At 43.9% G+C, this 144179-nt stretch overlaps 1 protein-coding gene, 1 long non-coding RNA gene and 1 pseudogene across 4 annotated transcripts in view; 1 reads left to right on the top strand and 2 right to left on the bottom strand.

The window, feature by feature from the left end:
- Positions 1 to 30070: 30070 nt before the first annotated feature.
- Positions 30071 to 35239, bottom strand: LOC121233050. Of its 2 annotated transcripts, none has more exons than XR_005931841.1 (4): positions 35148 to 35239; positions 34249 to 34388; positions 31354 to 31530; positions 30071 to 31044 (listed from the first exon to the last, which is right to left on the bottom strand). It is a non-coding gene; the product is annotated as an uncharacterized LOC121233050 (long non-coding RNA). The 2 variants fall into 2 exon arrangements; XR_005931842.1 differs by having other exon boundaries at positions 30071 to 30371.
- Positions 35240 to 47821: 12582 nt separating this feature from the next.
- On the bottom strand, positions 47822 to 91748 carry LOC121233037 (annotated as a pseudogene).
- A 49780-nt stretch (positions 91749 to 141528) lies between these two features.
- Positions 141529 to 144179, top strand: part of LOC121233044 (homer protein homolog 1-like) — a 199364-nt gene continuing 196713 nt past the window's right edge. Inside the window, exon 1 of one of the 2 annotated variants that reach the window (XM_041121633.1) lies at positions 141529 to 141554. Coding sequence is in view for 1 of the 2 variants with exons in the window: in XM_041121632.1 (XP_040977566.1) it covers positions 142679 to 142683 (5 nt within the window). In the remaining variant the exon portion in view is untranslated. Of the gene's footprint in view, positions 141555 to 142582; positions 142684 to 144179 lie in introns of those variants that run through there. The other variant, XM_041121632.1, reaches the window with a different exon arrangement.

Genomic DNA, 144179 nt, shown 5'->3' with positions numbered 1-144179 from the left:
CTTGGAATAGCTCAAGCTCACTTTCCTCAGTAGCTGGAGAGGCAGATAATTCACCTAAGATGATTCAAAACCCTTGACAAGCTGCAAAGGCAAGATGCATGCTAGGCCTGTACGAAGTCTGTACAGATTTAAATTGGACCAGTGAAACAGAATGGAGGTTTACTATTGCCTATTTGGCATGAATCTCACTTGTGTACAATATCAATGTTATCGAGTGTCACAGGAGCTTCAGCAACTCTTCAAAGGAAAATGAGTGCAATTCTTTAATGCCAAGGGGGGACTCGACCTCTGTACGTATGACATTTAGGTAAGGGAAACCATCACATCTGTAACACGTAGTTAGAAGACAATTGAGGCTGCTGGACTAGAATTATGTGAAAGAAATGCACATCATCCAGAAAAGCCAGTTAAAATTCTTAGGGCCTATGATTGATATATGAAGGGAAGAGCAGGTCCAAAATGGGTCAAACCTGAAATGTCACCACTAAAAATATGTCAGGACTGGTGCAGTCCCCCATGTGATACACTTAAAGAGGAATATCATGACTAACCTGATCTCAGGACAGTTTCTTGAAAGAAGACCTAGAAATGCCTGTGAGAATTTCTCTTGACCACTGTATTGGGTTTGTGTGGCAAGGTTTTGGTAGCGGGGGGGGGTTACAGGGGTGGCTTCTGTAAGAAGCTGCTGGAAGCTTCCCCTGTGTTGGAGAGAGAGCCAATACCAGCCGGCTCTAAGACAGACCTGCCGCCAGCCAAGGCCGAGCCAATCAGCGATAGTGGTAACGCCTCTGTGATAACATTTTTAAGAAGGAAAAAAAGTTGGGACAGACAGTAAACGGCAGCCGGAGAGAGGTGTGAGAATATGTAAGAGAAACAACCCTGCAGACACCAAGGTCAGTGAAGAAGGAGGGGGAGGAGGTGCTCCAGGCGCCGGAGCAGAGATTCCCCTGCAGCCTATGGTGAAGACCGTGGTGAGGCAGGCTGTCCCCCTGCAGTCCATGGAGGTCCACGGTGGAGCAGATATCCACCTGCAGCCCGTGGAGGACCCCACGCCAGAGCAGGTGGGTTCGCAAAGGAGGCTGTGACCCCGTGGGAACCCCGTGCTGGAGCAGGTTCCTGGCAGGACCTGCGGATCTGTGGAGAGAGGAGCCCACGGAGCAGGTTTTCTGGCAGGACTTGTGACCCTGTGGGGGACCCACGCTGAAGCAGTGTGCTCCTGAAGGACTGCATGCCATGGAAAGGACCTACGCTGGAGAAGTTTGTGGAGGACTGTCTACCGTGGGAGGGACCCCACGCTGGAGCAGGGAAGAGTGTGATGAGTCCTGCCCCTGAGGAGGATGAAGCGGCAGAAAATAACGTGTGATGAACTGACCGTAAACCCCATTCCCCATCCCCCTGCGCCACTGGGGGGGTTGGTAGAGAATCCAGCAGTAAAGTTGTGCCCAGGAAGAAGGGAGGGGTGGAGGGAAGGTGTTCTGAGATTTGGTTTTATTTCTCATTACCCTACTCTGATTTGATTTGTAATAAATTGAGTTAATTTTCCCCAAGCTGAGTCTGTTTTGCCCGTGACAGTAATTGGTGAGTGATCTCTCTCCTGTCCTTATCTCGACCCACAAGCTCTTTGTTATATTTTCTCTCCCCTGTCCATCTGAGGAGGGGGAGTGATAGAATGGCTTTGGTGGGCACCTGGCAACCAGCCAGGTCAACCCATCACAACCACATCCTGCAAGCTGTATTTGATGTCATTTCCAAGCCCATAGCTATTGCAGCAGATGTCAGCACTTTTGGTGTTGGTGGGTGCAATAAAAGTTATGCAGAGATGAGTGGAAGTCTGGAGTGAATTGTTCAGCTGGTTATCAGGCACCAAAGCTTAGGCAAAAGGATGTTTAGGGAACATACAGCTACCTGTAAGACACTTGCTAAGCAAATGTAGATTCTCATTAGCTTCACCATCACAACAGGACACAAGCACCTTGTAGCCTAAATAGTCAGGAGTCTAAGAAAGTTACTGCTTAGATCACCAAAGCTGTACTTCTCTCGCAGTATTTTCTTCTAACCTACAAGTAAATGGGCTGCCAGAGAAAGCAATGCATATTCATATGTTTTGGGTTTGTGTGGCGGGGTTTTTGGAAGTGGGGGAGGGGCTGCAGGGGTGGCTCCTGTGAGAAGCTGCTAGAAGCTTCCCCGGCTCCAAGTCAGACCCGCCTCTGGCCAAGGCCAACCCAATCAGCGATGGCAGTAGCACCTCTGGGATAACATATTTAAGAAGGGGAACCTGCAGTGGGGGAGGAGATTGGAATGTGAGAGAAACACCTATGCAGATACCAAGGTCAGTGAAGAAGGAGGGGGAGGAGGTGTGCCGAAGGAGGTTGATGCCCCTGCAGCCCGTGGTGAGATGGCAGGCTGTCCCCCTGCAGCCCATGGAGGTTAACGGTGGAGCGGAGGCCCACTTGCAGCCCGTGGAGGACCCCATGCTGGAGCAGTTGGATGCCCCCAAAGATGGCCATGACTCCATGGGAAAGCCCATGCTGGAGCAGTCTGTGACTGAAGATCGGCCTGTGGAAAGGACCCATGGCAGAGAAGTTTGTGAAGGACTGCAGCCCGTGGGAAGGACTCACGTTGGAGAAGTTCATGGAGGACTGTTTCCCACGGGAGGGACCCCACGGTGGAGCAGGGGAAGAGTGAGGAGTCCTCCCCCTGAGGAGGAAGGAGCAGCAGAGACAACGTGTGATGAACTGATCCCAACCCCCATTCCCCATCCCCCTGCACCACTGGGGAGGAGATAGAGAAAACCGGGACTGGAGTTGAGCCGGGAAAAAGGAGGGAGGGGTGGGGGAAGGTGTTCTAAGGTTTGGGTTTACTTCTTCATATCCTTGATTTGATGTGATATGTAGTAAATTAAATTCATTTTGTTTCTTCCCCAAGTTGAGTCTGTCTTTTCCCCATGACCATAAGTGGCGAGTGATCCCTCCCTGTCCTTGTCTCAACCCACGAGCTTTTCTTTATATTTTCTCCTCATCCCACTGTGGCTGGGGCGGGGGGGAGGAGTGAGCGAGCAACTCTGTGGTGCTTTGTTACTGGCTGGGCTTAAACCACGACAGTTTCCTTTTTACTAGTCAGTGGAGAGATAGCTGCTTTTTTGTTGATCATGTCCATTGGGATATGACAACCTCCATCTTGCCATTTTATTCCTAAAAACTGGATCTCCTGTGCAGGTCCCTTGACCTTACTTTCTTTTATGGCAAAACCAGCTTTCAGAAGGATTTGGATTATTTTCTTCCCCTTCTCAAAGACTTCTTCTGCCGTGTTGCCCCATACGATGATGTCATCAATGTATTGCAGGTGTTCCGGAGCTTCGCCTTTTTCCAGTGCAGCCTGGATCAGTCCATGGCAAATAGTGGGGCTGTGTTTCCACCCCTGGGGCAATCGATTCCAAGTGTACTGGACACCCCTCCAAGTAAAGGCAAACTGTGGACGACACTCTGCTGCCAGAGGGATTGAGAAAAACGCATTAGCGGTGTCAATTGTGTCATACAACTTAGCTGCCTTTGACTCTAGTTTGTATTGAAGTTCTAGCATATCTGGAACAGCAGCACTCAGCGGTGGCGTAACTTCATTCAGACCACGATAGTCAACTGTTAGTCTCCACTCCCCATTAGACTTTTGCACTGGCCATATGGGACTATTAAAGGGTGAGTGAGTTTTGCTGATCACTCCTTGGCTCTCCAGTTGGCGAATCAACTTGTGGATGGGAATCAGGGAGTCTCGGTTGGTGCGATATTGCTGCTGGTGCACCAATGTGGTAGCGATCAGCACCTGTTGTTCTTCAACCCTCAGCAACCCCACAATTGAAGGGTCTTGAGAGAGACCAGGCAGGGTAGACAGCTGTTTAATTCCCTCCGTCTCCAAGGCAGCTATACCAAAAGCCCATCGATACCCCTTTGGGTCCTTAATATACCCTCTGAGACAGTCCATGCCAAGGATGCATGGAGCCTCTGGGCCAGTCACAATGGGGTGCTTTTGCCACTCATTTACAGTCAGGCTCACTTCAGCCTCCAATATAGTTAGCTGTTGGGATCCCCCTGTCACACCAGAAACACAGATGGGTTCTGCCCCTTTATAACTTGATGGCATTAGAGTACAATGTGCCCTGGTGTCTACTAGAGCCTTGTACTCCTGTGGGTCTAACGTGCCAGGCCATCGAATCCACACAGTCCAATAAACCCAGTTGTCCCTTTCCTCCACGTGGCTGGAGGCAGGGCCCCTCTAGTCCTGGTCATAGTATTCGTTACTCACTTCTTGTAAACACGAATCAGAAGTCCCTTCAAGAGGATCAGAAGTAAGGTCAACCCTTCTACTCTGTCTGGGGAACTGCCCCTGGAATCTGGAGCAGCAATTTTACTGAAAGAACCCCCATTTGTTATTGTGTTTTCTTGCAGCTCATGGTGCCTCTAGGGTAGAGGTAGATTTTCCATCCCACTTCCTCATGTCCTCTCCACGGTCCCGCAGATAAAACTACAGGGTGGCCCGTGGTGTATACCCACTATATTCTTTCTCTGGAGCAGAGGAACACTCACTCCTAATAGCTAAGACATTGGTCTGTACAGGTGTGGAGTAGGACATATCCTCTTCAAATTTCTGGAACTCCCGGGACTGTTTTTTGGACAGATTCTCCACAGCTGAGATGCAGGTCTGTAGGGAGGAAAAAAGATTTTCTTCATATTGCCGGAGTTGGCAAGCCAGTTCATCCACTGTTTGTCCTTCTCTGTCTTTCCAGGTCATTACTGCCAGTGAGTTGGCATACGATGATGGTGCGCTCCGTATAAACTTCTGCCACGTGGGTCATGTGCACTTGACTTCATCTGGGTCTTTGCATAACTGCTTGTTGTTCAGGTCATCATAAATCACCTCCAGCATGGCTAATTCCCTCAGGTACTGGATACCTCTCTCCATGGTGGTCCACTTGCCTGGATGACATACAACATCTTCCTTGAACGGATGCCTTTTCCTAACGCCTGACAGGAGTCGCCTCCAGAGGCTGAGGAGTTCTGTCTTTTTTCCAATCACTTTGTCAATGCCCTTTCCCTAGAAAGGGATCCCAGCTGCCTGGCTTTCTGCCCTGGTTTCGGCTGGGATAGAGTCAATTTTCTTTCTAATAGCTGGTATAGTGTTGTGTTTTGGATTTAGTATGAAAACAATATTGATAACACACTGATGTTTTAGTTGTTGCTAAGTAGTGCTTATCCTAAGTTAAGGATTTTTCAGTTTCCCATGCTCTGCCAGCGAGCAGGTGCACAAGAAGCTGGGAGGGAGCGTAGCCAGGACAGCTGACCCAAACTAGCTGAAGGGATATTCCATACCATAGAACGTCATGCTCAGTATATAAACTGGGGGGAGTTGGCCAGGAGGGGTGGATCACTGCTGGGGGACTGTCTGAGCATTGGTCAGCAGATGGTGAGCAATTGCATTGTGCATCACCTGTCTTTCTTGGGTTATATTTCACTCTCTTTTTGTTTTCTTCCTTTTCATTATTATTATTATTATTATTATTATTATTATTATATTTTAATTTTTTATTTAAATTATTAAACTGTTCTTATCTGAACCCATGAGTTTTACTTGTTTCTGATTCTCCTCCCCATCCCACCGGGGGGTGGGGGAGGAGTGAGTGAGCAGCTGGGTGGTGCTAGTTGCTGGCTGGAGTTAAACCACAACAGTCCTTTTTGGCCCCACATTGGGGTGGTGGTGTGAGAATCAGAAAAGGCCTTGACTCTGTGTAAGCACTGCTCAGCAATAACTAAAACATCCCTGTGTTATCAACACTGTTTCCAGCACAAATCCAAAACATAGACCTATACTACCTACTATGAAGAAAATTAACTCTATCCCAGTGTCCTGGTTTCAGCTGGGATAGAGTTAACTGTCTTCCTAGTAGCTGGTACGGTGCTATGTTTTGAGTTCAGTATGTGAAGAATGTTGATAACACCGATGTTTTCAGTTGTTGCTAAGTAGTGTTTAGACTAATGTCAAGGATTTTTCAGCTTCTCATGTCCAGCCAGCGAGAAAGCTGGAGGGGCACAAGAAGTTGGCACAGGACACAGCCAGGGCAGCTGACCCAAAGTGGCCAAAGGGGTATTCCATACCTGTATTGTCTCATTTTCAGAAGAGGGAGGAGAGGAAGAAAGCCTCCTTGTCTCCTTAAATATGTGGACAGTCTTTTATCCACTTACCCAGTAAAGCATGATACAGAGGACCACTGAGTTCACCATGTGTTACCCCCTCACTGGGCTGTGAAGCCCCTGAAGGCACTCAAGCACAATACTGCTCCCCATGGAGATTAAGTGGTTGAAGCATGCAGATGCCTGTGCCCCCCAGACCCTCAGAGTCTGGCCCCTTGCCCATGCTGCTGATGTTTCTAGGTCTCTTCCACAATGGCTCCCTAATCCTGCTGAAATGGGAGGAGTACAGTTAGCACACTCACTGCCTCCATCAGTTGGGTTAGCAGTCTGTCTATCAATAACCCACAGGTGGATGCACTGCATGGTAACATGGTGCATCTCTGACATCTCCCACCCCAGAAATGTCCTTCCAACCCCAAAGTGTTTAGCTGCAGATCTGCACTCATTTGGGTCTTCAGTTTCTGGAGCAACATGTATAGGTGTGGGCTTCCTCAGGTGTGGGAGGTGGTGTTGGATGGGGGAAGCTCTTCACACAGTTTTTGGGAGTCTGCATCATGTAGGAGTTGTGGAGCTGCTGATGGTTGCCCTGTATCTGACAAACGATGCAATTTTATCACTTTGCACCAGTGCTCGCCCTCCAGAAATGCCACCAACAATGTTTAAGTGGAAACACATCTCATCTCAGCCACATCTGTTTGGCTTTTATTTCTCTATCACCAGCACCCTCTGGTTTTGCAGGACAATGTGGATCCCAAAAAATTCTCTTCAAAGGAACTTTTTGGTGAGACTGTCCCATGATATGAGTACTTGAGCTGTAATCACAAGGATCTCCTCACCAGATCCATGGTTCTTCCTTCCTACTATTAACTCCCTGCACTGAGCAGCATGCTGCAGAAACATAGGTGTCTCTGAGGGCAGGTGCGGTGCCCACTGCCTGTATTGGTGGCACAGGAAAGCTTGCCTTTTTCCTTTCCAGACCAAAGTTATCAGAGATACTGTGGTGGGTTGACTGTGGCTGGATGCCTGGTGCCCACCAAAGCCGCTCTATCACTCCCCCTCCTCAGCTGGACAGGGGAGAGAAAATATAACAAAGAGCTTGTGGGTCGAGATAAGGACAGGAGAGATCACTCACCACTTACTGTCACAGGCAAAACAGACTCAGCTTGGGGAAAATTAACTGAATTTATTACTAATCCAATCAGAGTAGGGTAATGAGAAATAAAACCAAATCTCAAAACACCTTCCCTCCACCCCTCCCTCCTTCCCAGGCACAACTTCACTCCCGGATTCTCTACCTACCCCCTCAGTGGCGCAGGGGGATGGGGAATGGAGGTTATGGTCAGTCCATCACACATTATCTCTGCTGCTTCATCCTCCTCAGGGGCAGGACTCCTCACACTCTTCCCCTGCTCCAGCGTGGGGTCCCTCCCACGGGAGACAGTCCTCCACGAACTTCTCCAACGTGGGTCCATCCCACGGGCTGCAGTTCTTCACAAACTGCTCCAGCATGGGTCCTTTCCACAGTGTGCAGTCCTTCAGGAGCACACTGCTCCAGCGTGGGTCCCCCACGGGGTCACAAGTCCTGCCAGAAAACCTGCTCCGTGGGCTCCTCTCTCCACAGATCCGCAGGTCCTGCCAGGAGTCTGCTCCAGCGTGGGGTTCCCACAGGGTCACAGCCTCCTTCGGGAACCCACCTGCTCCGGCGTGGGGTCCTCCACGGGCTGCAGGTGGATATCTGCTCCACCGTGGACCTCCATGGACTGCAGGGGGACAGCCTGCCTCACCATGGTCTTCACCACGGGCTGCAGGGGAATCTCTGCTCTGGTGCCTGGAGCACCTCCTCCCCCTCCTTCTTCACTGACCTTAGTGTCTGCAGGGCTGTTTCTCTTACATGTTCTCACTCCTCTCTCTGGCTGCCGTTTCTGTGTGCCCCGCAACTTTTTTTCCCCTTCTTAAATATGTTATCACAGAGGCACTACCACTGTTGCTGATTGGCTTGGTCTTGGCTGGCGGCGGGTCCGTCTTAGAGCCGGCTGGTATTGGCTTTGTCGGACATAGGGGAAGCTTCCAGCAGCTTCTTACAGAAGCCACCCCTGTAACCCCCCCCCACTACCAAAACCTTGCCACACAAACCCAATACAGAAACCTTGTATGTATGGGGTTTTTTCCAGACTGTAGGGAACACCGTTCGGAAGATCTCGCGATGTCACGGAAAGGTAGAAGGCTAGTCGTCGCCTCCCTATGACATATCAGTAATCCCACCTACCGTTGTTAGTATAAAAGGAATTAACTGCGCAATAAAGGACGGAGTTGGCACTCACACCATGTGTGTTATCTGTCTCTTCCCTGGTCCAGGCCGACCAGTGATCTAATCGCGGCACCTTGATATGTAGCACTGCTACATAGTGGTGACCCTGACGTGATCGGCCGCACAGGCGACGATGAGGCTTGCGCAAGCGATTAAGGTATTAAAGGTGTTAGCTGATGAGGTGGGTGCCCGCGGTTCGATTAGGAGGGGCCCCACGGGCGAATGCATCCAATGGATGCTGCGCCGGGGGGCATTGGGTCTCCTAGATAAGTTTTGAGCCCCCCAAATTGGGGAGAGATTCGGGAGTCCTTGCTCCGATCCGAGCGCGGAGCTGCTGAACGATCGCAGAGTTGGGGAAGGTGTAGAAGGTGGTCGCGGCGGGACGGGAGGCTGAGGCGTGCTGGCTGGCGGCGCGAGCTGCTGCGTCTGCGGGTGCAGCGCCGCCTCGGGAGCAGCGGGGACAGTGCCCTCGGGGACAGCGGGGACAGCGCCCTCGGGGACAGCGGGTCGGACTCAGACGGAGCGGGCGGCCGCGGAGCGGGGCTCGCAGAGTGGTCCGTCTTTGATCGCGGACACGGGCACGGAGGGTGCGGCGGAGACGGAGGTTTTTCCTGCAGAGGCGGCACCAGCGGGACCTGATGCGCCCCCCCCCCAGTATCCATGAGAGGAGTTGCGGCGGGTGCTTCGGCAGCTCATGGGGAGGGACGGTTTGCAACGCCTCAGGCACAGGCACAGGGCATACGCGGGCGTGACTTTACGGCAGTTGCAACAACTGCCTTGGCCGCTCTTAGGCGTGTCGCGGCCATGGATAGAGCGGACCCCCCTTGCGTGAAAGTTCCGCAGGGGATTGCCGAGAGGTTTACTGCCTTTTTAGATCGGCTTCAGCTTGCTGTGCAGGCGGCAAACCTCCCGGAGGCGGCTAAAGAGGCGATTGTGCTTGAATGTGCTAGGGCTCAAGCTAACGCACAGAGCGCAGCGCTTGTCTCTCATTTGCCAGCGGGTTCGTCCCTAGGCAACATGATACGCCATGTACTGGAGAGAGAGCAACACCGGGAAGCGCGTCCGATAGTGGCGGCCTTGCAACAAGTTTTGCGGGCGGGTACAGCCTGATACTGCTTTTGAGGAGGCAGTCTGTAAGCAGGCCGCTAACGAGCAGCATTCTGATTCCGATAATAATTCTTTTGTATCAGGCAGGGTGGACTCTGAAAAAGAGCCGCATTTATATCCCTCATTACCTCCACCGCTGCCTCCCGCGGCCTCTGCGCGGCCGGGACCGCTGCCGTGCCGCCGCCGTCCCCCACCCCCCCACCCCAATCGCCTGGTACTCCCTCTCCAGGGTTTGCAGAATTTACAACGGAATCTGGCTTTGCTGCACTGCCAGCGGCACCTTGATATGTAGCACTGCTACATATATTGATCATTTATATGTGAAAACAAGTAACTGTGATGTGAATGCTTACAAAAAAACTAATCTCACCTCATTCCTCTAGGGATCTGAAATAGACTCAGCATTGCATCTGAGCCTGCTGTGTACTGGTCTGACACCCAAATGGTTTCCAGAACCGATGAAAAATAAAATTAACAGTTCTGGTATATTGTTCATATTATTCTGCCAAAGGGAGTGTCCTGGTTTCGGCTGGGATAGAGTTAATTTTCTTTCTAGTATCTGGTACAGTGTTATGTTTTGGATTTAGTATGAGAATAATGTTGTATGATCATGGTTTATGGTCTGGCAAGCTCTTGAGGCTTGTTTAGGGGAGGCTGATTTGCTTTTGTCTTGCTGTATATTCACATCAGAGAAGGCAAACTCTAAAAAACACTCTTTACACTTTGCCTAAATACAGTTGAGCTTTGAGATGCCCTCTAGCTCCTGGCATGGCTGAAGAGCAACTTCCAGGGTCTCAGATCAGCTCCTGAGAAATTCATATCTCATGAAATGGAAGTAGTTATTATATCTCTGAGGCATTGAAGTAGGCCTCCAGAGAGGATTTTTCTGACTGCTGACTGGGAAAGATTATCATGAGGTGGCTACAGCCACAGAGTAAATGACTATATTGCAGGACCCCAAAATGGCAATGCCTGTCAGCCTCATAATGCTTCTTACCAGCTGTAGATTTAATAAGTATCTTACCGATTTTTTATTTTATTGTCAAAGAAGCAATTGATTTGAGCCCATAAAAGAAAAATAATTGTCTGTGTAGCAGTGCTACATATCAAGGTGCCGCGATTAGATCACTGGTCGGCCTGGACCAGGGAAGAGACAGATAACACACATGGTGTGAGTGCCAACTCCGTCCTTTATTGCGCAGTTAATTCCTTTTATACTAACAACGGTAGGTGGGATTACTGATATGTCATAGGGAGGCGACGACTAGCCTTCTACCTTTCCGTGACATCGCGAGATCTTCCGAACGGTGTTCCCTACATCTCCCCCTCTTCATGTCCAACTAGCTCCCATTGGTTACACACACTATTCATGCACTGTCCACGCGTCCAGTTGCACTCAATGATTGGCTGCATCAACACTGCACACGCGCATAAACATAAAATATAATTGGTCATACTAACTAAACATACGAGACTTATCTCAGTCGAATTGGTCAAGATAAACTGCCGAATTGAGGTTGTTTGTGCCAAGTTCTCTTTATCGTGGAATATGCACCTGTGTTTTTCTAATTGGTATCTTTCTTATTCTTGTCTTCTTGTTTATTCTGCTCAAGGCCTTCTAAAGGCGTCTGGAATGCTCTTGTGACCGTTAGCTAAATATGTTCCCACAACAATTCCCCCTCCCTTTTTCTATTAGAAGAGCATTAGCAGATCTAGTCACCACCATCCGCGAACTCAGCCCAGCAATCGGTAGGTGCCAGCTTTACGTGGGCGTCCCCACAGAGGCAACGATGGCCTTGCCGTACACCAGCCCGATGCTCTTTGGAAAATCCCGGTATTTGTACATTTGCAGAGGAACAGATTTCAGCACACGTGGCCAGCGGGTGCTAAAATTCCCCTCAGTTGAAACATAGGGAGCCTATGGCACATGCGGTCGCTGGACAGACGTGCCGCACAAGTCATAGCCATCCTGTCTATTGGTTCACGGGCTTAGTGATGTGGTTGCAGTGCACAGAGAATCTTGACCTGTTATGTCGGCTAAGGTGACCTACAAGATCTATGAACACAATTAATTAAACACAGTAAAAGCAACATTATACCTAATAAAATACACAAGAATAAAAGAAACCCCGATTTTTAACAAAGATACAAACCAACTCCTAAGTCCCCATCCCGCAGCTAAATGCTCCAAGCCAAAATGACAGTTTTCTTAATTGCTATAAAGGTCTTGCAGCGCCTTCTTGCTTCTGCAGTTCTGTTATCTTGTTTATTAATTGCTCCAGCGTCAGAAATTCGTAGCAGATACCCAAGACGTCACAAGCCAGGAAAGGATAACAGCAATCTGTAAAGAAAAAACACTCAAAACACTATGAGGTTAGGACAGGACGAACCATGCGACTAGGGACCCATTTCAGTAGCCCTTCAGGTGTCTGTACACAGGCGTACCCCCGCCTGAGGCAACGCAGCTCAAACGGTCCGTCCCATTGGCGTGTCTGGGGATCACGCACACGGACCAACGGGTAGGGGCCTTTCTCCTCCGTACTCGTAAAATGTTGTTGCGCCGTCGTCTGGTCCAGGTCCCCCCGAATTGTCTGATTTAATGAAGTTAACGCAGTTAACAGGAGACGCTGTGTACGGAGAACAGGTGAATTATCCCGTAAGCAGGAGGGCTCCGCCTGGTCCCCCTCCCTAAGCCGATCTAGCAGGGTCTTTAAGGTTTGATGTGCTCGTTCTACAATGGCCTGGCCGGTGCTGTTATAAGGAGTGCCATGTACAAGGGCTATACCCCAGATTGCACAAAATCATTTCACCTTTTCCGCAGTATAAGCTGTACCATTATCCGTCTTGATCTGTCGTGGAATCCCCAGTTGGGCTATGCAAGCACGCCAGTGTTGTACAACCGCCAAGCTATTCTGCTTCCTGTGCGCTGTAGTGAGAATATATTTACTATAGGTGTCTACGGTAACATGCAAATACTGTAGTGGCTTAAAGGGAGCGTACTCCGGTCCACTCATGTTGACTGCGGGCTACTTATGCTAACTCTAAATAATCAGGCTCAAAGAAATGTTCCCCCATTTTCTATGAAATCTCCCACAATTTGCCCTTTTTTTTTTTTTTTTCCGTGCAAGATTCCCTTTATTTCACAAAAGAATCCAACTTATATATGTTTCAACAAAGATCCAGAAAGTACTAACGACTCACAGCCAGTACTACTAGCACAGGAGGGCATATCTGACCCAGCTGGGATGTTTGCCAGTCCTCAGAACAGTTAAAGATAAAAACATTCCATAGACATACTCGTGACTGTCTTCAGCCACATCTTCCCAGGCCTACAGAAGGCCATCCTCCAACCTGACCTTGTAAAACTAGTTCTTCAAAGGCTTGGCAAACATGCAGCACAACAAATTCTAACGGTCACTCTTGAAAACAAATGCCAGGTGTTCCGAGCTGCTCCCACATCGCCCCCTTTTTTGTTTAGGAACATCAGATTCACGAGGAAGGCAGCGAGGACTCTAGCTTCGAACTGACGCAATCCTCGTACTGCTCCTCAGGTGATTCTGATTGCTGCAAACACACAAATGATTAATAATTCTCCAATAGCAATATAAATTCAGATATACAAATTTAAACCTTCAAATCATGTTTTTGGATTTAAGCATTCAACAGTATTAGACAATTCTTTGAAAAACACCTTATTCTGCTAATTTCGTATATACACTTTCATTCCCTTGTAAAGGAGTTACACAGAGCCCTTGTTTTTGAAATTCCCAATTGCAATGTAATTTCATTCTATTTTACAATGCATTTTGTCTATGTGATGGGTTGACCCTGGCTGGACACCAGTTACCTACCATAGCTATCCTATCACTCTCTCCTCCACAGCTGGACAGGGGAACGGGAAATGAGGTTTTGCTGTTAGTTCATCACACATTGTCTCTGTCACTTCATCCTCCTCAGTGGCAGCACTCATCACACTCTTCCCCTGTTCCAGTGTGGGATCTCTCCCACGGGAGACAGTCCTCCACGAAGATCTTCAGCATGGGTCCCCTCCACGGCGTGCAGTCCTTCAGGAGCACACTGCTCCAGCGTGGACCTCCATAGACCGCAGGGGAACGACCCGTCTTACCATGGTCTTCACCACGGGCTGCAGGGGAATCTCTGCTCCGGTGCCTGGAGCATCTCCTCCCCCTCCTTCTTCACCGACCTTGGTGTCTGCAGGGTTATTTCTCTTAGATGTTCTCACTCTTCAGCTGCCATGTCTGTGTGTTCCGCAACCGCATCTCTCTTCCCCCTCTCCAGCCGTTTGTTTTCATTAATTTTTTTTTTCTTTCTGTCTCTTTCTCTCTCTCTCTCTTTTTTTTTTTTTAAATTATTTTTATGCAAGCCAAGTTACATGAAATGCTTTTGCAATCATACGTTCAACTATTTTATGATACGTGGTACAATCATTACAACTGCTAATATTACAATTAAAATAACTAAGCCATGCATAAGCAAATCTTTCAACCATCCCATAATTCCCAAACTTGTTAGCCATCCAGTTAAACCTGTGTCAGTTATCGTGAGCCTTTTACTGTGAATCATATTAATATCGGGTGTTAGTAACGTAAGTTGTCCGAGGCTACATGGCCTCCTGTTAAGTTTCGATGGAATTCCTCTCCCACGCTCTATTCCCACAAATTAAAAACATCCTCGTAGGTAAAGCAGCTGGAATAGAAAAAGGAGTGTGATATTCCGGAATAGATATAGTTACACCAAGCTGTAGCATTTCTATATACAGGCAAAATAGCGTTTACATTCTGACCCTTTCGAGTGGTGTTATGGGTGTAATTAAACATCACACAGGGATTCATGATGACTGATCCTAACAACTCTAACTCTTGAGGTTCTTGCATTTCTTGAGGCAGGTGTGCATACAACAGGAAAAGTAAACATGGTATCTCCTTGCTGTAGAGCTTTTCCTCGACAGCATTGCATCAAGCTATGTGTATTTTTTCCCAAATTATTAAGTGAATCGTCATGGATTAGACAGAGGCACAGAGTTAGAGGGATTAGCAGGAGAAGGAGATACAGGCAGTGCAGCAAAGCCAGGTTCCGTTGTAAGTTCTGCAGACCCTGGAGAGGGAGTACCAGGCGATTGGGGTGGGGGGGTGGGGGACGGCGGCGGCACGGCAGCGGTCCCGGCCGCGCAGAGGCCGTGGGAGGCAGCGGTGGAGATAATGAGGGATATAAATCCGGCTCTTTTTCAGAGTCCACCCTGCCTGATACAAAAGAATTATTATCGGAATCAGAATGCTGCTCGTTAGCGGCCTGCTTACAGACTGCCTCCTCAAAAGCAGTATCAGGCTGTACCCGCCTGCAAAAGTTGTTGCAAGGCCGCCACTATCGGACGCGCTTCCCGGTGTTGCTCTCTCTCCAGTACATGGCGTATCATGTTGCCTAGGGACGAACCCGCTGGCAAATGAGAGACAAGCGCTGCGCTCTGTGCGTTAGCTTGAGCCCTAGCACATTCAAGCACAATCGCCTCTTTAGCCGCCTCCGGGAGGTTTGCCGCCTACACAGCAAGCTGAAGCCGATCTAAAAAGGCAGCAAACCTCTCGGCAATCCCCTGCGGAACTTTCACGCAAGGGGGGTCCGCTCTATCCATGGCCGCGACACGCCCAAGTGCGGCCAAGGCAGTTGTTGCAAGTGCCGTAAAGTCAGGCCCGCGTATGCCCTGTGCCTGTGCCTGAGGCGTTGCAAACCGTCCCTCCCCATGAGCTGCCGAAGCACCCGCCGCAACTCCTCTCATGGATACTGGGGGGGGGGGCGCATCAGGTCCCGCTGGTGCCGCCTCTGCAGGAAAAACCTCCGTCTCCGCCGCACCCTCCGTGCCCGTGTCCGCGATCAAAGACGGACCACTCCGCGAGCCCCGCTCCGCGGCCGCCCGCTCCGTCTGAGTCCGACCCGCTGTCCCCGAGGGCGCTGTCCCCGCTGTCCCCGAGGGCGCTGTCCCCGCTGCTCCCGAGGCGGCGCTGCACCCGCAGACGCAGCAGCTCGCGCCGCCAGCCAGCACGCCTCAGCCTCCCGTCCCGCCGCGACCACCTTCTACACCTTCCCCAACTCTGCGATCGTTCAGCAGCTCCGCGCTCGGATCGGAGCAAGGACTCCCGAATCTCTCCCCAATTTGGGGGGCTCAAAACTTATCTAGGAGACCCAATGCCCCCCGGCGCAGCATCCATTGGATGCATTCGCCCGTGGGGCCCCTCCTAATCGAACCGCGGGCACCCACCTCATCAGCTAACACCTTTAATACCTTAATCGCTTGCGCAAGCCTCATCGTCGCCTGTGCGGCCGATCACGTCAGGGTCACCACTATGTAGCAGTGCTACATATCAAGGTGCCGCGATTAGATCACTGGTCGGCCTGGACCAGGGAAGAGACAGATAACACACATGGTGTGAGTGCCAACTCCGTCCTTTATTGCGCAGTTAATTCCTTTTATACTAACAACGGTAGGTGGGATTACTGATATGTCATAGGGAGGCGACGACTAGCCTTCTACCTTTCCGTGACATCGCGAGATCTTCCGAACGGTGTTCCCTACAAATATACTCTTGGAGGAACTTACACAACCTAACTTGAACACCTATTTTAGTGACTAAATTGGGGATGTAGACTTGGGCTCATCCCCTCCAATCTTTAATCATCTGGCTGCGGCTGGGAATATAAGTGCTCTTGGCTCCCTGCAGAGTCACTAAAGGGACTGGGGGGGAACCTGCAGAGGACAAGTTGGCCCAACTGAAAGCTGAATCATCCTCTCAGTTACCACCTCTCCACTCACTCCACACATATCTGGGAGCAAACACACTTTTAACTTAGGCATCTTGGTCAAGTGGGCCTTGTATCATCCATATAGCTCTGTACAGCCAGTAGTGATGTATCCAGGGCATGCCTATAAGTGCTTGTCCTCAGGCTTTGGGATCAACACCACCAATTTGTGCATAAATCTTAACCATTACTGTGTATTAAATCTGCCAGATGTAAGTCAATATATTCTCTCACTAACAATCTCCTTCTGTCTTGTTGTTAACAAGCCTTCTCTATGGTCTCCTTAAACTAGCACAGGTTAAATATATACAAACTATTTTAAAATAAGAAGCTTTAGGGAGAAGGAAATTCAAGCCTCTATTAATGTGGCAGAACGTATATTCAACTCTCCTCCATGCAAGCAGTGAGCTAATTGCTGTGGGAGGTGCAGCACCATAGCAGCTACTTGCCTTTCATATGAACAAAGTGCAAGGAGGGAAGGCTTCTGGGCAGGACCTCAGACAAGACACTCTCCGGTGTGCCAAGTCTCTGTCCTGAGCCCAAGTATTCCCAGGGGCTGAAGCACTGAACTTGAGATTTAAGAGAACTGCAGTATGAGGACTGAGGATGCTTAGGGCACTTTTTTAGGTGGTAGAGCAACCAAAGGTTGTGGAAATGTCCCACAGGTTGATTCAGAGCATCCAGGTCAGGAGCTTCACACTCTTCTCTGAATTGTCAGGAAAGTCAAAGGGAGAAGCCTGACTTTAATCTGGGTGAATGTGCTTCCCGATATGTTCACATATCTCTGGAGTGCCCATTTCTCATATGAATATTGATTTTTTTTTTATCTCATGTTCTATGATCTATAAAGGATGGAAAGTCCTTGAATGTAGGGCCCCAGTTCAGCTATTTCCCCCCCATGGACAAGTATGGTATGACATTTATGGATGCAAGCTTTTATGTGCATGCTTATGTGGATGGGAAGTCAGTGGCTAGGCTGAGGATACCTGTAAGTGTGTCCCTACTCTAAGCCCATTTTCTGCCTATACTCCTTTTCCTTTTTGGGTCTCCCCTGATGATTTCACTCTGATACTATTTTGTTTTTTAGTGTCTTTTCTCCTCTTCCATCCACTCCTTTCCTTTCATTCACCTCTGTTTCTTCTCTAAGCTCCCTGAATACCTTTGTTTCCCACACAGAGGTGGCAGCATAGGGGTTACTTGTCTATTTTTATTGCCCTTTTGATTTTTCCCCCCCCTCTCTCCATTATGTGTTTTTCTTCTTTTAGTTCCCCCTTCTGAATCATTTCTCTGTTTTGGTCTTTGCAGAACCATTATCCTCTGAATCATCTTTGCTCTTGACTGTCCAACACCCTCTGGGCTGACTCAGCCCAGGCTGTGTGGGAACTGATTGGGGCTGAATCAGCAGTTCAGTGCTCTGAAGGGAATTAACAACCTATTTACTCTCAGATGATTCCTGTCTCTCCACCTCCATCTCCAGTGACCATTTTCTAAATCCTCAGATATATGAACAGGCAGAGTGGTGGAGAGGGGTGGAAAAGTTGCGTTAAGGCAGTAGGTGGCTGAAACCATTAAAAGTTTCAAGTGGCAATAGCTAAAATTAGTCCAAGTGGAGAGAAGATTATCAGCTACATCTGTTTCCAGAAATCAAAATGTTCTAAAAAACAGCAAGTATCTTTCACATTCAAGTGTTATTTTTATTCAACTCTAGTTACAAAAATGGTCTTTCCTTATGCAGAAGTATCACAAAGCGGTAACAGCAACAAGTTCATATACAGGGTGGGAATTTTTATAGTATACAGAAACATTTTGTGATAAGGTTTTGAAGTACAGTTTCTGAATACTTCATTTCCAGCACAAAGGCCCTTTTCAGATATGTACTTGGAGCAGCCAAAGGATGAAAACCACAGAACATGCAGAAGCTATTCTTCAGCAAAGCCAGATTCCTCTACCTCTGCCTCTGGGGAAATGCTCTTGATAATAGGATATTTCCTAATTCTTTTTCATAGTTTAATATTATTGTACTGCTTGCTGTTCCCACTACATTGGATATGTGAATATGTGGGAATATACTGTCTACTGTTGACAGGGGGATAAAACAGGAGCTAGTCTATAAACATCAAGATCTTACAATGGCATAAAGGGGATATAAGCAATCAGAGGACTGATTCTGCAGGAGAGGGAACAGTTTCTGAATGGCTATTTCTCTAAAGGCTGCAGTCTGAATTCGACAGATGCACCTTTAGATGAAACTGTGAGGTCTTTCCCTTGTTTGTAATGTGATTGAAATGAACTTGTTCTCTTTTGTTCCCCTCAAAATGACTGTGATCAGTCTAAGTGGCTCAGAAGCAATGAGAAAAAGCAAAGCCTTGTCATTTCCCTGAGTTTTTGGGCTTAGAGAACAGGATGATCATCCATGAAAAATGCTTCTTGAAAGTTCAACGGGACTTGTGCTTCACTCTCTGTGCTTTGCCCCAGTTGAACACATGTCCATGGCTGGCCTGTAATTACAGTACTGCCAAATGAAAAATTGAAGGGAGAGTACAAAACATAATATCAAAACTGGAGTAGAAAGCATTTGCTTTAAGGAAGCATCCTTTGATTTGGGAGATGGAGGGGACAAACCCTTATTTAGGAGGAAATGCCTTGAAATATTCTCCCTTAAAGTTTTTAACTGGTCCAAACTGAAATGGGCTTTGAATGTTCTAGAAGAAACCCTCCTTGTAAATACACTGTCACAGGCCTGCCACAGAAGAATGGCGAGAGATCAAAGACAGCATAAATTGCTAAAAACCCAATTACTTGAAATAAAAATGTAGCACAAGAGAACTACTTGTTTGCCACCTTCTTTCAAAATGATTCCCAGGTGATTATAAAGCAGCTTAAGAGAGCTGTGAATACAGAAGAAAAAGAAGACAAGATGTTTTGGGGTTTTGACAAATTTTATAGAATCATAGAATCATTTAGGTTGGAAAAGAGCTTCAAGATCATCGAGTCCAACCATCATCCATACCCACTAAACCATGTCCTGGAGTACCTTGTCTACACACTTTTTTGAATACCTCCAGGGATGGTGACTCAACCACTTCCCTGGGCAGCCTATTCCAATGTCTGACAACCCTTTCAGTAAAGAAATTTTTCCTAATATCCAGCCTAAATCTCCCTTGCCGCAACTTGAGGCCATTTCCTCTTGTCCTATCTCCAGCCACCTGACAGAAGAGACCAGCACCCACCTCACTACAACCCCCCTTCAGGTAGTTGTAGAGAGCGATAAGGTCTCCCCTCAGCCTCCTTTTCTCCAGGCTAAACAGCCCCAGCTCCCTCAGCCGCTCCTCATAAGACTTGTGCTCCAGGCCCCTCACCAACTTGGTTGCCCTTCTCTGAACACGATCCAGCAACTCAACATCTTTCTTGTAGTGTTGTAGTGAGGGGCCCAAAACTGAACACAGTACTCGAGGTGCAGCCTCACCCGTGCCGAGTACAGGGGAACAACCACCTCCCTGCTCCTGCTGGCCACACTATTTCTGATACAGAAATATTTTGTGGTGCCCACCAAGGCAGGTAATATACTGACTTCAAGAAAAGTTTAGCAGAGTTGAAGGAATTACTGGTCCTTCAGTTATCACTTGTGCATCCTTAGAGGGGAGGAAAGAGAAATATTAGTTTTTTGAAGCAGACAATTTCTTACAAGCCAAACCCACTTCAATGGGTTTTACATTTAGGAGGCTAAGGTTTTAGTTAACAACAACTGAGCTTTACAGAGCCATCTCTGGAGAAGAACAATGCAGCTGTTTATAAGCATGCTGCCCTGCTAAGCAAATGTCTGGAGGGCTGGAAATAGAATATATTTTAGAGTCAAGAAAATAAGAGATCTTACTATTTGCCTTTTCTTTGTCACTACTTTACTTGAGGAACAATCACATTACAAACACATTATAGAGAAATCGTCTAGCTCTTGCACAAATAGATTATTAATGAAAATGTACCCTAAGAAGGCAACCTAAGATTTCCAACTGACAGTGTCTTTCAATGTCACATAATGTGAGCAGTACAAGGAGGGCTGTGATTTTGTTGCACATTGGTTACTGAGAAAAAAATTAAGAGAATGAACTCTGAATTAAAAAAGCAGAGCTGTTTTCTCTGCAGACATAACCACTAAGGGATGGACATTTCTATTCAACAGAATAATCAATTGCATTAGCCTTTCAGCTGTTCATGGTCCTAGTGCAGTGGGAGCAGGATACAGACTCCTATGCCAACTCACTGGCAATAATGACCTGGAAAGACGAAGAGGCACCGACAGTGGATGAAGTGGCTCGCCAACTCCGTCAATACGAAGAAAATCTCTCCTCCTCCCTACAAGCCTGCATTTCAGCTGTGGAGAAGCTGTCCGAGGTTTTCCAGCAATTCAAAGAGGATATGTCCTATTGCCCACCTGTAAGGACCAATGTCTCAGCTATTAGGAGTGAGCGCTCCTCTGCCCAAGAGAGAGAATATAGAAGGTACACACCGCGAGGTGCCCTGTGGTTTTACCTATGTGATCATGGAGAGGACATGAGGAAATGGGATGGAAAACCTACCTCAGTCCTAAATGCACGGGTACGTGAGCTGCGAGGAAAAACCACCACAAAAGGGGATTCTACCAGGAAAAATGCCGCTCCAGTTTCCAAACAGAGTAGAAGGGGTGATCTTATTTCTGATCCTCTTGAGGGGACTTCTGAGCCAATTTTATGAGAAGTGAATACCGGATACTCTGGCCAGAATTAGAGGGGCCCTGCCTCCAGGCAGGTGGAGGAAAGGGATAACCGGGTCTATTGGACTGTGTGGATTCGATGGCCTGGCACGTTAGACCCACAGGAGTATAAGGCTCTAGTAGACACCGGCGCACAGTGCACTCTAATGCCATCAAGTTATAAAGGGGCAGAACCCATCTGTATTTCTGGTGTGACAGGGGGATCCCAAGAGTTAACTGTATTGGAACCTGAAGTAAGCCTAACTGGGAATGAATGGCAGAAACACCCCATTGTGACTGGTGCGGAGGCTCCGTGTATCCTTGGCATAGACTATCTCAGGAGAGGGTATTTTAAGGACCCAAAGGGGTATCGATGGGCTTTTGGTATAGCTGCCTTGGAGACGGAGGGCACTGAACAGCTGTCTACCCTGCCTGGTCTCTCTCAAGACCCTTCAATTGTGGGGTTGCTGAGGATTGAAGAACAACAGGTGCCAATTGCTACCACGACGGTGCACCGGCGGCAATATCGCACCAACCGAGACTCTCTGATTCCCATCCACAAGTTGATTCGCCAACTGGAGAGCCAAGGAGTGATCAGCAAAACTCACTCACCCTTTAATAGTCCCATATGGCCAGTGCAAAAGTCTAACGGGGAGTGGAGACTAACAGTTGACTATCGTGGCCTGAATGAAGTTACGCCACCGCTGAGTGCTGCCGTTCCAGATATGCTAGAACTTCAATATGAACTAGAGTCAAAGGCAGCCAAGTGGTATGCTACAATTGACATTGCTAATGCGTTTTTCTCAATCCCTCTGGCAGCAGAGTGTCGTCCACAATTTGCCTTTACTTGGAGGGGTGTCCAGTACACTTGGAATCGATTGCCCCAGGGGTGGAAACACAGCCCCACCATTTGCCATGGACTAATCCAGACTGCACTGGAAAAAGGTGAAGCTCCGGAACACCTGCAATACATTGATGACATCATCGTATGGGGCAACACGGCAGAAGAAGTCTTTGAGAAAGGGAAGAAAATAATCCAAATCCTTCTGAAAGCCGGTTTTGCCATAAAAGAAAGTAAGGTCAAGGGACCTGCACAGGAGATCCAGTTTTTAGGAATAAAATGGCAAGATGGACGTCGTCAGATCCCAATGGATGTGATCAACAAAATAGCAGCTATGTCTCCACCAACTAGTAAAAAGGAAACACAGGCTTTCTTAGGTGCTGTGGGTTTTTGAAGAATGCATATTCCAAATTACAGTCTGATTGTAAGCCCTCTCTATGAAGTGACCCGGAAGAAGAATGATTTTAAATGGGGCTCTGAGCAACAGCAAGCCTTTGAACAAATTAAACGGGAGATTGTTCATGCAGTAGCCCTTGGACCAGTCCGGGCAGGACAAGATGTTAAAAATGTGCTCTACACTGCAGCCGGGGAGAATGGCCCTACCTGGAGCCTCTGGCAGAAAGCACCTGGGGAGACCCGAGGTCAACCCCTTGGGTTTTGGAGTCGAGGATACAGAGGATCTGAGGCTCGCTATACTCCAACTGAAAAAGAGATATTGGCAGCATATGAAGGAGTTCGAGCTGCCTCAGAAGTGGTTGGTACTGAAACACAGCTCCTCTTAGCACCCCGACTGCCAGTGCTGGGCTGGATGTTCAAAGGGAGGGTCTCCTCTACGCATCACGCGACTGATGCCACGTGGAGTAAGTGGATTGCACTGATCACACAACGGGCTCGCATAGGAAACCCCAGTCGCCCAGGAATTGTGGAAGTGATGATGGACTGGCCAGAAGGCAAAGATTTTGGAATGTCGCCAGAGGAGGAGGTGACACGGGCTGAAGAGGCCCCGCTGTATAATAAACTGCCAGAAAATGAGAGGCAATATGCTCTGTTCACTGATGGGTCCTGTCGCATTGTGGGAAAGCATCGGAGGTAGAAGGCTGCTGTATGGAGTCCTACACGACAAGTTGCAGAAACTGCTGAAGGAGAAGGTGAATCGAGTCAGTCTGCAGAGGTGAAAGCCATCCAGCTAGCGTTAGACATTGCTGAAAGAGAACAGTGGCCAGTGCTCTATCTCTATACTGACTCATGGATGGTGGCAAATGCCCTGTGGGGGTAGTTACAGCAATGGAAGCAGAGCAACTGGCAGCGCAGAGGTAAACCCATTTGGGCTGCCACACTGTGGCAAGATATTGCGTCCCGGCTAGAGAATCTGGTTGTAAAAGTACGTCATGTAGATGCTCATGTACCCAAGAGTCGGGCCACTGAAGAACATCAAAATAACCAACAGGTGGGTCAGGCTGCCAAGATTGAAGTGGCTCAGGTGGACCTGGACTGGCAACATAAGGGTGAGCTATTTATGGCTCAGTGGGCCCATGATGCTTCAGGCCATCAGGGAAGAGATGCAACATATAGATGGGCTCGTGACTGAGGGGTGGACTTGACCATGGACACTATTGCACAGGTTATCCATGAATGTGAAACATGTGCTGCAATTAAGCAAGCCAAACGGTTAAAGCCCCTGTGGTATGGAGGATGATGGCTGAAATATAAATTTGGGGAAGCCTGGCAGATTGACTATATCACACTCCCCCAAACTCGCCAAGGCAAGTGCCATGTGCTCACAATGGTGGAAACAACCACTGGATGGCTGGAAAACATATTCTGTACCCCATGCCACCGCCCGGAACACTATCCTGGGCCTTGAAAAGCAGGTCTTGTGGCGACATGGCACCCCAGAGAGAATTGAGTCAGACAACGGGACTCACTTCCGAAACAACCTCATAGACACCTGGGCCAAAGAGCATGGCATTGAGTGGGTGTATCACATCCCCTATCACGCACCGGCCTCTGGGAAAATTGAGCGATACAATGGACTGCTGAAAACTACATTGAGAGCAATGGGGGTTGGAACTTTCAAACATTGGGATACACATTTAACAAAAGCCACCTGGTTAGTCAACACCAGAGGATCTGCCAATCAGGGTGGCCCTGCCCAGTCAGAACTTTTACGTACTGTAGAAGGGGATAAAGTCCCTGTAGTGCACACAAAAAATATGTTAGGGAAGACAGTCTGGGTTACTCCTGCCTCAGGCAAAGGTAAACCCATTCGTGGGATTGCTTTTGCTCAAGGACCTGGGTGCACTTGGTGGGTGATGCGAAAAGATGGGGAAGTCTGATGTGTGCCTCAAGGGGATTTAATTTTATGTGAGAATAGCCAGAATTAACCTGTATGATATTAGTTGCTATATAACCCTGCTACTGTATGTTATCATTACTATAATTGTTATATGCTATATCCATAGTACTATAGTAAGAATCACTTAGATCAAGCAAGAAAAAAACTGTGATAAAACTGAGCGAAGCGCAGTAGTGATGGAACCAGAACTGACTCCAGCATGCAACAATCCAACGGTGCACACCATCCTCCTGCTGCGTCCAATGTCAACTGCTCGTTACACTGCACTGAAGCCCAACTCTGCTCTACCGACTGAGAGGACTTTGCACCATCCCTCCTGCCCAGAAAGACTGGTATGACAGATGGAGCCCAGAGTCAGGAACTAAATGAACTCAACGAACATTTAATGAACATAACCCATAAACTAAAGGAATGATATCTCTGTGTGTGTATACATATATATATATATATCATTGTTCATATGTCTCAAAGGGATGGAAAAGCTGATGATGATTGACCAGGATGTAACTAAAGGTATGGGAACTGAGCATGACGTCAATGGTATAGAATAAGGGGTGGATACTGTCCTAGTTTCAGCTGGGATAGAGTTAACTGTCTTCCTAGTAGCTGGTACAGTGCTATGTTTTGAGTTCAGTATGAGAAGAATGTTGATAACACTGATGTTTTCAGTTGTTGCTAGTAGTGTTTAGACTAATGTCAAGGATTTTTCAGCTTCTCATGCCCAGCCAGCGAGAAAGCTGGAGGGGCACAAGAAGTTGGCACAGGACACAGCCAGGGCAGCTGACCCAAAGTGGCCAACGGGGTATTCCATACCATGTGACGCCACATCTAGTATAGGAACTGGGGAGTGGGGGGCGGGGAATCGCCGCTGGGGGACTAGCTGGGTGCCGGTCGGCAGGTGGTGAGCAATTGCACTGCGCATCATTTGTACATTCCAATCCTTTCATTATTGCTGTTGTCATTTTATTAGTGTTATCATTATCATTATTAGTTTCTTCTTTTCTGTTCTATTAAACTGTTCTTATCTCAACCCGTGGGTTTTGCTTCTTTTTCCCGATTTTCTCCCCCATCCCACTGGGTGTGGGGGGAGTGAGTGAGCGGCTGCGTGGTGCTTAGTTGCTGGCTGGGGTTAAACCACGACACCCAGCCAGCAACTAATATTTATTAACAATACTTGCAGTGTTAGGCATCAGCTTTCATACTTTCAGGATGAAAATAAACCCCAAATTATTTATTAGTGAACTCTTTTATGGTTCTTTGTATAACTCTCAAAATGTATTGTTATGTAATTCTAAGCATGGAATGATGATCAGACTGTGTACATATACTACATAACCCTGTCAGCATTTGTATGAAGTCTTAGTTACTATCAGCCAAGCAAACATCCTCTGCTGAAAAATAAGTCATGCTGTTTTTAAGGTATTTCTAAATGCTAAACTCATCAAGCACAAGAAATAAATCTGAAAAATCCCAGCACTGGGGAGATTTTACCTGTGTTCTCCTCTCCCTGGTTGCTGCTGTCCCAAGTGTGTTCCTGGAGATAGCTGAACCTCCAGTGAGCTCACTGGCTGCGAGAGCCTGAGGAATGCATGCTGCCGACACCACTGACCTGCCTCTGTTTGTCACCATCTGCTCTGTGTGAATTTCCAGCCTGCCTTCTGCCTCTTCCTCCTCAGCCTTCATGATAACGCTACCCTCAATACCCTTTCTGTCTGTCTTTCCCAATTAATCCTGGACCTTTTTCTCACCATCCTCTACACCTCTACAAAATACTCACTTCAGCTAGTAGGGCACTACCCAGCTTTTTCATTCCCCTCTCTCCCCAGCAGGGAATCAGAACTGGCACTCTAATTATAATGCCAAAAAGAGCTCTGGCTTAAAATAAATGGTCACAGGATCTTGTTCATCTTGCCTCAACCATCCTGCCTTAGCCTGCTGTGAGAGTGTAGAGCATGTGGAGTGTAGCTCCTCTGGGACACCAAACATACAGCAGGCTAAAGCAGCAAGCACATGCCTTGGTGGTGTTAAATCATAAATAAAACAGCAGCAGCAGGCACCTCCTCTGAGCATAAAAAGCAGAAGCCTCCTTGTAACTCATTTAAGTTCTCTCTTTGGAAGTAAACCCTCTCCATTAGACTCCTGAAATCTGCTTTACTTTGGGGAGTACAGCTCTTCAGCTGAGCTCAGAAATTAGTCCGGCAGCACAGTCCTGTGCGACAGTAATCTCCAGAGCAGGCACAGCATGAAAAACATTGCCCATCTTCCTTAAGATTAATTTCCCCCCAGCATTCACTGGAGTTTGGCACCACTGGCACTCGTGCATTCAGCCCTGTATTGGTTTTGTTGGCAAGGTTTTGGTAGCGGGGGGGGTTACAGGGGTGGCTTCTGTAAGAAGCTGCTGGAAGCTTCCCCTGTGTTCAAGAGAAAGCCAATACCAGCTCTGAGACAGACCCGCCGCCGGCCAAGGCCGAGCCAATCAGCGATAGCGGTAACGCCTCTGTGATAACATTTTTAAGAAGGAAAAAAAAAAGTTGGGACAGACGGAAAACGGCAGCCAGAGAGAGGAGTGAGAACATGTAAGAGAAACAACTCTGCGGACACCAAGGTCAGTGAAGAAGGAGGGGGAGGAGATGCTCCAGGCGCCGGAGCAGAGATTCCCCTGCGGCCCGTGGTGAAGACCATGGTGAGGCAGGCTGTCCCCCTGCAGTCCATGGAGGTCCACGGTGGAGCAGATATCCACCTGTAGCCCGTGGAGGACCCCACGCCGGAGCAGGTGGGTTTCCCGAAGAAGGCTGTGACCCCGTGGGAAGCCTGCGCTGGAGCAGGCTCCTGGCAGGACCTGCGGATCTGTGGAGAGAGGAGCCCACGGAGCAGGTTTTCTGGCAGGACTTGTGACCCCGTGGGGGACCCACGCTGGAGCAGTGTGCTCCTGAAGGACTGCACGCCGTGGAAAGGACCCATGCTGGAGCAGTTCGTGAAGAACTGCAGCCCGTGGGAAGGGCCCACGTTGGAGAAGTTCGTGGAGGACTGTCTCCCTTGGGTGGGACCCCACGTTGGAGCAGGGAAGAGTGTGATGAGTCCTCCCCCTGAGGAGGATAAAGCGGCAGAAAACAACGTGTGATGAACTGACCGTAAACCCCATCCCCGTTCCCCCTGTGCCGCTGGGGGGGGGGTTGGTAGAGAAGCCGGGAGTGAAGTTGTGCCCGGGAAGAAGGGAGGGGTGGAGGGAAGGTGTTCTGAGATTTGGTTTTATTTCTCATTACTCTGCTCTGGTTGATTTGTAATAAAGTGAGTTAATTTCCCCAAGTTGAGTCTGTTTTGCCCGTGACGGTAAGTGGTGAGTGATCTCTCCTGTCCTTATCTCGACCCACAAGCTCTTTGTTATATTTTCTCTCCCCTGTCCAGCTGAGGAGGGGGAGTGATAGAACGGCTTTGGTGGGCACCTGGCAATCAGCCAGGGTCAACCCATCACAAGCCCTCATGGCAGGCAAGAAGGCAGCCATACCATGGACGTGTGAAGTGCTTGGAAACATGGTTTGAACAAGCCAAGGGGGAAAATCAGCGTCCTATTCCTCTACTGGCATCAACGATGCTTAGCCTGCCTATTTTGACAGCCCTGAAACACTACGCCTCGCTGACATGATTCTGGTGCTAGTGTAGATAACAGGAGAGAGCAGGGCAGACTCAGGAAAATGTCCACAAGCCTGAAATTAGAAGCATCAAATCTGTAAGTGCAAAGGTAAAAAGCAGTGATGGAAAAAGGGTGATCCACAAGAAGGTCGCTGGCAATTTGACTGTTCTCTAAGGTCCCAGGTGACAACTTTCCCTTCACCATCGAAAACACCTACCCAACAAATTGAGGACAAAAACCATAGGGGAAGACTTTTACCACTTCTATCAAGTTTCCTCATACATGTGTTTCATGAATACCTATTTACAGGTACAGATAATTACTGACACAGTCAGGTAGCTGTCTGTTAGTCTGGTGTGAACAGGGTAGGTAGGTGTTCCATACTCAAACTTTATATGACTGATATGAAGACTAGTCTGGGACTCACTCATTTTGCAAACATGCAGACTTCTAAGTTTCCAAGTTTTTTTAATTTGTGCATTTAAAGAAAAGAGTTGGCAAACAATAACACAAAAAATTAACTTGCAGAATGTTTCAGTTGTTGAAATTTTTTGCACATTTTTCAAACACATCATCTTGGATTTGGGCTCTGACTGTCCTGGCAAATGATTAAATGATGGCTTTCATGTATTGCAGTGAGAGATGCATTTATTTCATACACAGGCTCATCATCAACTTTAAAAAGACAGCTAGTACTGTCATTATTTTCACAGGGAAAGTACATTCCCCCCCCCCCCCGCCCTTAATGGTCATATCTAACAAACCTTTTTTTCTCCCCCTCAAAAGTACTGCTGTGTATATCACTAGGTGCACACTCCATCTGAAGAAGGCTATTTTCTCTCCAGGCTGTGGTGGGTTGACCCTGGCTGGAGGCCGGGTGCCCAACAAAGCCGTTCTATCACTCCCCCTCCTCAGCTGGACAGGGGAGAGAAAATATAACAAAGGGCTTGTGGGTCGAGATAAGGACAGGAGAGATATCACTCACCAATTACCGTCACGGGCAAAACAGACTCAGCTTGGGGAAAATTAACTCAATTTATTACAAATCAACCAGAGCAGGGTAATGAGAAATAAAACCAAATCTCAGAACACCTTCCCTCCACCCCTCCCTTCTTCCCGGGCACAACTTCACTCCCGGATTCTCTACCAACACCCCCCAGCGGCACAGGGGGATGGGGAATGGGGTTTACGGTCAGTTCATCACACGTTATTTTCTGCCGCTTCATCCTCCTCAGGGGGAGGACTCATCACACTCTTCCCTGCTCCAACGTGGGGTCCCACCCACGGGAGACAGTCCTCCATGAACTTCTCCAACGTGGGCCCTTCCCATGGGCTGCAGTTCTTCATGAACTGCTCCAGCATGGGTCCCTTCCACGGCGTGCAGTCCTTCAGGAGCACACTGAGCCAGCGTGGGTCCCCCACGGGGTCACAAGTCCTGCCAGAAAACCTGCTCCGTGGGCTCCTCTCTCCACAGATCTGCAGGTCCTGCCAGGAACCTGCTCCAGCACGGGGTTCCCACGGGGTCACAGCCTCCTTTGCGAACCCACCTGCTCTGGCGTGGGGTCCTCCACGGGCTGCAGGTGGATATCTGCTCCACCGTGGACCTCCATGGACTGCAGGGGGACAGCCTGCCTCACCATGGTCTTCACCATAGGCTGCAGGGGAATCTCTGCTCCAGCGCCTGGAGCACCTCCTCCCCCTCCTTCTTCACTGACCTTGGTGTCTGCAGGGCTGTTTCTCTTACGTGTTCTAACTCCTCTCTCTGGCTGCCGTTTTCCGTCTGTCCCAACTTTTTTTTTCCTTCTTAAAAATGTTATCACAGAGGCGTTACCACTATCGCTGATTGGCTTGGCCTTGGCCGGCGGCAGGTCCATCTTAGAGCCGGCTGGTATTGGCTTTCTCTTGAACACAGGGGAAGCTTCTAGCAGCTTCTTACAGAAGCCACCCCTGTAACCCCCCCCGCTACCAAAACCTTGCCACACAAAGCCAATACACAGGCTCAGGGTGATTACATGGCTGAGCACTAACTACAATTATTGATGATGTGGGGGAGAGCTATGCATGTGAAGACTAGACATCCCTCCCTGACACCCCTCTTCCCCTCCCTGCCCCCCGATGCTGTAATTGTCAGTTTTCCTGAGAGTGTGAAGCACAGCTAATGCCGTGCTTCACAAACTCCGGCAGCTCCATTCCCGTGCACAGGGTAAGCGCTTCAGCCTTCTCCAGGGCAAAGGTTGGGTGAGCAGCATCAGTAAATTTGTATCTGATGGTGAACAGCACCAGTCCTCTCTCTGCATTGAAGAACAACAGTCTGCCATCACTGTAATCCAACAGGATGCCGATCCTGGCTGGGTGTTCTGTCATATGGACATCACTCATCATACTGATGTGAAGACATCTGTAAAGAAAGCTGCAGGAAAATGGAAACCAGAATACAGTGAGCTTCCTCATGGTGATTTACCAGAAATAACGTACCGCTTAATTCCCACCTATTAACAGGTTGCCGCATACAGCAGTGTATCACGTGGCAACAGAATTTTGCTCAGTACGTAACCCTCCTACCTGAGCAAATGTGGCATTGCTTCAAAGCCCTGCCTGGCACACCTATGAGCCCTTTCACTCAGCATCTTTGGGTGCTCTGAATAAAAGCAGACTTGCTGTAATCATATTCATCTATACCTTTCTTATTACATGTCTTTTTGGGGATTTAAGCATGAGCTGTGCTTTAGTAAAACCCTTTGCATCTCAGACGTTTTGTTTAGTTAGTTATGTTCATGCATCCATATGATTTCACACTAAAAAAACACACTTGTTTAGATGAAGAGCACCTTTACACCATTAACAGGGTTATGACTTACAAACCTCCAAATTGCCTGGCACTGGCCTGCTGAAGACTACCCCAGTGCCCTGCAGTCCTGCCACAGTGGCAGATGGGTGCCTGTTGCTGTGAAGGACAAGGCAGTAGAAGGCATTCTCTATGGAGGCTTGAAGTCTCCTGGAGCTGGAAATAGATTCTGAAAGGATTGCATTTACAGACATAAATACGCTTGCTGGGATTTTGTGAAGTAGTTCAGGATATGAGCCTGGAATGACAAAGCAGTGGCAAAAGAGGTATTAAAGTTTGATTCACTGGCTGGGTGAAGGAAGGCAAGTTGGTCTGTTTGAGGGTTTTTTATTATTATTATTATTATTTTTTAAGGTGCATTATAAGTTTTTTTTTAATTAAGAGGAGGAGGTCTAAAGCTCCTTTGTAGTTGTCCTCTTCTTATTACTCAAATTTGCAAAAAGAAAGCAGATGGGTCCTTTCTGCTCTCATGATTCTTGAAGCTGGCCAGCTTTATTTACGTGAAGGACAAGTGACTTCCCAAGCAGCTAGACTGAATCAGCTTTACCTGGTTTGTGTAGGACAGCAGCGCATGCACCAGGAAGTATCACTCAGCCCCAGGACACTGCTCCATGATGTTGCCTCATAGCAAATCCCAATCCTATAGCTTCTGCAGGCAGAGACAACGGTTTCCCAGTAATGATGTCCCCGAGCAGGCAGCAGTTCACCCAGGATTGAAGGAAACCTATTTGTGGAAGAGGTGTACAGTAAAGTGAGTGTGGTGGTAGACCAAGCATATTGCGATATTTCTTATAGTCACGTCATGCAGCAGTATCTAAAATTACTAACGGATTGCACTCTGCTATTCTAACTGCAGGGTTTTATCAAAGATTTGAATGTTGTCACTAAGAGTCATTTCATCTTTGCACTGACATGGACACATACTGAGAAGTGAAAACCATGAAACTTTACCCAAAATTATATGAAGCTAGCAAAAGGTGGAAAAGGTGACTTCGGAGGCAAAAACAGACCTCAAATTTAGCAGGCTTGTTCAAACTAGAAAGGAAAGCATGGCTGTTTTAAGTAGACACAGTGACAAACATCTTGCGTGCATTCAGCTGTAATGGTAAAAAAAAGTGTTTAAACCAGTAATAGCCCATTACTTTTTAAGAAGCCATATCAGTATGGCTGTCGTGGTTTAACCCGAGCCAGCAACTAAGCACCATGCAGCTGCTCACTCACACCTCCCCCCTCCCAGTGGGATGGGGGAGAGAACTGGAAAAAAAGAAGTAAAACTCGTGGGTTGAGATAAAGACAATTTAACAGGACAGAAAGGAAGAAAATAATAATGATAATGATAGTGATAATAATAATAAAAGAATTGGAATATACAAAACAAGTGATGCACAATGCAATTGCTCACCACCCACCGACTGACGCCCAGCCAGTTCCCAAGCAGCGATCCGCCCCCCAGGCCAACTCCCCCCAGTTTATATATTAGGCATGATGTCACATGGTATGGAATATCCCTTTGGCCACTTTGGGTCAGCTGTCCTGGCTGTGTCCCCTCCCAACTTCTTGTGACCCTCCAGCCTTCTTGCTGGCTGGGCATGAGAAGCTGAACAATCCTTAACTTAGTCTAAACATTACTTAGCAACAACTGAAAACATCAGTGTGTTATCAACATTCTTCTTATACTAAATCCAAAACATAACACTATACCAGCTACTAGAAAGAAAATTAACTCTATCCCAGCCGAAACCAGGACAATGGCATAACTTCATACAAGTGTACCTGTGCTTGTGATGTGACTAATATCAGCATGTCAAAGAAAAAAAATGTTTGCAATGGATGGAGCTAGCCTGGTACAATCATTCTAACATATCCCAGGAGCACTTCCTAATTCTCCAAAGCCACAGATGCTTTGGAAAATGTTACCAGTAATGCCCTCAGCAGAGGAAGCAAAGTAAAAGGATGGATTACTTCTAGTCACAGTGTATTCAAAAATAAGCCCACAAATCTGGCCTTCTCAGGGCAGCAACAAGTTGCTTTGAGACTGAAGTGTTCTGAAGGATTAAGCAGTGACCGTGGACTGAGGCAAACCCAGCAGTCCCAGTAGTGCGACACTGAACTCTTCCCAGCACCTACATCAGTGCTGCAACTGGCTTTATTGAGGTATTGCAATGTTTGAAAGGGGGGGTCTATCACACAGACTGAAACAATTCAGTTCTACAGAATTAGCACCATGTGATGGGTTGACCCTGGCTGGTTGCCAGGTGCCCACCAAAGCCGTTCTATCACTCCCCCTCCTCAGCTGGACAGGGGAGAGAAAATATAACAAAGAGCTTGTGGGTCGAGATAAGGACAGGAGAGATATCACTCATCACTTACCGTCACGGGCAAAACAGACTCAGCTTGGGGAAATTAACTCACTTTATTACAAATCAACCAGAGCAGAGTAATGAGAAATAAAACCAAATCTCAGAACACCTTCCCTCCACCCCTCCCTTCTTCCCGGGCACAACTTCACTCCCGGCTTCTCTACCAACCCCCCCCCAGCGGCACAGGGGGACGGGGATGGGGTTTACGGTCAGTTCATCACACGTTGTTTTCTGCCACTTCATCCTCCTCAGGGGGAGGACTCATCACACTCTTCCCTGCTCCAACGTGGGGTCCCACCCACGGGAGACAGTCCTCCACGAACTTCTCCAACGTGGGCCCTTCCCACGGGCTGCAGTTCTTCATGAACTGCTCCAGCATGGGTCCTTTCCACGGTGTGCAGTCCTTCAGGAGCACACTGCTCCAGCGTGGGTCCCCCACGGGGTCACAAGTCCTGCCAGAAAACCTGCTCCGTGGGCTCCTCTCTCCACAGATCCGCAGGTCCTGCCAGGAACCTGCTCCAGCGCAGGGTTCCCACGGGGTCACAGCCTTCTTCGGGAAACCCACCTGCTCCGGCGTGGGGTCCTCCACGGGCTACAGGTGGATATCTGCTCCACCGTGGACCTCCATGGACTGCAGGGGGACAGCCTGCCTCACCATGGTCTTCACCACGGGCCGCAGGGGAATCTCTGCTCCGGCACCTGGAGCATCTCCTCCCCCTCCTTCTTCACTGACCTTGGTGTCCGCAGAGTTGTTTCTCTTACATGTTCTCACTCCTCTCTCTGGCTGCCGAATCTGCCTGTCCCAACTTTTTTTTCCTTCTTAAAAATGTTATCACAGAGGCGTTACCGCTATCGCTGATTGGCTCGGCCTTGGCCGGCGGCGGGTCCGTCTCAGAGCTGGTATTGGCTTTCTCTTGAACACAGGGGAAGCTTCTAGCAGCTTCTTACAGAAGCTACCCCTGTAACCCCCCCTGCTACCAAAACCTTGCCAACAAAACCAATACATACCTATAGGCAAAAATAGGAGCGAGAGGCCCATCCCGAACCCCACAGAGTGGCATGCTTGGCATGCTGGTACTCACCCAGTGAATTTGGCTTTCTTGGGAAGGCGGATCACAGTTGCATCAGGGGAGATTTGCAAAGTGGGATGGGCTGTGTCATTCAGTAGGTGAAATCGAGTTCCTGGTACAATTCACAACAAAGAAACATCGGTTCTGAGAATCTGGCAACATTAACACGAGATGAATCATAAAATGTTAAGCAACAATTACTGTCATCTTAGCTGGACAGAGGTAGGAGTGACAGAAAATTTGGTGCAAATGCAAGGAATCTTCCAAGCTGGGCCTGACTGGGATGGCAGTCTTCTGGCAACTAGACCCAAGGATTGTAACAGTTTATATTATTCAGAAAAGTAGCTAGGTGATAAAGAAGTCTTCAGTATTAAAGAAGGTTGAAATGTTTTCAATCAATTGCTTTTTCAGAATAGCAAATTTAAATTTTGAGGCTGGTTTGGAAGAACCATACATAATTTAACACTATTTATCTGGAAATCTTAAAGTTTAAATCATCCATTACATTTTAAAACTGCTCTGCATGCTTCCTCATTCCTGAACCCCAAAGTCCATAAGGTTTTAATTTTGGGGTTTTTTAAGGTCATGGAATCTTTTATCAGAACGTGCTCTGCCAAACTCAAGCAAACTGAAATCCCTGAAGAATATTCAATCATTTCATCTCTCTGACAGAATTCAATATTTTTGCTTCTGAGGTCACATTGGTTTTATATTGACATAAATCTACCAACTTCAAGTGAAGTAGTCCCAGATTGTGCTTATTTTAAGCAGCTAAAATATGGTCCCTTTTATTTCAATCACTTGCTTATTCCCGTATTGGAAACATCAGTTATGATTTCTGGAGGAAATGCCATCTTTGACTGCTTTGCCCCTCCACCCCATTGTTTTGACATCAGAAAATGGTGATGTACCTTTAGTTGAGATGAGAGCAGCTTCAGTTTGTTCACTTGTCCTAAATGGGTTGACAGCCCTCAAGTAGAAGAAATAGTTCACATTGGGCTCCAGAGATACTTTCAGTTCAGGTCTCTTTATACAAGCAAAAGATCTGCAAATTTTGAAGATTTTCATACATGAAAACATATGCAGATATTCAAACCAGGAAAGAATAATTTATGCAAACAGCTAAGCCACCTAACAGTATTGTTGACTACTTGTCGTGGTTTAACCCCAGCCAGCAACTAAGCACCACGCAGCCGCTCACTCACTCCCCCCACACCCAGTGGGATGGGGGAGAAAATTGGGAAAAGAAGCAAAACCCACGGGGTGAGATAAGAACGGTTTAGTAGAACAGAAAAGAAGAAACTAATAATGATAATGATAACACTAATAAAATGACAACAGCAATAATGAAAGGATTGGAATGTACAAATGATGCGCAGTGCAATTGCTCACCACCCGCCGACCGGCACCCAGCTAGTCCCCGAGCGGCGATTCCCCGCCCCCAATTCCTAGTTCCTATACTAGATGTGACGTCCCATGGTATGGAATACCCTGTTGGCCAGTTTGGGTCAGGTGCCCTGGCTGTGTCCTGTGCCAACTTCTTGTGCCCCTCCAGCTTTCTCGCTGGCTGGGCATGAGAAGCTGAAAAATCCTTGACTTTAGTCTAAACACTACTAGCAGCAACTGAAAACATCGGTGTTATCAACATTCTTCTCATACTGAACTCAAAACATAGCACCGTACCAGCTACTAGGAAGACAGTTAACTCTATCCCAGCTGAAACCAGGACACTACTGAAACAACAGGCACCATAGAGAAACTCCAAATTGGAAAGGCGAGCACTGTTTTCACACACAATTGGGTTATGTAGGCGCTTCAGCATTTTACTTCAGGGATCTTCCTTACCTCATCTGACAAATTTTCAGGCCTTTGTTCCTCTACTGCCTTCTGACCCAGTGCAGTCATTTGGTGTAATGCTCACTGTATATTCATTTTGCAGCATAAGTCATCACATAAAATGCAAGCAGTACAGAAACAAATTCTCATCTGTCTCCTCTAAAAAGTCTGCATTACAAAATGAACAGGCTTCTGTAGAAAAAAACCTTTTAATTAATTCAGCTGCATGAGAGTGAACGTGCTTGCTGTGTTTGTACAATCTGGGCACATGCTCGACATCCAAAAGAACGGATACCCTTATCTGAGCACAGAAACTGTGCACTTCTTATTATGAATGCCTTGCTCACAAATTGTTCATCAACGAAGTCTTGGCTCTGTCTCCCTCATGGTGCTGTGCACTCTAACAGGCTGGTTTTGCAAGAGGCAGCAGCAGGGGAACTGCCTTTGCACAGTGCCCTGCTTTGACTAAGTCTCCCCTTTGTGGTGCCTCAAAAGCTCAAGCCCTCACATCCTCAACTGCTGATACCTTGACACACTGCAGGAAAGCAAGAGTCAGCACCCACTCAACCTGCTTCGCAGGCACTTTGAAGTGCCAGTGAAAGTACTTTGGACAATGTATTGGGTCTGGCTGAGATGGAGTTAATTCTCCCCATAGCAGCCCTCATAGAGCTGTGCTCTGCATTGGTAGCTAGAAAGGTGTTGATAACACACCAGTGTTTTGGCTACTGCTGAGCAGCGCTGGCACAGCATCAAGGCTCTCTCTCCAACATTTTTGCCCCCCCCCTCAATGGCAGGCTGGGGCTGGGCAAGATCTTGGGAGAGGACATAACCAGGACAGCTGACCCAAACTAACCAAACAGATATTCCATACCATATGATGTCAGCTCAGCTATAAAAGCTAAGTAAAGGGAGATGGAAGGGGGGGCATTTTTGTCTTCCGGAGCAACCACTACGAGTACTGAAGCCCTGCTTCCCAGGAAGTGGCCAGACATCGCCTGCTGATGGGAAGTAGAGAATAACATCATTTGTTTTCCTTTGCTTTCGCGTGCGACCTTTGCTTTCACTTTATTAAACTGTCCTTATCTTGACCCATGAGCCTTTTGTTATATTTTCTCTCCCCTGTCCAGCTGAGAAGGGGGAGTGATAGAGTGGCTTTGGTGGGCACCTGGCATCCAGCCAGGGTCAACCCACCACAGCAATATTATAGTAGCAATTGTCTGTTAAATTTGTGATTTCCCTGGGTTTAGGGAAATCTGATGCTGTGTTTTGATGCATATTTCTCCCATCAGCATCCTCATTTATTTCAAGGAAACATCTAGAGGATATTTTTTAATATTGCATGAACCCAGCAAATGATACACCTCGCAGTGATTCAGAATGCCTTCTGTGCTGTAATTGTCATTTCCACCCCCGATATCCCACTGAAACAGCACCTCCAGACCTGTGCTGGTACCACTGATGTTGAGTTAGAGCTGAAAGCATGCAACCTTCTCGAGATACATGTAGAAGCACACAGAAGGGGTGCATCATGAGCAGAAAAAAAGCTCTTGAAGCTAAAAATAAAGAACAAATTGCTCTGAGTTCCCTCCCAGCTGTGCCACGCTTACTTTCCTCTCCTCTGTCCCAGCTCTGGCTGTTTTGGGGTTAGACCAGCAAAGCACCATCTGCAATGATCCTCGCTGCTATCTCAGATAGCAAGCCCAGCACAGCCAGAGGGGAGGAAGATTCCTTATTTTCCACACATTGTTTCCTGAGCTGGCAGGACAGTCATGTGGGCAAAGCAACAAGAGGGAGGCTTGCTCTCCTTTTTCCAGCATTAGACCTGCTCTATGGGTAGACGGAAAATTTCAGTTGCTAGCAGTGCCGGTCTTGCATTGGCGGAGAGGATGACACTCAGTCACTTCCACTTTTACAAACTCACTGCATACTGTACTAATTTCTGCCTCCCCAAGTCTTACAGATTTCTCATGATGTGATATATGGTTTGCATCTGAACAACCCACACACCTAATCCCTGGACTACATTTCTCGCAGTTTTCCATTTTCCACCCACAGCTCCATTGACTTCTCAACACAAAGAGGCTGAACAGCAAGAGAATAGCAGAGCTTTGGAAACTGAAAGAAACATTTCAAAGCCTCATAAAGATTCTGGAAAAAGAATCAACCCAGGAAGGAGCTTTAAAACCACAGCAGCAGGCCAGATTTTATATGTAACCATGTCCCTCAGGTGGCAAGCTAGCAAGGAAAGAGAACCCAGAGGGGAAAATCTAGAACCCAGAGGGGAAAATCTAGATTTTTTTTTTATGATATGTAGAAGGAAACTTTTTATGAGGATTTCCAGAGGTTCCTCAAATTCTCTCACTGGGGAGCTGGGACTGCTCCAAGGACCTCCTTGGAGATATTCAAAAGCCACCTGGACATGGTCCTAGACAACTGGCTCTGGGTGGCCCAACTTGAGCAGGGGGTTGCACCAGATGACCTCCAGAGGTCCCTTCCAACCTCAGCCATTCTGCGATTCTGTGACATGCCAAAGGCTACAGGGGGCTGGCCCAGACCAGGGACTCCACACACAGCTCTGGCTGTTTGATGGGGGCATTTCTCCCTGCCTGATCCCTTGGCAGTGTCCTTTGCTTTGGATGGGCTCCCAGAATGACATGTGCAAAAGCAGCCTTGTGGGATGGGACTGTGCTGCTTTCTCCAGGACTTCCCTTGGATGTCCTTCCCCCACCTCTGCTTTCCCACTGTGCCCCCAGCAGCAGCTGTATGAACTTTCCAGAGTTGCTGAAAAATGCATTTGGACTCCCACTCGGGGACTGGGGAATCACTCAGCTATGGGGCCACTGCAAGCATAAGAGGCACAGGCTACCACAAGGGCTCTGTGTTTGGCTGGTCCCCAAGATGTGTGTTGCTCAGGAAACCTGTGAAGGACAAACTCCAAGCTTTCAAGGAAAATAACCAGAATAAACTACAGCATTTCCAGGCCCAAATGCTCCTAGGTGGGCATAAAGACACAGTTTTATTCCACCTTATATAGGTACTCAACATAGTAACTCTAGGCTCCTTACAGGTACTCAGCCCATCTAAGATCTGACTCATCACCTGGAGCTATTTGTCTTACTATATCAGCTACATAAGGAACTGATTTCTAGTCCTAATATGCACCTCGATGGCCTTGGATGGGAGCAATATGGGCAGTATGCTCCATCCATCAGTGGGCTCTTTTTTCCTTGGCTTTATGCAAAAAAATTAAATAGAAATCTTTAAAAAAAAAAAAATTATCCATCACTGAAATATCTTGTGCCATTATAGAAGTTTTCCAGGTTAATCTGGGGTGTGTGTGCATGCTTTTGGAAAAGGAAGGTAGGCACTGTTTTGAGGGAAAATAAGTGGTAAAAGACGGTCTTTGACACTGTAAAAAGAGGTCAGAGCCCTTCTACAAATACAGAAATTTCAACTACAGCAATTCTGAGAAAATTCATGATTTTGTCCTGTGGGAATTTTTCACACTTGTCACAGTAAAAGGCCAGCTTCTGCCCACAGAGAGGCCAAAAAGTCAAACGTGACTCAGTATAATTATAAACATGTTAGATTTTGCACAAGCTCACTTGAGAAAGAGAATGGACTGCTTAATGTTAGCGATACCTCACTCACAGATTACAGAAAGCGGCACAGTTTCTGGTTCAGTTTTGAGAAAAAGAGGCAATTCCAGTTAACAGCAAAGAAACTTGAGAGCAAACACATAGTACAGGTTTTGGGAGCAGCTACGTTATCCCTGACCATCAGTGACTTTGGCAGGTTGACAGGGACCTGATGGCCTCATGAAATATGTATGAAACAGAGCAGACCATGGATGCCCTCTGAGAGGCAGGAGAGCTGGGCAAGACCCCTCCTCTCCTTGTTTGCATTAACACACCATGCTGGTACTGCATGAAAAAAAGGTCTCCCAACCCCGCAGAAGTTTTTTATTTCAATTTTTAGCCTACTTTTTGTAAGGAGCAAGGCACGCACAATTTCACTGTCATACTTGTCTAGTAGAAACATATGACCCATTTAGTCAACTAATTTTGACTGCAAGGGGTGGAGCCCATGTGAACTAGCCCATGGGTGAAGACCCTAATCAGGCTCCCTGGGAAGGGAAGACAGGCAAAGTCAGCTGGGGTCCCATATGGCAAGTCACTCTCCTGCCTCCCAAAGCTTCTCAGACCCCTGCAACTGTATTTTTCTGGAATATTGTTGTTGTTTTTAAAAAACATACAAACAAAACCCCAAGCCCCCAAGGATATACAGAGCACCGTATAATTTTCTCTGCATTTCAACACACTGCATGGTTTCGTGGCTCAGTGGTGCCTACATCCCTCTTCGCCCTCTCCTCTACGCAGCACAGACTTAATGTACGAGAAACCAGAGAAGGTCTGGCATAAGCAGATGCCACTCCCAATTTCAAAGCTGCTCTTTGGGTTGCTCTTCCACCCCTGTGGCATGCCTGCACAGCTGGGCAGTGCTGGGCTCAGGTGTGCTTTGGGAGGGATCCGCCCATGCATCCAGACAGTGCAGATGGGTCACCAACATTACTGGGACAACACTATGACCCTTGCTATGTCCCAAGCCAGCTCCTGTCTTGTTTGCCACAAAACAAAGAGCAAACTGGGCCAGGCTCCTCCGTCCCGCTCCTTCCCATGAAGCTCAGCTGTCCTCCCCTGCCGTGCTTGGGGATGTGGCAGCTGCAAAGGAGCAATTGCTTCCCTGGCCAGCACAGCCTTGCAACTTCTGGTTGATTGCAGACAGCGCAACATCTCCAGGGTTTTGGCCCCAAATGAATGGGATTGCCCAGTTAAGCAGAATAAAAAGGAAGTACTTTTACATCTCTCAGCCTAATTTCATAGATTAGGGTCCAGCCTGTAAATTCCTCAGCGTGCAGAAGCTGATTTCTTCCTTGCACAGTTGAAGGCAGAATAACCTCTTGTGTAACGACCCGCAGTCTGGGACAGGGCACTCATTAACAGCTGCCTAATCCGACCAAGCAGTGCTTGTGACTGCGGCACTGACCTGAGACCCTCTCCTTCTGGCGAATGCTGTTGGCAGTACTCCAGAGTGAAGGACTCCATCACCGCCAAGCCAGCACACCAGCGGACAGTGGCCATGTCCCAACACACCGTGCAGTTCTCAGCCTTGATGATGGGGATGGCGGGCGCTGGGGACACAGGGACACATTAGCTGTACCGCAAGGAGAGCACCAGTAGCTGGCGGGGGATGCTCATGAGGGAAAGGAAGAGTGACCTCCCTGAATACCCATGGCATAGTTAGTTTTATCTGTCCAGCAATGATCTTTTGCTTATTTGTGTTTCAATGGCAGAGAGCTACATTACAGAGAAAAAACCCACACTGGGAAAGTCACTGTGAATATTTGTGCATTTCCTTGCACATCCTTAGAATGTCCATGTAGATTTTTATGCCTTTCCTCAAGTGCATTTTCCCCATTTGTGCCATTCTTTAAGGAGCAGAGCACCAAGGCAGTACTGCGTACAGCTCTCCCTGGATCACCTCAATCCTGTCCTCAGCCGTTCCTGCATGAACTGCATCAGAAACAAACGTGTTGCTGCAGAACTGAGGGGGAGATGCTGACTTTATGCTTAATTATGTCCTGTTTGTTTTTGCAATGCGGATACTAAAATTTGGTCCTGTAATTTCTCTTTTTTAGAGCCTCAGTTTAAGAACTACGGGCCCAACTGCAAGACAGAAAACTGAATGTAAAATAGCGCACTGAATGCAAGTAATCAAAAGCTATTGTGTGAAATAGCACATCCAACATCATAGGCTGAAAATGGATCAGTTGTGTTCACTTGCTCTATCTCTTTCCAGGGAATAGCAACATAAACGAACTTTACGACCTGTTGTTGAAACTCATATAAACAGTCTTAATACCAATCCTTAAAAGAAAAGTTATTAATTAAAAAAAGGTCATAGAAAGTTATTTTACTTTTAAAGAGATCGGGTTCCAAATAGGAGGCCTAAGACAAAAGTAGAAATTAGACAATTTTATGACAAGATAATCTTATAGAACTGCAACCAGCATTCCAGATGCATTCTGTTTTGTAAGTGTCGTGGTTTAACTCCATCTGGCAACTAAGCACCACACAGCCGCTTGCTCACTCCCACCCCAGTGGGATGGGGGAGACAATCAGAAGAGTAAGTGAGAAAACTCATGGGTTGAGATAAAGACAGTTTAATAGGTAAAGCAAAAGTCACATGCGCAAGCAAAGCAAGGAATTCATTAACTACTTCCCATCAGCAGGCAGGTGTTCAGCCATCTCCAGGCAAGCAGGGCTCCACTACCCATAACAGTTACTTGGGAAGACAAATGCCATCACTCCAAACGTCCCCCCTTCCTTCTTCTCCCCCCAGCTTTATATGTTGAGTATGATGTCATATGGTTTGGAATATCCCTTTGGTCAGTTGGGGTCAGCTGTCCCAGCTGTGTCTCCTCCCAACTTCTTGTGCACCCCCAGCCTCCTCACTGGTGGGGTGGTGTGAGAAGCAGAAAAGGCCTTGACTCTGTGTAAGCACTGCTCAGCAATAACTAAAACATCCCTGTGTTATCAACACTGTTTCCAGCACAAATCCAAAACATAGCCCCATACTAGCTACTATGAAGAAAATTACCTCTACCCCAGCCAAAACCAGCACAGTAAGAAAAATAATTTGTTATTAGTAGAAAAGGAAAGAAAAAGACCTCATAAGTACATATTGGTTTCTTGGTTTAGTGAAAATCAGGAGGCTAGCAATCCAGGTGTAAGAGACTGAATTGTTATCTCGAACCATTTGCCTCAAAGATTGTTAGGTGTGAGGGACTGGACTGTCATCTCAAGGAACTAACTGTTTATCTCGAGCCCTTTGTCTCCGAGATGGCCTGTTTAAGCAGGACACTCCTCTGTCCATAAGGACGATTACCAGGCCATTGAGGCATCCAGGGGAGGAAATGGGGCTGGAGCTGATAAGATACTGGTTTCTGGTGTCGATCAGGTGAAGGTCGTGTGATAGACGAAACCTGCAGTGCGTGACATCATCGAAATATGCCCTATAAAAACCCATAGAGACAAGCCGTGGGGCTTTCTTTTTTTTTCACCACCGAAGAATTGAAGATTGAGGACCAACAGGACACCGCTGGATCCATGGTGGTGACCATCCTAGCAATCCTATCCCGACTGCTTGCTTAATTTCTACCTTTTCTTCCATTCTATCCTATCAATCGCCATTATTTTCCACTTTTGATACTTTTGATAATAAAAGCTCTTCTGGGTATACGGCATTTGACCTCGTTTGTGTCTTAATCTCGCTCTTGGGATCATATCGAAACCTTCCCCAACATTGGATCGGGACACCAGGTTAAGATGTACTTGATGTTTTACTACAGGAACAGCTAATCTAGGCATTCAGCAGAACAAAGAATCTGTGGGATAGATTCTCATCTGGTAAGAAATCTGTGTAGCTCCCTTCACAATAATCCTTTAATTCTCTTCTGACATATTTGATTATTGTCTGGTTTAAATGCATCTGTTTCTAAAGAATAAAAAATTAATCACTAAATCCCCCAATATCTGCATTCAGAAACTGACACACATACCCACATTTATGTATGTGCAAACAGTACATCACAAGACATCAAGTACTTTTTAAAATTTAAATTATCTGTCTAAAGAGTAGATGGAGTCAGCATACCAGAAAAAAAGTTGTTACTGTGCTTCTGAGATTTTTAACAAATTAACTGCAGTTACTCAAGCTGTACTAATTAGAATATATATCTGATTTCCTGGTAATATTCCAGTACTCATATAAGTGATCTTATAAGAGGCAAAGAGCAGAAAAGGGTAAGTTCTTACTCTGTCCCTCAGATACAGGATGAGAATCACATAGGTTTTGAACAACAGAAGAAAGTGCGTTCACTCCTATGTCTTTAGGATTGCAAAGAGCCTTCATCTGGAGATCAATTTGAGATGGATGGGGTAGGGGGAAGGTGGGGCTATAGAGGGATACTTGCTGCCTTCAGCATCACTCCCTCACAGAAAATACTGCTTGGAAACAGCATGTTCCCCAGGGGAGGGGAAGACAGGCTGCGAGTTTGGGAGGTGGAAGAGCAGGAGACAGGAGGTGCTGAGGGGATGCTGCTGCAGCAACATGCTGCATTCCCCACAACTCCCCAGGCCCATTGCCACCTCCATGCATGCAATCCCAATGGGGAAGCCTTGGAGGTGTTCCCAACATCTGAAAGAGGCACAGCTTTGATCCACTATTAATGCATATGTTCCCGTCACTGCATATACCAGCAAATGCTTTTCTTGTATGTGCCAACTTTTAATCTGAATTACTGAAAATAAACCCTCTAAATTCTTGCTTCTGAGTTTATATTGCTAATTGGACTACTTGAAGAGTCAAAGTATTCTAGCTTCATATCAAAGTAGCCAGGCTCACACTGAAGAACTGGTTTCCATTACCGGTGCTCATCTTTCCACCCTTGGCCTTAAGGGGATGCAGCGGTTTTGCATCAGTCAATGCTCAGCAGTGTCCCCACAAGTCCACCTGGGGCTCAGCGAGCTCCAGAGGGAGTTCACTTAGCTTGAGGGATGGTATTTAATGAGCCCTTATTTGATTTAGTTTATTTGTTTTCTTAAAGAAACAGACCAAAGGAAGGCAACAAAGATTTGAGGAAAACTTCTTCAGAAGGCTTCAGTTTTGGGAAAGAGAATGATGAGCCTGATGCCAAAAGGCAAATACAGTTCTTAAAAATAATGGCTTCAGAGAGGTGAGAACCCCTTTTTAAATTATGATTTATTAGCTAGTAATAACTCATTATTATTTGACTATTTTGCAGGAATTCTCACAATTACATTGTTGTAATTGCTCACAAGCACATTGTTGATGTCAAAATTTGAATTTCTACTTTGAATTCTTTGGAAAAACATCTTTGCTAAAAATACGAATAGCAAATTGAATATCAAGGAGAATTATCAACAAATTTGAAGTCTAGTGGATTAAGCAAAAGGCTTGAAGCTGTGGTTGCTGCCAAGTGATTTCAACAATACACTCAGTGTTGTACAGAGTTATTTCATTATGAAATTGTTAAATGTCTGTATTTTGTAACTGCAAGAAGCAGTAGCACTAAAGTCATCTGGCAAAAGGGCCTCAGACACAAGAGGCTTCACCTTGCTTGTAATTCAAGAAGCAATAGTTTTGTCAATACAAATTATTAAAGAAATTAAGTCTCAGAAAAATTAATCAGTCAAATGAAGCTCATAAACAATACTTGTCTAATTATTCATCTTAATTTATACCACTTAGCAGCAGAGCCTCTCAGCCACACCTGAGATTTGTGTTCCACTGAGCTAGACACAGCATGTAACCTCGGTAAAGCAGGCCTTCCCCTGAAAAGTTAATCATTTAAATCAATGCAACATAGATGTATTTGGGAGGATGGCAGAGAGGCAAAAAATGCAGCTGTCGCCTCCATTTTCCACAGGAGAAGCAGCAGCACAGAGCAGCCAGGTGGCTTTCCCAGAGCTGCCCTGGAGCATTGCAGTGCACTCAGAAGAGAAATTCATAATGTGCCACCCCAATGCCCCAATCACAAGGCCTGAGACTGAAAACATCTTCAAATCTGAATACCTTCAAGTTTCCTCCCAGGAGCAATTATGCTGCTCTTAGCAAAAAGGGAAATGATTGCGAGTTGCTTGCTATCTGCCAGATGGGCTAAATGAAACAGTTTCTTCTGTTTCAGTAACACTATGGACTAGAATTGGTCTAAGAACTTGAAGCTTATAATAATCAAATGCCAAAATAACAATCAAATGCCAAAATATGTACATACCCGTTTTAAAAATGGCTTTTTCACTGGGTAAGCTACAGCCTGTGCAGTTCACAGCCATGACCCACACACTGTAACAGTGATCTGGCTCCAGGTCCTCCAAAATACAGTGGCTCTCCTTCACTGTCACTCTGTATTCTTCCACCAAAGCTAGGAGGAACACACGCACGCACGGGACGTTACACTCACGTTTCACTGCTAGGGCCTATGATTGCACCTCTTGACTAACATGTAAAAACCAGTCAATTAAAAAAATCCAGAAAGCATTATTAGCCAAGTTCTCTATATTTTGCTCTGACTCAGTTTTGACAAAGTTTTTGACATGCCCTTGAACTGTATGCATTCAAACCCCATTGATGGCAAGGGGAGATTATGGCCCTCAGTCCTACTGAGGACTAGGCTGCAAATTTGGGACATACAATCAGTAGTTATCAACTCTGGTTTCACCTCTCTATAACATAACATAACAATTTACCATAATGGAATTTATAGCCCTTAGCTATAAATTAGCTATTATAAAAAGCCCTTGGCATTCTTTAGAGTGCACATACACACGTGCACCAGCATACACACACGCACACATGGATTTGTGCAGAGCCCAGTTGCTTTAAGTGACTTTATGATCAGCCTGAGCTTTTTAATGAATGAGCATTTCAATCCTCTTTTCTCAATTTCCATATTTAAGATTTAAAATATGTCATTTTGAAAAAAAATCCTTTCCTACATGTGGAAATATTGTGGAAATACTGATTATCTTTTCCTGTCATTTTTTATTAGGACACATTTCTGAAGTATACACAGGGCCCTTGTGGCAGTACATTTCCCCCCCCCCCCATCCTGCCAGCAGGAAACAAAACTTCTCCAGGAAGGGAGAAGGGGAAGGAAACCCTGGAGGCTGCAGGTTGAAATTTGAACTGGCCAATCGAGATGCGCCAGGTACACCGAGGTGACCCTCCTAGCCAATAGAATTAAATGACCACAGGTCAGATTCGACAGGGGTATAAATGGGGTCCCGCCGGAGGACACGTTGGCAGTCCTCCTCGGAGCAGCGGGTCTGCAGTCGGGGACTCCCCCTCGGGTCGGGGCACCGCCCGAGGTAACTCCTCGAGGGAGAGAGCCCTCAGCTTTTAGGTGAGAGATACGTGCATTTTGAGCCATCACTTTAAATCTTGGGGATTCTTAAGTTGGCTGTGTAGTATTAATTCTCTTTACATCATTGAGCCTGTGGTTTTATAAAATGTTACCGGACGTCTAACTAACTTTTACTGAAGAATAAATCTGAGTTTTAACACCTGTTGGATTTGGTTAGTCGTGCATCTGTAACATTTTAAATTGGTGTAGTCGGCAGGATGGTGTTAATGGAGGAATTATTACGGAGGCACGGCTGCAGCCCTTCTCCCCCAGGTCTGGACTGGGCGAAGGAGAAGTGGTCCGATCCGGCAGCGGTCGTGGGGAGAGTAGAACTGTGCCGCGGAAGTAGTCTGCGAGACAGCAAAGGCAGTGTGTGTGCCCTCCTGGGCGCCTGCTTGATTCAAGCACAGAACTGAAAGAGTGATTCTGCTAAAAGGCAAGGGGAAATAGATTGTCTGAAGGTGGAATTGGAGGAAAGGGACGTGCGGCCCCTTATTGAAACAGAAGGGCACGCGGGTCCACACGGTGGGAGCCCCCAGAGCGCTGCTTGCATGGCCCCTCGGTCGGGACCCGAACTCGGCGAGTTGCAAGCTAAGTTTTCGTGCAAGCCGGGCGAAACCGAAAATGAGTATTTGTGGAGAGTTTCTCTAACGGGGAGGATCGGATACTGTTGAGTGATGATGAAGCGAGAAGTTACTGGGCACCGGGAGTGTTTCTGAGTGCTGCACCGGCGGGTGATCAGTCCATAACGTCCCGAGTAGCCTACTGGGCTGGGGGTGTGGACCCCAAGGAGAGAGGAGAATCTGTTACTATCCGGGCAAAGGGACTGTCGGAGTTAACGGAGGGCAGCAGGAAGGTCCGCCCAGCCGGTTGTAAACCCCGCCCCGAGCGGTCTCGAACTCGTGGTCGGTCGGGTCGGAACTGCGATCCCGGAAGGGACGCTCTCTGGCGGAAGGCACCGGCACTGGGGGCAGCCCGAGCCGTGCTGCCCGGGCAGTCCGCCGGCGGCGTCCGGGAGTGGGATTGCTGGAGGGGAAGGCTAGAGACCAAAGGGAAGCGCCAGCAACCCCGCCCCCTCGGGAAGAGGAACGGGGCCCTTTCGCGGCACTGCGAGAGGAACTGGAAAGGCTAAAAACTAGGAGCTGCGGTTTGGGGTTCAGGCCACCCAGTCCGCATGGTGAATACCTGCCAATGGTCTGCTGATAAAGAGTGTGAAAAGTGATTCTGCGCAGTATGGTCCTTTACATGTTTGGATACATTAGTGCTTGTTAGTGCTCTTATTATCTAAGTTCTCATTAGTGGTATAGCACCATATGGGTAGTTTAAGCTAAATTATCTACAAGGATGGGAACAAAGGCAGGAGTTCTTATCTTTTCTGGCCTTATCTATTCAAGCAAGGCCTCTACTTGTGTCTTCTTAACAAGATTGTAAATTCATCAAACACTTAATTAAGTCCTGTGATCCCTCTTGGTTCCTTCTTGCTCATCATTCCTAAGTACCAGTCTCTGACAGGCTTAATCCTTGACAAACACCAGTCCTTGGTATGTAAAGTTACAGAGAGACAATCATTAAGCAATAAGCAGTTTGTTCTCTATATCAATCCTCCCCCTTTTTCTTTAAACCTTTGCAACTATAGGATTCCGCTACTTCTGAGAGACCGTGTAAAGTATTTTTCGATTTCTACTTGATGTCTGATTTTATTTCGTTTCCAACTTTTGTAATTCCCTACTGTTATATGGCTTTTGCAAGAACTATATACATACTCTCCTACTTCCCTTAGGCCTACGGTTATACAAGATCAAGCAAAACGGTTAAAGATTACATATGCAGAGAGGGTCACATTTCACCATGCGGCCCTATCATTGTTTTATATTGACACGAATCAGGTTAATATATTTCACAAAGAGCCTTATATACACATTCCTGTGGGCCCAAACCAGATTGTCGTGGTTTAACCCCAGCCGGCAACTAAGCACCACGCAGCCGCTCACTCACTCCCCCCACACCCAGTGGGATGGGGGAGAAAATCGGGGAAAAAAGAAGCAAAACCCACGGGTTGAGATAAGAACGGTTTAATACAACAGAAAAGAAGAAACTAATAATGATAATGATAACACTAATAAAATGACAACAGCAATAATGAAAGGATTGGAATGTACAAATGATGCGCAGTGCAATTGCTCACCACCCGCCGACCGGCACCCAGCTAGTCCCCCAGTGGCGATTCCCCGCCCCCAATTCCTAGTTCCTATACTAGATGTGACGTCCCATGGTATGGAATACCCTGTTGGCCAGTTTGGGTCAGGTGCCCTGGCTGTGTCCTGTGCCAACTTCTTGTGCCCCTCCAGTTTTCTCGCTGGCTGGGCATGAGAAGCTGAGAAATCCTTGACATTAGTCTAAACACTACTTAGCAACAACTGAAAACATCGGTGTTATCAACATTCTTCACATACTGAACTCAAAACATAGCACCGTACCAGCTACTAGGAAGACACTTAACTCTATCCCAGCTGAAACTAGGACTAAGTTTAGAATTCTTAATCAATACAGGAGCCCAAATTAGTGTTTTAAATGATCTACAAGCTAGTGAGCTGGGAATTAGGCCATCAAGAAAGGCTATAAACATTAGGGGAGTAACAGGGGCGACAGAAAAAAGCCCCATAGCTCAAACCCAACTTTGGCTACTGGGGGGAAAAAAGAATGACAGCTGTGGAGGTGGCTTTAAGCCCCTATGAGGGAAATATACTGGGATTTGATGTGCTGGCAGGCAGACAATGGGACCTACCCAATGGTAGGGTGTGGAGCTTTGGGGGCAGGGAGGCAGAGGCTATTCATGTGAGAACATTGCAGGTTGCTCCTGCACTACCGCAATCTAAGGTAACCCGTGTCCCTCAATACCCACTGCCAGCCGCGGCCAAACGGGGCATTTTGGAAGCAATTAATGATCTGGAGAAAAGAGAGATCATCAGTCGCACACATTCTCCTTATAATTCTCCTGTTTGGCCAGTCCGTAAATCAGATGGAAGGTGGCGACTAACAATTGATTATAGAAGATTGAACAGTAATACCCCACCATTAACTGCTGCTGTCCCAAGTATCACCTCAGTGATTGCCCACTGATGTGCGGAAACAGACTCCACAATCGGTGAGATTGTAAAGTAGGTATGTTTATTCAGCGCTGGGCAGCACGGGGGGGGTAGTCCCACCAAAGTCGTGCACACCCGACTTGGCAGTTAGTTTCAAGTTTATACAGTCAAGTGTTACATATTCACAATACGCCTATACATATGCATGACCTGTCCCCGCTTCATATTAAAATTAGCTCCGAGAGGTCATTTCCATAGTCTCCTCTCAACTGCGCTTGCGCAGTGCCTCTTTATGGTGGTCATCTGGTGGTCGCAGAGATGAAGATAGATGAGTCCTCTTCGTCACCGCTAGTAACCTCTTTTCTTGTGCAGGCTCAGTGGTTTCTTGGTCTTCACCCAGGCCGCAAGACCAGTCTTGGCTGGCTCTTGGGGCCAGCTCCTGCTTCTTATCAGGAACTGTCTCTGCCTCATTGGCTGGTTCTTGGGGCCAGCTCTTCTTATCGAGGACTGTCTCTACCTCAGCTAATTTCAACAATGTAAGTGCTAAACATCACCTTTCATCCCCCTTTATTATGTCTACTGAGATTCTTTTGACTCCCCTTGTCTCAGATGAAAAACTGAATATGAGCCAGCAATGTGCGCTCACAGCCCAGAAAGCCAATTGCATCCTGGGCTGCATCAAAAGAAGCATGGCTAGCAGGTCGAGGGAGGTGATTCTGCCCCTCTACTCCGCTCTGGTGAGACCCCCACCTCAGGTACTGTGTTCAGTTCTGGAGTCCTCAGTACAAGAAAGACATGGACCTGTTGGAGCGAGTTGAGAGGAGGGCCACAAAGATGATCGGGGGCAGAGCACCTCCCCTATGAGGAAAGGCTGAGAGAGTTGAGGTTGTTTAGCCTGGAGAAGAGAAGGCTCCAGGGATACCTTATTGCAGCCTTTCAATATTTAAAGGGGGCTTATAAGAAAGGTGAGGACAGACTTTTTAATAGGGCCTATAGCGATAAAACAAGGGGTAATGGTTTTAAACTGAAAGAAGGTACATTCAGACTAGATATAAGGATGAAATTTTTTACTGTGAGAGTGGTGAAACACTGGAACAGGTTGGTTGCCCAGAAAGGCTGTAGATGCCCCATCCCTGAAAGCATTCAAGGTCAAGTTGGATGGGGCTCTGAGCAACCTGATCTAGTTGAAGATGTCCCTGCTCATTGCAGGGGGGTTGGACTAGATGACCTTTAAAGGTCCCTTCCAACCCAAACCATTCTATGATTCAGAAGTAAAATACTAGTTCTTCCATGAAAGGCAGAACTAACAGAGCCCTATGTTGTGTTTGTTTAACTCTTATCCTCATTCCCACCTATAATGTTGTTTCCATCAGCAACCTCAAAGCAAAGATAACATATACTGTGAATAGCGTGACACTATTTGTTCTCATTGGCTGGCTGTCACATGCACAAAAGTGTTTAAACACCATGTTCTGCCCGCCTTTTCCTCCACATGGGCATTAATTTGGGTTTCTCCAGCCAATTACCAGTTTTTATGAAACTATCAGAATTTTGGTATCTTCAAGACACACACTCTGCTCCTTTCAAATGGGAATTATAATTATCAGGAATACACAGATGGTCAAGTAAACAGTACAACTGACTAAGTTTTATTTCTAAAGTAGAAAAAGTTAAAGATAATATAGGTTGCTGCATTAGGTGCATCATTTCCTGATATGACTTCTCAGCTATGTAACATTTTCAACACAGGAATCCTAATGACTATTTTTTTCCAGGGTCTGTCTTGTTTGTTTTTAAAACAGAATAACACCAGTCAAATGTTTAAATATTTAAAAGGTACTTAACACTGGGAAAAAAACTAGCCAGATAGTCTTTTATTGTTTGTTTTAAAAATCTTTTCTTCCCTTGACTTCAGCAACTATCCTATCTTCATTCTCCAACTTTTCAAGCTTTGTTTTAACCAGAAGCTCCCCCATGCCTCTGCAATTAAATTGAGGTAACATTTTTTCCTTATATATGATCATCACAAAAGATAATATTAATGTATTACCATCAGTTCAAGTACTGATATTGCAGCATTGTTAGTCTTCATACTTCTTAGTATACCCTGCATGTCTAACAGCAGACAAAAAAAAAAAATAAAAACCTTCCCTTAAAGTAACAGAACACAGGGACTAGCTACTGATTTATGCAGAAATCTGCTCTTGACTCTATGTTCACAAGCACCCAAACCAGGAAAGTTAAATTAGGTATTTTTCCTGCATTTGGGCAAGACCTTCCTTGCTAGTTTGCACAGGCAAATCAGAAACAACTTCTTTAGTGTAAAAGATATTTACTAAATAGACCTCTTTCATATATGAGAAGATTAACAACTCATTATACAGATGAGTAGTAAAGGATGTATCTAGTGACCCACATAAATTAGGAACTTGAGAATATCCTTCAGCGGTGTCCAATTTACCTGTTTAGCAAACAGGACCTTGCCAGCTGAAAAGACAGCTACCCAGGAGGAACTTTTAGGACAAAAGACTATTCCCTTATATGCAGAGACTGTTGAAGGAAAATCCTTTATGTGAAAATCTCTCAGAATCAGGCTTAACCATGCAAAAAATGCAATTAGTTCATGAATTGCCACAGGCCATATGGATTTAGCTTATGTATTCCACATGCAGTGCATGCCCCAGTGATGTTTTCTTTTAAGGATTTCATGATCACTCATTTCTTACACTGAAGTAAAATAAGAACACTTCAAAAATGATAATGAATATCCAGCAGTTATACATTTTGTTCTCCTTCCGGGAAATGGATATGATGCACATACACAGGACAGCAACATGTATGAACCAACTGCCTCAGAAACAAGTTCTTTAGAAGATCTTTAAGCTTATTTAAATACAGCCATTTGATGTTTTACATGGACAAGCAATTTTTGTAAGAAAATCAAGTGACAGTTTGGCAAAATGTTCATAATCTACGGCTTTCTCAGATTCCCTCACAATTTTAGCTTCTGCTTCTCTTCTACAAGGAAGTCCAGATGCCAAAATTAAACTCAAGATTCTAGCAAACCAACAAGGTTAGTGAGCCAACTATATATGGGAGAATTCCTCACTAGGTATGGCCTATATTCATGTATGTTATAGCCAAAGTAAAGAGCCACCTGGTCAGTTATCTCCATTGACTTGGGGTGACAGAAGACAAGGGCAGCTATTAAGGTCCAAATAATTCCATATCACAATCAATACCTTAAACTACACCTAAGAAGAATAGATCTTTCTCGCACAGGCATATGCAGTTTTAAAATAGTGTAATATAACAAAACCCAGATATATTAAAAGGACAAAGCTATCTAACTTTCAGCAGCTATTTTATAGGATCATCTGCTTGGCTAAGCAAAAGATGTCAGACACTCCTTATCAGCATTCCTGTTGTCCTTTAGTCTTTTCACCCATTTCCTCTCTGTCAATTATCACTCCTGCATTACTGCTATTCTTTTCTCTTCAAGGGTTGTAAAGTATTGATATATGAAATAAAAGGAATCAAAGTTTTACATATTCTAAAACACTAAGATGAGCTTATTACTCAAATTCTGTGGCATATTTTAAGAAACCTATTAGCAAATCTCCAAGGCTTGATCCATTTTTTTGAGAGGTAATGAGGAATGGTACGTGGAGCTTGGTCAACAAGATGCAACTGCATAGTAGGATTAAAAGATTCCTGTCAAAATAAAATCAGAGAGTATATATATATATATATACACAGAGAGAGAGAGAGACTTAATCTGGGTGCATATATTTTTCACAACAAAAAAAGCTGCCCATCATTTGCTTATTAGAGGTTCAAGGACACGTGCAAGCAAATGGCTCTATTTCTCTTGTACTCATCTGTTGGATACTAGTTACTCCCCCTGAGCTCAGGTAAAATCATCTTGCACAGGAGTGTCTGAAACCATCCCTTGCCTTCTATTTGCTAAATAATTTTAAAATAGGAGAATCTCCGAGCTGGACTTGTGTTTACATGCGAGTAAAACCACATGAGCAGAAGCTGAGTAAGATAGCCTGCACTGAGCTGGCTGCAGTTGAACTGAGATGGGGTAGGTGAAGCTAGATGCACTGATCACCAAGTTCCCATAACTGTGGTACAGAAACACTCGATCCAAAAGGAATGCCTGACTTATTTTTCCCCACAGCAGTGTTAAACTTGCATGTCAAACTCACTAGCTCTAATATGAACCTACATCCTCCCACATAATGAATTCAAAGACTGCAGTAGTATCTCCTCTAGCCAACCTATCTGAAAGAATGTTATACAGAAAACCTGAATACACAGAATGCAGCATTTAAGCTGACGTATGCTTTTCTTCAGAAAAAAAAAAATAAAATAAGTCAGGTGTGCTATAAAGGAAAGCCAGCTTTAAAAGGAATCTACACAAGACTAAATTAACATGGTTTTAGCTCTGTTATACTATTTGGGTGCCCATCACATCCTTTAGGTTCTTCTGAGAGACTGGGGTACATAGAGAGGAACATATATCTTCTATCGCTAGCTAGAGAAACTATTTTTAAAACCTGGTAATACCAGGATACTACATTTTACAGCAGTGTCATGTATTTTAAAGAAAATAAACCCAAGGTACACAAGAGCAAGTTTTACATTCACATAAGGACATACATCTACGTAAATTTAGGGACTCATACAGTCATTACTGTATCTCCCCTCCTGATCCTTTGTTATTTTAATGAGTAGTATCAGGCATGACTCTCAAACTTTACACTACTAGAACATCACTGGAAGGACTATACGCTTGTATTGGGTCTGGCTGAGATGGAGTTAATTCTCCACTAGCAGAAGCCACTTGGCTAGTTAACAGCAGAGGATCTGCTAACCATCCTGGTCCTGCCCAAACAAAACCCCTACATACTGTGGGAGGAGATAAGGTCCCCGTAGTGCACATGGGGAAGTGGCTGGGGAAGGCAGTGTGGATTTCTCCTCCCGTGGGAAAAGGCAAACCCATTCGTGGGATTGTCTTTGCTCAGGGACCTGGGTGTACTTGATGGGTAATGCGGAAAGATGGGGAGACCCAGTGTGTGCCTCAAGGACATTTAACCTTGGGGGAAAAATAATCTGTAATGTGAGTTGTATGTTGTAGGAAATAATGTAGCATGAATGACCTGAACTGCAGAGGAGTGAACTTCGCAAGGAACCAGACAAGTGCAACAGTGACCCAAACCAAGCCGGTGTTGGTGCCCAACGATCAAACATACTGCTTCTCCTGTCCTGACCACTCATCTTGATGGATGGGGCCCAAGTCAGAGCCTGTGTGTGAACATCTGGAGGAGTGGAAAAAGCCCATGGAATATCTATCTGTTAGAGGACAGGGGATGGTAATTAATAAGAATGTATAAATCTGTATGTTGGGTATAAACGTGGTTTAAGTATGTAGTTTCAGTTGTTAAGTGTTGGTAAGAAGGGATTTCAGTAATGAGAATTAAACACAATGGCATGGTTAGAAGATATATGTGTATTAAATGATGTGGGACCTGATCATGATGCAAATGGTATGGAATAAGAGTTGGAGATTATATTGGGTCTGGCTGAGATGGAGTTAATTCTCCCCATAGCAGCCCTCATAGAGCTGTGCTCTGCATTGGTAGCTAGAAAGGTGTTGATAACACACCAGTGTTTTGGCTACTGCTGAGCAGTGCTGGCACAGCATCAAGGCTGTCTCTCCAACATTTTCGCCCCCCTCAACGGTAGGCTGGGGCTGGGCAAGATCTTGGGAGGGGACATAGCCAGGACAGCTGACCCAAACTAACCAAACAGATATTCCATACCATATGACGTCAGCTCAGCTATAAAAGCTAAGTAAAGGGAGATGGAAGGGGGGGCATTTTTGTCTTCCGGAGCAACCACTACGAGTACTGAAGCCCTGCTTCCCAGGAAGTGGCCAGACATCGCCTGCTGATGGGAAGTAGAGAATAACATCATTTGTTTTCCTTTGCTTTCGCGTGCGACCTTTGCTTTCACTTTATTAAACTGTCCTTATCTTCACCCATGAGCCTTTTGTTATATTTTTCTCTCCCTGGTCCAGCTGAGGAGGGGGAGTGATAGAGCGGCTTTGGTGGGCACCTGGTGCCCAGCCAGGGTCAACCTACCACAACACTGTAATACTATTTCCACATTCACAACAGGCAATGCTTCCTCTGAGAAAAGCATGGTTAACGATCAAACCAGTAGGATTGGAAAGTTTCGGACTCCCGTCCTCTTTTGCCAATTCTAACAAAGCTTCCTGGAACCTTGTGCAACACCTTCTGGGTAAAAAAAAAGCCATTCTTCCAGCTGTGAAAAATTTGAGGTCTTGTTCTCACATGATATAACTTTGCATATAAAATATTATTATAGTTAGCAGAGCTCAGAATTTAACAGCTTACAATCCAAGAGAACACACCAAAAACATGGAGACAGACATAAAAAGCAGACATGCAGCATACATATAAAGATCTAAAAGGGAAATGGAGTTGTTCATAGATGATACAGTATATACAGTTTTAACCCTAATGTTAATCAGACAGGTAACTGGAGTGAAAGTCACTCCTTGCCCATGCCCACAGAAAGTTGTGGAAGACTCACAAACAAATTAATTAGTATTAGCAGTATAACAGCTCATGAGGAAATGGGCACAGGGCAGATAAAAGGAATGAGAACAAGGGCTGCTGACCTCCAACAATACAAAACAGAAATGCAATGAAATTACTACAACAGATGTCTACTAACACTAATAAGTAAATGTTTGAAAGCAACAGACATTTTTGAAAAGGAGAACAAGTTTTCTTTTATGTTTTGAATGTTCAAATGCCTGAGAACTTCTCCACTGCAAGAAAAACCTGCCACCACAGCAAGGTTGGCATACTGAGCAGCTAAAGGCTAGACTTTGGGATGCTATTTTTCAGAATAATAAATAAGCTATTTTCTTTAGCACTATAACTAGCTAAGAGAGGATGTTGCTTTTTCTTATCAGTCTTGACCTTAAGTATATTTTGTTTACATTTTATATATTAATCAAGATTAATTCATTTTTATTAATGTTTGTACAGCACTTGAATAAGAAAAAAATAAGTCACCTGGTAACAGTTACACCAACAGCAAAAGACAATATATCAAATATTGTAATGAAACTTACGGGGCGGGGGAGAGAAGTACATGTATGCCTCTGTGTGTGTATACTTACATCTCTGTGTGTATACTTACATTACAAAAGGAAAGAGCAAAAGCATATCAAATACAATTTTATCCAAAAATATTTTCTCAATAAGATTTTTTGACAGTTAATGAAATATGAAGTTACAAAACCTTGCAGAGTTTTAAAATCACAAATCTGTATTTTGAAAAGGGCAATTATGATAGAAGCATAATCCAGATGAAGACATTTTTCAGGATATTTAGTTTGTCTGTTTCTTCAGTGAATTTACAACTTAGAAAAAGTCATGTAAGTGCTAGTGCTAAATCTGAAAGACTCCTCACCTGAGGAGCAGGAAATGTACCACATTCCAAAGATTCCCATCCATGGCAGAAGAGATACAATTCCTAAACTGCATTAGAAGGCTAGTTTCTAAATCTTCATCTAGTAATTAGGATTAAAACTCTTGAATTCTGAAATCTAAAATTATGATGTTTAAATTCCCCTCATCAAGTTCAATTTCATGAAATCTGCAGTTCCAAGTTTTACAATTTATATTAATTACATTTACCTCACAAAGGTCAAGCAAATCAAAGTTTTCCTTATTCAAAGGCATTTGCCTTCAAAAAATAAATGCATATTATTCTATAAAAGTGCTCTAGTAAAAATGCAAGTTACAGTCTATAGCAGCTAGTCATTAAACACCCCACCTAGTTTGAGACACATATAGTTCTAAATAATTCCCATCTCCACTTGCTTTAGTGGTTATACCACTATGTAAATGACTCTTAAAAAGACAACTAAGTACCACAAAATGGAAAGCATGACTAAAACTACTTTTCTGGAAGGATTTTTTTTTTTTTTTTTTTTTTTTACACTAACTTAAATTACCTAAAGCAAGTTGTTAATCACGTGTTTCTGATGTTATTCAACTTATTTTTTTAAAACACTGCAGGTTGCTGATCACCACATGTAGAGAGAGAAGAAAAAAAAAAGTGTTTCATCTTTCTGAAATACAGCAAGTTTGTTATGGAGGAAATTACTATTACCAGATTAGAGTTTTACATGTAAACCCAAAGTTGGGTATGGGGAAGATTTCATGGAAACTTCTGTCAAGATATATATCAATATTCAATATATCAATAACCAACAATGTAGATTAAGGTCATTTCTTAACAAAGCAATCACTCAGTGTCCACTGAACAAGAGATCAGACCAGCCACAGAATACCTAGGCTCATTTTTCTGCTTTGCTACAGACAACCCATGAAAGTCCATTAGACTCCCCCTGCCTCCATTCACCTATTGTAAAACAGGGATAACAGTACTTTTCTTCCTGCCAGAGGGACTCAGGGAATAACTAGATAAACAGAACAAGGTACAGATTATAGATTCTGCATGTGAAATATATTAACCTGATTCGTGTCAATATAGAACAACGATAGGGCCGCATGGTGAAATGTGACCCTCTCTGCATATGTAATCTTTAACCGTTTTGCTTGATCTTGTATAACCGTAGGCCTAAGGGAAGTAGGAGAGTATGTATATAGTTCTTGCAAAAGCCATATAACAGTAGGGAATTACAAAAGTTGGAAACGAAATAAAATCAGACATCAAGTAGAAGTCGAAAAATACTTCACACGGTCTCTCAGAAGTAGCGGAATCCTATAGTTGCAAAGGTTTAAAGAAAAAAGGGGGGGGATTGATATAGAGAACAAACTGCTTATTGCTTAATGATTGTCTCTCTGTAACTTTACATACCAAGGACTGGTGTTTGTCAAGGATTAAGCCTGTCAGAGACTGGTACTGGTACTTAGGAATGATGAGCAAGAAGGAACCAAGAGCGATCACAAGACTTAATTAAGTGTTCGATGAATTTACGATCTTGTTAAGAAGACACAAGTAGAGGCCTTGCTTGAATAGATAAGGCCAGAAAAGATAAGAACTCCTGCCTTTTGTTCCCATCCTTGTAGATAATTTAGCTTAAACTAACCATATGGTGCTATACCACTAATGAGAACTTAGATAATAAGAGCACTAACAAGCACTAATGTATCCAAACATGTAAAGGACCATACTGCGCAGAATCACCTGAGGAGGGTCAAATAGCAGACAAGTGAGTAAGACTATGGAAGACCACCAGAGGACTCCTGAAGACCACCAGAGACCTTCAATGCGCCTGCGTAAAGGACATTTACATATGCTAATAGTTTCCCAGGAAACTAATGAATATGTATAACATTTCTCAGGAATCTAGTGAATATGTATGTAGAACCTGTACTTAACCTGCACAATTAGACCTGACGGTGTGTGCCTAGGTAGAGCAGAGGCTCCCGGTGCACCCAGCGCTGTTTGCTTGCCTCTATTCATATAATAAATTGTAAACTTTAATTAGAATCCTGCTTTGGACATGATTATTTTTCACACTGCACATAAAGGAGGTTGGTAATAAAACATAATTACAAAGCATCCTTCAAACTAGCTTAGTTTCAAGTAGGCCTTCCTGTAAGTTTTCCCTTAACTTGCTCTAGAAAGCAAGAAATTCAGCTTCTTTTAAAACTAGTCCCGAATTTGCTTGCTGTGCCTTTGCCTCGTGCCATCTTAAGAAATGAAAAAGAAATTCAGGATCTGACTAACAAATATAAATGAGCTGTCCATTATTTCAAGATACCCCAGAAAAAGGGACTTCAAAATCTTTTCTTCTTCTTCTTTTTTTTTTTTTTTTTTTTTTTTTTTTTTTTTGTGTCCTGGTTTCAGCCCAGCCGGTAACAAAGGACCACGCAGCCGCTCGCTCACTCCTCCCGCCCCCCTCCGGTGGGATGGGGAAGAGAATCAGAAAGGAGAAAAGAAAAAAAAAGAAAAAAAAAAAAAAAACACCAAAACACGGAGCCTCGAGGGTTGAGATAAGGACAATTTACTGGGACAACACAAAAAGAGAAGTTACAACAACAACAACAGTACTAATAAAAGAATATACAAAACGAGTGATGCACAGTGCAACTGCTCACCACCTGGAACCTGACCTTCCACCACTTCCCCCACCGAAAGCTCCCCCCCCAGCCAGCTCCCCCTTTATATACTGAGCATGATGTCACATGGTATGGAATAGCTCCTTGGCTAGTTCAGGTCAGCTGTCCCGGCCGTGCCCCCTCCCAGGTTCCTGTGAAAATTAACTCTATCCCAGCTGAACCCAGAACATTCTCCACTCCTTAAATTATACCATCTACATCATGCCCAGATCCTACATTTTCCAATTAATCACCACCACTTTCCTTGTCTTTGAGAGATAGATATATATATATATATATGTATATGTACACCCACCCAAACAAATAGCATTCCCTTAGTCTATGGGCCATCCCTCTAAGGTGTCCATCAATTTTATTTAGTCCATGACTTTGGGGCTCCATCTGTTGTAACAGTCCTTCAGGACAGGAGAGATGGTGTGAGGTGTTGGATTGTTGCATGTTGCCTCTGGAGCTTGTGGCTGGTACATTTGGTGCAACCCATGCCCTTGGTCTGCAGGTCAAAGATGTTGATCTTGAAAAAATTGCTGGGCGCCAGTTCAAGTTCCATCACTGTTGCACTTGGCTTGGTTTCAAAGTCCATCCTTCAGTCATTTGGGTAATTCTTACTGTAATACCCTTGATATGGCATATAGACACTAGAGATACAATGACATACATTGGCAGGTTATTTAGCAGTTAAATATCATACAGCCTAATTCACTGGCTATTCTCTCCCAAAATCAAATCTCCCTGAGGTACACATCGAACTTCCCCATCCTTCTGCATCACCTACCAAGTGCACCGAGGTCCTTGAGCAAAAGCAGTCCCTTGGATGGGTTTGTCTCTGCTTGAGGGAGGACTAACCCAGACTGTCTTCCCTAACATACTCTTCATGTACACTACATGGACTGTATCTCCTTCTACAGTATGTGGAAGTCTTGGTTGGGTGGGCCAGCCCGATTGGCAGATCCTCTAGTATTAACTAACCAGGTGGCTTTTGCTAAATGTGTATCCCAATGTTTGAAAGTTCCAACCCCCATTGCTCTCAATGTAGTTTTCAGCAGTCCATTGTATCGTTCGATTTTTCCAGAGGCCGGTGCGTGATAGGGGATGTGATACACCCACTCAATGCCACGCTCTTCAGCCCAGGTGTCTATGAGGTTGTTTCGGAAATGAGTCCCGTTGTCTGACTCGATTCTTTCTGGGGTGCTGCGTCGTCGCAGTAGAGACGGACACGACAAACATCAGACTGTGCAAAAATGGAAAAATGGCTACTTTATTGTTCTAACAAGCTTTTTTATATCTTTCTTCAGAGTATGTGTTCATATATGATTGGTTTAGTTAGTAACTAACAATTCATGATTGGGTAACAGTTTTACTGCGGATTCGTCAAGACAGTTCTTCTTATCATTTTCTTGCTCGGGACTTTCCAGACTCTCAAGGATACACCACAAGCTGCTCAAGGTCACGCTGCTCATGCACCGTCAGGTATTTGGCAGATTCGCTACATTCCCCGACACTGTGTTGCCATAAGACTTGCTTTTCAAGGCCCAGGATAGTGTCCCGGGCGGTGGCGTGGGGCACAGGATATGGTTCCAGCCACCCGGTGGTTGTTTCCACCATTGTAAGCACATGGCACTTGCCTTGGCGGGTTCATGGGAGTGTGATATAGTCAATCTGCCAGGCCTCCCCCTATTTATATTTCAGCCATCGCCCTCCATACCACAGGGGTTTTAGCTGCTTGGCTTGCTTAATTGCAGCACGTTTCACATTCATGGATAACCTGCACGATAGTGTCCATGGTCAAGTCCACCCCTCGATCACGAGCCCATCTATATGTTGCATCTCTTCCCTGATGGCCTGAGGTGTCATGGGCGCACCGAGCTATAAATAGCTCACCCTTATGTTGCCAGTCCAGATCCACCTGAGACACTTCAATCTTGGCGGCCTGATCTGCCTGCTGGTTGTTTTGATGTTCTTCAGTGGCCCGAGTCTTGGGTATGTGAGCATCTACGTGACGTACTTTTACCACTAGCTTCTCTATCCGAACAGCAATATCTTGCCACAGTGCAGCAGCCCAGATGGGTTTACCTCTGTGCTGCCAGTTGCTCTGCTTCCATTGCTGTAACCACCCCCACAGGGCATTTGCCACCATCCATGAGTCAGTATAGAGATAGAGCACTGGCCACTTTTCTCTTTCAGCAATGTCTAAGGCTAGCTGGATGGCTTCCACTTCTGCAAATTGCCTTGATTCACCTTCTCCTTCAGCGGCTTCTGCGACTAGTCGTGTAGGACTCCATACAGCAGCCTTCCACCTCCGATGCTTTCCCACAATGCGACAGGACCCATCAGTGAACAGGGCATATTGCCTCTCATTTTCTGGCAGTTTATTATACAGTGGGGCCTCTTCAGCACCCATCACCTCCTCCTCTGGCAACATTCCGAAATCTTTGCCTTCTGGCCAGTCCGTGATCACTTCCACAATTCCTGGGCGACTGGGGTATCATATTTGAGTCTGTTGTGTGATCAGTGCAGCCCACTTACTCCATGTGGCATCAGTTGCATGATGTGTAGAGGAGACCCTCCCTTTGAACATCCAGCCCAGCACTGGCAGTCGGGGTGCTAAGAGGAGCTGTGTTTCAGTACCAACCACTTCTGAGGCAGCTCGAACTCCTTCATATGCTGCCAATATCTCTTTTTCAGTTGGAGTATAGCGGGCCTCAGATCCTCTGTATCCCCAACTCCAAAACCCCAGGGGTCGGCCTCGGGTCTCCCCAGGTGCTTTCTGCCAGAGGCTCCAGGTAGGGCCATTCTCCCCAGCTGCCATATAGAGCACATTTTTAACATCTTGTCCTGCCCGGACTGGCCCAAGGGCTACTGCATAAACAATATCCTGTTTAATATGTTCAAAGGCTTGTTGTTGCTCAGGGCCCCATTTGAAATCGCTCTTCTTCCGGGTAACTTGGTAGAGAGGGCTTACAATCAGACTGTAATTTGGAATATGCATTCTCCAAAAGCCCACAACACCTAAGAAAGCTTGTGCTTCCTTATTAGTCGGTGGGGCCACAGCTGCTATTTTGTTGATCACATCCATGGGGATCTGACAACACCCGTCTTGCCATTTTATTCCTAAAAACTGGATCTCCTGTGCAGTCCCTTGACCTTACTTTCTTTTATGGCAAAACCAGCCTTCAAAAGGATTTGGATTATTTTCTTCCCTTTCTCAAAAACTTCTGCTGTGTTGCCCCATACGATGATGTCATCAATGTATTGCAGGTGTTCCGGAGCTTCACCCTTCTCCAGTGCAGCCTGGATCAGTCCATGGCAAATAGTGGGGCTGTGTTTCCACCCCTGGGGCAATCGATTCCAAGTGTACTGGACACCCCTCCAAGTGAAAGCAAACTGTGGCCTGCACTCCGCTGCCAAAGGAATGCAGAAAAACGCATTAGCAATGTCCATTGTGGCATACCACTTAGCTGCCTTTGACTCTAGTTTGTATTGAAGTTCTAGCATATCTGGCACAGCAGCGCTCAGCGGTGGCGTGACTTCATTCAGCCCACGATAATCTACTGTTAGTCTCCATTCCCCATTAGATTTCCACACTGGCCATATGGGACTATTAAAGGGTGAGCAAGTTTTGCTGATCACCCCTTGGCTCTCTTATCGACAAATCAACTTATGGATGGGGATCAGGGAGTCTCAGTTGGTGCGATATTGCCGCTGGTGCACCGTTGTTGTAGCCATTCACACCTGTTGTTCTTCAACCCTCAGCAACCCCACAACCGAAGGGTCTTGAGAGAGGCTGGGCAAGGTGGACAGCTGTTCAATTTCCTCCGTCTCCAAGGCAGCTATACCAAAGGCCCAACGGTACCCTTTTGGGTCCTTGAAATACCCCCTCCTGAGATAATCTATACCAAGGATGCACGGGGCCTCTGGGCCAGTTGCAATGGGGTGTTTATGCCAGTCATTCCCGGTTAGACTCATTTCAGCTTCCAATACAGTTAGCTCTTGGGATCCCCCTGTCACACCAGAAATACAGATGGGTTCTGCCCCTTTATAACTTGATGGCATTAGGGTGCATTGTGCACCAGTGTCCACTAGGGCCTTATATTCCTGTGGGTCTAACGTGCCAGGCCATCGAATCCACACCATCCAGTAGACTCAGTTGTCCCTTTCCTCCACCTGGCTGGAGGCAGGGCCCCTCTAATCCTGGTCAGAGTATCCGTTACTCACTTTTCACAAACGTGAATCAGAAGTCCCTTCAAGAGGATCAGAAATGAGATCAGCCCTTCTACTGCGTCTGGGGGACTGCTCACGGGAAACTGGAGCAGCATTTTTCCAAGAAGAATCTTCTTTTCTGATTGCTTTTTCTCACAACTCACATACCCGTGCATCTAGGATTGAGGTAGGTTCTCCATCCCACTTCCTCATGTCCTCTCCATGGTCATGCAGGTAAAACCACAGGTTAGCCCGTCGTGTGTACTTTCTATCTCCTCTCTCTTGGGCAGAGGAATGCTTACTCCCAATAGCTGTGATGCGGGCCTGTACAGGTGGGGAGGAGGACATATCCACTTTGAATTGCTGGAACTCCCAGGACAATTCCTCTACAGCCGAGACACAGGCCCATAGGGAGGAAGAGAGACTTCCTTCGTATTGCCGGAGTTGGACAGCCAGTTCATCCACTGTTTGTCCATAGCCTTCTTTCCAGGACATTACTGCCAATGAGTTGGCATAGGTTGGTGGTGCACTTCGTAGAAACTTACGCCACATGGGTTGTGTGCATTGGACTTCATCTGGGTCTGTGGGTGACTGCCCATTTTCTGGATCATTATAAATCACCTCCAGCACGGCTAATTCCCTCAGGTACTGGATACCTCTCTCCATGGTGGTCCACTTGCCTTGGTGACATGTAACTTCATCCTTGAAGGGGTATCTTTCCTTTACACCTGACAGAAGTCGCCTCCAGAGGCTGAGGACTTGTGTTTTTCTCCCAATCGCCTTGTCAATGCCCCCTTCCCTAGATAGAGATCCCAACTGCTTGGCTTCCCTACCCTCTAATTCCAAACTACTGGCCCCATTATCCCAGCATCGGAGCAGCCAGGTAACAATGTGCTCACCTGGGTGGCGGCCAAAATCTTTTCGCATGTCGCGCAACTCACTCAGGGATAGAGATCGAGTGATTATTTCGGGTTCTGCCTCTTCCTCCTGTTCTCGTGATGACCCTGGTTGATTTTCACCCCTCACTAAGCGAACTGATTTCTTTGTGTGTTTCTTTTTCTGTACGGGGGCGACTGATACTGGCACAGGTTGGTTCTCTGGTTCAGCTGCAGTGCCTGTCACCGGGGTAGGGGTAGCCACGGTGCCTGTTGCCAGGGCTGGGGTAGCCACAGTACCTGTCACCAGGGTTGGGGTAGCTGTGGTGCCTGTTTCTCTGTTTTCCCTCCTTTCTCCCTGAGGGTGCTGCCTAATATCAAGCAGTGTTTGGTAGATACTGGCCAGGGCCCAGCACAGTGCAGTGAGTTGTGCGTCTCTGGAATAGCCACAGCATTTTCCTTTCAAATATTCTATCACTTTATCAGGGTCCTGTAGTTGTTTGGGAGTGAAACTCCAAACCATTGGGGGTGAGAAGTTCTCTAGATACCTGCCCATATCCTCCCCCATGCCATGCCGCTCATGACTATCCAGCCTTGGGGCAGACCTCTGCGTGGTATTCTTAAAAAACCTTTTTGTAGCCCTAAACAAGACCTGAAACATATTCAGGAGGCATAGGACACTGGCTTGCACATCCCAAGGATATTCAAAATTCTCAAAAGCTGTTGTAATTAGCCAGGAGAAAGGGGAGGTGAACGAACTGGGGGAAGTATCCCCCCCTAACTTCCCCATGGATTCGGTACAATTACCAATAAATTCCGATAGAAGGCGCCCGAGGTATGGGAATGATATCACTGCCTCATACAGATACCAGCTTAACCTCATGACCAGTGATGTAATCATTTCATAAGTCGACATTACCCAGTATAGCAAAATGATAATCCTGATCCCTCTCCCAGAGGTGAGAAACGTAACTGCAGGGAATACATAGAGCATATAAGAACTTACACAATGCCACCATGTGAACATATGAACCAACATTGTGACCAGTGACTATTTATCTAATATAAGAAATGCGTATAACAAATTTGTTTTAACACGCTCTGGCCAGATCTGTCGTTATCTCAACCCTTCGAGCCCCATGTTGGGCGCCAAAAAGGACTGTTGTGGTTTCAGCCCAGCCAGTAACAAACCATGCAGCCACTCGCTCACTCCTCTGTGCCCACCTCCAGTGGGATGGGGAGGAGAATCAGAAAGGAGAAAAAAAAAAAAAACAAAACAAAATAAGGTAGAGCCTCGTGGGTTGAGATAAGGACAGTTTACTGGGACAACACAAGGAGAGAAATTACAATAATAACAATAGTACGAATAAAAGAATATACAAAACAAGTGATACACGATGCAACTGCTCATGACCCGGAACCCGATGCTCCACCACTCCCCCTGCTGCGATACCACCACCCTCCCAGCCCACTCCCCATTTATATACTGAGCATGATGTCACATGGTATGGAATAGCAACTTGGGTAGTTCAGGTCAGCTGTCCTGGTTGTGCCCTGTGGGAGCAGCTCAGAACACCTGGCATTTGTTTTCAAGAGTGACCATTAGAATTTGTTGTGCTGCATGTTTGCCAAGCCTTTGAAGAACTAGTTTCACAAGGTCAGGTTGGAGGATGGCCTTGTGTAGGCCTGGGAAGATGTGGCTGAAGACAGTCATGAGTATGTCTATGGAATGTTTTTAACTGTTCTGAGGACTGGCAAACATCCCAGCTGGGCCAGATATGCCCTCCTGTGTTAGTAGTATTGGCTGTGTGCCGTTAGTACTTTCTGGATCTTTGTTGAAACATATATAAGTTGGATTCTTTTGTGAAATAAAGGGAATCTTGCACAGAGAGTTTGAGCACTTAATTGAGTCTCCGCAGTGCCCCTCCCAGCTTCCTGTGAAAATTAACTCTATCCCAGCCAAACCCAGGACAACTAGCTTATGTTCTACTATCCTCATAATTGGTACATTAACAGTAAGCATACAGTATTGTTACCTGATCAGAAAGTAACTCCCAAAACACACAATGTATGTTTAGAGAGGAGACATTGCTTTATTCTGCGCAGGGTGCAAGGTGGAAGATTTCCACAAATCAAGCACACCTACTGAGGTTTTCAGTCCATACTTATACACTACAGTTAAAACACCACGCCTATCTAATACATATGTTCCACCTAACTATTGCATATTCATTATGTTGAGCAAGCATGAGGTGTTGTTCTCTTGAGCAATCATCCCAGAGTCTTCTACACCTTCGTGGGGGTCTCTGGTGGTCTTCGGTGGTCATTTGGGAAAGAATACCCCTACCCCTTTTGTCCTTTTATGGTCATGCATCATCTGAGGATACCAGGGTCTTTGTTTCTCTTGCTGACACCTGGTTTCTCAATGCCGAAGGAAGGAGGATGTATGTCCTTAATTAGCAAGTCTGTGACTCTTTAAGCATCCTTTATTGTAAGCAGAATCTTAAACTAGATAAACTTTACCTTGAGTACACATAATCTAAACAGTCCTTGAATAGCAAACATACCACACTTCTCATGATTTAGGTTTTTTTCTTTAAACTATCACTGCCTTCTTATTTGTTAATCGGTCTTTTGAAGGCTTGAGGCAACAGTATGAGCGTCAAAGAATTCAGAAGTAACCCAGCCAACTGGATCCCAAACAGACAAAACACCCTCCTAGGTCCTCTACGACAGATACTGTTCAAGCTGGTGGCTTGCTTTCAGCTGAGTCAACTATCATAAAAAGCTTTCCACCCTAGTACAGAGTGGGTGTAGTGCAATCTTGAAACTAATAAGTAGTTGTCTACCCACTCTACAGCAAGTATCTGCATTCCAGGCCAAGAGGAACTAAACATTGATCTTTCTATCTGATTAAAAAAATTAAAACCTACACAAACTGACAAAGGGAAAAGTCTAAAGTGAGAGCATACCCAATTTGTCCACAGATATAATCATAAAATGTTAAGAACCAGTTGTCTTTGAAATAACATGAACAAGAACAATCAGCACATCACAAAAAAATAAAACAAAGATGTAGAATGAATACAAGCAGCAAGATACACAAGTCTATATACGAACTGACAGGAATTAAGAAAAATACTTCTACTGGTATGTTACTCCACAAGATGTACACTTCAGGGGTTCCTTACCTTCCTTTTTGAAGCCACTTATCTCCCAATAAACAATCAAGATACTCATACTGAGCTAAATGATTTCTTAAATGATTCCTTAAGTCTTAAGCAAGAATTGCAAACTACAAAAATCACAAACATGGATTTCTTTCATTAAAAGAAAGTAATAGGGGGATAAGCTCATTTCAAGCTATTCTTCAACATTTCTAGACTGCATGGCTTTCTTGAATTCTCAACGAGGATCCTTAGTTTCTCAGGTAAAGCTCTCCAGCTCCATACAGATGTTCAATGTTTCAATACATTGAAATCACAAGATACTGCCACTGGCAAATATTCCAACTTCTAATGGTCTTTGACATCAGTCACCTTACAGAAAACAGTAAACAGTGGAAAAATCTAACCACGTGGTAGTGCATTCTTGCATATACATGTCCCCCAATATTTAGCCCTTCACTCATCAGAACACAGAAAAAATGACCCCACAGCATTTGTTGTCCCATTGAATTTTCTTGGAAGCTCCCATATAAACATAACAATTTTAGTGGTGTTTTGGTTTTGGGGGTTTTTTGGGGTTTTTTTTTTGGTTTTGGGGTGGGGTTTTTTTTGGGGGGGGGGGGGTTGGTCTTTTTATTATTATTTATTTTAGGGTTATCCCCTTTGTTAAAAGGCAAAATTTTGTTAACTAGAGCTTAAGTTTATTTTATAGTTACACAGTGTCCTGCAGGTACGTAGATTTTTTTGTTGTTGTTGTTCTTTTTAAAGCTGGTACCTCCAGAGAAGAGGTCCACTTGCTAAATAAAAATGCAGCACTAAGGAAATGGAATAAAAGCACTTTATTTTCAGATTTTTTTTTGTGTGGAAGATAACTCCTGCCAATGTTTAATTTTAATTAAAGAGGAAAGCTACACAAATATGAACTTAAAAAGGATGGTTTCAAAAAGAAAAAAAAATACTTACTCTGTAAATAGTGCAAAACCATCAACACAAGACTATAGCTGCTTAAAGTACCACAACTGGAGTCATTTATGTCATGATAACTCGCCCACTTCTTAACAACCAGTACTAACGGACGAACTCTATTCTCAACTGCAAATAAAATAAATGCTTCTCAAAAAAAAAAGAGCACATTTAAGTAGACAGCAATCAAACAATATTTGTTCCTACTTGATCAACATGATACTCTTGTATTCTAAGATTACCTTTTGTAAATATTTTATAGAATTTACTTAGTTATTCTACAACTACTATTCATCTTATAAAAATCAGAAAAAAATATTTGCATTTGAAAACAGCGTGAATAGTAAGATCCACAGATACATCACAAGAGGTATGCCACGTAACTTGCAGATAAGACAAAACTGGATGCGTCAGTCAATGAAGTGTTGTCCCACAAGTGGGGTCGTTTACCCGGTGTGCAAAATGCCAATATACACACAGAGCAGAGGTATTTTATTCCAATTCATGTTTGCGCAAAGATGGGGGCTAGGTGGTAATCCACAAAGCTAACATACCTCATGCCTAAACGGGCAAGCAATTTATGCAGTTCAGTTATACATACTCAATTTCCAAAGTTCTTCCCCAAAACTATTACTGGTAGTCGCTTATCTAGCACAGTTTCTATTGGGCTAAAGTTTCCCTGCTTCGAATTAAAGGTACAGTGTTCTTTTATTCTACAGCACATGCATGCTCAAGGAGGGTGTGGGGGGGTAAGTCTTTATGGTCTTGAATTGAGTCGGTGGTCATGATCTCCCCCTGCCACCTTTACCTTTCCTCCAGTTATCAAAGATCTTTGCTGACTTCATGCCTATTAGCAATTATTCAACTTTTCCGCTCCTCCTGGGGTAGGACGTTCCCTTCTTATCAGTCTTTTAGTTCTTCTTCAAGGGCACAGTTGTTAGCAAGGCATGCCTTGTGTATACAAAGGGTATCTTGTTTCACAAGATCTTTGTGGTCTTCTTAGGGTGGCTTAAGTACATCATTTTTTAAGTACATCAGAAGCAGTATCACATTCTACTTCTAAGTTCTCTTCAGTTCATTGCACTAATTGCCTGAATTAACTTGCTGCCAGGACAGACCAAATGTAAATTTTTCTTATTTAGGCTATATAAACTTTGAGGGCAGGGAAAAGAATCCTTCTGGTTGGAGGACACAGAGCTCATTCTTAAGTTTTCCTCAGGATCCATGAAAGCAATAATCCCTGCATCCAAACATTAATTTTAAGTTTGCCTTGTCCTCAATAGCTTTTTTTGTAGATGAGATGTTAGATACAATAACACATTAAATCAAGACGTGCTTTTCATGAGTAAAGACAGAAATACAGTCATATTCCAGCTATGATCTTCTGAATTTCTGGGGAATATAGATAGCCTTCTAATGAAGATTGTAATGTGTTATAGGGAGATGTCACTCACCACTACCTCCTAGGGACCTTACAGCATACTTAATTTATTATTTGCAGATACATGGAAACAGATCATCAACTCAGTCAGCTGACATACAATGCCTTATATGTTTTGGATTATCTTTTCTAACCTGACATCATTGTACGAAGTTTTGTATTCTGCACATCAGGACAGGAATACATCAATAGGTAATTACTTCATCCAGGACAAGAAACATCCTACAATAGCACCAGTTGCTGTGTTCTCCATTATTCTGAAAATCCTACCAAGCATGGGATTTTCTCACAACCTATTCACAGTGGCTCAGCACACATGCCCCTGAAAGTGGTACTCCTCTTCTTGGAATGAATGTCCTAGATCCAGAAGACCTCTTAGAAACAAACAAAACTCCTTACCACCAGTTACCTCATCCCCTACATAATGCACCAGTGGTTGAACTAAGAGATATGACTACTACTACACTAACTGTGAGATGCAGAAGAATTACTGTACAGACATCATATGAACATGCATTAACTGAAATAGGATTTTTCCATGAGAGAGAAATACAAATAGGCTCAAATTCCAAACTGGACTCTTTTTTTGTGGCACAATAGAAGAGATCTCTTTTTAGTTGACCTCATTCTGAGATAAGGTTTTCTGTCTGCTAGTACCCGTAATTAGTATATAACAAAGTTAGTGTGCAACACAGCCAGTAAACTTTTCCTGATGCTCATTCATCAGTCAACAAGCTACCCCCTCAAGAAAATGATCAGTAATATCATTTGCTCAAAGCTAAAAGGTCCAGCTTCCACTAATTGAAAAATCCCAACCATCAATTGCTGATTTAATTGCAGACACGCCTCCTTAGGCAACCAACTGATAACACAACAGCATCTACTTCAGTTACTAGCTCTGCTTAATCTACCTACATTTTCCCCTTCTGGGGGCATTCTGCTTCACTTGGCCATATCATCTTTGATGTTTTCTACAGTACCTATGCACCAACATAGAAGGGCTGATTTCAAAAAGACAGAAGAACATCCACAGAAATATTTATGAATATTTTTTATCATGCTCACTAAGATAACCAGTCCCTTGTTTGCCTAAGCATCTAATTTGTTCTAATGGAACAGAGATACCCATGCATCTTCCATGTGAGAGGTAATTTAATTTTTTTTCTCCCATGCAGGGTGAAGCCCTTCAGCCACACAAATTTTAAGTGAGCAGGCTAATACTTTTAATGCTATCCACCCTGGTTGATGACGACTTTTAAAATTATGTAAAGAGACTGTCTGATAAAAGTTTCCATTTACTCTTGTTTGCCTGATGTCACCTGAGAGTTTTCTTGTCCAAAGAAAAAAGACAGACTATGCTTGATATAGCTTGCCTATTTAGGAAGTTCTCGCACATTGAGGAGATAATTTTTTCAATCACAAGTCTCCCTTAGTAACTAACTCACTCCTTGACCTCAAGAAAAATAACAGTATTTATCTTTCATCAGGAGACGAAGTTAATTTTGCTGGCTTTAAAGTGGGCACCAAAGCAGAATGAAAGAAAAGGTGGGACACTAGGACCTACCCCTTCCACTGCTTTTTTCACATCTGGACTCTTATCTGCCCTACAGTTATTTGCTATGAGGAATAAGGGAAACCTGTGGCAGAAGCTAGGAACAACTATATCAGCATTGGACTTAGTGAAGTGACCCCTCACCTGTAACCATGAATGACAACAGATTTCCTTCCAAGCTTAAAAATACTCTTTCCCAAGCATACGCCTTCCTGGATGTATGAAGAAATTATAGTTAACTAACTGATCTAGGACAAGTTGTAGACCCTCCTAGTAATGTGAATATGGAACACTGAAACTACTCTGTTTGAAATAGTCAAAATTAACTAGTTAAGGTAACTTCTACTAATAGCTTCCTTCCTACCCTAAAGAGAAAGGAATTCCCGTATGCAAGAACTGAAGAAGGTGGTAAAAGCAGCACAGATGGCCTAGAAGAAGTAGCCTGAGGTCCACTCCTTATGTATTTATATGCCAAATGACATTGTGATGCTAAGTAAGAAAAGCTTAGCTTAGCACCGAGTGCTGCTCTTATTACTTCCCCTTTAGAAGTCTGCATTTCAGGAAGAGATAGTGAAATAGACTCCTGAGGAGACACAAACCAGTTTTGTTTTGGGGTTAGTATAAAAAACTGAAGCAGTATTTTGGATTTTCCAAGGAAAGACTCTATAACAGCATACAGCCACAGCTAGATATCAGCCACACATACCTATCAGTGGCAGTAAAGAAATAAAAGAAACTGGAGATTATACCAGGAGATGATCATTAGTATAATTATCTCATTATCTGCAGAAGATTGAAGCAGCCCTTGTAGTAGATATGTAGACCTTAATATGATGGATCTTTGTTATCTTCTGAATATTACAATATTCAATTAAAAACATACTTAGCAGATATATCAGTTTTCTCCATACATTTATAGTGAGTAACAAGAAGTTATCTTAAAGCTATCTAATGCAGATAACTAGGTAATTATATATAGTAACCTAATACATTCAACTTAATAGTCTATAAATACCAAAATACAAATTCAAAAAGCAAAGTTTATAGAAATAATATATGAAAAATTTACTGTATGCATAGATTCTTAGAAGGAATGTATTTCTTATTCCTACAACATTGTTTACATTCAAATCAAACTCCACACAGCTGTTGGTGAGGAGAAAAGAATCAAGCATCAGATATTCAATTTCAGAACATTTATTACCTACTTAGTGACAGAGGTGGAGAAATAACTTTAAGATAATACTCTAGAAACTTTCTTCAGAGTTTTGATGCTGTGATTTCTACTCTGATTTTGTTTATAGTACTTGAATTGTTTATAGACTTGAATTCCATTGTTATCAAAATGCAGTTCTTGTTTTACATAGAAAATACATGTAGATCCAAATTTAGACCTTAGGACAACATAATATATCAAATATCTTTTGGATTTTTAACAAATCTTTCTCCCAACTAAGACAGTACATGATTTACTATGGACAACTTTTGATGCCAGGAAGGATTCTGAGGTATTAGTTTAGCTAATCATGCCAACGAACTGAGAAGGAGAATAACTGGAAGAGGTCAAAAGTTAAGAATCTCTTTTTGTCATGTTAGTGGTACGAGTCTGATGTGTGGCTGGGGGGGGGTGGGGCTCCCGTTGAGTCACAAGGTTCAGAAAGGACCCCCTTGCTTTCTAAACTCCTTCTCAGAGAGGAGTCTAGGTGCGGCTAGGTCCAGTCTTAGTCTCAGACCTGGTCAATGGTTTATGTCTAAAGGACTGTGTGTATAGCCACTTATCAGAGTCGACGTTTGCCTGTCAGAGCCTTCTCAAAGACTTTCACTGAAACAGCTTCGCAAAGTTGAAAAGATAGATAATTTATTAAGGCGACAGATATAACAAGTTTGGAATTGCCATTGATAAATACACTTACTGCAAAAATCTAGCTCGAGTTAATAGTTCAGCGCTTTTGTTAGAGTTACTTTCCCGAGTAACATTTGACATAGTCAGAGGCACAAATCTTACCAAAGAGGTGTCCCTGCCTGGGGAGGAGAGAGGTCCAGGCCCATCGACCCATCCGGTAATTGGAGTTCTCAACCTCAAAATGGAGGATTCTAAAGGCCAAATTTATGCTCTTGCGAGGTGGGACTAAGTCAATTATACTGTGCTGATTGGCCCTTAGCAAGGCTTGCAGCTTGCAAGGTCGGTGGGGCCCAGTGAGTCAGTATGGGGGCCAGGGAATTCAGTGCAGATTTACAAGAGTCTTTCTAGCTTTACTAAGAGACCTTCCCCTCACCCCAGGCATCACTCAGCAGCTTTAGATCACACTGTCTTATCTTGTAAGATAAGCAAACACCTCTACTCCCTGCTGGCTCACAGGGATTTCTGCATTCGGCACCAACAAGCCTGGAGTCCCACACTTTTCTGCAATGATGGTCAGAGATAAATCAGCAAGCATTTTGAAATGAAAACCGTTTGTTAGTAAATGGCACATGTTGTGTGAAAAAACTTCTGAATTTCAGAGCATGCATTTTTTAATAACCGTTTCATACTGTTAACAGCAAATAAGAACAAGGCAAACAAGCACTATCTGCTTTATTTATATTCCCCCCCAATTTGAATTCCATACTGCACATAGAGCTCAACTGCTCACAGTACTCAAGAAACAATATTAAATTCATAGTCAATAAGACATAGCAACATTTTAACTCACAACAAGAAGAGCCTATTATTGGCAAAGCAGTAGCTATCTGCAATGTACAGCTATTTCCATTTTGTACATCCAAGTCTCATTCACATAGTTGTTTGCCTGAACATTCCTTTGGATTCTCTTGAACTATTATAAGGGGAACATAGACCTAGAATTTATTGAACTTGGTAAAACACATTCATTTGATGCCTACAAAAGGTTTTAGACATCATTAACTACATTAAAACATTCTTTGCATCACAAGTATTACACAGTTTTAAACTTGAATTAATATCAAGCATGACTTCTTAGGTACTACCATCTTAAAACATCTAACAGTACAGGAAATAAACAACCTTGAGCTACTGCCTGACAAATGTAAAAATAAGCATAAATACCAGTAGGAATATTAGTTGTATATGCAAATATAATAAAGAAATATGTCAGGCTGCATATGTAATTCCAATTAACCCCAATTGACAAGATTACTGTTTACCAGATACTGATTAAAGAAGTTCCATTGCTGTTGTATTGTACTTTAATACAAACATTTAATAGATGTTGCAATTATAGCAAGTGAAAAAGGTTTTGTACTCTTGGGACTCAAGTTCTAGCAAAAGTGCTAAGGGAGAGGAAAAGAGTCAACTGCACATCAAATGTAGCAGAAGAGGAAACTTTTGCATCCTCTGTAGTACAGAAATCTCGTTAATTAATCAAAGGCTTGTCTGGTAGCAGAGACAACATTGGAATCATTTCCTGGGAAAGAATACAAAAAAGATAATAAGTCTTTACATGCAATGGATCTTCCCTTACTGTTATAGCATTAAAAAACCTTTAAGATGAAAAAGGAGAACACACAAACTGAATGCTTTCTCCTTTCACCAAATCAAAATAAGTAGGAAATGGCAATTTTCAATTATATATGGACCATTGACAACACATTAGAATCCAGATGCAGAGATAGCACCCATTGAATTCTACCACCTTCTCCCAGCAGCTGGGCATCAAGAAAATTGGCTTTCACAGGAAACTTGTCATGCTTAGTTTCTAGTTTTGGCCAAAACAAGCTTAGTCCCCTGGGTACAGAATATCCAAACCATTTTTCAAGACCTCTGAAAAAATGAATGAGTGTGCATGTATGTATATGTATGAGCCAATAAGGATTAGAAAGAGACAGACGCCTTAAATAAAAAGACAAAACATGGATAGAGGTGACAGGGTACATAAGAGAAAGATAACTGGAAAGAGAAAAAAACAAACAAACAAACAAAAAGCCCCCAACCCAAAGTCGTCATCCCCCCTCCCCTTCCAAAAAAACATAGAAAATCAGATGGTGAACAGCACTGTTTTTTCTCAAAAAAATGTAATAGGCAGCTTCTAGTCCAAAATTATACTTTGATTTAGCAGGAAATAAAGAATTCTTTAAATCCTGTCTATAAGGCATACAAATATCATGGCTGTTACTTTTTTTTTTTCTTTTTTTTGCAAGTGACCATAGTATGGACTATAAATGCCTACAAAAGACTTCCATCTTCTGACATAATCACTTCCATACTTAAGGTTTCTTTTTAAAGTTTATTTTCTGATGTTAAATTGGAAAAAAAATATTCTTGCTATAGCTCCATGATTTATTGAAGATTTTTACCAGGAATTACCATTTAACTTATCTATGAAGACTAGCATTGTTATATGTAGCTAAGCCATATAACCCAAATTTTAGCTTGACAAGTTTAATATTTTCAGAAAGCATGGGAAAAACAACCTTCTGTACTGTTAGAGGAGAAAATTATTAAATAAAAGTTATTCAAATTTTTAAAAGATAGACAAGTATACAGAAGTAAACATGGGATTAGGTGTAAATGATAAAAGTATATAGCAAAACCCTAACAAGCATTATATAAATCTCAGATGCAAGAAAAGCTTAAATGGATAATACTTATTAGTTCGAATTGTAAACATGACAGATTCAGTTTTATCACAGCAGGGTTTCTGCCATGATAAAAGCATATCATTAATTTTAGAAGCATGTGGGCAGGATAAGATAGTTAGATACAAGAAAGTTGTTCAAAGTCCTATTTACAAAGAATAGTCAAACCACATTATTACATGAAGGTGATACACATAATTCTTACAAAATGTAAGCCCATAAATATAGGAAGATTTGAACATTACTCAGAGTCCCAACCAATTTGAGTGCTTTGCACAATTTTTTCCTCTATGGCAGATACTTTTATCACACAATAAGAAATACATTGTTCTGTCCTAGTACATCCCTCTTGATTATTTATTTTCACATCTTCATAATGAAGATACAATGAATACAATAACATACAACACATCCACTTCTCTCCAATTACTTTCCCCTTAAAAAAAAAAAGCCATAGAATTAGTACCTAACACTATGAATAGAACATGTAATACTACACTTTGTTAAACACAGAATACCTCTCTAAAAGGCCGCAGAATATACTCTGCTAAAATGAACAAAAAAATTTAATCAAGAAAACAAATGTCATCACAAGAAACTAAAGTTTGTTTCAGTGTTATCTGTATAGTGTAAAAGCTGTGAATTAGTAGCTTAAGTATCTCAACAGTTAAGATGTTCGCACAGAAAGCAAAATTATCTTTCACGACAATTTTCTTCCCACCATTGTTTTCCTGTCACGAACCATCTGTCAACTAGAATCCACTATGCACAAATCACCCATAGAAATACATGATGTACCGCTACTAATTCACATCACGGAAACTAAACAACATCTCAACCACAAGAGGTGTTTCAAGCCATCGAGGAAGCAAGCTGACTGCCACTGCACACTAGCTGTACAACACAAATAAAGCATAACTTCAGGGGGACTACTCATATGGACAGGACATACATAGATACTTTCCTGTGTCAGAGTCTAAGAAATGATGTTGAACAGAATACTTGCCTGATTTTATCCCTGAACTTCACTATTGGCACTTTTGCTCGAATCAGCTGAAATTGTTCAATGTAGTTTGCTGAAAGGGAGAAAAATATGCAATTAAGTTTCATGTAAGATGCTGATCTTAAAAAAAGATCCTAAAGTAGTCAAACTAACTGATCTATAGCAAATAGCAGCTTATTAAGTTTAGCAAAAAATGTTCTCAGAAGGGTTGTGCTAAACTAAGTAACCTTTAGCAACTGCAACAAAAATACAATCTAGGAAAGCATGTGGAAAAAAACGCACTAAATATTAGAGAAAAACATTAGTGGAAGATTTTTCTGTGGGAAGTATATTCAAGAAATTTGAACATAAGGAATGCAGTTCTACAGTGCTTTCACTGAGCAGTACTTGTAATAGAAATCCTGAATAATTAAGGTTCAAAAAGAAGGGAGCAAGAACAGACCCATCCAGGATGGCCAGAACTTAAGCCCAGCACTATGTTGTAGCGAGGGGCACATGATCAGCTACGTACTTGTTAATCATGTCTAGACTGCTTACAGTTGAAGTTATGTGTTTTACTGATCAAAAAATATTAACATAACTGTATCATCACTACACACTGATTATGCTTAAAACTTCAAGAACTGTTTCTTTGACTAAAGTACATACCAAAAAAGACATTTCCTATCAAATTACTACTGAAAACAGGACACCACTTTCCATCAAAGATGAGATAAGCTTTATTTGCTTTTTGCTTTAACGATAACTGGACATGCAATAAATACACAATCACAGGACTGCACCTCAGATTATTATCCACACAGTATAGACACACAGGCTCAATGCCAGACCATCCAAACCCAAACATACTAAGCTCTGCCAGACTCATACAATGCCACCAAATGCATCTTTGCACTTAGCTCCCCAAAACTGCTGCATCAGTCGTATTATCTGCAATTTCCCCATTCTTCACAACATCTCAGGCTATATTTAGTAGTTGCCCATAATCCTGAATGAGAAATGCACCCAAGAAAGTAATGGAAGAGACAAAGAAAAGGAGAGTCCATAGGTTACACGATATGAATATGGGCAAAAAGCACAGCTTTAGTAATCTCTTATGTTGCAAAATATAGGACCACTTGAATTTGACCATATCTAACACTATACATTTTTCCCTTGTTTCCATAAATTAACCTCAGATTAGCATAAATAAGCATGACAAAGCTAGGATTAGTGCAGATTAAAAATAACCTTAAATAAAAGCTGATCTTCACTTGGGGGGGGGGAGATCTTTCTATCAGTTTGGATAGCAACCTTGATTAAACAGTGTCAGCTCTATTGCATTTGGATGACAACTTCAGGTTTGTTAAAACCCTACTGTGCAATATTCAATTAAAACAAATTTTAAATTTTTTTTGAGACTTTTTGAAAGTGTTTTATGGATATGCACATTTGGACAGATTTGACCTGAGGTAATCCTTTATCTGGATTTGAATGCATTGTATTATCCTAAGCAACACAGACTGGCATAAAAAAAAAAAAAAAAATCTTATTAACTTACTAATTTCAAAGGAAGAGTCTTACAAAACTCCAATCCATGTTCACTGAACATACAATCTAGTGCAACTTACACAAGCATCCCCTCTTTCTAGCTGCACCTGCAGACACATCCAAGCATCCCTCTTCCAACATCCTAGAACATTCTGAATGTGAAGCTATAAAGCATGTAGAGCTCTACTTTCTTTCCTTTCACTACCAAATTTAAGACAAAAATGCCCAACACATAGCCTATGGGAGACAACTGTGGGTATCTATCTGCATGCCATAGCAATTCAACTTTCCTCACTATGTCAGTTTCTGAAGGGCTCTTGAGACATTAACTGGATTTGTTCTAGTGACAATCCACTTCCAAATACATCCTTGTCTGCAAGTGCATCCCAACACTTGATGGGTACTTGTGCCAAATTAGTTGGCTAAGAAAAACAAAAAAACCCCAGTCCAACATAGTCCCAATCTCTTTCCCAAGGGTGAAACAAAGAGGATGTTATAAGGCAGTGACTTGCTGCTGGTACCCTCTTTCTCGGCTCACACCAATTACGCTGTTGGCAGAATCTCTATTGTATGTAAGCATTAGGTTGTCATATATGCCAGGGAAGAAACAGTCACAAATACAGGATGTGGAATTCTGAAATACATACAGATTGAATAAATGCCTTCATAAACTGACTCTCTGACCCTGATGCTATGACCAGAGGGGCTACACCAAAAAACACGCAAAGAATCCCACATAGCTGCTCCACAATTTTAGGCATGTCTATGATAGTCACAGATACCACTTCAGCTGTAATGAAAAAGAATATAATCGCTTTGAAGAAAAATAAACACTCTTTAATAAATAATAACACATTCATGCAGAACTTCAGATTAAACAGCTTAAATCTCTCTTTTCTTTTGCAGAAAAAAAGATTAAGCAATTGTACAAAATATTAATCCCAAACATGGTATATGACAAAAAGATCTTTGGCATCCTGCACATGTAGCCTGGTCTCATCGATAGGGTTATACTATAGAAAGAGAAATTAGGTGACACAGAACTTTGAATCCAGAGTCATGAAGAATCTAGGGGGGTACAACCCAGCACAGGATGAATTAATTGTCGATGTTTGGAATTCACTCACTTTTCTTGCAAAGCAACATCTTTTTGCAAAACCATGTCTGTAACTAAACAGAAATATTTTCTTCCACCCATGTTAAAGAATATTTTATAAATTGAATGAGGACTATATACAAGCCTTAGAGAACTATGTACCTTTAACAGAACACAGAATAAAACATAAATAGCATATAATTGTATTGTTTTTTTGTGGTGGGATTTTGGTAGCGGGGGAGGGGCTACAGGTGTGGCTCCTGTGAGAAGCTGCTAGAAGCTTCCCTGGCTCCAAGTCGGACCCGCCTCTGGCCAAGGCCAAGCCAATCAGCAATGGTGGTAGCACCTCTGGGATAACATATTTAAGGGAAAACCTGCAGCAGAGAGGGGAGTGGGATGTGAGAGAAACACTTATGCAGATACTGAGGTCAGTGAAGAAGGAGGGGGAGGAGGTGCGTCAGAGGAGGTGATGCCCCTGCAGCCCGTGGTGAGACAGCAGGCTGTCCCCCTGCAGCTCATGGAGGTGAACGGTGGAGTAGATGCCCACCTGCAGCCCATGGAGGACCCCATGCTGGAGCAGTTGGATGGCTCCAAAGAAGGCCATGACTCCATGGGAAAGCCCACACTGGAGCAGTCAGTGCCTGAAGGACTGCAGCCTGCAGAAAGGACCCACACTGGAGCAGTTCATGAAGAACTGCAGCCTGTAGGAAGGGCCCATATTGCAGAAGTTTGTAGAGAATTGTCCCCTGTGGGAGGGACCCCACACTGGAGCAGGGGACAAGTGAGGAGTCCTCCCCCTGAGGAAGAAGGAGCAGCAGAGACAATGTGTGGCAAGCTGACCCCAACCCCCATCCCCTGTCCCCCTGGGGTGAGGAAGAAAAGAAAATTGGGAGTGGAGTTGAACCCAGGAAGAAGGGAAGGGTGGGGGGGGGAAGGTGTTTTAAGATTTTTGTTTTACTTCTCATTATCCTGTTTTGGTTTGATTGGTAACAAATACAATTGATTTTGTTTTTTCCCCAAGTTGAGTCTGGTTTTTGCCCATGACCATAAGTGGTGAGTGATCCCTCCCAGTCCTTGTGTTGACCCACGAGCCTTTTGTTATATTTTCTCCTCCCCATCCCACTGGGGGGGGGGGGGGGGGGGGGGAGGGAGGAGTGAGTGAGCAGCCTCATGGTGCTCTGTTGCCAGCTGGAATTAAACCACAACAATAATAAATTGGCAGTAGGCCATGAATAACTAATGTGTATTGCTTACATCACATGATAAACTTAATCATATGATACCAGGAGTATCTACTCTAAACCAGTCTGAATGGGAGCAATATGAATTAGGTTGTTGGGGTTTGGTTTTTTTTAAATTTTATCTGACTACATTTTCAGCTGAGAGGAATATTTGCATGTGAATATCCTTTTAGGTAAATAAGACATTCTGAACACTTATGTGATGCCATTCTAAACTCATTAAGTTTTATCATCAGTGTGAAGTAAAGCAAACAGGAGTATAGTTAATAAGTTAACTTTTGCATCTATGGCAGGAAGTTGAGATAACTGTAGTTGTAAAGAATTCCCCAGGGAGGCATGTCAAGCTTGAGAAACAGTGTCACTTTTATTACAGCCCTCTGACTGTTTTACCTCATTTACAATGCTACCATGAATGAGACAGAGGGAAGAAAAAAGTTGAAAAGGATCTTAACCCTAGCCACATAGGAATACACAGAGAACAAAGGGCCCTTTTTTAAACACAATGTTTTTCTTTCCATGCAATGTTTGGAAAAGAAAGTTTTATGTCTATACCACCATGCAGTACTTTATGTTCTCACCTACCTGCGAAGTCCTCCTTCAAGGTCGTTCGAGTTTAAGTTCCCTTGCTTGTCCTAGCTGTTGCATGTTCCCCACTAAGCAACTGTTATGCAGATTCCATTCTGATATCCTAGTCTCAACACTACAGCACCTCATTGTATAACTAAGAGAAAATGAGCTCTCTGTTATTTATTCAAATAGCAAATACTGGTCAACCCAGTACTGCCAAATTGTTGTTCAAATGAATCCTGCCTAGACTGGATGAATCTAAAGAGAGTAATCAGTTTGAGGTTTACTCTCAGTGGTTTGGACAACACCCTCTTCAATATGTTATTAAGAGTTATCACCCCAAATTCACATTTCTAAAAGATGTTGCTTTGAGCATACAGTTCTGGGGGGCGTTAGCTGGTATTGTAAAAAAAAAAAAAAATGTGCAGGTATCTGAACAAATACGTGGAAGTTACATGTACTCTGCTAGTCTTTGAAACAGAAGATGTATTACTGCTATCCTTACATCTCTCTACTCTAGGAGAAACACAATACCTTTAAGACTATCACATCCCATAAAGACAGTAAATAAATATCAAAAGTTTTTTCCTACTTTACTCTGCAACTAGACTATGAAAAAAAAGAACGTATCTTAATTTCAGTCAGTATTCTACATGCAGATGGCAACACAGAAAAGCCTCTGCTATAAGACTTTAAATCTGATGGACTCAAATTCCTTACTCACACTTGTTACCTTTTGCAAGCCTGAAACTGAAATAAGTTGGAGTTTAGATAAGTTTTGAATCCACTTCCCAAACCTCCCAGAATGAAACACTAAGCTAACAATCACAGTTAACTGTATATAAGGGATAAGAGAGATGGCACTTAAAGTTCTGAAGATTATTTACCTATAAGAAAGACTTTTCTTCAGAATGCTTTCCAATTTATCAATCAATCATGGAATTAAGGTGAAATAATCAGAGAATCACACTCTTCTTATAGCCCTTATTTTGGAATGTACAGGAACAGCACAGAGTGCAGGAACAAAGAGGAAGATGTTAGGAAAGACACAGCTAGAAAAAAAACTTCTCCCAAGTTCCTAAACTGCAGTGGTCTGTGAAAAGGCTGGAAAAGCTCTAGAACATTACCCATGCCACAAGTCTCCTCCTTATGAAAAATTATTTAGCCCTTTAACTCTTTCACAAAATCAGCCCAAGAACTTAGTTTTAAACAACATCTTATCTTTCTTCCCTCTTCTTGTTTCTCTTGCATCTTGGCACATATATTTAGTTAGCTTTCATGTCCGGCCCAAATTATGTTTATTTCTGTTCTCTTGTGTGAAGCAAGGAATATGTTTAATGACAGCTCACACGCTTGTTGAGAACATGCTGCAGTCTGTCTTCCACAGCAGAAAGAAAGAAGGAACTACATAACTAGTAAGATTACAGGATAGCATATGTATTAACTGGATAGCACAAAACCTAAAAATAATGATCAGAAGCAGCTTCATACCTTTTAGGTTGTTAAAAAGCACATGCAATAAAGTACAGAATACTGTTTGAATGAAATTGCAATTTTTAAAGAAGCTTGGTACAGACAAATCTTACACTTGCTTGTACACAGCAGCATCATACATGCACTCATGCTAACCCTTTTAAGGCTGCAAATATAGAATTCTGGTTCAACTTGAAGTAATGTCTCAAAAGGATTACAATTTCTGTATGCTTTTTCTTTAAAGATATGTACTTGTAGATCCCACATTTGCTGATTAAGTGGCAGCTGACTTCTGAAGACAGTAGAAGGTAGGAAGTCTCTTAAACAAGAAATTGCAGTTCTATTAAAAAAAAACAAAACAAAACAAAAAAACCCCCAAAAACTTAGCAGCCAATTTGGAGCTGACCATGAACAGACATTTCTGAGCATGTAAGCCTGACTCCACAAACCCACAGGAGTGCCAACAGGACACCACTGAAGCATACTGCTAAAATCATCTCCCCAGAGGCAGAGAAAAAGCATATGAATCTATCAGCTTCTGAAATCTAGCTTGGGGGACACCCCCACTCCTCCCCAAAAAAAACCCCAACAACCCACAAGCTATTTTGAAATTTTGGATGAGAGCAATTATATTTGCCTAAATAAGCTTTAATAAAAATAACTGGGCAACTCCCTTGTTTCAGAAGTATTGAACCTTAGCATAGTTGAGATAAAAATAGTAAGTGAACTAAATCCAAATGGAAAGACCCACATGGAAAAGCCTTTTCATTTTGAATCAGGGGAATGTTTTCAAACAACTTTTGTCTATCAGTTCTATCCACAGAACACCCATACACAGACACAAGGATAGATGGCTAGGTATAGGAATACATGCCCATAGTGATGTTAAAATTATGAGGAGATGATCTAAGAGGTCTACATACCACAACTAAAACAGTCTGACAGGAACAGTAATATTGTTGTCCCTCAAATAGGGTTCATTCACCCTGTGTGCAAGCCAATAACACAGAGTCGAGGTATTTTCAAATTGATTTCATTGATGCACATGAATGGGTGCCTGTCTCAAGACAGCACACCCTTGTCTCAAATTCCCATGTTTATATACTTAAGTAATACATATTCATTATTTCCCTTAATGATTGGTTCTTTCTTCTTCACCTCTCATGTAAATTAGTGCACAGACTGTCTTCTTCCTTCATTGTCTTCTTTTGAGCAGGTGGTATCATTTGAGTAGGTGGTCAATGAATCGGTAGTCGCGATCTCCCCCTGTAGGAATTACCTTTTACCTACTTCTTACTCTGCCTTGGCAGTTCCAAGCAGTTCTTCAAGGTTTGTTGATCAGATCACAATCCATTATCTTTTCTGACATAAGCATTCTACTTATCTACAAAGCCCCATTGTCTAATAGTTTATTCCTAAACCCTAAATCATGTCTAGTTATTGTTTCCCTATTTTAAATATTAACTGATGGGGACTGCACACAGGACTTGAGCAGCTCCCTAGTTATTTCAATCATATTACACATATTAATTGATAACAATATCAGCAGTGTTTTGTCCTGCCTCACCTTCCACAGAACATTTTGATTAAATGAAGCTGACCAAAGGCACTTGCAAGATAACAGAGAATTTGGAAAGCATCAGAAATGAGCAATGGCACAGACAAAAACCTTCAGGGATCACTCCCACATGACCGTCATGTCTTTCTGTTACTGGCAAACAAACTTGATTTTGTCTAAAACTCTGTCACAGAACACAACCTCTTGAAAAAAAAGAAGAGAGTGCATAATTTATTTAGATGCTCCCTTTCTAGTCCCTGAAAATACAATTATTTTATCACTATGCTTCTCAGCACTGGAACGACTTGCATCCTAGGCATATTCAGACTAAGTTCTGGACCACTTATGCAAACATCAATATTTAATGACTTATTGCTGTTGTATCAGATGCCTATTCTGAAATGGATATATCAAGTCTCTCCTCAAGTGAGCTGTTGAAATCTGGGTATGCACACCTGCCAGTGAAGACATTTTGAAGTCTGCATTAAAATTTATGGTTTGTTCCTTTTACCACTGCAGGATTGTTCAGAACAGCAATATAAGGAGTAATATCAAAGAATATATCACAAGTCTGAGAACTAAGGGGACACAGTCACTGATATAAATAAGCGACAGGATCTTTTATGATTCAAAGGATGGTGCAAAAACCTCTCTGAAGTAGGAGGCTTTCACTTTTAAGTCAAGAACTGCCCCAGTGGATTCTTCATCTGAAGGGAGTCTAAACAACCTAAACAACAACTTATACAAACTATGAATTGACCTATGCGTGCTGGTACCGTCAACATTTAATATTTTCTTCACCAGGCACCTAAGTTAACTATTTCACCGGTATCAAGTTGTCGTCCTGCCCCCCCCCCAAAAAAAAAAAGTTCTAGTTCTACAGTCTATTGTGAGCCACATCTTATTTTACAAATCCTTAGAGTATTGTCCCCAGGAAGGCACTGCAATGTAAAAGAGTAGTAAGATTTCACTAACAAGTTTCCCAAACAGAAACCCACTTCCCTTCCCTTCCCCCCCCCCCAAATTGTGGTCCACTATTCAAGTCATTTTAGATGCTACCTGTTCTTCAAGTCCACTTGAAGGCAACCTGTGAGAGACTGAAAGAGTTAATGTCTCAAACATTGTGGGGGGGCAAGTTCTGCTTAACTACGAACTCTGCATAACAATGAACCCTGCATAGCAACAAACCACAGGTGAAAAGAAGCCCATCAGCACAGGACATCAGCAACAGGACAGGCAGGGCCTGCTGGAGGATGTGCAGCAGCCCCCTGTTCCGATATGCTGAGCAGGGCAGCTCCAAAGATCAAACAGTGGTCATGTCTGCAGGGAAGGGGAAGTTACTCCCCAAACAACCCCCAAGCCCACCGACCCATTTCCCAAAGGTTCTGAAAGCACAAACCACGCATGACACCTAATTAGCCTAATGAGTGCGAGTGCCCACCTGAAGGAGGGGCAAGGACATGATAAAAGGACACAAACTGATGCCCCACGGGCATGAGCACCCACCAGAACTGGACCCCTAGGCTGACTGGACCAACGCTAGACCCAGGACCAGTGAAATATTTCTCTTTTCTCTCTCTCTCGCTCTCTCTCTTTCCTTTTTCATAACCCCTACACCTCATCCCTTTAGATATTAAAAATTGTTCCTGCATCTAAAATGAGTTAGAGTTCTTTAAACAATTTTCTTCATGACCTTAGGCAACTTACTTCTCTATTTTGCTGTTCTTTGTTCACCTGTTAAATTCATATTTCAACATTAATGGACCCACTTATTGGTTCATAAGTATTAAGTGCAAAAATATATTATTAAATCAAAAGGATTTGAACATTTGTTTCTCATTTTAGAATCCAGCCTTATAAAAGCACATACATTTTAAAAATAGACTTTGTTTTAACTATATATTTTTTAAAATTACTTACTGGTTCTTCTTTAATCACCAAGCACAAGTCACATCAAGTCATCACTGCTACAAGTGCCAAACCCATTCAGTGAGGACCCAACCAAAAAGAGCCTGCTCTCTGTAACGGAAGAATCACAGAATAAAAACTGATGTGACATATCATAGTTTAAGAGGAAGGAAGAACTGTGATCTTGAACATTCAAACTGATATTAAGTAATCAAATTCAAAACATACATGGAAAAATATGCTGAATTTCTCTCTGGAGTTCTGTTCTGCAAAGCTCTTTTCTGTTCAAATCACAGGTATGCTGCTGACATGCTTGAAACAACTCCAAAACCTGCTGACTTAACTTGACACACATATTCAAAAAGATAAAGAGAACTGAACATTCTTTCCTGCCAGAGATGCAATTACATCAAACATAGAAGACTGCATTAAAAAAAATAGTTTCATGTGATCTATTCAATTGTCTAGAGTTTTACCACACTTGAATTCATATTGAACGCCTCCCCAGAAGAAATTTCTGCAAAGTTTTTAAATTTAAGTTTGTTCAATCTGTTATAAAATGTCTATCCACAGAAAATGTTGCCCCATCAGTATCTGCAGCTGTTTGCGGAATAAGCAGTGAAAGACCAGAGATATCTTCTGCTGACACACATGTAGATTTCCTGACGTTAGTATGAAAAACAAACACCCCCTCTATTCTCCACCAAAATGCTCCAAAACCAAACACACAAGGAGGCTATATAGGACCACAGCAGTTGCTACATTTATTGATATTCCTAATGACAGCTCAGCAATAGAGACCCCATGACACTATCAAAGAACCCTGCAGAAATTTTTGTGGTCTCCCACAGCACCATTGGACCTTGCCTACTCAGAAGGCAGATGTAAAGCACAGGCATAGAAAGATATTAACTTATCTTTTGCCACAGGGAGCGTGGTTTCTATAGGGTCTGGAAATTAAGTATCTCACAACAGAGGGACGCGTGCAGTTAAATCTGGTATGTAATGCACATGGAACAGTGGAGATGAAATTGATCCTGGGAAGGAATACCTACGTTCTTCTGGTAAAGGCACTGCTTGGTTAATTACAGTTGTTTCACGATGAGGTGATTGAAACCGCTGCCATCTGACATCATATGGAACACTTTGTTCACTTAATGTCCTAAGGAAAAAAAAATTATGTGACTACTTCACTAAAAGCAAGTATTCTACAGAACAAGAGGCATGCCCATCCTATATATTAGGTGAAATAAACCTGGAATGAGAAAGAGAACAAACGACTACAAAAGTACAGATACCCTTGAAGTGAATTGATACAACTGCTTTACAAGAGCATCTATATTAACCAATTGAAATCTAAATGGCAAGTCCAGTTAAACAGGACAGCTAAGAAAGATGAATGCTGATATTACTATTTTTGTGACCATATACTGTTTTTGTTTTGTTTTTTTTTAAAGATACATACAGATGATGTAAGCGTACTTTTCTTTAAAATCAACAGAAGTACAGCGAGAAAATTTTGTGAGTTCTAAACACCCAGCGATGAATAAGTTCAGTAGTGGGGAGGGGAGAAAAAGAAACTTACCACAATAACCAAAGTGTAGCATTTGTCTGTGTAGGCTTAGATTGTACAGACAGCGAAATGTGTGATCTGGGCAAAAAACCCCCCACTATTCATCTGACAAATCAAACTAATGATTGTATTAAGCTACACAGGTCATAAAACTAACGTCTCATTTTCAAGCACAAGCTTGTATCTCCTCATTAAATCATTTATCACAGGAATTCAAATATATTTTAAGAGATATAGTGATCTTACAGACAGCCCCTTGACATCTGAACTCTTAATTAAGAAAAAGTTGTACTGAAAGCTGATCAGTGATTGAATACTGTGGTCTATCCACAGTAAAAAATAAAAGAGGACATTCATGTTTTGTTTATACATCAAATATTGCATATAAGCTAACCAGTATGGGGGTATTCACACATTTTTTAATTAAAAAAACCAATATTAAATCAAATGTTCATATGTATCAATGAATTAACTATTAATAAAACTACAGTTATTTCTTGTAGCTAGAAAAGCTGGCACAGCTTTTGGGGACCTGGACAGATAGTATTATTAATTAAACACAAGTTTAACTGAAGAGACCTCAGTCTTGAAAACTGAAATGGTGACTTGAGAAAAGTTCTGATAACATTACCCACCCACAGCCTTAACGGAACTCAGAATTTAACGTTAAATCAAAACATGATACTGTTTCAGCTTATTTTAACTGAAAAGAACTTACATGAACTCATCTTCAGCAAAAATACCTTAAGAAGAGTTGACTCAAGATCTAAGGATTAACTAGTTGATTGCAAATCTCTTAACACAACATAGCTTTCCATAAACCAGACTGGTCAATAGGAAAACGTGCATACAGCATGAAACCTGGAACTACTTTAGTTCATGTGACAGTTATATACTCAACTATAGCTTAATACAATATATTTAATTGTACTTATTTTCTCATCTGTTAAATCTGGAAGAGAAATAGCATACAGGAAAGCTTTGAAGACAGATTACATAAGGCTTCCTCCCTATCAGCTAATTCACAGAACTATTAAAAACTGTGCAAACACATATCAACTACTATTTCTGAACTGATAAGAAGTAATTTTTTTCCTAGATTGTTAAGAGAAACTAAAACCACACATTCATCTGAAATTCCTCTTTCTGTTGCAACTAAGGTAACAAAGGAAGCTATGTAAATTCAAGTAAGTTTAGTTTTTTGAAAAAGTAGAAGAATTGTTTCCATAAAATTCCTCTTAAAAAAAGAACTCGTGTATGCTTGAATTTAGCACTTTGTATTTGAAAAATAAAGCATCACATGACTAAGAAAAATCAGGAGAAACATCTAGCATGTCATCAGAAAAACCTCACAATTCCCATAAAACATTGAAGGAGCAGTCTTAGCTTGACAAATTAACAGGAAGAGAACTCACTTTATTGACACAAACCCTCTTATAGTCAAGCACACAGACTATGATCTATTATAGTATTAAAATAAAATATGCAAGTCAGTTCTGTAAGGCCACAGCTGTTGGAAGAGAAAAACTAAACATACTAAGTCACTTCTAAGTACTAAAATTCTCAAAAGCAGATACATGAATGCTTTAAAGATCCATAACATGGCCTGTTTCATCAAAAAAGTTTTATTCAGTATTCTTGCAATTCCTAACAAAATTCAAGCTGCACAAGAAATTTATATTAGACAAACTTCATCATGGGTACATTACAACCAGAATTAATCACACACAAAGAACTTACTTTCTTCCTCAGAATGACATGGGGGCTGCAGACATACATACTGGACTGCCATTTCCATAAGTCAATGGCTGCAGTGTAACAGCTGGAATATTTGCAAGGTTCCCACTCAGAGCCCTGGAAAGACTACAGTCCATAATTGTTATTCATATAACTAAGATTTTTTTTGGAGTTGGCGTTTTTTCTTAAGTAAATACTAAACTCAGCAAGACCTGCTATTTTTTTTTTTCTTAGAAGCAATACATCTGTCCTTTCTATTCAAAATGAAGAGATGTTTGATTATATATTGTATTTTTCATTTAAAAAATAAAAAATAGAAGATGGCCATTCTTCAGAGCACACATGTAAGAAGTTAGCAAAATAAAAATTAACTTTAGGCCCTTAACTTTAATGCTGCCTTAAGAACACCATCATGTCTTCAGACCTAACCCCAAGAATAAATGTTTCTTCCCCTTCTCATCTCCTCCCTGGTTTCCCCAGTAAACAAATACAATTGAAGATGCTTAAAATTGAACTGTGGATTATTAACTCTAACCAGTGCAATGGCATCTCATGCATTATGCACAACACAAGAGAGCATTAAAACTTGCAGGTCACCAACAGAAGTGATACAGCCGTTTCACACACCTTCCTATTTTTTAAAGTTTACTGCAGTCTAATGTTAAAAACAGTGAAAAACATCCTCTGTAAACAGAAATACTTTTTTTCCAAGAGATAATTAACTGTCTTTTTTAACCCAATCCCCACTATTGAATCTTACTGTACTTACACTGCATTCTTAAAGTTAAACCGAGCATCAATAATTTGCTGGTGAGAGAGAAGAGTAGGTGGTATATTTAGAGGAAGCTTATTGAAGAAATTACTTTGTTGATGATGTTTTGGAGGGAAGGGTGGACAACCCATGTTGGAGGAATTTGGGAACATGCTCCTTTCTACTTGAAGTGAACATGCAGCCCTTTACCTACATTTAAAAAACAAAAAAAAAATCAAAATTAGGCAACAAGAAATACTAGTAACCTTTTAAACTTCTTGTTTAAAAATTGAAATAATCTAGAATATATTTCCACAGATTGCTTAAAAGAATTGTGATTGTGGGCTAGTTTTATCTGCTTTCAGGACACAACAATAAATAAAAGTACTATATTTTCAAAGTTTCACAATTACTACTTAATTTACTTATTTTTAAAAGTGAATTTTGATTTGTTCCCCTCCATTTTAAGTTTAATTTTATGAAAGTTACATGAAACAAAACATAAGATTTTTCATCTCAAGGAAAACTAACATATTTTAGTGGAATATGTTTCTTATTTCAAATGTTCCACAATGATGTTCACAGTATAAGGAAAGGAACACTTGACTTCATCATAAGAACATGAAGATGCAGCTGATCACAAACTATAAGCAAAATTAGGGTTTTTTTTCATAACATAAGCAAAGCAGCAGACAAATGGTCACAGCAATTGGAAAGTAATCTCATGCTTTAAGAATATCATATACACAGAGTTATTTTATGTGTGTGCTTACAGAACGGAGACTGTGATAGTAAATCTGCATTTTTCTATATTTTAAATTGTTTCTGGCACAACTGACTACTGTTTCATTTTGTATCATTATATGCATTATACATTAGCAGAAAGGCTGGATGAAAATCTTTGCTCCTACAATAGGCTAAACTGTGTGTTGCATACATTTTGCAAATCATCAGTATTTTACCTTAAGCTCAACTTATATATTGGAAACAATAGAAGTTCAGACTTTACATGGCAAGACCAGATTAGAAGATTTTTAAAACCAGTTATCAATACTGTATATATCTCTTCACTGCAGTGAAAACCTGACATTACTTTCAAGTTTCTTCATTTGTTTTTTACTTCAGTCTTAAATAAGAACCCTGCAAACAAAGAATACATGTCACTGAAACACAGTTGTTCATGACTGATCTCAATACTTTGCATATAAATATTTACCCAATTAGTGCAATATGAGGATACAAATACAAGAGAAAGAAGTTTTTTCAAACAACTGGAACATTTAGAAGTCATAAGAACAATGGCAGTGTTTCCCTAATTATTACATTAAAACCTTTTTATCAACCCAATGCTGCAGTAATACATTTGGGAAAAGTGCTGACAGATCCATGCACCAGCATGGAAATCCTATCACCACGCAGTAGTCTAAGTTTGGAATAAAATAAAAGTATCACTTTTAGGTTCTCTCTCTCTCTCCATTACCAAACTAAATATATATATATATATATATAAAATTGTATTAACAGTTACATTAATAGGCATTGTCGTGGTTTAAACCCAGCCAGCAACTAAGCGCCACGCAGCCACTCACTCACTTCCCCCCTACCCAGTGGGATGGGGGAGAGAATCAGGAAAACAAAAGTAAAACTCGTGGGTTGAGATAAGAACAGTTTAATAGAACAGAAGAAACTAATAATGATAACACTAACAAAATGACAATAGTAATAATAAAAGGATTGGAATATACAAGTGATGCACAATGCAATTGCTCACCACCCGCTGACCGATGCCCAGTTATTTCCCAAGTGGCGATCCCCCCAGGCTAACTCCCCCCAGTTTATATACTAGATGTGACGTCCCATGGTATGGAATACCCCTTTGGCCAGTTTGGGTCAGCTGCCCTGGCTGTGTCCTGTGCCAACTTCTTGTGCCCCTCCAGCCTTCTTGCTGGCTGGGCACGAGAAGCTGAAAAAAATCCTTGACTTTAGGCTAAACATTACTTAGCAACAACTGAAAACATCAGTGTGTTATCAACATTCTTCTCATACTGAACCCAAAACATAACACTATACCAGCTACTAGGAAGACAATTAACTCTATCCCAGCTGAAACCAGGACAGTATTCTCTCATACACTGAAATAAAATCAGTTATTCCTAACTTTATTGTAGTAAAGTCTCATTGTTTCCATGGCCTTGAAATCTTTCACCTACCACTATAGACTCTTGTCATATTTTTTTACCTCCTTGGACAGCTCCAACTGTCATTGCAAGCAGCATTAGCATGAAACCTAGGCAAATAAATTCCAAGGAGTTTATTTGTTCAGGTTTGACATTGTTCCTTAGTTCCTGTGATGACAGCCCACACTAGTGAAAAACTGGTACTACCTACATTGACATTGCTATACTAGCTCCAAGAAAAAGCTGTCAAGATAACTGTTCTTAAAGTTTTCTCTCTCACTTTTGTTTGGAGGTGGGGGGAAGAGTTATGTAAAAAAGTGAAAGTTATTTTTGAGATATAATTCTGCTGAAGAGAGAAAACAAGTAAGCAAATCAAGTGACAAGAAAGTCACCCAACATCTACATTTAGTCTGAATAATATTTATGTGCAGACCAAAAGTCATAAAACAGTACAAACCAAAACACACAGATGCAGAAACACCAATTAAGTCACTTTAATGAAGGAAGTGGGCATAGTAAGGGCTCCAGTGAGAAATTCATAATTTATAACAGAGAGAAGTGACCTACTCTTCACAGAAACAAATCTCTTAAACTTTTCCATTTCTAGTATGGACAGGCAATGTAACGACTATTAACAGACCTCATTCATCTCTAAGCATCTCAGGCACTCTCAGCATTATATACGGTATACATAAGGAGTTGATGAATATAATTCATCAGCATCAGAATTCAAGATTTAGTTGTAAAAGTAACAGGTTTTTTAGTCTTTGAAGTTGTAAATACCAGAAATAATAGCAATAAAGTTACCTTCCCTAAATCAAAACCCAAAACAAAACAGCATAGCAACACTGTTGCCTCACAGTAGCTCTAACGGCATTTACGGTGACTTTCAGTAGAAATTACCGTGGCGGAAATTGCTAGGCTCTCTAAAAAGAGTTTCATAAGCTTTACAATTCAGGTACACTTCCCCCAGTGGGCATTTTTTTTTCCAAGTAAGCGTGTACTTTTGAGGGAAGCACACAAGTAAATACTGGTACGCTTTCCGTGTAAGCAAGTCCAAGAGCACACGACCCCAGAGCCCCTGAGGGGATGCAGCTCCCGCGGCGCCTGGAGCCCCAACAGCCCCCCAACAGCGCTCACACACCTCGCCCCCCACCTCAGTGCTTGGCGGCCCTAGCGGGAGGCGGCCGGGACACCCGACCACAGGGCAGCCCCCCTCCACTCCCCGACTCCCCTAGCACCTCTCCCCACAGTGACACGAGACCCCTGCACCCCACCAGGAGACTCACACCAGTCCTGGACAGAGACAAGCGAAGCAGGCCTGCGAACAACTCCAAGCAGCCCCCCTCACCCGCACTTACTCCCACAACAGCACGAACCAGAAACAAATAACAACCCCTCCAACTGAGCACTGCCCTCTTACCCAGATACAGAAATGCCGACAAGAAGTAACTACCCCACCCATCCCTTACACCGCCTCTCCCCCATTGTGCGGCCTCTGCGCATGCACCCTCTTCACCCCCTCGCGAGGGCGGGGGGGGAGGAGGTGGGTTGTAGCGGCAGCGCGCGGCCTTGGGGCCGGTGGTCGTTACCGTCGGCGAACTGGCCAGGGCGGCCGCCTCACTGGTAGGGTCTCCTGCGCAGTCCCCTGGCGCAGGGCAGCCCTGGGGCTGGGGCAGCTGCCCGCCGAGGTGCTGGGGGTGTGGCGCGACGCGGCGTTGTGTGTGGGGCGGAGGTATCGGATCGGTCCTTAGGCTGGTGCTGGAACATCACGTCCCTGTAAAGGTGCAGAATGAAAGTCCAGCCTCACGGCGTGTCTTTTCTCTGACCTCAGCTGTCATTATTTGCAAGTGTTTTGTCTGACAAAAGCCTGACGAAGGAATAAAAGGAAGAGGTTAAAGCTCGGTGTTCCACTGACAACCAATTCTGGCTAAAGCCAAAAGATAGAAACAACAGTACAGCTGTCTAAAGTTGTTGACTGATTGTAATTGAACTACAGTTCAGAAGTATGTCATAAAGATAATATTTGAGTAAATAAGTTAGGATTTAAGTAAAGCAGCCTATAAAGAGTTGGACATATGTACTTTGGCTCTGAAAACCCAGGCTTCTCTCTCTCAAGTTGCTAGCATATGTTACTAGTAAGCTATAAAACTGACTTTCATTTTAAGATGCAGGCAGCCAAGAGATGGAGACATATCTGTATGCATGGAATGCCCATACACACTCTTGCTGAAGGCAGTTACAGAAGTCTAATCAAAAGTTAGAGGTTCAAAGTTGGAACATTTCTCTACTGCAGCAGCAATCCACAGTGTTGCTTTTATTCACAACCAGCATTTTTCCAGATACACTTGGTATATGTTTTTTAATGAGTTGTAATTCAAATAAACTATTTTTTCCCATTTTACATTTGCAGATATGTTCCTTCTTGCCTTCAGTTTTAATCTGGCATTTTTCAGGCCAGATAGTTTTTCAACCAGCATCAGAGAGAAAATGAAATAGGGCTCCCAAGGGAAGCTGTCAGCACCTTATCTATGAAGAGGTTATCACATATCTGTAATACATTACACCAGCTTGAGGCAAGTTCAGTCTTTGTTGTGAGCTATGTATTAGTACAGTTTCTTCTGAATAATTTATAATGTTGCTGTGCAAACTGGGTTAGTATTAGGAGCCCTAGAAATGTCACGTTTCAAAATAATCCTTCTATTGGTAAAAGTATTTGGTGTGAAATACTATATTAAAGCAACACTGAAGCTGAGCTTTTGAAATCACAAAAGGCAAGAAATGCAGAGTTAAGGTTGCCATGGAAATCTTAACTCTACACCTTTAGGTAGGTAGTATGCTGAGATGGGTTGACCCTGGCTTGATGCCAGGTGCCCACCAAAGCCGTTCTATCACTCCCCCTCCTCAGCTGGACAGGGGAGAGAAAATATAACAAAGAGCTTGTGGGTCGAGATAAGGACAGGAGAGATCACTCACCACTTACCGTCACGGGCAAAACAGACTCAACTTGGGGAAATTAACTCACTTTATTACAAATCAACCAGAGTAGGGTAATGAGAAATAAAACCGAATCTCAGAACACCTTCCCTCCACCCCTCCCTTCTTCCCAGGCACAACTTCACTCCCGGATTCTCTACCAACACCCCCCAGCGGCACAGGGGGACGGGGAATGGGGTTTACGGTCAGTTCATCACATGTTATTTTCTGCCGCTTCATCCTCCTCAGGGGCAGGACTCATCACACTCTTCCCCTGCTCCAGCGTGGGGTCCCACCCACAGGAGACAGTCCTCCACGAACTTCTCCAACGTGGGCCCTTCCCACGGGCTGTAGTTCTTCACGAACTGCTCCAGCATGGGTCCCTTCCACGGCGTGCAGTCCTTCAGGAGCACACTGCGCCAGCGTGGGTCCCCCACGGGATCACAAGTCCTGCCAGAAAACCTGCTCCAGTGTGGGCTCCTCTCTCCACAGATCCGCAGGTCCTGCCAGGAGTCTGCTCCAGCGCGGGGTTCCCACGGGGTCACAGCCTCCTTCGGGAACCTACCTGCTCTGGCGTGGGGTCCTCCCCGGGCTGCAGGTGGATATCTGCTCCACCGTTAACTGCCATGGGCTGCAGGGGGACAGCCTGCCTCACCATGGTCTTCACCACGGGCTGCAGGGGAATCTCTGCTCCGGCGCCTGGAGCATCTCCTCCCCCTCCTTCTTCACTGACCTTGGTGTCTGCAGGGTTGTTTCTCTTACATGTTCTCACTCCTCTCTCCGGCTGCTGTTTTCCGTCTGTCCCAACTTTTTTCCTTCTTAAAAATGTTATCACAGAGGCGTTACCACTATCGCTGATTGGCTCGGCCTTGGCCGGCGGCAGGTCCATCTTAGAGCCGGCTGGTATTGGCTCTCTCTCGAACACAGGGGAAGCTTCCAGCAGCTTCTTACAGAATCCACCCCTGTAACCCCCCCCCCGTTGTGGAACATTTTTAGCTAATGGTCACAAGAGCATTCCAGACGCCTTTAGAAGGCCTTGAACAGAATAAACAGAAGACAAAAATAAGAAAGATACCAATTAGAAAAACACAGGTGCGCATTCCACGATAAAGAGAACTTGGCACAAACAACCTCAATTCGGCAGTTTATCTTGACCAATTAGACTGAGACAAGTCTCGTATGTTTTAGTTAGTATAACCAATTATGTCTTATGTTTATGCGCGTGTACAGTGTTGATATAACCAATCATTAGGTGTATTTAGGCGCGTGGACAGTGCATGAATAATGTGTGTAACCAATAGTAAAATAGCTAAACGCATGTACAGATGTAACTAATGTATAAAATGATGTCTGATGCTCTAGTAAAGTGGACTTCACCTGATCACGTTGGTCTGTGTGTGCTGTCCTGTGCCTCCGCAATTGGCGCCCGAACAGGGACCCTCGGATCGGTGTTGAATTCTTCGACGAGAGCCGACGGAGAGAGGGAGCGGAGAAGCCGGCTGAAATTATCCCTGCTGCCCCGGCAGGATGACCAGCTGGGCTGGGGCTGACAAAGACCGCGCGCGCGGTGGAAAAGGGGAATCTTACCCTGGTGGATCTCGCCCTAATCAGGTGAGCGGTCGGAGAAGGAGATGGGGTTGGACAAAGAGCAAGAAGCGGTCCTAAACCTCCTTCAACATATACTCTCTAAGAGAGGGTTGAAATGTGATAACTCCATTATAAAGGAGTTACTTTTATGGGCTTGGGAGAGAGAACTTATTCCGAGTATAAATGTTGCATTTGAAGTAGCGACTTGGGACGATGTAGGCAAGGTGCTGTGGGACACTATTAGCGCCGGGGGAGATAAGACAAAGGAAGCAATCAAATACGCAACGCACTGGAAGGTAGTTCGGGATGTGCTGCAGGCAATGAGGGTGGAACGGCAGGCAGCCGCTGCTGTCTGCGCGGCCGTGACCCCTTCTGATGCCTCCATGTCAGCCGCGTCAGCCTATCCCACTGCAGTTAGAGGAAGATTTTCTACGCAGCTGTCTCTACCCCCCCGAGCATCCATTTCTGCTAGTGCTGAGACGTCTGTACAGACACAGCCTTTGCCTATACCCAACCAGGTCGCTGGTGCTGAAAGTGTCCTCCTGCCTGTTACTCCACGAGAGACGGAGGAATTGGGGGGGGGCCGTTTCTCGTCCGATTGATTCGGACGAGGCAGACTCGGAAGTGATTAATGTGGATAGACAGATTGTAGAAGCTATCGGAACCTCCCTATGGGATGAAATTAGTGACAGGTCTAAAGAAGTTAAAGGTCTTGCAACTTTATGGAAATTAATTAAGACAACTCTACAAGAAATGAAAGCAGATCGTAAAGCGTCTGCGTCTGCTTTTGCTGCTCTCTCTCCAAACACAAGCGAAGGGGAAACGCGGGGAGAAAAACATAATGCAGCGAGAGAAACTTTTGGCTTTCCCGGAGCTTGTCTGCCTGCTCCTGTGCCCTTGAATTCTGCTCCACTCCCTGGGACTGCCGATATTAATCAGCCATCTGACAGTTCCCAAGCCTCCCTAACCGTACACTTAAAGGAAACCCTACAGAATCAGGAAGCGAGTAAAAATCTGCCTAGGAAAAAACAGCCCCCAGATATCGCCGCTCAACATGAACAAATTACAACTAGCATATACCCTCCGTTGCCTTCGTCTACGCCCGGGTCACCTCAAGAGCACGAAGAGGGGCCGGAGCTCACTTCGCAGCAGTTGCGGTCAGTAATAGAAAAGCTGGCACAGCTGGAGCCTGCTGTGAAGCGAGAAAAACCACCAGCCGTATCCTTTAATGCACCCCTTTTACCTGCGCGGGGAATTATTCGCGATGCCTTAATTGAGGGAGAAATCATAGCAGCTCCCACAGCGTTTCTGGTTATTGCTGGGGCTGGGGGTAGACCTAATCAATGGGTTCTATTTGATTGGAAAATCATAAAAGAAACAAAAGTTACAATTGCTCAGTATGGTTTAAAATCTCCTTTTACGCAGGCAGTTTTGTCCCGTACATTTTCTGGGTCAACTTTAACTCCACACGACTCGCGAATGCTTGCTAAAACCTTGTTGTCGACATGGAAATTCATTTATACTACGCTGGTGCATTTACAGCCGGCAGAGAAAATCATATCAATACAACCTGATACTGCTTTTGAGGAGGCAGTTTGTAAGGAGGCCGCTAACGAGCAGGATTCTGATTCCGATAATAATTCTTTTGCATCAGGCAGGGTGGACTCTGAAAAAGAGCCGCATTTATATCCCTCATTACCTCCACCACTGCCTGCTGCGGCCGCTCTGCTGCTGCCTCCCGCGGCCTCTGCGCGGCTGCAGCCACTGCCGTGCCGCCGCCGTCCCCCCCCCCCCCACCCCAATCGCCTGGTACTCCCTCTCCAGGGTTTGCTGAACTTAAAACAGAACCTAACTTTACTACACTACCTGTATCTCCTTTTCCTACTAACCCCTCTAACTCTATGCCTCTGTCTAATCCGTGACGATTCACTTAATGATTTGGGAAAAAATACACGTAGCTTGATGCAACGCTGTTGAGAAAAAGCTCTACAGCAAGGAGATACCATGTTTACTTTTCCTGTTGTATGCACACCTGCCTCAAGTAATGCAAGAACCTCAAGAGTTAGAGTTGTTAGGATCAGTCATCATGAATCCCTGTGTGATGTTTAATTACATCTATAACACCACTCGAAAGGGTCAGAATGTAAATGCTATTTTGCCTGTATATAGAAATGCTACAGCTTGGTGTAAGTATATCTATTCCAGAATATCACACTCTTTTTTCTATTCCAGCTGCTTTACCTGCGGTGATGTTTTTGGGTTTTTTTTTGAGAGAATAGAGCGTGGGAGAGGAATTCCATTGAAACTTAACGGGAGGCCATGTAGCCTCGGACGACTTGCGTTACTAACACCCGATATCAATATGATTCACAGTAAAAGGCTCACGATAACTGACACAGGTTTAACTGGATGGCTAACAAGTTTTGGAATTACGGGATGGTTGAAAGATTTGCTTATACATAACTTAGTTATTTTAATTGTAATATTAGCAGTTGTAATGATTGTACCACGTATCATAAAATAGTTGAACGTATGATTGCAAAAGTGTTTCTTGTAACTTGGCTTGCAAAAAAAAAAAAAAAAAAAAAAAAAAAAGTGGGGAAACAGTGTGGGGTAAACATCCGAATGCCCAGAAGTTATCAGATTATTGACAAGACATGGAACGACACAAGAAGGTATTAGGTGCGCCACCGTTGGTGGAAACACTTTGCTGCCTCATCGCAATATGTGCGGTGGTACAGCCAGCATTACCATTACACCGAATTAACCCAAGGCAAAATATGTGGATAACCTGGGCCACCCAGACAGGACAACAGTCTTTTTGCCTCTCAATGAGTACACCCTCAGGTCCATTTCGAACATGTTCGGTGGGAGTGCCATATTTGTATCTGCCAGATTTTCGAGCATGGGTTTCTGATGGCAGTGCTTTGAATGAAACAAAGATCAATGAGACCTGTTACAGCTTGTATTCGTCGCACATCCCACAGCAGCATTGTCAAAATCTTACAGGGGTAGCGACTGCAAAGATTATCAATTCTCTTAACGTTACATTGCCCTGGGATCCGCAAGAGCTTGATTTAGTAGGATCAACATATGGTAATAAGTCATGTGTATATTTGGCAGGAGGGTTTAGCACAGGAATTAATTATTATCGGCAACACAATATGTCGGGGTGGACAAATGTATCTAGTCCAAGCTCTTGGTATAAGTTTATGGATAGTAGGGATTATTGTGTAGGAGCCGTGGGAGCAGAAACCCAGGGGAGTAAGATATTTATAGGTACTAATTATACCGCCAAGGCTTTACCAAGCGAATATTTTTTGATATGCGGTGATCATGCTTGGCACGGCATCCCAGTGAGATCTTTTGGCGGACCATGTTACTTGGGTAAGCTTACATTGTTTGCACCCTCTATTATTCAGTTACTGAATTTAACAGACAATCGAAGACACAAGCGATCTATAGAAAATCTTGGGCCTGATTGTAACGATAACGTACGACTGTTAGGCAAGGCCACAAGAGTGCTGCTATCTATTTTTACACCAGGGGCTGCAGCGGGTAACGCGTTACGGGAGTTGCAACGTTTTAGCATGTTGGACGTCAAAGCAATTTGTTGTGGTTTCAGCCCAGCTGGTAACAAAGGACCACGCAGCCACTCGCTCACTCCTCCCGCCCCCCTCCGGTGGGATAGGGGGGAGACAGAGGAGAGAAAAGAAGAAAAACTGGAACCTCGAGGGTTGAGATAAGGGCAGTTTACTGGGACAACGCAAAAAAAAGTTACAACAACAACAACGGTACTAATGAAAGAGTATACAAAAAAAAAGTGTGATGCACAGTGCAACTGCTCACCACCCGGGACCCGACGCTCTGCCACTTCCCCCACCGAAAGTCGAGAGAGAGAGCAGGAGAGCCCTCCCCCCAGCCCACTCCCCATTTATATACTGGGCATGATGTCACATGGTATGGAATAGCTCCTTGGCTAGTTCAGGTCAGCTGCCCCGGCTATGCCCCCCCACCTCCCAGGTTCCTGTAAAAATTAACTCTATCCCAGCTGAACCCAGGACATTATCCACCCCTTATTCTATACCATTTACATCATGCCCAGATCTTACATTTTCCAATCAACCACTACCACTTTCCTTGTCTTATATATATATATATATCTATATGGACCACCCCCCACACACACACACACACACAAATAATATTCCCTTAGTCGATGGGTTATCCCTCCAATGTGTCCATCAATTTTATTTAGTCCATGACTTTGGGGCTCCATCTGTTGTAACACTTCTTCAGGATAAGAGAGATAGTGTGAGGTGTTGGGTTGTTGTATGCTGTCTCTGGAACTTCTGGCTGGTACATTTGATGCAACCCACACCCTTGGTCTGCAGGTCGAAGATGCTGATCTTGAGGAAATTGCTGGGCACCAGTTCAAGTTCTATCACTGTTGTTCTTGGCTCAGTTTCAAAGTCCATCCTTCAGTCGTTTGGGTAATTCTTACAGTAATACCCTTGATATGGCATATAGACACTATAGATACCATGACATACATTGGCAGGTTATTTAGCAGTTAAATATCATACAGCCTAGTTCACTGGCTATTCTCTCCCAAAATCAAATCTCCCTGAGGTACACATCGAACTTCCCCATCCTTCTGCATCACCCACCAGGTGTACCCAGGTCCCTGAGCAAAAACAACCACTTGGATGGGTTTGTCTCTGCTTGAGGGAGGACTAACCCAGACTGTCTTTCCTAACATACTCCTCATGTGCACTACAGGAACTTTATCCCCTTCTACAGTATGTGGAAGTCTTGGTTGGGCGGGGCCCGCCCGATTGGTGGATCCTCTAGTATTAACTAACCAGGTGGCTTTTGTTAAATGTGTATCCCAATGTTTGAAAGTTCCACCCCCCATTGCTCTCAATGTAGTTTTCAGCAGTCCATTGTATCGTTCCATTTTTCCAGAGGCTGGTGCGTGATAAGGGATGTGATATACCCACTCAATGCCATGTTCTTTGGCCCAGGTGTCTATGAGGTTGTTTCGGAAGTGAGTCCCGTTGTCTGACTCGATTCTTTCTGGGGTACCGTGTTGCCATAAGACTTTCTCTTCAAGGCCCAGGATAGTGTTCTGGGCAGTGGCATGGGGTACAGAATATGTTTCCAGCCATCCAGTGCTTGCTTCCACCATTGTAAGAACATGGCACTTGCCTTGGCGGGTTCGTGGGAGTGTGATATAGTCAATCTGCCAGGCCTCCCACTGTTTATATTTCAGCCATCGCCCTCCATACGACAGGGGTTTCAGCCGCTTGGCTTGCTTAATTGCAGCACAGGATTCACATTCATGGATAACCTGTGCGATAGTGTCCATGGTTAAGTCCACCCCTCGATCACGAGCCCATCTATATGTCGCATCTCTTCCCTGATGGCCCGAGGTATCATGGGCCCACTGAGCCATAAATAGCTCACCCCTACGTTGCCAGTCCAGGTCCACCTGAGACACTTCAGTCTTGGCAGCCTGATCTGCCTGTTGGTTGTTTTGATGTTCTTCAGTGGCCCGACTCTTGGGTACATGAGCATCTACGTGGCGTACTTTTACCACTAGCTTCTCTATCTGAACAGCAATATCTTGCCACAGTGCGGCAGCCCAGATGAGTTTACCTCTGCGCTGCCAATTGCTCTTCTTCCATTGCTGTAGCCACCCCCATAGGGCATTTGCCACCATCCATGAGTCAGTATAGAGATAGAGCACTGGCCACTGTTCTCTTTCAGCAATGTCTAAGGCTAGCTGGATGGCTTTCACCTCTGCAAACTGACTCGATTCACCTTCTCCTTCAGCAGTTTCTGCGACTAGTCGTGTAGGACTCCATACAGCAGCCTTCCACCTCTGATGCTTTCCCACAATGCGACAGGACCCATCAGTGAACAGAGCATATTGCCTCTCATTTTCTGGCAGTTTATTATACAGCGGGGCCTCTTCAGCACATGTCACCTCCTCCTCTGGCGACATTCCAAAATCTTTGCCTTCTGGCCAGTCCATGATCACTTCCACAATTCCTGGGCGACTGGGGTTTCCTATGCGAGCCCGTTGTGTGATCAGTGCGGCCCGCTTACTCCACGTGGCATCAGTTGCATGATGTGTAGAGGAGACCCTCCCTTTGAACATCCAGCACCGGCAGTCGGGGTGCTAAGAGGAGCTGTGTTTCAGTACCAACCACTGCTGAGGCGGCTCGAACTCCTTCATATGCTGCCAATATCTCTTTTTCAGTTGGAGTATAGCGAGCCTCAGATCCTCTGTATCCCCGACTCCAAAACCCCAGGGGTCGGTCTCAGGTCTCCCCAGGTGCTTTCTGCCAGAGGCTCCAGGTAGGGCCATTCTCCCCAGCTGCAGTATAGAGCACATTTTCAACATCTTGTCCTGCCCGGACTGGCCCAAGAGCTACTGCATGAACAATCTCCCGCTTAATTTGTTCAAAAGCTTGTCGTTGCTCAGGCCCCCATTTAAAATCATTCTTCTTCCAGGTAACTTGGTAGAGAGGGCTTACAATCAGACTGTAATTTGGAATATGCATTCTCCAAAAGCCCACAACACCTAAGAAAGCTTGTGTTTCCTTTTTATTAGTCGGTGGGGACATAGCTGCTATTTTGTTGATCACATCCATAGGGATCTGACGACGCCCGTCTTGCCGTTTTACTCCTAAGAACTGGATCTCCTGTGCAGGTCCCTTGACCTTACTTTCTTTTATGGCAAAACCAGCCTTCAAAAGGATTTGGATTATTTTCTTCCCTTTCTCAAAAACTTCTTCTGCTGTGTTGCCCCATACGATGATGTCATCAATGTATTGCAGGTGCTCTGGAGCTTCGCCTTTTTCCAATGCAGCCTGGATCAATCCATGGCAAATAGTGGGGCTGTGTTTCCACCCCTGGGGCAGTCGATTCCAGGTGTACTGGACACCCCTCCAAGTAAAGGCAAACTGTGGCCTGCACTCCGCTGCCAAAGGAATGGAGAAAAATGCATTAGCAATGTCAATTGTGGCATACCACTTGGCTGCCTTTGATTCCAGTTCATACTGAAGCTCTAACATATCTGGCACAGCAGCGCTCAGCGGTGGCGTGACTTCATTCAGACCACGATAATCTACTGTTAGTCTCCATTCCCCATTAGATTTCCGCATGGGCCATATGGGACTATTAAAGGGTGAGTGAGTCTTGCTGATCACTCCTTGGCTCTCCAACTGGCAAATCAACTTATGGATGGGGATCAGGGAGTCTCGGTTGGTGCGATATTGCCGCCGGTGCACCGTTGTTGTAGCAATTGGCACCTGTTGTTCTTCAACCTTCAGCAACCCCACAACCGAAGGGTCTTGAGAGAGACCAGGCAGGGTAGACAGCTGTTCAATCTCCTCCGTCTCCAATGCAGCTATACCAAAGGCCCAACGGTACCCTTTTGGGTCCTTGAAATATCCCCTCCTGAGATAATCTATACCAAGGATGCACGGGGCCTCTGGGCCAGTTGCAATGGGGTGTTTATGCCACTCATTCCCGGTTAGACTCATTTCAGCTTCCAATACAGTTAGCTCTTGGGATCCCCCTGTCACACCAGAGATACAGATGGGTTCTGCCCCTTTATAACTGTTAAAGGTCATATTTGTTTCTCAAACAACCATATAACTCACAAAAAAGGTGCTTACATAAGCTATCGCTTGAAGTGCTTTGCTTAACAGGAAACAAAGACTAAAGCTAACAGGAAACAGAGACTAAAGCTGACAGGAAACAGAAACTAAAACTGACAGGAAACAGAGACTAAAAGCTGAGCATACGTCATGACTGGTTGCCGAAAACTTTTGCAAAACAGCTCTGAAAACTACAACACAGCAAAATGAAGACCAAACAAGAGAAAGGTCATCCGAAGGTAACTGAGGAAGACTTCAATCTTCAGCCTCAACGACCATCAAGAGGCAGAAATCGACCCCCTCACAACAACTGAAGCATGCGCAGAGTATCTCCACTATTTCATGAACACGGAAGTAAAGATGTATAAAAAGGGACTAGTTAAACTGCTTAGCGCGGCAGTTGGTGGAGCGGAGACTCCCCTGTCGCCCAGCGCTGTTTTTGCTCATATCCTGCTTACTATAATTAATAAAACCTCAATTGGCTATATTGATTGATTGATGTAATTTATAACAATTATGGTGCCGTGACTCGGATAAGGAAGAGTTGGGATACAGTCCTTCAGGGGGGCGCCCCGCAAGATTTTTACGGCTCTGAGGAGACTGTTTCTTTTTACTAAACTCCTTACCGACGAACCTAAATTAAAGGATATCGAGCAAAGAGGAACCGGTAAGATCCCATAAAATTTTGTGCACAAAAGTCCAGACGAAGACGCAGGAGGCGTAGGGACGCGTGAGTATAACGCGGGATACCGTTCGGTTGGGGTCGGGTCTTCCTGGAATACGCTAATTGAGAGGTTCGATATACTGAACCAAGCGAGTGTGGACCCTTAAGTACTGCGGTTTCCAACTCCCGCGAGGGACTGGGCCAGGAACAAGGGGAATGTGTGTGTGTGTGAAAGAAGATATTCCAGAAGATGGGTTCGAAGAATAGTAAGCCTTCGATTCCCATGGGTGGGTTACCCAAGATACCTAAGGATACGCCCTTAGGACATATTCTAAGTAACTGGAAAAACTTTCCCGGAACGTCTAGGAAAGAGAAACATAAAATGATCAGTTATTGTACAAAAGTTTGTGGAGGGAAACAGATTTCTAAATCTGTATATTTGCCAGTATATGGGTCAGAAGAAGATTAAGGCAGCAACTAAATCTCTGAGTTAATACTAAAACACCATTCAACCCAGAGGAGAGTGACTATGCAAAAATATGGATACAATGTCCCCAAGACACAATGTCTCTCTATCCAGTTAGCGAGACGAAAGAGAAACGTGAAAAACGAAAAGAGGAATTGGAAGAGAGCCTCTTAGTCCCACCTCCATATGCCCCACCACCCATACAGGCGCCAGCGATACCCCAGGCACCTACTTTGCCATCAGAACCGAATCCAGGTTCTCCCCCTTCAAGACCCAGAACTCGTAGTCAAAAAGGAACTACTCAAAAATACCCTTTAAGGGAAATACCTATGGGGGGAGCCCAACCTGAAATAGGGTTTATATCGGTTCCCTTAAATTCGGCTGATCTTAGAGATTTTAAAAAAAAAGAGGAGATGGGGAATCTAATAGAAGACCCCATAGGAGTGGCCGAAAGATTAGACCAGTTTCTAAGTCCTAATATATACACCTGGGACGAAATGCAGTCAAAACTTACTCGTTTATTTACAACCGAAGAACGAGAGATGATCCGGCGTGCAGGAATGAGGCTCTGGGATATACAACATGCCCAAGGACCTCAAGCTGATACTAAATGGCCACTTCAAAGACCTAAATTGGAGTAATCAAGATCCAAATCATAGAGTCCATATGCAGGACTTAAGAACTATAGTGATCCAGGGTATCCGAGAAGCTGTCCCTCGTGGTCAAAACATCAATAAGGCCTTTAATGAAAAACAGAAAAAAGATGAGAGTCCAACTGACTGGCTGGAGCGCTTAAGAAAAGCACTCCAGTTATACTCAGGGCTAGATCCTGACACACCCTTAGGACAAGCCCTTCTAAAAACACAATTTGTGGCAAAATCCTGAGAAGATATAAAAAAGAAAATCGAAAAGTTAGAAAATTGGCAGGACAGGGGATTAGATGAATTATTACGAGAAGCTCAGAAGGTATATGTAAGGCGAGAAGAAGAAAGCCATAGAAGACAGATAAAAATGATGGTTACAGCAGTGAGAGAAGGACAAAAGGTGGCGTCCCGAGACTATAGATCAAAGGGAACAGACGCTGAGATAACTATAAGAAAAGAACAAGGATGTTGTTTTTATTGCGGAAAGAAAGGACATATAAAAAAGAATTGTAACTAGAGGATCAGAGATGAAGAGATTGTAAAATCAGAATAGGATAGTCAGGGGCTCTACCTTTTAGGGGATCGGAGTCACCCAGAGCCCTTGATAAAATTGAAAATAGGTCCCCAAAAGCAGGAGTTCACCTTTTTAATAGATACTGGAGCTGAAAAATCAACAATTAGACAATTACCTATGGGTTGTAAATTGTCTCCTGAAAAGGTCCAAGTCATTGGAGCTAAGGGAGAACCGTTTGAAGTAAATAAAATTAAGGACGTATTATTTGAAACAAATAATATATATGGAATAGGTGAACTCCTTCTCGTCCCTGAAGCAGAATATAATTTATTGGGACGAGATTTAATTATAGAGTTAAAATTGGAAATCAAAATAGAAGATAAGAAATTAAGAGTGTCAGTATATCCTTTAAATACTACAGATGAAAAAAATGATAAATCCTGATGTGTGGTATACACCGAACACCATAAGTAAACTTGATATGATTCCCTTCGAGATACAGATTAAGAACCCGAATATCCCAGTCAGGATTAAACAATATCCTTTATCACTCGAAGGAAGAAAGGGATTAAAACCAGAAATTGACAGATTAATAGCACAGGGAATATTAGAACCCTGCATGTCCCCTTTTAATACTCCTATTTTACCGGTGAAGAAACCCAATGGAAAGTACCGATTAGTACATGATTTAAGAGAAATTAATAAAAGAACAATTACACGCTTTCCAGTAGTAGCTAACCCGTATACCCTACTCAATAAACTAGGACCACAAAAATCATGGTATAGTGTTATAGATTTAAAAGATGCATTTTGGGCTTGTCCCCTAGCTGAACAAAGTAGGGATTATTTTGCATTTGAATGGGAAGATCCTGAAACAAATAGAAAGCAACAATTGAGATAGACTGTGTTACCTCAGGGGTTCACAGAATCTCCCAATTTATTTGGACAAGCTTTGGAAAAATTATTAGAAGACTTTCACGTACAACCCGAGAATATTTTGCTTCAATATGTAGATGATTTATTAATAGCTGGGGAATCAAGAAACAAAGTATTAAAAGATAGTGTGAAATTATTAAACTTTTTGACAGAAAAAGGCCTAAAAGTTTCAAAGGACAAACTGCAGTTTGTAGAAGAAAAGGTCAAATACCTAGGGCATTATTTGTTCAAAGGAAAAAAGATATTGGACCCAGAACGAATTAAAGGGATCTTGGAGTTAAATATGCCCAGGACCAAAAGACAAATTAGACAGGTATTAGGCCTATTTAGATACTGTAGACAGTGGATAGAAAATTATAGTTATAAAGTCAAATTTTTATATAATCAATTAGTTCAAGATAAAGTCCCTAAGTGGACACAGGGAGAAGAACAATTTGAGAAATTGAAACTTGAATTGAGCCAAACCCCAGTACTAAGTCTACCTGATTTGAAAAGACCTTTTCATTTGTTTGTAAATGTACATGAAGGAACTGCTTTTAGAGTATTAACTCAAGAATGGGCCGGTCAGAAGAAACCCGTGGGGTATCTTTCAAAAATATTAGATCCAGTCAGTAGGGGCTGGCCAACATGTTTACAGATAATTGTCGCTGCTGCTTTATTATTAGAAGAGACAAATCAGGTAACTTTTAACGGGGAAATCATCTTATATGCACCTCATAATATACGAGGAATATTACAACAAAAAGCTGAAAAGTGGTTAACAGATAATAGACTTTTAAAATATGAAGGAATACTTCTAAAGTCACCCAAGTTAATGACAGAGACTCTAATAGAATATATTTCAGTGTTACCTTTTGGTGTGAAGTATATAATATTTTTTTTAATTGCTATAGGAATTTCATTGTTGGTGTATTATATGTGGAAACATACTAAGTGTGGTTGTAGAAATTGTTGATTACTCATGCAACTTAATATAGAATATAGAAGGTATACAGAAAAAGACAATACATATATACATAATATACGATTGAGGTGCAACAATCAACAGTGTGAATGTTACCCATTTGTATGTTTTAGGTGTAAGGTATACCAGGATAAATAGTGGACACACTGTGAATGTGGATACCCTCCGATAGGAGTTTACACACAGTGTGGGAAAATCCAAAGAACTCTTACTGAGTAGAAATTAAAACAATTAGAATCTAAACAAGAAATTATTCGAGAATCCCATGAGTGGTGAGAAATTTTTGCCAAAGGAATAAACCCTCAATATTATTGTTACCACTCCACTGAACCAGTCCTCTTTGTAGCTGAAATCTTGGCTATAAAGTGTAGAAGGGAAGTATTAACCGTGTCTTGCTTTGCCCCATTAGTTAAAGCTGCAAAGTAAGAAGTCTATATAAATAGGCAGAAAGCCCAAAGCAGCTGTTCTCCTGAAGAATTCCCTTGCTGCCGAGAAGATGGTACACCTCGTGGCTCGAAGCAACCGAGTCGACGGGCGAGGCAGAGGAGGAACAAACTGTGGAGAAAAGAACCAGAACAATGGGATGCAAAAGCAGCAATGGCCAAACTTCCCCAGGGCTGGTAAAATTATATTTGGATTGGCAAAATTGACAAACACCTTTTTTTTCTGGTATACCGTTAACTTTGTTATTGATAATAACCCAAGCAAATGGAAATCCTCATGAACCTATGGCTTGGAAATTATATAATTTACCAGAGTCAAAAATAATTCAAACTCAGATCAGTCCAGGGAAGTGGAATTTCTCCGTACATCTATATTCCCTGATACCTATAGAACAGGACTCCCCTGTTTTTACCCCAGATCTAGCAAAGCTTCAGGCCCAAGTAACCCTGACAGAAGTTATTGTAATTATCCAGGTCATGGTACGAAAATTGGTTTAATGTTTCCCCTTGATTAACCACCTTACTTTCTATTTTAGCAGGTCCTATAATAATGTTAATGTTAGGACTAACCTTTGGACCATGTATTATTAAATATCTGTTGAAAACAATTCAAGATCGCTTTGATACAACTAAACTACTATTATTAAAAACTAATTATATTTCAATTGAAACTATAAGTGATGAAGAAAGCGAAAACTGTGTAAGATGAGATGAAAATAGTCAAAATTCTATAAAATGTAATGTTTGATAAACAAATGATAAATAGAAGAAGGGGGGAATTGTTAAAGGTCATATTTGTTTCTCAAACAACCATATAACTCACAAAAAAGGTGCTTACATAAGCTATCGCTTGAAGTGCTTTGCTTAACAGGAAACAAAGACTAAAGCTAACAGGAAACAGAGACTAAAGCTGACAGGAAACAGAAACTAAAACTGACAGGAAACAGAGACTAAAAGCTGAGCATACGTCATGACTGGTTGCCGAAAACTTTTGCAAAACAGCTCTGAAAACTACAACACAGCAAAATGAAGACCAAACAAGAGAAAGGTCATCCGAAGGTAACTGAGGAAGACTTCAATCTTCAGCCTCAACGACCATCAAGAGGCAGAAATCGACCCCCTCACAACAACTGAAGCATGCGCAGAGTATCTCCACTATTTCATGAACACGGAAGTAAAGATGTATAAAAAGGGACTAGTTAAACTGCTTAGCGCGGCAGTTGGTGGAGCGGAGACTCCCCTGTCGCCCAGCGCTGTTTTTGCTCATATCCTGCTTACTATAATTAATAAAACCTCAATTGGCTATATTGATTGATTGATGTAATTTATAACAATAACTTGATGGCATTAGGGTGCATTGTGCACCAGTGTCTACTAGAGCCTTATATTCCTGTGGGTCTGATGTGCCAGGCCATCGAATCCACACTGTCCAGTGGACTCGGTTGTCCCTCTCCTCCACCTGGCTGGAGGCAGGGCCCCTCTAATCCTGGTTAGAGTATCCGTTACTCACTTTTCGCACACGTGAATCAGAAGTCCCTTCAAGAGGATCAGAAATGAGATCAGCCCTTCTACTGCGTCTGGGGGACTGCTCACAGGAAACTGGAGCAGCAGTTTTCCAAGAAGAATCCTCTTTTCTGGTTGCTTTTTCTCGCAACTCCCGTACCTGTGCATCCAGGACTGAGGTAGGTTTTCCATCCCACTTCCTCATGTCCTCTCCATGGTCACGCAGGTAAAACCACAGGTTAGCCCGTCGTGTGTACTTTCTCTCTCCTCTCTCTTGGGCACAGGAATGCTTACTCCCAATAGCTGCGATGCGGGCCTGTACAGGTGGGGAGGAAGACATATCCACTTTGAATTGCTGGAACTCTCGGGACAATTCCTCTACAGCTGAGACACAGGCCCGTAGGGAGGAAGAGAGACTTCCTTCGTATTGCTGGAGTTGGACAGCCAATTCATCCACCGTTTGTCCAAGGCCTTCTTTCCAGGACGTTACTGCCAATGAGTTGGCATAGGTTGGTGGTGCACTTCGTAGAAACTTCCGCCACATGGGTTGTGTGCATTGGACTTCATCTGGGTCTATGGGTGACTGCCCATTTTCTGGATCATTATAAATCACCTCCAGCACAGCTAATTCCCTCAGGTACTGGATACCTCTCTCCACGGTGGTCCACTTGCCTTGGTGACATGTAACTTCATCCTTGAAGGGGTATCTTTCCTTTACACCTAACAGAAGTCGCCTCCAGAGGCTGAGGACTTGTGTTTTTCTCCCAATCGCCTTGTCGATGCCCCCTTCCCTAGATAGAGATCCCAACTGCTTGGCTTCCTTACCCTCTAATTCCACACTACTAGCCCCATTATCCCAGCATCGGAGCAGCCAGGTAACAATGTGCTCACCTGGGTGGCGGCCAAAATCTTTTCGCATGTCGCGCAACTCACTCAGGGATAGAGATCGAGTGATTATTTCGGGTTCTGCCTCTTCCTCCTGTTCTCGTGATGACCCTGGTTGATTTTCACCCCTCACTAAGCGAACTGATTTCTTTGTGTGTTTCTTTTTCTGTACAGGGGCGACTGATACTGGCACAGGTTGGTTCTCTGGTTTAGCTGCAGTACCTGTCACCGGGGTAGGGGTAGCCGCGCTGCATGTTGCCGGGGTAGGGGTAGCCGCGCTGCCTGCTGCCCTGTTTCCCATCTTTTCCCCCTTTTCTCCCTGAGGGTGCTGCCTAATATCAAGCAGTGTTTGGTAGATACTGGCCAGGGCCCAGCACAGTGCAGCGAGTTGTACGTCTTTGGAATAGCCACAGTATTTTTCTTTCAAATATTCTACCACTTCATGAGGGTTCTGTAGTTGTTCGGGAGTGAACTTCCAAGCCACTGGAGGTGAGAAGTTCTCTAGATACCTGCCCATATCCTCCCACATGCCGTGCCACCCATGAATATCCAGCTTTGGGGCAGATCTCTGGGTGGTACTCTTAAAGAACCTTTTTGTAGCCCTAAACAAGACCTGAAACATATTCAGGAGACATAGCACTAACAGCACGCTGGCTTGTGCATCCCAAGGATATTCAAAGTTCTCAAAAGCTGTTGTAATTAGTCGGAAGGAGAGAAGGGAGGCAAACGGACGGGGGGAAGTATGCCCCCCTAACTTCCCCATGGATTAGCTGTAATTACCAATAAAATCCGATAGAAGGTGCCCAAAGTATGGAAATGATATCACTGCCTCATACAGATACCAGCTTAACCTCATGACCAGTGATGTAATCATTTCACAAGTCGACATTGCCCAGTACAGCAAAATGATAATCCCAATCACTCTCCCAGAGGTGAGAAACGTAACTACAGGCAATACATAGAGCATATAAGGACTTACAAAACGCCACCATGTAAACAAATGAATCAACATTGTGACTAACATCTATTTATCTAATATAAGGAATGCGTATGACAAATTTGTTTCAACACGCTCTGGCCAGATCTGTCGTTATCTCAACCCTTCGTGCCCCACGTTGGGCGCCAAAAAGGACTGTCGTGGTTTCAGCCCAGCCGGTAACAAAGGACCACGCAGCCGCTCGCTCACTCCTCCCGCCCCCCTCCGGTGGGATAGAGGGGAGACGGAGGAGAGAAAAGAAGAAAAACTGGAACCTCGAGGGTTGAGATAAGGGCAGTTTACTGGGACAACGCAAAAAAAGTTACAACAACAACGACGGTACTAATGAAAGAGTATACAGAAAAGAGTGATGCACAGTGCAACTGCTCACCACCCGGAACCCGATGCTCCGTCACTTCCCCCACCGAAAGTCGAGAGCAGGAGAGCCCTCCCCCCGGCCCACTCCCCATGTATATACTGAGCATGATGGCACATGGTATGGAATAGCTCCTTGGCTAGTTCAGGTCAGCTGCCCCGGCTATGCCCCCCCACCTCCCAGGTTCCTGTAAAAATTAACTCTATCCCAGCTGAACCCAGGACACAATTAAATCTTACATCTAGTATTATAAATGATCTCTTAGAAGACACAGAAAACATAAGGCATGCTATTTTACAAAATAGGGCGGCTATAGATTTTTTATTGTTAGCACAAGGACATGGCTGTGAGGATTTTGAAGCAATGTGCTGTATGAACATATCAGGTCATTCGAAGTCTATACATGAAAAGTTGCAGCAGTTGAAAGATAACATGAATAAAGTGGTAGTAGAGAAGAACCCCTTGGATGAATGGTTTGGGTCATTAGGGATAACAGGTTGGTTTAAAGAATTATGTCGCATGGGTATTGTTGTAGTTATCGTGATTTTAGCTATTGTAATAATTTTACCTTGTTTGGTTAGCTTGTTGAGGAAAATGGCATCCCAAGTTATTAGTCAAGTCTGGATTGCTCATAAACAAAAGAAGGGAATTGTGGGAGATTTCATGGAAAGCAGGGGACATTTCTTTGAACCTGATTATTTAGAGTTAAGTACGCCGCAGTCAACATGAGTGGACCGGAGTACGTGACAGCTACAATATGAACGGACTTTTGAACCGCCAGAGAAACAACGGATATGAGGAACTTGGACAGTGGAGCAATTAATAAGATAACAGAACTGCAGAGGCAAGAAGGAGCTGCAAGGGTTTCAACGCAATTAAGAAAGCTGTCATTTCGGCTTAGAGGATTCAGCTGCGGGATGGGGACTTAGGAGTTGGTTTGTATCTTTGTTAAAAATCGGGGTTTCTTTTATTCTTGTGTATTTTATTAGGTATAATGTTGCTTTTACTGTGTTTTAATTAATTGTATTCATAGATCTTTGCAAAGGGCTGAGTTCACAGGCCCACGATGGACTCCCGCTCGATTTGTACGACCATCATCATCTGGAACACCCTAGATGGTGCGACAATGTGAATACCACCTCAGCCAAAAACTAACGTGTAGGTCACCTTGACCAACATAACAGGTCAAGATTCTCTGTGCATTGCAACCGCATCACAAAGCCCGTGAACCAATAGACAGGATGGCTATGACTCGTGCGGCACGCCTGGCCAGCGACCGCATGCGCCATAGGCTCCCTATGTTTCAACCGAGGCGAATTTTGGCACCCGCTGGCCACGTGTGCTGAAATCCGTTCCTCTGCAAATGTATAAATACCGGGACTTTCCGAAGAGCATCGGGTTGGTGTACGGCAAGGCCATCGTTGCCTCTGTGGGGACGCCCACGTAAAGCTGGCACCTACCGATTGCTGGGCTGAGTTCGCGGATGGTGGTGACTAGATCTGTTAATGCTCTTTTTAAAGAAAAAGGGGGGAAATGTTGTGGAACATTTTTAGCTAACGGTCACAAGAGCATTCCAGACGCCTTTAGAAGGCCTTGAACAGAATAAACAGAAGACAAAAATAAGAAAGATACCAATTAGAAAAACACAGGTGCACATTCCACGATAAAGAGAACTTGGCACAAACAACCTCAATTCGGCAGTTTATCTCGACCAATTAGACTGAGACAAGTCTCGTATGTTTTAGTTAGTATAACCAATTATGTCTTATGTTTATGCGCGTGTACAGTGTTGATATAACCAATCATTAAGTGTAACTGGGCGCATGGACAGTGCGTGAATAATGTGTGCAACCAATAGTAAAATAGCTAAACGCATGTACAGATGTAACTAATGTATAAAATGATGTCTGATGCTCTAGTAAAGTGGACTTCACCTGATCACATTGGTCTGTGTGTGTTGTCCTGTGCCTCCGCAATTTCCTAATTCTGAATACTTGGCTTTACATTTGAATGCTATTGGCATAGTTTGGCATAGTCTAAGATTTATGTAAAGGGGTTGAGGTTTTCCCTCTTACAAATCAGTGAAACAGAGAAACCAGATTGGGATGTTACATTTCTCCTCCATCTCTGTTCCCATTTTCTTCTGTGTTTTATTATTTCCTTTGTCTTTTCAGTGCACTTTTACACTCTTGATCCTGCTCATCTAATGACCTTAAACTCTGTAATAGCCCCATGTCAGTGCCTGCTGTCTTGCCCCACTAGCAGCCAGGACACTGTCACCCTCACATTGCTTTCAAACAGTCCAAAGAAAAATCCATTTCCCCTCTCCTCCTTGTTACCGAAATCCGGAATAAAACTCCTTAACACCGATGTGATGTTAAGAAGCAGGCACTTCGTTTATTGCAGCGCTGGACACGGGGGATCGCTCCTCCAAAGGCGTGTCCAGTTTAACATTAAATTCATCAGTTTTTATAAACTTTTTCTGTCAAGTCATTGTTACATAAGCTCTTTACATAAAAATGCATACTATGCTCGCTCTTAAATTTAACCTTTATAATGATTGGTCTTTTGATTATATCACCTTATCAATATTCTTATTTAAAAACAATCATTGATCAGTTACACTTAGCTCTACTGATTGGAATCCTCGATACTCAAATCGAGATGGGAAGGGTAAAGGGGGTTTCCAAGCAGCAAACTGGTGTCCATGACGGTTTCCTTAGTTTCTTGAAACAAAACATAGAAAGACCAGTAACTTCCTGGTGAGGTTTCTATGGTTAGCTTATTTCAAACTTAACAATACTAAGGTTCCTATGGTCACACGTAACACAGTTCCTAAAGCTTCTATGACTACATTTCAAACTTAACACTCCTATACATTATGCTTCACAATTTTCTACTTCTTAATCAAATCTAACTCTTTTATATAATCAAATTTTGATTTCTTTATCAGAGTATTTGCAACATCCTGATGGGGCCAAATACCTTATCCTGTCCTTTTAGCTACTCTGCCTTGTTTTCTGTTGGTCAGGCTCACAGCTCATGGGCTGGGTAGAGCAGCCAATGCAGCCTTCAGTGCAGTGCCGTCCAACCTCCCCCTCCTTTGGCCATGGCCTCCTGGCAGGCCAGGATGGGACAAGGCATTGCTGCTCAGAGACCACAGTGTCCTGCAGTTGCGTGCCTTTTCCTAGGCCTGCGTACGGCCAGATATTTGGGCCCTTAAGCTTGTTTGTCCACGTATCTATCTCAGACAGAAGTGCTCAAAATCAGTGCAAACCACCAGGACAGAGCAGGTTGAACCACCTTTACTAAATATTTAGCTTTCAGCCTTAAATCTCATCAGGTGCTGCTTGATATTAATTTTAGCCATATAAATGTAGACACTCCATTACACATGAACTGACCAGTACATGTAGTCTGAAAGTTAAAATGGGCCTCAATACCCTGACAGATGCCATAGGGAAAAACTCCTCCCCTTCCCACCCTGTTTTCTACTGCAGTTAGCCCTTTAAATTTTTATAGCAGATTCACTTACTTCATAGGAACTCTATAAAACTTAGAAAGCTTTCTTGTACAAATTTATGTCTTTGCCTTATGGGAAGCACCATAAAGAGCACAACTTGCACTTTGGGAAATTAAAAAAAAATCTGAGCTGGAAGGCCAAATCTGATTTTCAAAATCAGCATATTAATTAACCACACAATATATAAATATATCTCCTTGTACTTGTCACAGAAGGAAATCTAAAACTTCTGATACATTCCCTGCAACGATACTGTGCAGTGACCTCAAGGTTAAACCATTCCAGTTCTTGTGGTTCTACAGCTGAACAAACTGTTTTCATAAATGCATAGATTTTCCCCAATGTGTGAGCCAGCACAGGCAGGACGCAGGAACAACCACAAAACCATGGATGAAATGCAAAGAGTAAATTTATTTTTGTTATCTCGTGAACTGTGGGATCCCCAAATCAGCACCCGGGTAGAGGTACACAAGCAGGAATGCAGCCACCGCGGAGCTTGGTCCATGCTAGAGGATTGCTGAACCTGCTGGTTTTGCCTGTTTTTCAGGGATTCACGCAGGCGTAGTTTACCACTGTGCTTTGATCTTTCCCACAGCAGGGCAGGAATCTCAAGTATGTTCAATAGGGTGCCTCTGAGTCTATCACAGGCCTATGTTATCTAAACACAGATGTTCTACTTGTCAAGCACATGTTACGGATGCACGACTAACCAAATCCAACAGGTGTTAAAACTCAGATTTATTCTTCAGCAAAAGTTAGCTAGAAGTCCGGTAACATTTTATAAAACCACAGGCTCAATGATGTAAAGAGAATTAATACTACACGGCCAACTTAACAATCCCCAAGATTTAAAGTGATGGCTCAAAATGCACGTATCACTCACCGAAAAGCTGAGGGCTCTCTCCCTCGAGGAGTTACCTCGGGCGGTGCCCCGACCCGAGGGGGAGTCCCCGACTGCAGACCCGCTGCTCCGAGGAGGACTGCCAACGTGTCCTCCGGCGGGACCCCGTTTATACCCCTGTCGAATCTGACCTGTGGTCATTTAATTCTATTGGCTAGGAGGGTCACCTCGGTGTACCTGGCGCATCTCGATTGGCCAGTTCAAATTTCAACCTGCAGCCTCCAGGGTTTCCTTCCCCTTCTCCCTTCCTGGAGAATTTTTGTTTCCTGCTGGCAGGATGGGGGGGGCGGGATGTACTGCCACAGCACACAAGACTAAACAATGATTAGTATGATATATATGTTTTTATACAGCCTAGCTGCAAGTCACTCCTCACCCTTCTTCCGTTATTTTCCCACACACAGAGACAGGGCATTATTTTGCTCTTCCTTAAATACCTTCTCACAGAGGTGCCACCAGCTTCTCTGATTGGCTCAGCTGTGCCCAGAGGTGGGTCTGTTGGAACCATCTGGAACCATCTGGAACCAGCTGTGTCCAGCATGGGACAGCCCCAGCCTCTCCTCACAGAGACCACCCCTGCAGCCCACCCCCGCTGCTCTCTATATTAAAAATTATCATGATGGACCAAGCCAGAAAATTTAGTGTTTTAAAAGAGGGGTGGGAGCAAGGCTAAGCACTGAGTCATTGCTGTCAGCAGATGACTAGTGCGACAATACCATGGGCAAGCTCATGGCCTCCCTCAGCATGGTTGTCAGGTCCTCCTGATGAGCCTGCTGGCAGAGGGCTTGGAGAGGCAGCCACCTCAACCATCAGGAGGCAGCAAGATGCTCTTGGTCCACAGCTGTCCTCGCACTTGGAGCAGCAACCCCTTCAGAAGCTCTGAAAAAGGCAGCATTTTTGCAAGAGCTCATTAAGGAGCACTGTCAGTCCTCTTACAAGGGAGAGCAATGCACCCTCTCCTCAGCCGCAGCTGGCTGCATGAAAGAGATGTGTATGCTCTTTTTTTAAAAAAAAGGAAGCAAGCACTTCCTAAAGGATCTCCTTAAAAATTCCTTTTCTCTCTTACATTTTAAGGGTTTTATCTAGACACTTTCAGAAGACTTTTTCTATAATAAAAAAAATTCTGTGGTTTGAGTAGGAAATATGCTGTATATTTTAATAAATCCAAACTGATTGAATCCTCCACAAGTGATAAAGCTCAGAGTCTTAATGTGTGACATCTTAGTTGTTTAAAAAGAAAGTAATTAATATTTTGTTATTGTTTTAGTATTCGAGTTGTTTCTTTGATATGTCCTCATTTTATAGCTAGCTCACCTCTCAATTTCTTGTAGGCTAATACTAAATTTATTATTTATTCTTTATTTATTTTCTTACCCTCTGTACCAGAATGGTGTCATGGCAGCAGTTAAGATCTTAAGAACTTAGGTCTATTCAGTAGGAAAAAAAGCATATCCTGAAGGTTGTCTTCTTCCAGCTTGCAGTAATGTTCCAGCTACATGTATTTAGGCTTATGTTAGATCTTGAGTATGAAATTAGTTATGAGTATAAAACAATGTTCAAATGAGGAAGGAAAATCATGATGTGTCCTTTCAAGAACTAGTTTAATACCTTTTTACCACTATGGTTCTTCAAAAATCAAAAAAACCCATATCCTTAGCAAGTGATGAGAAATAGAGAAGTCAGCACATTTACTTATGCTTTTGGACATCTAATGCCCTCAAACTGCAAATAGTTATGTATATGAATTGTCCAGCGTATATGATAGAAAAGTATGTGCTTACCTGTTTGTAGTATTCAGGTCTGTGTTATTTCTGAGGGTGAGCAGTCAGCTATTTTATTACCTCAGTTGTAAGAGCAAGTATATCATTGACAGATGCTTATGCCATAGAAAGTTATGGTTTATCCAAAGACTTGACAGCATATAATATGCACAGAAAATATACTGCCCCCACCCGTACTCCCTTACTGGCATCTAACAAAGAGTAGATTAGGATATTATTTCATACATCTCTCCACCTCTCCAAACATGGATGACATTTGGAAATTATATGGAAACCATATAATTAGAGATTACATGATTTTACCTCTTGTCTGTTAGAAGCATATTTTTATTACTTTTTGCTGTTCAAAACCTCTTACTGTAGTTTTAAGTTCCCTTTGTGTAAGCAAAACACACCAGCTTCCCTCATGTCCCCATGCCCCCGTCGCGTCCCAAAGTTGGAGCGACTCAGGTTCGTGGATTTCCTTTGTCAGAATTAAGGTGAAACGACACCAGGGGAGTTCAAACAACAATCAACATTTATTCAACCTAGCTAACCTTGCCCAAGTACAAGTGAACTTATCAATATGAACCTTGCAACATGTCGTTAAGCCGCTGTTTGAGAAGAGAAGGGAGGTGTAGAAAAAGAAATGGAAAAAGGGACATGAAATGTATCAGAAGGAGAGCCCTCCTGTTGAGTCACGAGGTTCAGAGCAGACCCCCTTGCTTTCTGGATTCCTTCTCAAAGAGGAGCCCAGGGGTGGCTAGATCCACTCCTAGTCTCAGACTTGGTCAACGGTTTATGTTTAAAAGGATGAGGTGTAGGGACTGTGGAAAAGAGAGAAGGAAAAGAGGGAGAGAGAGAAAGAGAGAAAGAAAGAAAGAAAGAGAGAAGGAAAGGGTTTCACCAGTCCTGGGTCCAGCGCTGGTCCAGCCAGCGTAGAGATCCAGTTCCGGAGGGCGCGCGCTGAGAACTCGTTCTCCCTTCTTTTATAGCGTGTTAGTCGATGGTCTCGACATGCGCAGTCCCATTCCCGGGGTTCTCTGGAATCGGTCGGAGAGCTTTGGGGGGGGGGGTTCATCGCAGAGTTGCCTCTCTTTTTTCTGCTGGCATGACCGCTTAAGATAGAAGCACAGTCCCATCCTCCGTGGGGCCTCCTCCTCCAGGCGCATATGCTGTGCTCCTTCTCCTGGTCACTTAAGATAAGGAATTGCGGCTTTGGAGAAGCGCGGTCCCACCCTCCGTGGGGCCCTCTCCTCCGGCCACATTGTCCTGTTCACAAAACTCCAGCATTTTTACAGAGGCCGTTTTCTCCACCAAAGTTCTTTAACGAATGTTTGAGACATTGACTATAATTTGTCAGACCGTCACAGCCCCCAAATATAAGAGCAATTTCTCATAAAAGTAGCATTCACAGATATGTTACAGCACTAGTAAGGAAGAATACTGGCATTAGTTTTGACCTTTTGTGGAAACTGTGACATAGAGGTGTTACCGAAATCCGGAATAAAACTCCTTAACAGCAATGAGAAGTTAAGAAGCAGGCACTCCTTTATTGCAGCACTGGGCACACGGGGGATCGCTCCACCTATCATGTGCACCTGGCTAGTCTAACTGTGCAGGTTAAATACACACCTGTTATACATATTCACTAAATTTCTGGAAAATGTTATACATAATCATTAACTTTCCGATAAATCATTAGCATATGTAAATGTCTCTTCACGCAGGCGCAGTGAAGGTCTCTGGTGGTCTTCAGAAGCCCTCTGGTGGTCTTCCATAGTCTTCCTCACTTGTCCGCTTCTTGACCTCTCTTAGGTGATTCTGCGCAGTACGATTCTCACCATCATCTATATTAGTTTACATAAAAATGCGTACTATGTCTATTCTTAAATTTAACCTTTCTAATAATTGGTCCTTCAGTCACACCATCTTATTAATATTCTTATGTTAAAACAATCATTGGTTAATCTCACTTAACTCTACTGATTGGAATCCTCGATAATTAGATCGAGGCGGGAAAGGTAAGGGGTTTCCAAGCAGCAAACTGGTGTCCATAGGGGTTTCCTTAGTTTCCTAAAACAAAACACTACAAACCAACAAATCTTTGTCAAAGTTTCTGTGGTTAACTGATTTTAGACAATACTTGAATTCTTATAGTTACACATAGTACATTTTCTAAAGTTCCTAAGTTCCTATGACTACATTTCAAACTTAACACTCCCATACCTATGCTTCACAATTTTCTACCTCTTAATCAAACCAAACTCTTTTATATAATTAGATTTTAATTTCTTTATCAAAATATTTGCAACAGAGGGAACAGGATTTATTGTTTAATAAATTTTAGCCAAAATGTTCTGGCTAGTTCAATAGCTTTCAGCAAACCATTACCCCTGAGTTCCTTGAACCTTGTGGTATCAAGAGTAACAGAGCACCAAGTTCTGCAGCCCTCTTTCATAGTCCTTTCCTATATTGTAGAAGACCTGAGATCTTCATGGGCAGTAAGCAAGGGGATAGCGAGGGAAATATGGGTAAACTTTGCTCAGTGAGAGAAAAAAAACAATAACCTTAAGTTGTACTGGAATGCTTCTAAACAGAATTCTGTGAAAACAAGTTATCTATCTATCTATCTATCCTTTCTGAAAGGTATTTTGCTTGCTTAGAACTAGGGATTTGTGTTATGATTCATACCATCAGTGATACTTGGCTGATATATCCCTTACACTAACTTACCTCTTAGCCCTACCTAGGCAAGTGGAGAGAACTCTACTTGATCTATAATATTTAGGTAACTAAGTTACAAACATCCACCTTTTCCTTACCTACTGCATGCAATCCTAGTGTCAGGTACATCACAGGAGGAAGGACACAACTGCAATCAGGGAAATATAAGACCTTGCTATACTGCGCACATTGCCCCGTTGCTATGCAGTGCTGCAGCTTTACTTGCATGGTAGGAGTCAAATCACCAAATGTGCTGTGCTTAGCACGTCCTCCTCATGACAGGCACCAAGGCTCTGGCCAATCGAGATGCGCCAGGTACACCGAGGTGACCCTCCTAGCCAATAGAATTAAATGACCACAGGTCAGATTCGACAGGGGTATAAACGGGGTCCCGCCGGAGGACACGTTGGCAGTCCTCCTCGGAGCAGCGGGTCTGCAGTCGGGGACTCCCCCTCGGGTCGGGGCACCGCCCGAGGTAACTCCTCGAGGGAGAGAGCCCTCAGCTTTTCGGTGAGTGATACGTGCATTTTGAGCCATCACTTTAAATCTTGGGGATTGTTAAGTTGGCCGTGTAGTATTAATTCTCTTTACATCATTGAGCCTGTGGTTTTATAAAATGTTACCGGACTTCTAGCTAACTTTTGCTGAAGAATAAATCTGAGTTTTAACACCTGTTGGATTTGGTTAGTCGTGCATCCGTAACATGTGCTTGACAAGTAGAACATCTGTGTTTAGATAACATAGGCCTGTGATAGACTCAGAGGCACCCTATTGAACATACTTGAGATTCCTGCCCTGCTGTGGGAAAGATCAAAGCACAGTGGTAAACTACGCCTGCGTGAATCCCTGAAAAACAGGCAAAACCAGCAGGTTCAGCAATCCTCTAGCATGGACCAAGCTCCGCGGTGGCTGCATTCCTGCTTGTGTACCTCTACCCGGGTGCTGATTTGGGGATCCCACAGTTCACGAGATAACGAAAATAAATTTACTCTTTGCATTTCATCCATGGTTTTGTGGTTGTTCCTGCGTCCTGCCTGTGCTGGCTCACACATTGGGGAAAATCTATGCATTTATGAAAACAGTTTGTTCAGCTGTAGAACCACAAGAACTGGAATGGTTTAACCTTGAGGTCACTGCACAGTATCGTTGCAGGGAATGTATCAGAAGTTTTAGATTTCCTTCTGTGACAAGTACAAGGAGATATATTTATATATTGTGTGGTTAATTAATATGCTGATTTTGAAAATCAGATTTGGCCTTCCAGCTCAGATTTTTTTTAATTTCCCAAAGTGCAAGTTGTGCTCTTTATGGTGCTTCCCATAAGGCAAAGACATAAATTTGTACAAGAAAGCTTTCTAAGTTTTATAGAGTTCCTATGAAGTAAGTGAATCTGCTATAAAAATTTAAAGGGCTAACTGCAGTAGAAAACAGGGTGGGAAGGGGAGGAGTTTTTCCCTATGGCATCTGTCAGGGTATTGAGGCCCATTTTAACTTTCAGACTACATGTACTGGTCAGTTCATGTGTAATGGAGTGTCTACATTTATATGGCTAAAATTAATATCAAGCAGCACCTGATGAGATTTAAGGCTGAAAGCTAAATATTTAGTAAAGGTGGTTCAACCTGCTCTGTCCTGGTGGTTTGCACTGATTTTGAGCACTTCTGTCTGAGATAGATACGTGGACAAACAAGCTTAAGGGCCCAAATATCTGGCCGTACGCAGGCCTAGGAAAAGGCACGCAACTGCAGGACACTGTGGTCTCTGAGCAGCAATGCCTTGTCCCATCCTGGCCTGCCAGGAGGCCATGGCCAAAGGAGGGGGAGGTTGGACGGCACTGCACTGAAGGCTGCATTGGCTGCTCTACCCAGCCCATGAGCTGTGAGCCTGACCAACAGAAAACAAGGCAGAGTAGCTAAAAGGACAGGATAAGGTATTTGGCCCCATCAGGATGTTGCAAATACTCTGATAAAGAAATCAAAATTTGATTATATAAAAGAGTTAGATTTGATTAAGAAGTAGAAAATTGTGAAGCATAATGTATAGGAGTGTTAAGTTTGAAATGTAGTCATAGAAGCTTTAGGAACTGTGTTACGTGTGACCATAGGAACCTTAGTATTGTTAAGTTTGAAATAAGCTAACCATAGAAACCTCACCAGGAAGTTACTGGTCTTTCTATGTTTTGTTTCAAGAAACTAAGGAAACCGTCATGGACACCAGTTTGCTGCTTGGAAACCCCCTTTACCCTTCCCATCTCGATTTGAGTATCGAGGATTCCAATCAGTAGAGCTAAGTGTAACTGATCAATGATTGTTTTTAAATAAGAATATTGATAAGGTGATATAATCAAAAGACCAATCATTATAAAGGTTAAATTTAAGAGCGAGCATAGTATGCATTTTTATGTAAAGAGCTTATGTAACAATGACTTGACAGAAAAAGTTTATAAAAACTGATGAATTTAATGTTAAACTGGACACGCCTTTGGAGGAGCGATCCCCCGTGTCCAGCGCTGCAATAAACGAAGTGCCTGCTTCTTAACATCACATCGGTGTTAAGGAGTTTTATTCCGGATTTCGGTAACAAGGAGGAGAGGGGAAATGGATTTTTCTTTGGACTGTTTGAAAGCAATGTGAGGGTGACAGTGTCCTGGCTGCTAGTGGGGCAAGACAGCAGGCACTGACATGGGGCTATTACAGAGTTTAAGGTCATTAGATGAGCAGGATCAAGAGTGTAAAAGTGCACTGAAAAGACAAAGGAAATAATAAAACACAGAAGAAAATGGGAACAGAGATGGAGGAGAAATGTAACATCCCAATCTGGTTTCTCTGTTTCACTGATTTGTAAGAGGGAAAACCTCAACCCCTTTACATAAATCTTAGACTATGCCAAACTATGCCAATAGCATTCAAATGTAAAGCCAAGTATTCAGAATTAGGAAATTGCGGAGGCACAGGACAACACACACAGACCAATGTGATCAGGTGAAGTCCACTTTACTAGAGCATCAGACATCATTTTATACATTAGTTACATCTGTACATGCGTTTAGCTATTTTACTATTGGTTGCACACATTATTCACGCACTGTCCATGCGCCCAGTTACACTTAATGATTGGTTATATCAACACTGTACACGCGCATAAACATAAGACATAATTGGTTATACTAACTAAAACATACGAGACTTGTCTCAGTCTAATTGGTCGAGATAAACTGCCGAATTGAGGTTGTTTGTGCCAAGTTCTCTTTATCGTGGAATGTGCACCTGTGTTTTTCTAATTGGTATCTTTCTTATTTTTGTCTTCTGTTTATTCTGTTCAAGGCCTTCTAAAGGCGTCTGGAATGCTCTTGTGACCGTTAGCTAAAAATGTTCCACAACATTTCCCCCCTTTTTCTTTAAAAAGAGCATTAACAGATCTAGTCACCACCATCCGCGAACTCAGCCCAGCAATCGGTAGGTGCCAGCTTTACGTGGGCGTCCCCACAAAGGCAACGATGGCCTTGCCGTACACCAACCCGATGCTCTTCGGAAAGTCCCGGTATTTATACATTTGCAGAGGAACGGATTTCAGCACACGTGGCCAGCGGGTGCCAAAATTCGCCTCGGTTGAAACATAGGGAGCCTATGGCGCATGCGGTCGCTGGCCAGGCGTGCCGCACAAGTCATAGCCATCCTGTCTATTGGTTCACGGGCTTTGTGATGCGGTTGCAATGCACAGAGAATCTTGACCTGTTATGTTGGTCAAGGTGACCTACACGTTAGTTTTTGGCTGAGGTGGTATTCACATTGTCGCACCATCTAGGGTGTTCCAGATGATGATGGTCGTACAAATCGAGCGGGAGTCCATCGTGGGCCTGTGAACTCAGCCCTTTGCAAAGATCTATGAATACAATTAATTAAAACACAGTAAAAGCAACATTATACCTAATAAAATACACAAGAATAAAAGAAACCCCGATTTTTAACAAAGATACAAACCAACTCCTAAGTCCCCATCCCGCAGCTGAATCCTCTAAGCCGAAATGACAGCTTTCTTAATTGCGTTGAAACCCTTGCAGCTCCTTCTTGCCTCTGCAGTTCTGTTATCTTATTAATTGCTCCACTGTCCAAGTTCCTCATATCCGTTGTTTCTCTGGCGGTTCAAAAGTCCGTTCATATTGTAGCTGTCACGTACTCCGGTCCACTCATGTTGACTGCGGCGTACTTAACTCTAAATAATCAGGTTCAAAGAAATGTCCCCTGCTTTCCATGAAATCTCCCACAATTCCCTTCTTTTGTTTATGAGCAATCCAGACTTGACTAATAACTTGGGATGCCATTTTCCTCAACAAGCTAACCAAACAAGGTAAAATTATTACAATAGCTAAAATCACGATAACTACAACAATACCCATGCGACATAATTCTTTAAACCAACCTGTTATCCCTAATGACCCAAACCATTCATCCAAGGGGTTCTTCTCTACTACCACTTTATTCATGTTATCTTTCAACTGCTGCAACTTTTCATGTATAGACTTCGAATGACCTGATATGTTCATACAGCACATTGCTTCAAAATCCTCACAGCCATGTCCTTGTGCTAACAATAAAAAATCTATAGCCGCCCTATTTTGTAAAATAGCATGCCTTATGTTTTCTGTGTCTTCTAAGAGATCATTTATAATACTAGATGTAAGATTTAATTGCTTTGACGTCCAACATGCTAAACGTTGCAACTCCCGTAACGCATTACCCGCTGCAGCCCCTGGTGTAAAAATAGATAGCAGCACTCTTGTGGCCTTGCCTAACAGTCGTATGTTATCGTTACAATCAGGCCCAAGATTTTCTATAGATCGCTTGTGTCTTCGATTGTCTGTTAAATTCAGTAACTGAATAATAGAGGGTGCAAACAATGTAAGCTTACCCAAGTAACATGGTCCGCCAAAAGATCTCACTGGGATGCCGTGCCAAGCACGATCACCGCATATCAAAAAATATCCGCTTGGTAAAGCCTTGGCGGTATAATTAGTACCTATAAATATCTTACTCCCCTGGGTTTCTGCTCCCACGGTTCCTACACAATAATCCCTACTATCCATAAACTTATACCAAGAGCTTGGACTAGATACATTTGTCCACCCCGACATATTGTGTTGCCGATAATAATTAATTCCTGTGCTAAACCCTCCTGCCAAATATACACATGACTTATTACCATATGTTGATCCTACTAAATCAAGCTCTTGCGGATCCCAGGGCAATGTAACATTAAGAAAATTGATAATCTTTGCAGTCGCTACCCCTGTAAGATTTTGACAATGCTGCTGTGGGATGTGCGACGAATACAAGCTGTAACAGGTCTCATTGATCTTTGTTTCATTCAAAGCACTGCCATCAGAAACCCATGCTCGAAAATCTGGCAGATACAAATATGGCACTCCCACCGAACATGTTCGAAATGGACCTGAGGGTGTACTCATTGAGAGGCAAAAAGACTGTTGTCCTGTCTGGGTGGCCCAGGTTATCCACATATTTTGCCTTGGGTTAATTCGGTGTAATGGTAATGCTGGCTGTACCACCGCACATATTGCGATGAGGCAGCAAAGTGTTTCCACCAACGGTGGCGCACCTAATACCTTCTTGTGTCGTTCCATGTCTTGTCAATAATCTGATAACTTCTGGGCATTCGGATGTTTACCCCACACTGTTTCCCCACTTTTTTTTTTTTTTTTTTTTTTTTTTTTTTGCAAGCCAAGTTACAAGAAACACTTTTGCAATCATACGTTCAACTATTTTATGATACGTGGTACAATCATTACAACTGCTAATATTACAATTAAAATAACTAAGTTATGTATAAGCAAATCTTTCAACCATCCCGTAATTCCAAAACTTGTTAGCCATCCAGTTAAACCTGTGTCAGTTATCGTGAGCCTTTTACTGTGAATCATATTGATATCGGGTGTTAGTAACGCAAGTCGTCCGAGGCTACATGGCCTCCCGTTAAGTTTCAATGGAATTCCTCTCCCACGCTCTATTCTCTCAAAAAAAACCCAAAAACATCACCGCAGGTAAAGCAGCTGGAATAGAAAAAAGAGTGTGATATTCTGGAATAGATATACTTACACCAAGCTGTAGCATTTCTATATACAGGCAAAATAGCATTTACATTCTGACCCTTTCCAGTGGTGTTATGGGTGTAATTAAACATCACACAGGGATTCATGATGACTGATCCTAACAACTCTAACTCTTGAGGTTCTTGCATTACTTGAGGCAGGTGTGCATACAACAGGAAAAGTAAACATGGTATCTCCTTGCCGTAGAGCTTTTTCTCAACAGCGTTGCATCAAACTATGTGTATTTTTTCCCAAATCATTAAGTGAATCGTCATGGATTAGACAGAGGCATAGAGTTAGAGGGGTTAGCAGGAAAAGGAGTTACAGGCAGTGCAGCAAAGTTAGGTTCTGTTTTAAGTTCAGCAAACCCTGGAGAGGGAGTACCAGGCGATTGGGGTGGGGAGGTGGGGGACGGCGGCGGCACGGCAGCGGTGGAGGTAATGAGGGATATAAATGCGGCTCTTTTTCAGAGTCCACCCTGCCTGATGCAAAAGAATTATTATCGGAATCAGAATCCTGCTCGTTAGTGGTCTGCTTACAAACTGCCTCCTCAAAAGCAGTATCAGGTTGTATTGATATGATTTTCTCTGCCGGCTGTAAATGTACCAGCATAGTATAAATGAATTTCCATGTCGACAACAAGGTTTTAGCAAGCATTCGCGAGTCGTGTGGAGTTAAAGTTGACCCAGAAAATGTACGGGACAAAACTGCCTGCGTAAAAGGAGATTTTAAACCATACTGAGCAATTGTAACTTTTGTTTCTTTTATGATTTTCCAATCAAATAGAACCCATTGATTAGGTCTACCCCCAGCCCCAGCAATAACCAGAAACGCTGTGGGAGCTGCTATGATTTCTCCCTCAATTAAGGCATCGCGAATAATTCCCCGCGCAGGTAAAAGGGGTGCATTAAAGGATACGGCTGGTGGTTTTTCTCGCTTCACAGCAGGCTCCAGCTGTGCCAGCTTTTCTATTACTGACCGCAACTGCTGCGAAGTGAGCTCCGGCCCCTCTTCGTGCTCTTGAGGTGACCCGGGCGTAGACGAAGGCAACGGAGGGTATATGCTAGTTGTAATTTGTTCATGTTGAGCGGCGATATCTGGGGGCTGTTTTTTCCTAGGCAGATTTTTACTCGCTTCCTGATTCTGTAGGGTTTCCTTTAAGTGTACGGTTAGGGAGGCTTGGGAACTGTCAGATGGCTGATTAATATCGGCAGTCCCAGGGAGTGGAGCAGAATTCAAGGGCACAGGAGCAGGCAGACAAGCTCCGGGAAAGCCAAAAGTTTCTCTCGCTGCATTATGTTTTTCTCCCCGCGTTTCCCCTTCGCTTGTGTTTGGAGAGAGAGCAGCAAAAGCAGACGCAGACGCTTTACGATCTGCTTTCATTTCTTGTAGAGTTGTCTTAATTAATTTCCATAAAGTTGCAAGACCTTTAACTTCTTTAGACCCGTCACTAATTTCATCCCATAGGGAGGTTCCGATAGCTTCTACAATCTGTCTATCCACATTAATCACTTCCGAGTCTGCCACGTCCGAATCAATCGGACGAGAAACGGCCCCCCCTAATTCCTCCGTCTCTCGTGGAGTAACAGGCAGGGGGATACTTTCGGCACCAGTGACCTGGCTGGGTATAGGCAAAGGCTGTGTCTGTACAGACGTCTCAGCACTAGCAGAAATGGATGCTCGGGGGGGTAGAGACAGCTGCGTAGAAAATCTTCCTCTAACTGCAGTGGGATAGGCTGACGCGGCTGACATGGAGGCATCAGAAGGGGTCACGGCCGCGCAGACAGCAGCGGCTGCCTGCCGTTCCACCCTCATTGCCTGCAGCACATCCCGAACTACCTTCCAGTGCGTTGCGTATTTGATTGCTTCCTTTGTCTTATCTCCCCCGGCGCTAATAGTGTCCCACAGCACCTTGCCTACATTGTCCCAAGTCGCTACTTCAAATGCAACATTTATACTCGGAATAAGTTCTCTCTCCCAAGCCCATAAAAGTAACTCCTTTATAATGGAGTTATCACATTTCAACCCTCTCTTAGAGAGTATATGTTGTAGGAGGTTTAGGACCGCTTCTTGCTCTTTGGTCCAACCCCATCTCCTTCTCCGACCGCTCACCTGATTAGGGCGAGATCCACCAGGGTAAGATTCCCCTTTTCCACCGCGCGCGCGGTCTTTGTCAGCCCCAGCCCAGCTGGTCATCCTGCCGGGGCAGCAGGAATAATTTCAGCCGGCTTCTCCGCTCCCTCTCTCCGTCGGCTCTCGTCGAAGAATTCAACACCGATCCGAGGGTCCCTGTTCGGGCGCCAATTGCGGAGGCACAGGACAGCACACACAGACCAATGTGATCAGGTGAAGCTCACTTTACTAGAGCATCAGACACCATTTTATACATTAGTTACATCTGTACATGCGTTTAGCTATTTTACTATTGGTTGCACACATTATTCATGCACTGTCCATGCGTCCAGTTACACTTAATGATTGGTTATATCAACACTGTACACGCGCATAAACATAAGACATAATTGGTTATACTAACTAAAACATACGAGACTTGTCTCAGTCTAATTGGTCAAGATAAACTGCCGAATTGAGGTTGTTTGTGCCAAGTTCTCTTTATCGTGGAATGCGCACCTGTGTTTTTCTAATTGGTATCTTTATTATTTTTGTCTTCTGTTTATTCTGTTCAAGGCCTTCTAAAGGCGTCTGGAATGCTCTTGTGACCATTAGCTAAAAGTGTTCCACAACAGGAAATGACAGGAATGAGGTTGCTTGTGTAATTTTAATTCAGCTGCTTTGTGTGTATGCATTATGCTCATTTAATATATCCTTTAGTCTGTTAAAACAGAAATCCTGTTAACAATCCTAACTGTTAGTTTTCCCAAAATCTTGAGTCTCCCAGAAGATGGAGAGCACTCATGCCAACTTTAAAGTCATCCCTCAGCTAGAATTACACAGGTAGTGTAGAAAGGAGGAGTTAGGCTCCCCTGAACAGAATTCAGCTACTATAACTAAAATCATCCTCTCTTTCGTTTCATTTCTCTTCCTCTTTTTCCACTTATAACCTACTTCTGTGGCTCTTCCTATAGCATTTATAGTACAAGCCTTTTGTTCCAGGCAGGTAGAGCCTAAGTTTCCACTAGGAAATGCATACTTTCCAAGTGATGCAATACACAAGGCTTCTTAGAGGGAGGTTTTCCTTCACTGCAGATGGTCTTCCAAGCAGATCCATCCTATTAATTGAATGAGGTAGGAATTCTGTGCAAAAAATATCTACAGTCATGTAATTACTTTATCATAATGTATATACACAAGGAAGTTAGAAAGTTTGCCTGTGCATCCTCAGTTGTGGAATTTCTAACCCTTGAGAGCCTAATGATACAGCCTTTAAGTGCAATCTCTGAATGTCCTTAAAAAATCTGAACCATAAAAGTCAAATCCAACCCTGTGGCATCATATGGTCCCACATGGGCCACCAGCAGGATGGAGTCATGTTGTTCCTCAACTATTCAGAATAACCAGTACAATTTACAATTTACCACTGTTACACAGTGTTATAAACGCTCGTGACAAATTGGAGGAGCCAATTTGTATTGGATAAAAAAAATCGAATTTATTAGCAAGCGATAAGAGAGCAAAACAGCGCTGGGCGGCCGGGGAGGCAATGCTCCGCCACAGGCTCGCAACTTTATGTTACCGTTACATTCCTTATATACATTTCATGTACCCCTTTCTTGTAAGTCTCCGCCTTGTCCTGCTTCTTCTTTCTTCACTCGTGCAGGTCTGTTACTAAGCAGATTCGGTAAATTTTCTCAAGGATAAGTATCCTTAGATGTAGAATGTCTTTTGATGTGGAGAAATACAGTCTTGGTAAATTGCAGCTGTTGTCCTTCCTCTCCTTATCTAGTAAGTTATAGCTGTTGTTCTTTTCCCTCCTTATCTAGTAAGTTATAGCCATTGCCCTCTTCCCAGTGACCTTTACGCATCACTTAAGCAAGCTTTGTTATTTACACAAGGCATATGTTAACTCTCAATATGTCTCTTCCCCCTTCTCGATTTCATGAACAAAGTTAACCCGTTCATTACACACAGCACTGGACACGTGTGAAATGCAGATTAATCCTGTGGGTTTCACTGCTGTGTTCTGACAGCAGAGGAATTGACACGCTGGGTCCTTTACCTGCATCTAGAGGAAATGCCTGCCCTGCTGAGCACACTTCCCCATCCAGTTTCACCCATCAGATTTGAACAGTTCTGCCCCCTCTATCACACCCTGTTTTACTCTCTCCTCTTTTGACTCCTGTGAGGGACCATGAGACTGTGAGAGACTGGCAACCATTTTGTCTCAAACAACCAAGCAGGTAGCCACAAGCAGCCGAAACAGGACATGCCCTGTGGAGGTGGGGTAGTGAACTGTTTCTGGGAGGCTTTCTAGTGGTTGTGCCTTGAAGAGGCTTTCTGGCGATTGTCTTTCTGGGAAGTTGTCTAGCGGTTGTGCTTTGGACGTTTTGTCACAGGTTTGGAGTTTTGCCACGGGCCCTTACCACGGCAGTTGTATAAACAAGTTAAATGGGATAAGGGAGCATCAGCAACCCACCCCCCCACTCCCTCAAGAACTTTTGAGAAAATCCCACAACGCATGTGCAAAGGGCTCTCTGACAAGGGTATAAAAGGTGGGGGGAGACCAACTCCCAGGTGTGAGTCCGCAGCCTGAGGAATCCAGACAGCTACTATCGAGACTCTTCGCTGGATCCAAGGGTGGTGATACTTACCTTTCCCTTTTTCTCTTTCTTCTCTCTCTCTCTTATCTCTTCTCTTCCTCCTACCTTGTTGTTAGGAATATTTTGCTACAGCTGTTAGGTGTCAAGTTTTTTATTCGAAATATCTGCTACGCCAAATTTAGCCACACTTGTGTTTATAAGTCAACATTAAATAAAACATATTTCGAGCATTTAGGAGCCATTGTCATGACTCCTGCCCTGGGATTCACCGAGTGAAACAGGGTGTTGAAATTTTCCCTGTCCCTCCTGAGTCATTGTCGTGACTCCTGTGTGCAGCAACAGACTACCTAAAAGATCACCTCCCCGGAGCCCACCGAGTGGGACAGGACAATTCCTCAGGTCTGTATTCTTATCTTTGACTTGCTAGTTCCAGCTTCTAAACATCAGATGTCTCTATTCACTGCCCTATCAGTCTGAAGCCTCCCTTCTACCCTCTACCTTAGATTCTCCCCATCCTAGTTTTTCATTCAATCAGTTTCCCTGCCTGTTGCCTTTTTCAAGCTTCTCTCACTGGATTTTAGCCCTGGGTCTTTATCTGATCTCTATTTCATTCTTGATTCACTGGTTCTCACTCCTTTATCTGCCATTTCTCTCTCTGGCCCTTAGTCATGGTTTCCACTTGGACTTCTGACTCTTTTCCCATAATGTCAGAAGCTGGTCTGACTTTTTGTCAAGCTGGTCCCAGTCTCAAAGTCATCTCTCTTAAGCCTGAGCTGTAGGATGGCACTAGAGCAATCTTTAGAGATTTGTAGGTAAAATTCCCAAGTGTGTGTGAAAAGTCATTGTTTTTTCAAAGTTTAGCCTGGTGTAAACTGGACCAATCTGCCAGAGAAACAGAAGATGACTAAAAGTGAAAAAAAAAAAAAAGATATTCAGAATGTTTATGGCCAAATTTCAATTTTCTGCTTCACAGCATGAAGATGTTAGTGCTTTTCAAAGGAAGCTTGGGCAAAATTTTCTCATACAGACAAAAAATGATGTATATGCTAGGACTTCATTCTCAGCAGCAGCTGAAGTCCAGGTGCATGGAAACTCTGTGGAAATCAGTTGGAAGTTCCAGATGTTCTTTATGGAAGGATTTACAGAAATACAGCATAATTTTCTTCAAATATGACTCTTTCAAAGTCTCAAAAAAGCTCATCTCTAAGAAGGAAAACTCAGGCAGAAAATTAAGCAGTTTCTTCAAATATTCAGAGAGATTCTATTGTTAGAATGTCTACAAGAATTTTTTTAAAAAAAAAGTAGGAAAGAACTGCTAAAACCAGAAGCTACTTATTCTAAGGCAATCATATTCCTTAGTGAATGAGTACTTCATATACCACAAGCTTTCAGACCCTGAGAAATAATCATAAAAATATTAACCTATTATTTCAAAGATAGGAATAATAGGAAGAACAGATACAGAAAACATGGGTGATGTTTGGAATTTGTTAGGAGTTCTACTAGAAATCAACTTGGTCTTGTTTGGCAGGAGTGATCAAAAAGAAAAATGCCATATTGCTATGACTTACTCTTTCTGAAAACACAGACCATATTGTCTATAATGTAAATATGACTGAAAAAGCTTTTTTATAAGTATGTGGTTTCTCAGATGTGATCCACAGAGGACACACTAGAAAAGAAGACTCTGTGTGTAAATACAGTTTTGCCAAGAAAGGAACGCTGTTGGAGAGGTTTCAGATCCACAATGCCATTATTGCTACATTCCAAAACTCATAAGTAAAAAATACACTGTTTTTTACAATATTTTCAGCATCTTCAGCTGAAACTGCAAAAATATCTGCAAGGATTTGGGGAAGCAAAGCTGAGTAATGTATCTAAATAAACTCAGAGTACTTAGAAATGACAAGCTGACATAATCAGTCTACTGGCATAAACTGTTCTTTCTCTATGGTCAGAAAAAACACAGGAGGAAATTGCAGCCACTCATAAACCTAAGAAATGAAAGCATTACTCAGGGCTCAGTATCTTTAAAAAATTCCTGTAGGAGTGTAGTGCCACAGAGCTGTGTAGGAGATATGTGATCTATTTCTGGTGGTAAGAGAATGAGATGTTGGAAGTGGGTGCCCAAAACCTAGCATTCACTGGCAACAGGACAGTTAGAAATATTGGACCATAAGGCATCTCAGGGAATTATGTCATACAGTTGCTTTCAAAAGCAAATCTAGTCCTAGTTTCAGAGTACCACATTTACTTGAATATAAGGCAACAAGTTTCTTCATCTATTCTGGGAGAAAACTGGTGAATTTAAATTCCTCCAGAATCCCTCCAGGACCACCTGATAGGACAGTGAAGATTTTTCTAGACTGATGAAAAATCAGACATAAACCTTGTGCTCAGGGAAGAGGATGCCATTTATTCTCTTCCCATCTTTTCTCTACTTCATTTATAAATTAAACACAGATCCTGCAAGGGAAAATGATGAAGTGATCTCACTCACTGAAAGAAGCATGTGTGTGTGGAGGGAGATGTGTGATTAGACAGGAGAAAGGAGGGCAAGGAAAAGGCATAAAAGAGTAGGAGGAAGGAAGAGACACAGAATAGCAGCAATGTATGAGACATGAGGAAAGTGTGAGGTGCTGGCTCCCTCATCTTCAAAGGGAATAAACATCCTTGGTTTCCTTAGGGATTTTGAAATTTACACTCATCTGGTATTAAACCAAACGGCAGCTGATGTAAGGGAACAGCAGTAGTACCCCAGCCCAGAGCCTTGGAGGAAGTGGTGTCTGCAGGCTGCCAGCCGCTGGAGGAAGGATGTCTCCATTCTTCCAGCTACCTTCGCCTCTCCCACATGGAGGCAGTGATGGCTGCCATCTGAGTCCTGTGATTACTTTTCAGTCATTGTTTCTTTTGCACCCAGTACTTATTTTGGAAGGCTACTCTTGAAGATACCAGCTCCTTGAAGATCAACAACCTTTGGAGTGCCAGGAAAAAATATAGCAAGTTTATACCCATTTATTCTTTTGCCCTTTGTGCCGGTTTTGGCTGGGACAGAGTTAATTTTCTTCATAGTAGCTAGTATGGGGCTATGTTTTGGATTTGTGCTGAAAACAGTGTTGATAACACAGGGATGTTTTAGTTATTGCTGAGCAGTGCTTACACAGAGTCAAGGCCTTTTCTGCTTCTCACACCACCCCACCAGCAGGTAGCCTGAGGGTGCACAAGAAGTTGGGTGGGGACACAGCTGGGACAGCTGACCCCAACTGACCAAAGGGATATTCCAGACCATATGACATCATGCTCAGTATATAAAGCTGGGGGAAGAAGGAAGCGGGGGATGTTCGTCTTCCCAAGTAACTGTTACATGTGATGGAGCCCTGCTTTCCTGGAGGTGGCTGAACACCTGCCTGCTGATGGGAAGTAGTGAATGAATTCCTTGTTTTGCTTTGCTTGCGTGCACGGCTTTTGCTTTACCTAGTAAACTGTCTTTATCTCATTCCATGAGTTTTCTCACTTTTACCCTTCTGATTCTCTCCCACATCCCACTGTGAAGGAGGTGAGTGAGCAGCTGTGTGGTGTTTAGTTGCCAGCTGGGGTTAAACCATGACACCCTTTAATAGCTCTTTTTGCTCCCCTGCTTGTTTTAGCCTCACTCAAAATATTTGGAGAGCATAATAGTATGTTGTATCGGATTTATTTTGATAAACCAAACAAGCCAATTTTTATTTTTCTACTCTCAAATAACAGCTCTGAGGTTCCCTAAACATCCTTAGAGTTTCTATCTGGTTTTGTTGCAGCTAGAATTCCTTTTTTTGAATGTGCTGACTAGAGCTGAACAAGGAATTGCAGTTCAAATCTTTTCAGTGCTTTATCCAGAGAAATGGGATCTTCCTGTCTCTCTCACAAGTGCATTTGTCTTTTTTCCATAGGAATGGTAGCTCATAAGCAATGTGTGATCAACCAATACAGATCTGGTTTTGCATGAAGAATACAGTTACCATGGAAGGTTAGTCAAAATGCAGATTCTTGTGGTGCTTCTTGCTTTTCCAGCTCTGTTCTGCTGTTGTTCAAGGACTTTGGCCAGGCCAATGGCCATGTCAATACTCAGCAGGCTTGAGATTCAGATGGCACAGCCATCTGTTTTTTTATCATCTACAGGTATCCCACTAGGAGGTTCAACCCAACACTCCTTCCAGAGGTATTGATACTGCTGCCAAGTTTACAGGTGTTGCCCCAGCTGGTTGGCCATTCAGGGCAAGGGTGTCAGAACAGGGTTTGGCAGCTCAATCATTGGCTATGAATATGCATGCCAGGAATATGCTGCTTCAGAGCAGCAAACAAGTCTTTCTCTTGCACCATCCTGTGCTTTGCCCTGCCTGAAACCATCCATCTCTTGTTTGATGGTGGCATTGCTTGGTATCTTGCAAAGTTACAGCCACTGACCTGCTCATAGTTTCCATCAGGCAGCATGCTCTACAGCTCAAGATTGCCTCCATCAGAGTGCTCCAGACAAGGAAAAGTGTTCTAAAACAGCAGGGGAAAAAAACCAAAACAACCAACTTAGAGCTGAGCCTCTTGTCATCACTATTAAATTTATCCATGTTATATTACTTCAGTCTTTGAGATGAGGTGATTGTGTATCATTTCTCCTGTTAATGTCTATCATTTAATCTCCTAGCTTGCTTTCTTTGTATCTGCATGTACAGTTCAGCCTTAGCTGATGAATGTCACCATGTTTTTGTATCTTATATTAATTTGGGGAATGGCAAGACAGAGAAGTGATTTCAGTAAGCTTGGCAAGCATAAATAAAGGCTTTCTCCACAAGACAAATAATGTTAACCAAATCAACCTGGAAACTGATCAAAATTGTAAAAGGGTATAATTGAGATAAAGCTTAAGGCTTAGAGAAAGCCTGGTCAGACCTGGAGGAACAGTAACAATAAATATGGAAGGGAAGTAATCAATTATGTGGAGCTGCTACACTTAACTGTAATAATCAATTAACATTGTTTAAATGAAGAATTAAGAAGAAAAGATTAACCATAAGATTTACTTGGAGTGATGCTTTCTTTGTCCCTACAGCTCTGTTCCCCCACCTGGGATCTTATCTGTCCCAGTACTCGTATTTTATTACTTATAGAGGGGCATGAAATATATAGGGCATTTCACAAGTCAATAAAGACACTCTTGGTATCCCACACAGGGTTGTTCTGGAGACAGTAATTTTTCTTTGCCCCTGAATCTGTTCACACCTCTGACTCTCAAGTGAACATGCAATTCTATCCCCCAGGGCTCAGTGTGTGTTTGGTTTCTTTTATATTTTTTTCTTTTATCTTCAGTCTCAGAGAGTTCTGTTTTTCCACCCATGCAGTGGGAAAACATCATACTTCATGCAAGCCAAATATGTGAACAAGTTGAAAGGCAGAGACAGATGGAGCCATCTCTGTGATATCTAAACAAAATACTTTGGACATAATACTAAAGCATTTGCATTAGTGTGTGAGCTTGAGCTGAAAGAACAAAACTGATGCAACGGAGTTACTTATATGTGGATTTAGAGCCTTAGTTTCTTTGCTCTTGATCTGCCGTTACTGCATGCAAAATGTCATGTGGGACTTACTTAGAAACTAATGAATCTAGGCTCCTAACTACTTGACATCAAGGAATATATTTATAAGCTGTGTGTTGTTTACACTTGCCTAGACTGAATTATTTTTGATCATAGTCTCTTTCACTCTTATCATATGGAAGAAAGAACTGTTGTGGATCTTCATCTTTCCCCAAACACCACTGGGGACTACCACAAACAATTTTACTGCTAGAAGCCTGTACATCTAATTTGATTTTTAGTGGAAAATACATAGAGCTTCATATGTTTCAGAGTTAGCATGTGAAACCCAACCAAAAAATGACAGTGGCAGTCCAGAAAAGTAATGCAGCTTCGTCATAACCATGCATATTCTGAGCATTGCCCACAACAAACCGACTGTTGCCACTCAGTCTAAAGTTTTTGTAGCTCAGTGCCTTCACTTTAGGTTATGAGGTAGTGTGTGAGAAATGGGAAACTGAAGAAGCTATTGTTTTCTCCCTTGTGAGGCAATCTGCCTCGCTGCTACTGGTAGGAATGATTCATGCTAGGTTTCTTATGCTTATTTTTGTTTGGAGAAGGTTTCCCTTGCTATTTAATTTGTTGTCATCATCTTCGCTCTTCCCATAGCTGATTACATTTATAGGTCAAAATGTTGAAGCAAGGGTCTGTAAAACATGTGCATGTATGAATTAAAATAACTTACTCTGGGGAGATCACATTGTTAGGTAAATCCTTTTGCTGTCTTTCATTCCAGCCTCTTCCTGGGATACACTTGGTCTCAGATAGTAGAGGTTAGAGGAAAAACTTCTTGTTAAAGCAACAGTTGTGAGCATACCATTGTTGGTTTTGCCATGTTTTACAGTGCCATAACATCCATTGGTAAAACTTGGGTCTTCCATTTTTATGTGGGGATTGACATCTAGTATCTCATTGATATCTCCCTCTCACACTCATTATAGTTTAATATGCCTCTGGTGGCTACATCACTTAAGCAGGAAAATAGCATGAAAATATTGAAAGTGGTCCTAGAAGTAGCAAGGAGCTGGGATGCATGTTCCACCTTGGGTATCCCAATGCCATTGGCATTGTCTAGGAGCAGTTATACCTAATATTTATAAATTCAGGAAAACTTGGAGAGTTAATGTAAATATTTGCTGAACCGAAGATGAGGTAGGTGCCCAGCAAGGTAGTAGATAGTGCTGGAGCTTGGTCTACTCTGTTGAATTAGAAGCAGCAACACATGCTATCTGTTTGCATGGTACCATTGAAGGACTGAGCCAAAAATAGTAGGATCTGGCAAGCTCACAGTGCTGGCTGTTTCTTTGCAATACTGCTAGCATGGATGTGCTGGAATCTACTTTTTTTTTTTTTCCCAATTTTAGAATGTCTGCTGTGTTTCTTTCCTGTTTAGCCAGTAACGCTGTCGGGTTTGAAGTGTTTGCAAAGCAGGGGGATGCAGGCATGTGTTTCGGACACGGGACCAGCTGCCTCTGGAGTCGGGCACCCTGCTATTCCCACGCCCGGGGCGGAGGGCTAGAAAGTTGCCGCAGCCGCCTTCTGCGGTGGGCTCCGCGCCATCTTCACCCGTGGCTCTCCCCGCCGACCCGCGGGGCGCACCGCTGCTTCCGCGGGGCGTGGCGGCGGCCGCGCGCGGCGTTGCCGTGGAGACGGCGCCGCAGGGGGCAGGAGGAGGCAGTCCGGGCGCCGCCGGCGCCCCAGAGAGGCGCACGGAGGCAGCCGGGCCGCGGCGGGCCCCGAACCTTCCCCCCGCTGCCATTCCCTATTATAGAAGCGCTTCCGGCAGCGTGGACCACTCTGACATCATCCCCCACACCCCGGTGACGTCAGCGCCGGGAGCGGTGCGTGACGTCGGTGCGTAGGGGAGCGTGGTGACATGTGCTATTTAAAGCTCCCCGGATGGAGGCTGAGTGAGTAGGTGCTATCGCGAGTAGTAGCGAGCTGGCTGCTTGTGGCGGCGTGCGCGGTGGACTGTAGGGCCCTGCCCTGCCCTGCCCTTCCCTTCCCTTCGGAGGAGCGGGACGGAGGCGTGGGCTGCAGGCGTGGCGGCTGCGCCTGCCCACCGCGAGGGGACCTAGGCGGGCGGAGGCGTGAGGTGGAGGATGCGAGCAGGAAGATGCAGCGGCTCGAGGGCGCTGGAGCAGCCGGACAGCGCCTGACACGGAGCTCGCTTGTTCGCTCCCTCCCTCCCTCCCACCGGCGGGGCTGAGCCCGCGGCCCCACCGCAGAGGAGCGCGGGCTCGGCGGCCTCTCCCGCTGGCAGTGACCGACCCGCCGCGCCCCAGGACGATGCCCGCCCGCTCGCCGCAGAAGAAGGCGTGACGGCGAGGAGCGGACCCGCCGCCGCGGGAAGGAGGAGCGGCGCTCCGCATCTCTGCAGCCGGGGGTGGGCGGATCGGGGGAGCGCGGCGCCCGCCAGCCGCCGCACGCTGGGAGCCCGATGCCAGCGCCGGTGCCGCGGCTCGCACCGCCTCCTCGGGAGAATGCATTGGTGCCCGCCACGCTGCTGGCGGGGGTGCTAGGGGGAGCGGCGGCGTGGAGCCCTGCGCGCACCGCCTGCCCCATTCCGTTCCGCCTCTGAGTTGCACGGAGCCCTCAGCCTTCGGCTGCCGCTCACCTCCCGGCGAGAAGCGCTGCAGCCGCTGCCAGCCCCTCGTGGAGAAGGCGAGCGTCTCCCCGTCCGCCCGCAGGAGGGGACCCGTCTGCCCCCGGAGCCGCCGCTGCCGCCCGTCCGAGGGCCGGAGCCGCTGCCTGCGGGCGTCTGGCGAGGCCGGCGGCCATGGGAGCCCGGCCCGCGGGAGGCGCTCCCTAGCGCGCGGGCGGCTACGCTCGGCCCGGCAGCTGCGAGCCGGCGGCGCGGCGAGCCCAGCCCAGCGGACTGCCGCCGCCACGGGGCCGCGGAGCTGCCGTTGCGGCGAGGCGCGGCGAGGAGCGCCCCGGGGACGCGGCACCGCTGGTGCCCGGCGCCGCTGGCCGCCATGGGGTAAGGATTGTCGCGGGGGCCGCCGGGGCGGGGGGGTGGAAGCGGCTGCCCGCGCGAGCTGTTGCTGTTAAAGCGGGCGCTGCTGAATGAGCACGGAGGCGAGTGGTTTTACTGGCTGGGTGCATAAGGAGCAGGAATCCTGCTGCGATCGATGCTGTGCATCAACCTGATGAAAGAAAAGTGGGGCGCACAGTGATCTGCAGAGGTTTGCCTCTGCCGTAACTACATCAGATTGCTGGAAGAGCTGCCTTGGCTTCCAGACCCCCAACGTGAGGACCTTCCCCTGGTCTTTTAGGGGTGGTCAGTCCTGAAAACGACTGCTTTAAGCTCAGTGTTGCAAGGTGAAACTTAAGAGCAGCAAAGGCTCGTTTTAACTCTTCTGGAGTCTTCAGAGGATATAAAACAAGGTGTGAATTTCCCAATATAGTGAAGAAGACTCTAGAGAAATCTGCTTTACAGCAGGTCCCCTAAGTGAATTGGGATATCCACTTGAAGCTTTAAGGAAATTAGAAGGAATAAAATCTTTAAAATTAACCTGATCGCATCTAATGTAGTAGCTATAAAAGTGATATAGATACCTGTGAAAACTTTCTGCAGTTGTACTCTTAGTAATTTGTATAGTGAGATAAAAAAATAAACCTTGTGCTTGCCTGATAACCTCTGAATAGAATGGAAACTCATCCCATGTTCAAAAGCAACAGAAACCCAGTATGATTTGGCTAACTGCAAGGTGGAAGCAGACTTTTAATGCATTAACAAGATGCTGGTTTTCTAAGACTTTATGATATAGTTTAGAGTATAAAAGTTATAACTAATGTCCTTTGTATTTTGGTCATTCAGGAATTCAAATGTGAAATTGATATAGTAATGTGGAAGTTAAAAGTGTCTCTTTCCTTATGCTGTTAAGGACACATGGAATTCTCCAATTTATTAACTTCCTTGCATGTAGGGTGATAACAGCTGTGTCCTTGGCTCTGTCCTAGTCACTGGGGCCCACTGTACAAGATGCAGGAAGGAATGACTTCTTAGGCTAGCTTTTATTTTCCTGTTGTCTTCCCTTCCAAATCTAAACAGAATAAACCCAAGCTTGCAGCTGTCTACATATTCAAGAAAGTCATAATGTGTTTCAAAAACCTGGCCAAAAGACTAAATGATGTTATAGTGTTGTCACGGATGGAGTGATGCACTTCACTCTTAAGAGAGAAGTAGCAATATGTTTATTGATATAAAACAGTGATTTAACAAAGTTTGATAGTAAATGCGACAGTGGTTTAACAAGATTCGATGGCAAGGTTCACTTGATATTTACTGCATAGAGGGTCAGACAAAACTGTCAGGGAGACCCTCCCATTGAGTCATGAGGTTCAAAAAGGACCCCCTTGCGTTCTAAACTCCTTCTCAGAGAGGAGTCAGTGCAGCTGGATCCACTCCTAGTCCCAGACTTGGTCAATGGTTTATGCCTAAAGGATTATATTTGTGCAATCAATCCTTTGTAT

This window comes from Aquila chrysaetos (genome assembly GCF_900496995.4).
Source record: "Aquila chrysaetos chrysaetos chromosome W unlocalized genomic scaffold, bAquChr1.4 W_unloc_4, whole genome shotgun sequence".
NCBI lineage: Eukaryota > Metazoa > Chordata > Aves > Accipitriformes > Accipitridae > Aquila > Aquila chrysaetos.
Note: the sequence above shows the minus strand (reverse complement) of the source record. Positions and strands in the feature narration are given on the sequence as shown.